The sequence below is a fragment of the Cynocephalus volans genome, chromosome 4 (assembly GCF_027409185.1).
Source record: "Cynocephalus volans isolate mCynVol1 chromosome 4, mCynVol1.pri, whole genome shotgun sequence".
Lineage (NCBI taxonomy): Eukaryota > Metazoa > Chordata > Mammalia > Dermoptera > Cynocephalidae > Cynocephalus > Cynocephalus volans.
In genome coordinates this window covers 153,529,653-153,673,831 of record NC_084463.1, presented here as the reverse complement: position 1 = coordinate 153,673,831, position 144,179 = coordinate 153,529,653, and the positions used below count along the sequence as shown (strand labels likewise).

The 144,179-nt window shown below is 38.7% G+C and overlaps 4 protein-coding genes, 1 non-coding gene and 1 pseudogene across 7 annotated transcripts; 3 read left to right on the top strand and 3 right to left on the bottom strand.

Annotated features, from left to right (window-relative positions):
* Positions 1 to 4,226: 4,226 nt before the first annotated feature.
* LOC134377487 (U1 spliceosomal RNA) lies at positions 4,227 to 4,389 on the top strand. Its single transcript, XR_010023525.1, has one exon. It is a non-coding gene; the product is annotated as a U1 spliceosomal RNA (small nuclear RNA).
* Positions 4,390 to 18,767: 14,378 nt separating this feature from the next.
* Positions 18,768 to 19,061, top strand: LOC134376618 (large ribosomal subunit protein eL37-like; annotated as a pseudogene).
* Positions 19,062 to 25,842: 6,781 nt separating this feature from the next.
* LOC134375589 (uncharacterized) lies at positions 25,843 to 30,107 on the bottom strand. Of its 2 annotated transcripts, none has more exons than XR_010023406.1 (2): positions 29,990 to 30,107; positions 25,843 to 27,027 (listed from the first exon to the last, which is right to left on the bottom strand). XR_010023406.1 is itself a non-coding variant. In XM_063094179.1 (2 exons), exon 1 carries the CDS (start codon positions 29,066 to 29,068, stop codon positions 28,154 to 28,156), a length of 915 nt encoding a protein of 304 aa, XP_062950249.1. In that variant the 5' UTR covers positions 29,069 to 30,107; the 3' UTR covers positions 25,843 to 27,027; positions 28,136 to 28,153. The 2 variants fall into 2 exon arrangements, 1 of the variants encoding a protein (XP_062950249.1); XM_063094179.1 differs by having other exon boundaries at positions 28,136 to 30,107.
* Positions 30,108 to 40,648: 10,541 nt separating this feature from the next.
* On the bottom strand, positions 40,649 to 46,673 carry CNTF (ciliary neurotrophic factor). The gene is made up of 2 exons (XM_063093567.1): positions 46,449 to 46,673; positions 40,649 to 45,190 (listed from the first exon to the last, which is right to left on the bottom strand). The coding sequence occupies exons 1-2, from the start codon at positions 46,560 to 46,562 to the stop codon at positions 44,702 to 44,704; spliced, it is 603 nt and encodes a 200-aa protein (XP_062949637.1). The 5' UTR covers positions 46,563 to 46,673; the 3' UTR covers positions 40,649 to 44,701.
* Positions 46,674 to 48,407: 1,734 nt separating this feature from the next.
* Positions 48,408 to 87,830, bottom strand: ZFP91 (ZFP91 zinc finger protein, atypical E3 ubiquitin ligase). 2 transcript variants are annotated; one of them, XM_063093357.1, is made up of 11 exons: positions 87,410 to 87,830; positions 82,549 to 82,577; positions 59,598 to 59,810; positions 59,306 to 59,342; positions 58,598 to 58,699; positions 57,994 to 58,122; positions 57,135 to 57,185; positions 56,627 to 56,705; positions 55,598 to 55,712; positions 52,502 to 52,601; positions 48,408 to 52,230 (listed from the first exon to the last, which is right to left on the bottom strand). In XM_063093357.1, the coding sequence occupies exons 1-11, from the start codon at positions 87,763 to 87,765 to the stop codon at positions 51,720 to 51,722; spliced, it is 1,722 nt and encodes a 573-aa protein (XP_062949427.1). In that variant the 5' UTR covers positions 87,766 to 87,830; the 3' UTR covers positions 48,408 to 51,719. The 2 variants fall into 2 exon arrangements, with proteins under 2 accessions (XP_062949427.1, XP_062949426.1); XM_063093356.1 differs by having other exon boundaries at positions 58,598 to 58,702; positions 87,410 to 87,829.
* Positions 87,831 to 88,577: 747 nt separating this feature from the next.
* Positions 88,578 to 132,319, top strand: LPXN (leupaxin). Its single transcript, XM_063095106.1, has 9 exons — positions 88,578 to 88,641; positions 95,277 to 95,419; positions 100,560 to 100,606; positions 105,513 to 105,612; positions 109,652 to 109,819; positions 110,670 to 110,843; positions 110,963 to 111,044; positions 131,020 to 131,168; positions 131,500 to 132,319. The coding sequence occupies exons 1-9, from the start codon at positions 88,578 to 88,580 to the stop codon at positions 131,767 to 131,769; spliced, it is 1,197 nt and encodes a 398-aa protein (XP_062951176.1). The 3' UTR covers positions 131,770 to 132,319.
* Positions 132,320 to 144,179: the final 11,860 nt, after the last annotated feature.

Here is a 144,179-nt window from a genome sequence, read left to right as displayed (position 1 = left end):
ACACACACACAAACCGGGGGGGGGGGGGAAGAAGATATAACAACAACAATTATTTGAAGTTGATACAACAAGCAAACAGAAAGGACATTGTTGGGGGGGAGGGGGGAGGGAGAAGGGAGGGAGGTTTTGGTGATGGGGAGCATTAATCAGCTACAATGTATATCGACAAAATAAAATTTAAAAAAAAAAAAATAAATAAAATAAAATAAAATAAAATAAAATAAAATAAAATAAAATAAAAAAAAAAAAAAATAAAAAAAAAAATAAAGAGAAGTTAACACCAATTCTCCTCAAACTATTCCAAACAATTGAAATAAACGCTGCTCTCCCAAACTCATTCTATGAGGCCAACATAACTCTGATACCAAAACCAGATAAGGACACAACAAAAAAAGAAAATTATAGGCCAATATCCTTGATGAACCTAGATGCTAAATCCTCAACCAAATTTAGCAATTAGAATGCAACAACATATTTTAAAAAATTATACACTGTGATCAAGTGGAATTTATGCCGGGGATGCAAGGATGGTTTAACATACAAAAGTCAATAGACGTGATATATCATATCAACAAACTCAAGGACAAAGACCATGTGATTGTCTCAATAGATACTGACAAAGCATTTGACAAAATTCAATATCCCTTCATGATAAAGACTCTCAACAAATTAGGTATAGAACGAAAGTATCTCAACACAATAAAAACCATTTATGAAACGTCCACCACAAGTATCATTCTTAATGGGGCAAAATTGAAGGCCTTCCCCTTAAGAACAGGAACAAGACAAGGATGTCCACTCTCACCATTTCTATTTAACATAGTACTAGTGGTACTAGCTAGAGCCATCAGGCAAGAGAAAGAAATAAAGGGAATCCAGATTGGAAAAGATGAAGTCAAACTATCTCTATTTGCAGATAACCTTATACTGTATATAGAAAATCCTAAAGATTCTATCAAAAAATGCCTAGAGTTGGTTAATAACTTCAGTAATGTTGCAGGATACAAAATAAATGCCCCCAAATCAGTAGCATTTATATACTCAAATAATGAATTAACAGAAAGAGAAATAAAGAAAGTAAGCCCATTTACAATTGTCACCAAAAAAATAAGATACCTAGGGATTAATTTAACCAAAGAGGTGAAAGACCTCTACAGTGAGAATTACAAACCACTTCTGAAAGAAATTAAAGAAGACACAAAAAGATGCAAAGATATTCCATGCTCCTGGATTGGAAGAATTAACATTATGAAAATGTCTATACTACCCAAAGCGATCTACAGATTCAATGCAATCCTCATCAAAATACCAATGACATTCTTCACAGAAATGGAAAAAACAATCTTACCTTTCATATGGAAAAACAAAAGACCCTGAATAGCCAAAGCAATCCTGAGCAAAAAAAAAAAATAAAGCTGGAGGCATAACTTTGCCTGACATCAAATTATACTACAAAGCTGTTGTAACCAAAACAGCAGGTACTGGTATAAAAATAGACATTCAGGCCAGTGGAGTAGAATAAAGAACCCAGAAATCACTCCTCAGACTTATAGCCATCTGATATTAGACAAAGGCAGCAAAAACCTACATTGGGGGAAAGACTGCCTCTTTCATCAACAAGTGGTGGTGGGAAAAGTGGATATCCATATGCAGAAGAGTGAAACTAGATATGCACCTCTCAACATACATTAAAATCAACTCAAAATGGATTAAAGATCTATAAAAACCTGAAACTGTAAAATTATTAAGGGAAAATATAGGTGAAACACTTCAGCAGTTAGGTCAGGGCACAGGCTTTATGAACATGAGTCTGAAAGCACAAGCAGCAAAAGAAAAAATAAATAAATGGGATTATGTCAAACTAAAAAATTTCCTCACAGCAAAAGAAACAATCAACAGAGTGAAAAGACAACCTACAGAGTGGGAGAAAATTTTGCCAACTATGCATCCGACAAGGGATCAATATCCAGAATATACATAGAACTCAAGCAATTATACAGTAAAAAAACAAATGACCCAATTAAAAAATGGAATAATGAGCTGAATAGACATTTTTCAAAGGAAGAAATACAAATGGCCAACAGATACATGAAAAAATGCTCAACATGACTAGTCATCAGGGAAATGCAAATTAAAACCACATTTAGATACCACCTCACTCCAGTTAGACTGGCTGTAATCAAAAAGACGGTGAATAACAAATGCTGGTGAGGGTGTGGAGAGAAGGGAACACTCGTACGTTGTCGATGACTGTAAATTAGTACAATCACTATGGAAAACAGTATGGAGGTCTCTCAAATAATTACAGATAGATCTTCCATACGATCCAGCAATTACTCTTCTGGGTATATATCCAGAGGAATAAAAATTATCATGTCAAAGGGATACCTGCACTCCCATGTTCATCACAGCTCTGTGTACAATAGCCAAGATATGGAACCAACCTAAATGTCCATCGATGGATGATTGGATAAGGAAACTGTGATATATATACACCATGGAATACTACTCTGCCATAAAAAAGAATGAAATACCCCCATTTGCAACAACATGGATGAACCAGTAGAAACTTACGTTAAGTGAAATAAGCAAAGCACAGAGGGATAAATAACAAATGTACTCACTCATATGTGGGAGCTAAGAAAGAAGGGAAGGAAGGAAAAAAAGACCACAGTAGTGCCTTGGACTTACATTGGGAGGGAACATTCCTAGGGCTACATAGTGGAGTAGGGGGGAGAGGGGAAGGGGGTGGGAGATTGGGGGATAATTGGGGGGTGACAAGGGGTACAAAAGTAATTTCTGGTAAGAGGTATGCCTCTAGTATGAATCTGGCCTTCACATCATAGACAGGAGAGGTGACAATTACCTTTGTATCTCATGAATATCCTTAATAAAAAAAACAAAAGAAGATAAATATTTGTAAAATATACTGAACTGGTATGACTAAATACTGCAAAACTACCCAGAACTCTGAAATTTTGAAAATAAACACAAGAGGAAAAAACCATAGGATTCAATGTTTCAATTACGTACTTCAGCATTTGTTTCAAGGTTATAAGTTATATTCTGTTATTAATACATAAAAAAAGAAAAGAAAAGAAAAGTTAAGTTTAGCTTCCCTTCCTGAGATTCTGCAAACTCCTGTTGGATGTCAGTTCCCACTTCTCTTCCAGCTCTGCCTCTTGCTTCCCTGAATTAGTTCAGATTATAAATGTTCTCACTATCCTATCACATTCTCTCTGTCCTACACCATCTCTTGAGAACTCAGTTTCTTTCCTTGATTGACACACACTAAAAATTAGAAATTACAGAAGGGCTTTTTATATGTAGCAGACTTTCTGATATTGGGGATAGTAGAGAAAACACTGAGCAATTGAACAAGGGACCTCCCTGACCATGTGTTTTTAGCCACTTCAGTACCTGTGCATTTTGCCATCAGGAGTCCTCTTTCCTGTGTCCTCCTTTTTCCCCACCTTCCCCCTTCTGGGTCACCTAGGAGAACTTCAAATCTTTCTTATTCTATTGTGCAGAGGATGTGGGCTCTTGTGTGTCACTAACTTAAGTCCCGTTATTTTGCCTTTCCAAAAGTTTCAAGATAAGTGGTTAAAAAAAAAAAAAAAAGCTCACAGAGACATTGCAATTTTTTTCTTAAGGGATCTACTTTCTTTAGAAAGCAGTTGTAGGGCCGGCCGTGGCTCACTTGGGAGAGTGCGGTGCTGATAACACCAAGGCCACGGGTTCAGATCCCATATAGGGATGGCCGGTTAGCTCACTGGGTGAGCGTGCTGCTGACAACACCAAGTCAAGGGTTAAGATCCCCTTACCGATCATCTTAAAAAAAAAAAAAAGAAAGAAAAAAAAAAAAGAAAAGAAAGCAGTTGTAGATTAAGAGGGAAAGCTTCCTATCTGTTACTTTTATTAAAGTTCCTGTCCATCTTTATTTCACAAGTACATCATGAGCTCCCCTGGGACCAGCAAGCTATCCTATTTGCGAGGACCTTCCTTGGTCTCCTGTAGCCCCGCACGACCAGCGATCCAGCACACTAGGCAGGAACCTGAACAGAGAAGGTGCTCAGTAAATGCCCAGTGAGTGAACAAATGTGGGGTGGTGGAGAGGAAGTGTTCCCCTTCCTAGGCCCATCCTTCAAAGCTCTCAAATAACACACATAGGGTGTTTTAAAAAGATAGTTGGTTTAGATGCCAACCTTTTTAAAATATTTCATTTCATACTTACCTGGCAGAGAGATACCATGATCACAAAAGTGGTTTTCCCAGGGCGAGGCTTACGCATTGCATTCCAGATGTGCCTACCCCTGTGATTTCTCCAAATGTGGGAAACTTGACTGCATAATTTGTGGTAGTGGGCGACTGTGTTCACACTCTCACCTGAAAAAGAAAAAAGAAAAAAACAGGTCATTTCAGTACATAACGGCATTCAGAATTCTCTTGAAAACTCAGATCTGGTCAAACAAGACCCTCAGACCCACAAGGCAATAATCAGCCAGAGCTGAGTAGTTGCTGCCCCCTTGGGTGGGTCATACACTCTTCGGCATGCCAGGGAATGGAAGTGAGCCCACCATACTGACTTCACTACTCACCTACTTACTGCAGCTATTTGCCACTACTAGGAAGGTGAGCTTTGCACAATTGCCCTGAAGGAAAATCTTACATGAGTCCAGTTGGAGCCTTCAGAATATAACTGCCCTTCTCTCTCTCTCTCTCTCTCTCTCTCTCTCTCTCTCTCTCTCTCTCTCTCTCTCTCCGTCCCTCCTTGTCAGTTTCTGTCCTGGTCATGACATTTTTGCAATACATTATACATTTCTGTTTTACTGTTGCTCAGTCAACAGGTCAATTTGCCTGCCCTTTTCAGTTACTTCCCTTTTGCTAATGACATGCCAGGTCAGCTACGATGGCAGCATAATGATGGCATTCCCTACCTGGAGCAATCAACTCAACCAAGACCTGCTCAGTTCTGACAGGCTGATTATGTTTGTGGTTCAATGCTCAATGCACATTTCTAAGAAAATGGGTTGCAAAAATCAGGTCTTGCAGTAAAGTAGTTTTTTATATTTTTTGAATCAGTGTCAGACAAGGTCCAGCTTATCAGATTCTCCAGAATAAATGTGCATCAATGTCTTCTACTTGGAAAAATAACTTTACAAAAACTGAAAAGCTGAATGCATGTGCCTCATACAGTTTATCCAAACCATACTTGTCCAAAAGTAAAGGAAATGTCTTCATGTGTAGTAACCCAAGATTTTCAAGAGAAGTGGAGAGGCAGAGACGGGGACAGGATCTGTATCAAGGCTACGATGTTGTGAATCATTGCATAGGCGAGACTCAAGGGGTTGCAAACATAATTTAGAAAGATGCAGAATTTGGGGCCGACCCTGTGGCGCACTCGGGAGAGTGCAGCGTTGGGAGCACAGCAACGCTCCCGCCGCGGGTTCGGATCCTATATAGGACTGGCCGGTGCACTCACTGGCTGAGTATCGGTCACGAAAAAATGACAAAAAAAAAAAAAAAAGAAAAAAAAGAAAAAGAAATATGCAGAATTTGTACCTCGTCTCCTCCTTCCTTGAGCTCTCTCCCCTGCTCTCTCTTTATGCTTCTTTCCCAGGGATCTTGGGGTGTTTACATTGCCCACTCCTGCCCTATCTGCTAAGCATGTGCAAAGTTACAAGTTCCTCCCCGGAACACTCACATTTTCTCAGAAAATAGAGAGCAACTTCCATCCTTCCAAATGAATGTCTAGTTAACGGAAGTAAGGGCAGTGAGTTCACCTACAGAAGCAGAAAACATCAGGAAGAAGACACTGTTGATGGCCAGTGGAATCCTCCTTGCAGAATTGGAGAGTCACTTCCTGGTCCCAGCAAATTCAGTGATGCGGCTGTAGCCCTGGACCTTTACACAGGATTTACTTATCATGATTTTGAATCTCCCTTCTCCCAGCTCTTCTTTCTATTTTTTATTTATTTATTTATTTAAAGATGACCAGTAAGGGGATCTTAACCCTTGACTTGGTGTTATCAGCACCACACTCTCCCGAGTGAACCTCAGGCTGACCCTCCCAGCTCTTCTCATTTCTTTGATATTTCACTCTAGACTAATGTTCCAGCCAAGATGTTTGTTTTACACGGTATCAAGATGCTGAGGACACTGGAGAAGTTCCTGATGAAAAAAATCCCTGTGCCCTTGAAGGTGAAGTTGGGAGCTTCTAAAAGAGAGTGTGAACCTCAGATTCTTTGTAATAGAGTCAGAAGGATGCCAGATTTCAATGAATCAGTCCCCTTCACAGTGTTCATTCACTTTTTCCTCATAAGATCCCCAGATGGAGATATTAATATCCAAAGATTAAAGAGAGGGGAGCTGAAGCCTGGAAAGGACACGCAATAGTAGAGCTGGGATCTGCCTGACCCATATTTATCAGACTCTAAAACACTTTCTTTCCTTTCCTAGGTAAAATTTCACATCAGAGGCAATTTCCACAGATTATCTCCTCAAATCAAATAAATGTGCAAAATTATGTCCAGAGTTAGTTTGGATCATTCTTGCAGACAATAGAAAGGATACACTGGCAGGACATTTATTTAAACAGTATAACAAATCATATCCCAGGTTTCTCAAAATAACATATCTGTGTGGACATTTGGCTGCTGTCAATGTTCTTTGAAAGAAGTGGGTCACTGGTGGAGACTCCAAAGTCGTCCGTGTTTGTTCACTCACTCATTCAATGCCTATGAAAGGCCGGCCTCTGTGCCAAGCACTGAGGTGGTCGATGTGATGAGACACAGACAGTCTGCACCCTAGAGAGGCTCCTCCTCAGAAGGGGAGATGAGATGCACCTTAAAGGAATAACTACACAAATAACTATAGAATAGTAACAAGAGCAAGGAAGTGTAAGTAAAGGTGGATGGGTGGGCATTCTAATGGCTGCTAATCCCCTACAGTGGGTGGAGATCAGCATATTCTTCCCTGGGACAGTTACTTCAAGCTGAGACCAGTAAGAGGAGTAGGGATTGATTAAGAGCAGCAGAAAGTCCAGAGTTGAGCTGGTTCGAGAAGCTTGCTCCAGACTTCTTTCCTTCCATCAGCTCCCTGCTCTGGCTTGACCATTCCAGAACCAAAGGAAGGGGCAGACAACACAGTGCTCCCAACATATGACCTATGTTTGCTTTTCCCCAAGCCCTATGCCAATCCCAGATTTCCAAATAGGAAATATGCACAGGTTCCTTCCTACTATGCAACCACAGAGGAGAGGAAAAAGGAGTAAAAAATGGAGTCAAAGAGAAAGAGAACCTCACGCCTTTGTTCCTGACCCTAAAGCTCTGCAGCTCCTGCAGTGATGTCATTACGTCTTTGAGTCCATTGCGCTGGTTGATAGTCCAGCTCCTCATTTGTTGGTAAATTATATAGGAGGTTAGTTTAGGAAGTACTGGGGACTGGATGAGCCCTGGTTTTCTGAGGGCATCATCGTTTAACGACCAGCCACATTTCCATCATTTAGGAAATTGAAGCTACTGCTTTCTCACAGGTGTACTGTGAGGATTAAAAGAAGGTATGTGAAAACGACCCCTATAAACTACTACATAAATGTTAGTTGCTGTTCAAATTAATACTAAATATACTAAAACACATTCCACGGAGCTGAGGAGGCAAATTGATTTTGTCTCTTACCAACTCTCCGTCAATGGTTCACGGGTGCCTGACTTTGTATTGTGCAAGATTCCGAGGCTTTGTCAGGCTTAAGTGGAATCCATGCTGTCAGTCCTGGCACAGGAATAAAAATGGCAATTACTTAATCAAGAGTATTTTCCTTGGAATGTGACTGTAAGAATTCTAGCTGCAGAATGTACCCTTTTGTCAGACAATCCCAGTTTATCTAATGCTACCACCGGCCTGAGCATGGTGAGCCACTCACCTTCCTTGGTTCTGTTTCCTCATTCATAAAATAAGGATGTTAATATGTGACTACTTTTTATCATTTATGTTTTTAAATTGAGATATAACTTCACCCTTTTTCGCCCTAATTTCACCTTTGCCCTAATCCATTGATATTTAGTATATTTGCAAAGTTGTGCAACCATCACAACTAATTCCAGATCATTTTCATCTATCAAAAAAAAAAAAATCACAAGCTCATTAATAATCAATCCCTATCCCTCTCCTCCCCCAGCCTCTGGAAACCACTAATCTATTTTCTGTCCTATGGATTTGTCTATTTTGGATATTTCATAGAAACGAAATCATAGAATAGGTGGCCTTTTGTGCCTGGATGTGTGATGGTTGCAATTTCTCCACATCCTCAGTAAAACTTGTTATTGTCTGCTCTTTTGCTTATGGACGTTTTAGTGGATGTAAATTGTATCTCATTGTGGTTTTGATTTGCATTTTCCCAATGACTAATGATATGGACTACTTTTTATGGGCTTATGGGCTATGTGGATTTCTTCTTTGGAGAAATGTCTATTCAGATAGTTTTCCCATTTATAATTGGATGTTTGTCTTATTATCATTAAATTATAAGAATTTTTGATGTATTCTGGATACTAGACCCTTATATAATCAGTAAGTATTTTGTCTCATTCTGTGGCTTTTTTTCACTTTTTGATAGTGTCCTTCAAAGCACAAAAGTTTTTAATTTCGATGAAGTTCGATTTCTCTATTTTTTTCTTTGGTTGCCAAATTCAAAGTAATAAAGATTTATATCCTTTGTTTTCCTTTTAAGAGTTTAAAGTTCTAGCTCTTATATTTAGGTCTTTGATTTACTTTAAGTTAATTTTATATGTGTAGTGAGGTAGGGGATCTAATTTCATTCTTTTGCATGTGACTATCCAGTAGTACCAGCATCGCTTCTTGAAAAGTCTGTTCTTTCCCTATTGAATGAATTTGGCACCTTTATCAAAAATCAATTGGCTGGAGATGTATGGGTTTATTTCTGGACTTTCAATTGTATTTCATTGACCGATGTGTCTGTCCTTATGCTAGTACCACACAGTCTTACAGTAGCTTTGTCATAAGTTTTGAAATTGTCAAGTGTGAGTCATCCATCTTAGCTCTTCTTCAATATTGTTTTCGCTATTCTGATTTCCTTGAATTTCCATATGAACTTTAGGATTAACTTATAATTTTCTTCAAGAAACAAAGCTGTATTTTGATAGGGATGGTGTTGAATCTGCAGATCAATTTGGGGAGTACTGCCATCTAAACAATATCAAGTCTTCCAATCCATGAACATAAAATATCTTTTTCACTTATTAGGTCTCTTCTTTAGTTTCTTTTAACAGTGCTTTGTAGTTTTCAGAGTATACGCTTCGCACTTCTGCTAAATTTATTCTTAAGCATTTCATTCTTTTTGATGCTATTGTAGGTAAAATTGTTTACTTAATTTCATTTTTACATTGTTCATAACAAGTAGACAGGCGTACAATTAAGCATCGTATATTGATCTTGTATCCTGAAACCTTGGAGCTTGTCTATTAGTTCTAATAGTTTCAAATAAATCACTTAGTATTGTCAATATACTAGATCATGTCATTAGCAAATAAAGATAGTTTTAATTCTTCCTTTCTAATATGGATGCTTTCTGTTCCTTTATCTTGCCTAATTGCTCTAACTATAACTTCCTCATTATATGAGACCAGTTTTATTCTAATACCAAAACCAGACTAAGACATCAGGAAAAAATAAATAAATAAAGACAAATATCCCTTTTGAATATAGACACAAATATCCTCCACATAATACTAGCGAGCTGAATCCTGCAACATACCAAAAGAAATGGAAGCATGGAAATCTTATCTTGGTTCTAATCTGAGAGTGAAAGCTTCCAGTCTTTCACCATTATGTATGATATTAGCTGTGGGATTTTCACAGACTTTTTTATCCTGTTGAAGGAGTTCCCTTCCATTCCTGGCATGTTGGATTTTATCACATGCTTTTTTCTTTGTCTAATGAGATGGAGCACGTGGTTTTTGTTATTTAATCTATTAATGTGGCTATTACATCAACTGACTTCAACAATTTTATATGGTTTACATGTGGAACAAATTTTGTATTACTGGAATGAACTCCAGGTAGTCATAATGTACAATCCTTTTAATATATTGCTGGATTCAGTGTGCTAGTATTATGCTGAGGATTTTTGTGCCTATATTCATAAAGGATATTTGTCTTTTCTTTTTTTCTGACTCTGGTTTTGGTATCAGAATAAAACTGGCTTCATATAATGAGTTAAAAAGTGTTCTTTTCTGGGTTTTTGTTTGTTTTGCTTTGTTTTGTTTTTGTTTGTTTGTTTGTTTGTTTTTTGGTCAGAGTTTGTGAAGAATTGGTATCAATTATTCTTTAAACATTACATTTGGTAGATTTGACCAGAAAAGCTATGCTGGTCTCATCTTTTCTTTGTGGGAAGTTTTGTTTTGTTTATTATTACAAATTTAATGCTTTTACTTGGCAGACAAGTAAATGAATAGGTGCTGGGAATTGATTGAATTGTGTCCCACAAAGTGTGTCTCACTGTAACTATTGAGGGTGAGAAATCCTATTACAGGCATTGAAATGTGGGGCTTTGAAGAGGGGATTAGATTGAAGGACCATGCAATAGTGAATGGATTAATAATGGTGGTCAGGAGCGTGGTTCTGAGGGCTTCAAAAGGAGAGCATATGAGAATCTCTCTTTCTCTGCTCCACCATTTTCTGTCATGTGAGATCCCTGGGTCACTGTAACCACCACCAAGATGTGTTCCCTGGACTTTAGACTTCCCAGCCTTTGAAACCGTAAGAAATAAATTTCATTTTCTTATAAATTACCCAGTTCCAGCTAAGCAACAGAAATTTTCTATTTCTTCTTGAGTCAGTTTCACTAGTTTGTATCTTTCTAGTACTTGGTCTATTTCTCCTAAGTTATCTAATTTGTTTTCATATAATTATTCACAGTATTTATCTTGTTTTTTAAAAAGGCTAGTATTAATGTCCCCTGTTTCACTCCTAATTTTAATAATTTGATGTCTCTGTTTTTTCCTCAGTCAACCAAAGTTTTGTCAATCTTTTCAGAGAATCAACTAGCTTTTGTTGATTTTCCTATTGTTTTTCTATTCTCTCTTTCATTTATTTCTCTCCCTTTTCTTTTCTTTTCTTTTTTTTTTTTTTTTTTTTTTTTTGCAGCTGGCTGGCACAGGGATTCAAACCCTTGACCTTGATGTCATAACACTGCACTTTAACCAACTGAGCTAACTGGCCATCTCTCTTCCATTTATTTCTGTGCAAAGTTCTATTTCCTTCCATTTACTTTGGATTTAGTTTCTTCCTTTCCAGTTTATTAACATGGAAGGTTAGATTGTTGATTTGAGATCTTTCTGCTTGTTTAATGTAGGTGTTTATGGCTACTTACTTCCCTCTAAGCACTGTTTGAGCTGCATCATATAAGATTAGGTATGTTTTAAATCCATCCCCACGTGTTTTCTAATTTCCATGTCATTTCTTCTCTGACTCATTCATCATTTAATTTCAACAGATTTGTAAATTTTCAAGTTTTATTTGTAATTTTATTCTATTGTGGTTGAAAAACAGACACTGTATTATTTTAACCCTCTTATATTTATTAAAACTTTTTTTCTAATCCAACGTAATCCTGTCTGATCTTCCTCAGAGATAGTTTCTGTTGATTGCTTTTTTTCCTTTGTATGAGACATACTTTCTTGTTTCCTTTCAAGTCAGTTAATTTTACATTAAAAACTGGACATTTTAAATAATAAAAAGTAGCAACTCTGGAAGTTAGACCCTCCCACTCCCCTGGGTTGGTTTTTCTTGCTGTTTGTTTTTGTTATTGTTATTTGTTTGTTTAGGGACTTTTCTGAACTGATCCTGTAAAGTCTGTATTTTTTGTCATATTTTGCCACTGAAGTTAATGCTCAGTTAATTTAGTTCAGCTAACCATTGGACAGTGTTTTAATCCATTTTGTGTTGCTATAACAGAAATACCTGAGACTGGGTAATTTATAAAGGAAAGAGGTTTCTTTGGCTTACGATTCTGGGACAGCTGCATCTGGCATGGGCCTCAGGCTGCTTCTACTCATGGCAGAAAGTGGCAGGCAGCCGATGGGTACAAGCAGATCACATGGCGAGAGGAAGCAAGAAAGAGAGAGAAAGGAGGTGCCAGGGTCCTTTAAACAATCAGGTCTCGCAGGAACTAATAGAATGAGAACTCACTCACTACCCTTCCTCCCCCAAGGAGAGCATTAATCCATTCATGAGGGATCCGCCCCCATGACTCAATCAGTTTCCAACACTGCCACATTGGGGATCAAATTTCCACATGAGTTTTGGAGGGGACAACACATCCAAACTCCATCAGACAGAGATATGCTTAAATGCCCAGAACCAATAAGTCTCCCAGCCTTTGCTGCAGAGTTCTCTGTGTTTGTTGGGGCTCACCTTCAATACTCAGCCAGGCAATTGATAGCTCTGCCTTAGCCTTCACTTCCTGCCTACATAAAGCCTCTAGACCAGCCAGAAGTGAGAGTTTAAAGTGTTCTCTGGTCTTTCCTAGGACTGTGCCAAAGCCTACTCATGAGCATGGCATTCTAGACTTCCAGGAATATACCACAGGAGCATTTCAAATCCCCTGTGAACATCTCATTTCTCAGCTTTTCCTTTCAAGCTTTTGGATCAGCCTATATTTTCCCCCAATATCCACGGCTTCAGGCAGCCATGAAGGTAAATAATTGCTTCTAAATGTTTTTGATAAAGTGTTATTGCACTGGGAAAACTCATCAGGTCAAATAAATACAGCCTTGTAAGTTTTCCCAGGAAATTAGCACACAGGTCAAATAAGTACAGTTTTGGGAATGAGAGTTGGAAAGTGCTCCAATTTTATCTTACTCCATGTAAGTCTCTCCCAGACCGCTAGTTTTCACTTGGATCGTGGACTGTTGGTTTTCAAGACAAGCAAAGTAATTGAGTTTAGGATTTGTCTGAGGCAGTTTAGAAAGATATTTTTATGTGAAGAGTTAACTACATGTGTGCAGTGGGAAGAAAGATGCTCAAAGTGGCAGCAATGAGGAAGATATTAAAATAGTTTTGCTCTGCATTGAGAAAATACTCTGGCATTTTCACAAGATACTTCAGTAAGGAGTAGAATGCTATTTTTGAATGCTTTTTTTTTTTTTTTGGTTTCTTTGAATGTGATTTCAAGGGCAAAAACAGTCTAAATGTTTTAATGCTAGTTATTAAAGAAAAAATGCTATACTGGTGCAAGGTTATCATTACTGCCCCCCACCCCCACCCAGGGTTGCCTTCCCAATAACAGGCCTCTGAGGAAGGATTGGCTTTCAGCAAATTGATACAGCTGAGCTTGGATTCAGTCCTACAATGGGACAACTTCAAATAAGCCCCTTTAGAGCAGACTCTCTCTCTCTCTCCTTCCCTCCCTCTCTGTTTTATCCCAACGTGCTCACTCTGGACTTTGCTGACCCTGCTCAGCCAGCAGAGGGCAGCAGAGGTGGCCAAAGGCTGTAGAGTAAGAATGTTAAAAGATGCTGGATGCCTCTCAGAGTTGCTGAGATTTCAGGTAACGTTAGCCTACTGCATAGTATCTAATAGGTGTTGTTTATCTTTTACTATAATCCAACTTCTGGGAAACTGTGATCTCAGGACATTTGCGAATGAGAGAATGGCAAGTGGGAGGTTACTACCTGTCCAAGGAAGGGTCTCAAACTGGTCACTGCAATAAATAAAAATTTCATTCCTTAGAGATGACATCTTTGTGCCATGGGCATCTCCAACCAAGGACTCCAGATACACAGGGAATAATAATAAGGGTTTTGATACTGAATTACTTGGTTGGGGAGTGGAGAGTTATGGCAATGCAGAAATTTTAATTAGAAATGCCTGAAAATTATAGTTCGGGATTACCGTTCCCCTCTTACGTCTACCAAGGTTTCTGGTGCACAGGACACACTCAATAAAGGTAAGTATTTACTGAAGAAATAAATGAGTCAAAATAAAGTATAGAAATATGTACAATTCTAGCGCTGGCTGGTTAGCTCAATTAGTTAGAGTGTGGTGCTAATAACACCAAGGTCCAGGGTTCAACCTCTATACCATCTAGCTGCCAAAAAAATAAAAATAAAAAATATGTATATGAGATTCTTTTAGCTTCATGGCTTCTTTGATTTTGTTTTCTCTTTACTTTTGGTATACAATTATATATTTTGCACACACAACAATTTAATAGTAACTTCTGGAATATGGGAAATTTCTATAATATGCATGTGGTAATAAAGATTTTCTGCGATGAAAAAAATTTTATTTATTTGTTTGTTTATCTGCTTATTTGGGGACATATTTGGTCATTTGGGGAAAAAACACTTGCAATTCTTTTGCCAACTACTCATGCTGTCCAGTGCTTGCCCAGTGGCTGGATTTCAGGCAAAAGATGACAAAGCCACTGATTGGGAGGAGCAACCCAGGGTAGAGTTACATACTCCAAGCCTGACACTGATGGGGAACTGCAGGAGATTAACCTCCCCAGAGACAGAGACAGACCTGATGGTTATTTTGGAGCATGTACAGTGGCGAGGCACCTGGCTCTTCTTTGACCCCAGCCCATTTTCAACACACCATGGTAGTTTCCTGCATGCTGGAGGAGCCAGAGGCAGATTCTCTGGGATATGGCTCTTCTGAGCTACCCTCTCTCCTCCTGCATCTATGGGGTTATTTGGAAAGGCAGGAAAGTTTGTGTGCACCATCTCACCTTGTGTGAAGTTCCTCAAGCCTTCAGGGCCTGCGCCAGGCAACTGAGGCCTAAGAAGAAAGGTAAATCATATGGCAAACAAACAAGCCAACTCCCTATGTCATGATTTATACCATGGCTTCTCTCCCCACCTACCCCTCCAAAGGGACACTCCAGAAGCTGAACTCTCAACACAGTTTACCAGCCTGCAAGTGAAAAGAGTCCCTGACAGGTGTCCTATCAAACTTTGTGTATTAAAACATTTGTCAAGACACTGTTATAAGACCCCCTCCTCCCAATAAATCATGTGTAGGCATTTCTGAGGATCCTGCTGAGATGGAACTCTCTCCTCTTTAAGTGTATTTGCTGCTCTGCCAGATGCTCTGACAAGATCCCGTATCTGATGTCAGAAAGTGAGATCTGTACCTGCCCTTTACAGGTTGGAAGCCACTGAAGGGTAAATCAATATTTAGAAACAATCCATCATCTCCACAGCCTACTCCTTTCTAGTTCTTACAACAACTAGAGGCCCAAAGTGTCCCTTGCACTTTCTGGGTGTCCTCTAGTTAAGGGTCCAGCTGTGCTGCTCGCCATCCCCTGCTTCCACATGCTGCCAGTCCTGGAGAAGACTCAGGAGTCAAATACCTTTTAGAGTCTCTCTGGATCATAAGATGAAGCTACCATGAATGTATGTGTACAGAAGAGGCCTGCATTTCTAATCCCTTTACCTTGGTTATCAATTTGCAGGCTTAAGAGGCTCCCAAAGCTTCTGTATGATATTCAGAAACCTTTGAATATTGGACCTTATGCCTAACATTCTTTAATAATCTTAAAAATTAACTCTGCCCAATACTTTCCCCCTGGGTATTTTTTAATATCTCTCTCAGATTCCTTGTGTCTCTATTTCATCATCCATGAACTGACTTTTGCTTTGAAGATGAACTAATCCAATGTGGGTGGAAGCACTCGGCAACCTGCCAAGGACTTCTGAAGTCTAAGTTGTTTCTGTTGTCCAACAAAACCTGCCTCCATGCTTGATACTAAAAGCAATGGACTTGATTTATGACATTGGATTTGGCAATGATTTCTTGGATATGACTCCAAACAAATAGGAAACAAAAAAAAAAAGTAAATGTACTACATCAAAATTTTAAAGTTCTAAGTATCCATAGACACACTCAACAGTGAATAGGCAACTCACAGAATGGGAGAAAATATTTGCAAATCATACATCTGATAACAGATTAATATTCGGAATATATATATAAATAACCCCTACAACATAACGACAAAGAAACTAGCAGCACAACTAAAAAATGGGCGAAGGTCTCAGATAGGCATTCCTCCAAAGAAAATATTCAAATAACCAATGAGCACGTGAAAAGATGCTCAGTTCACTAATTATCAGGGAAATGCAAATGAAAACCACAGTGAGTGCTGGGTGGTTAGTTCAGTTGTCTAGAGCATGGTGCTAATAACACCAGGGTCTGAGATTCAATCCCTGTACCAGCCGGTTGAAAAAAAAAAAAGAGAGATGCCATCTCACACCCATTAGTATGGCTACTATCCCCCAAAACAGAAAATAACAAGTATTGGTGAGGATGTATAGAAATGGACCTCTTGGGCTGGCCAGTTAGCTCAGTAAGTTAGAGTATGGTGCTAATAAGCCAAGGTCCAAGGTTTAATCCTGGTACTGGCCAGCTGCCAAAAAAAAAAAAAAAATGAAATACCATCTCACACTCATTAGGATGGCTACTATACCAAAAAAAAAAAAAAAAAAAAAAAACCCAGAAAATAACAAATATCGGTGAGGATGTACAGAAATTGGAACTCTTGGGCTGGCCAGTTAGCTCAGTAAGTTAGAATGTGTTGCCAGTAACACCAAGTTCCAGTGTTTGATCCCTATACCAGCCAATTGCCAAAAAAAAAAAAGAAAAGAAAAGAAATTGGAACACTTGTGCACTGTTGGTGGGAATGTAAAATAATGCAGCCACTAAAGAAAACGGTACGGAGGTCCCTCAAAAAATTAAAAATAGAATTGCCACGTGATCCAAAAATTCCACTTCTGGGTATATGCCCCAAAGAATTGAAAGCAGGGTCTCAAAGAGGCATTTGTACACCATGTACATAGCAGCATTATTCACTACAGCCAAAAGGTGGAAGCAATCCAAGTGTCTATCCATGGATGAATGGCTAAACAAAATGTGGTATACAATACAGTGGAATATTATTCAGCCTTAAAATGAAAGGAAATTCTGACATATGCTACAATATGAATGGACCTTGAGGACATTACGCTAGCCGCTAACTTAAATAATCCAATCACAAAAAGACAAATTCTGTCTGATTCCACTTACATGAGGTACCTGCAGTAGTGAAATTCATAGAGACATAAAGTTGAATGGTGGTTGCAGGAAAGAGGGGGGAATAAGGAGTTGTTTAATGGATATAGACTTGCAGATTTACAAGATGAAAAGTGACCTGGAGATCGCACAGTAATATGAATGTACTTAACACTACAGAACTATACGCTTAAAATTGATTAAGATGGTAAATTTTATGTTATGTGTATCTTACCACAATAGCAGCTAAAATAAACAATATCGGGCCAGCCTGTGGCTCACCCGGGAGAGTGTGGTGCTGATAACACCAAGGCCGTGGGTTCGGATCCCATATAGGGATGGCCGGTTAGTTCCTACTGGCTGAGCATGGTGCTGACAACACCAAGTCAGGGGTTAAGATCCCCTTACCGGTCATCTTTTAGGAAAAAAAGAAAAAGAAAAAATAACAATATTTTGTGCAACACATTTATTTGGGTGAGGAGGGGGTTGGCCAGTACAAGGATCCAAAGCAATAGATCTATTTACTTACCAGAAAAAAAAAAGAAAATAAAAAAGTATTGAGCAAGGGTTCCCAATTAAACCTGGCTCTGCCACTGACTTGGGGAGGGGACAATAATAATAGCTAGCCTTTATGGTGTGCTTACTATGTGCCAGATATTTTAAATGTATTATCTGATTTAATGCTTACAACAAAAATATTATTTTGTTCCCCATTTTATAGATCAGAAAACAGAGGCAAAAGGAAGCTAAATAAGCTGCCCAAGGGCTCATAACTAATAAGTCAGTGACAAAGCCAGGATTCAAACCCTGCGGTCTGACTCCAGGGCTGCCCTTGTAACCATTGCACTACCTGCAGAATGGTTAGGAGCCCAGGTTCTGCAGCAATGTCACCACTTCCTCCACTCACATCCCCTCACATCCAGTGGCATCCACATCCTAGACCTGAAGAAAGCCAAGTTCGGCTATAAACAAAATACAATCATTTTTTAAAAAACTGTCACTCCTCTCCAACAAATGAAACACCTCAGGATGTGATCTTTCCTTTCATCAATCTTTCCCACCACACCCTGAGGATGGGAAAAGTATCTTTCATCATCCTAGATACGTGAAGTATGGAAGAGGACTCATGGGGTCTGAAGTTGCACAAATCTGGGATGAAACCTTCAATGGATTGAATTATGTCCCCCTAAAACTCCCTGAAGCTTGAATTGTGTTCCCCAAGTTTAATGTATTAGAAACTTAGCCCCCACTGAGACTGTTAAGAGGGTGAGAAATCCTATTATGGTAATTGAAAGGTGGGGCCTTGAAGAGGTGATTGGATTGTAGGACCATGCAGTAGTGAATGGATTAAAAACGGTGGTCAGGGCCGTGGTTCTGAGGGCTTTAAAAAAAAGAGGAGAGTCTGTCTTGCTCTCTCTCTGCTCTCTTTGCTTCCACCATCTTGCAATGTGAGACCCCTGGGTCACTGTCACCACCACCAGATGGACTTTGGACTTCCCAGCCTCAGAAACTGTAAGCAATAAATTTCATTTTCTTTATAAATCACCCAGTTCCGTGTATTCTGTTATAAGCAAAACAAACTGACTCATACAAAACCCCAACTCCATTATGTACCAGCAAGTAACTTGTTGTCTGTAAGTCTCAGTTACAACTCTAAAGTGAGGATACTCTTTGGTCTCTGTGGCAGAAGTGAGATGAACAAGGGAATATCATCGTTTGGAAAGTGTCAAAATAACACGCACATGTTGTGCTGCCGCTGTGTCTCTATGACCTACCACCTTCAGAAGTCAACCAGTGGCAAATGTGGCTTCCCTGCCAAGTGCAAGAGGAAGTATAGCTGGAGTGCCAGGGATAAAAGATGAAATATCACTGGGTCTGGTCAAATGAGGCACCTAAAAATTGTGTACCACAGATTCAGGCATGGATTCTGTGAAGGAACAACACCTAAACCCAAGACAGCAGCTGTCACAGCATCCAGTTCTCCTTAAGAACTGCAATGCTTAGTCACACAATAAACGTTCTGGTTTAAAAAAAAAATTAAAATAAAATAAAATGAAGATAATAGGATAATAAGACCTACCTCACCAAGTGGTTGTAAAGATTAAATTGGATAATATCTTAAATGTCCAGCATTGTATTTGATGTGCAATATAGGGGCTGGTTAAATGATAATAATTATTGTATAGTAATAATTATTATTATTACTTAAGTGGTTGAATATTCCTTAATTTCTCGAAGCTTTTTCAGGTGAAAATTTTCACTATGGCTACAAAACTGACATTGACGCATGAGATCATCAAGAAACCAATTTCTACTGAGCAGAAAGCAAACCTTTCTACTAGTCAGAGCAGACCAAAGACAGATTGGGTTGACTTTGAAGGCAGAAAGTTAACTATCTCAAGCTGTTCAAGCAGACACCACTTGGTGAATAGCTCTGCACAGACTCCAACCCTGGTAGCCCTAAGAATCTATGAATTGATTTCGAGATTGGTCCATAACCATAGAATGATCGGGTGCCCTCGCCCTGTTTTCTGACCCTCCCTATTTTGGGGGTTGCTACATGTTTATTGTACAGTCTTCCCTGTAAACCAGAGAAACCCATTCAAGCTCCAGGTGCTGGTGGACAGGGGTCCTAATTTTAGAACAGCCATTGTCTAGACACAAGAACAGGTTAATGTAACTGTTTTCTTTGGGAATTTGAGTTCATTCCCCTGTGATATTTAAGACAAAGCTGAGATTTAAATATTTTCTGTTTGCATAGATTCTCCAGTGTTCAAAGTTCATCCTTTTTCTTTTCTTAACCCATTCAGGAGATGACAGACGACCTTGATCACTATACTACTGACACTTACCAAGTCTATTCTAAGAATCCAGGGAATTTATAAGAGATCCTTAGCATACCAGGCACCATCAACTGGAAGCAACATTTGCAGATTCAAAGTGAGGGCATGTTTGGGGACATTTGTGGGAAAGAGAGGGGTCCAGCAGAAGCATAATCTAGATACCCAAGGCGGAAGAGTGAAATTCTTCTAGTATGAGTAATCCCTTGGCTAGAACAAGATGCTCTTCACTGCTCATCTCAGTAAGTCCTATTCATCCCTCATGTTTTAGCTGAAAGCTCACTTTCTGAGAGAAGTCTCTTTCAGTCCCCCAGAAGCAACTTGGGGAGAGTATAGACTTGCCCCAAATGCTGCAGCAGATCCCAAAGGGCAGCAGCTGGAGGCCGTCATCTCACTTTAGTCCTCACAGCAGCGTCTCTCCTGCAGGGAGACATGGGCCGTGCACCCCAACTTAGGCCACTCTACATGGTTTGAATGTGGATACTTTTTTCTTCCTTTGAATCATTTCTTTTGAATGATTCCCAGACATGAAAACACTGAGTTAAAGAGGGAGCATGAACCCCGTTACAGTTCCTGTACAGAAAGCCACATTGCCCTTCACAGGGACTTTGCCCAGTGATGAGTGTATTGGTTGTCCTGCTCTTTCCCCATCTTGTAATTAACCCTATGTATGGATTGCCGGGCTGTGCAGTAAATGTGTTCGAGGGTACTTCAAAAAGTTCATAATAACATAGAATTAAAACATAATATGATTCTTTCCATGAACATCTTGAAGACCTCTCATATATGCAGCCTGCATGGGCAGGAGTGGAAGGCCGTCATGCCTCCAATCACAAATACATCGAGCATGCCATACCAGGTGGTGCTCCGATCAAAAAAGAGAAGAACTGTGTGTATGATGCTAAAGGCAAAAATAGTCATTAGGACTCACAAAACAACCAGCAAGATGATGTCCCAGTGTGCCACCCAAAACTTCCTGGAGGAAGGAGCTTCTCCTGCAGGCAATGCCAGCATCTGCTCTGCCCTCTGCTGGTCAATGATGTCATCACAGTGAGGATCTCCCCTCCTCCAGAATAAAATCAACCACCCAGCACTAGGGGGGCCTTTTATTTTATCGTCACTATTGGCTTTCTAAACAAGCAGAAAGTATGGTCATGAGTAAGAACAAAAGCCTGCACCATAAACCAAGAAGGCTGAGTGCCGCCCCCCCCCCCTTTTTTTTACCCCTTATATGTGTTTCTGTGGTTTTCCTCCAAATTCCCATAATAAAGTTATCCCCATCTCTACTAGACAAACCATAACCCGGATAACTTTAAAGATTAGAAGCTATGGTCCCCTCCCTGGATAGTAGTTTTATCTCTGTAGGCAGCACGCTGATCTACTGTGGATAACTTATATCACAAATTCTTCTAAGACTTAATGAAGAGCAGTTTTTCCTAAATTGCTGGTCTCACCTACAAAGACCCATTGGCCATAAAACATATTGAATTCATGGAATACTCTTCAGGGGAGGCCAGGAGAAGATGGAAGTTTCCATTTAGGAAGTCGGATGTCTTCTGTTTGACTTGCTGCTGCGGAATGGAAAGGCAGTGGATTAGTGCAGCAAGCTTCATAAAGGAGTGGCTTTTAAAGCAGGCCTTGAAAGTGGTGTTTGGTTATCTATTGCTGTATAAAAATATCACCACAACATTTGGTGCCCTAGAACAACAATTCTGTATCTCTCACTATTCTGTGGTTTGACTGGGTTCAGTGGGACACCACTCCTGTTCCATGGTGTGTTGACGGGGAGCTCAGCTGGGCCCAAAATGGTTTCACTTACATATTTAGTGCCTATGTGAGGATAGCATGAAGGCTGAGGTCAGCCAGGACACTGGCAGAGCTGGTCTCCTCTTTCTCTCCAAATAGACTCTTTTTCTCCATGGCCTTGTCAGCAGAGTAGCAGGATGGCTCAGGTTCCTAGAAGTGGAAGCTTCCAAGCCTTCTTAGTGTGGAGAGAGCCACATGTCTGCCATGTTGAATTAGTTAAAGTGAGTCACAGGATCAGTGCAGATTCATTGTGGAACAGGACTTCTCAGGGAGAAGTCTCACCTTCTCGGGAGAGGTGGTTAGTTGGTGACTATCTTTGGAGACCAGTTACAACACATGTAAGAAAAAGATGCTGAGATTTAGGAGACGGATGAACAGAGCATAAAGCGTAAATAAAATCACCAAGCTGACAAGAGAACAGGCTAGTTTAAAAGCACGGGGTTTGTAAAAGAGAGTAGGTAAGCAATTGGTTTGAAAGTAAGGCAACAGTCAGACTACTGAGGCGCTTGAATGTTAGGCTCAGCAATTTGGATTTAATTTTATCCCATAGTTCCCAAACCTAACTGTGCCACAGAATCTCCTAGGGACTGTCAAATGCCATTTCCCCAAATATCACTAATACAAACTGCTGCCGAGACAGGAAGAACAGCTTCTCAGCAGAGATTTGGCAATGTCCCAGATGGTGAGGTTAGAATTATTAAGAATTGGAAGTTTGATTTAAGGCAGTCAATAAAGAGAGGAGTTAAGTCTTGATTTTGATTGGGTAGAGATCACAACATGAGTCAAGGGTTGGTGGACAAAACAAGGAAAGGCAAGGGATTCACATAATCTTAGAGCAAAAACTGTCTGTTGATACTTTTCATTGAAGAATTGATGGGTATTTTCAAAAATTCTTATGTGAATAATCGAGCCATTTGTTAGGGCAAGAGTCTCAGAGAATAGCAAAGCTATGCTAATAAAGACAATGGAGTAGAAATGTCATGTTAATGCAGACAGTAAGCTCTGTGGATGTGGGTAGTTTGGTTCTCAGAACTCATCTTCCAAAGCTTCCAAAGTTCTGATTCAATGAAACCCACGATTGTCTATTTTCTTTCTCTCTCTCTCTCTCCTCTCTCTCTCTCTCTCTTTTGCAGTTTAAAACAGCCCAAATTTATTGTCTTACAGTTCTTTTTTTTTCTGACCTTTTTTTATTGAAAGATAATTGATTATATATATCTGTGGGGTTCAAAATCGAATATCCATACATGTGTACAATATGTAGTGATCAAATCAGGATAAATAGTGTTCTCATGTTTACAAAACATAACCGATCTTTGTGACCCTTAACTCATTTTTGCCAATCTCCCTTCCCCTCTCCCTTTCCCTCCTCTGATAAACACAAGAACCTCTATTTTCAGCAGGCTTCATTGGGCACCAATTTCTGTAAGCAATGAGTCACTGCAGGTTTTTGTTTAAGGAGTTGCCAGGATCCCAGCTGTCCTTCAGGAAGAGGGTCACTTATTGGGAGGTTATAGCAATCATCCAAAGAAGCTATTATAATATTATGAATTATGAGTTCTGAGGACACAGGTTAATTCAAGGGTGCTAGTTGGGGCTTTTATCTATCTCTCTCTCTCTCCCTTCCAGCTTTCCTCATCTTTTGATAATTCTGGGTCTTCTCAGAGCTAAGGTATGGAGAATACATATGTCTGTTATAAGGTGGGACAGATCTATGAGAAAGCTTTTTTAAAAAGTATCACCAGAAAGGCAAGAGACTGCAGGAAGCAGGGATTGCCAGGTGACTTTGAAAGGAAGGGGGTGGGGAGGATCCCAGTAGTTTTTTGATTTTGTTTTTGTTTTCCTTTTTTTCTGGTGGCTGGCCACTATAGGGATCAAACCCTAGACCTTGGTGTTATCAGCACCATGCTCTAACCAACTGAGCTAACCAGACAGCCCTCCTGGTGGTTTTTATTTAGGCCTACCAGTTCTTTGGTGTATATGGTGGGATAAGGATGGGAGTGCACACATTAGAAATAGGAGTTATTTAAAAGTTTAACCCACGATCCCCCTCAGATTGAATTGAGGATGAGAAAGGCCTCAAGACCCTGTGTGGGATTGTATGGGATTCAGGATCCTTGGGCTACCCTTGACATTGAAACTTAAAGTCCACCAGACAAAAACTCCCTCAAGCCCTTCAGCCTGTCTGACCCTTATTTGCTATAATCTTGGTTAAATTACTCTTTGTTCCTCTTCTCCACCTCACATTCACAGATATTTATTAAAAAAAAAAAAAAAAAAAAGGTCAAGGAGGTTAAGTCACTTGTCCAAGGTCACAGAGACACCGGGTGCAACTATATGCCAATCCCAGTTTTGCTGAACTCCAACCAACCTCCCTCTCTACTTCTTTCCTTTACCAATACTGCCTCTTCCCCTTTCACAGGGTTCTGATTTTAAAAACATGTAGACAGATAATGCTGCGGTTTATAGCATTGTGCTTCTATTGAAAGAAGTTTCTTTCTTCCCTTGTGATATTATTTAAAACCACTTTGCATTTTCATTTGTTCATTCATGTACAGTAGTTCCCCCTTATCCACAGTTTCACTTTCCGTAGTTTCAGTTACCCATAACACAGTACAATAAGATATTTTGATATAGAGAGAGTCCACATTCACATAATTTTCATCACAGTATACTGTTATAATTGTTCTATTTAATTATTAGTTATTTTTGTCAATCTCTTACTGTGCTTAACTTATAAACAAAACTTTATCATAGGTATATATGTGTAGAAAAAAATAGTACAGTATTTATAGGGTTCGGTATTACTTATACAGTTTGGTCCCAAGGTTTCAGGCATCCACGGGGGTCTTGGACTGTACCCCCTGCAGATAAGGGGGGACTACCACATTCCTTCCCAACCATGCATTGAGAGATAAGTAGGGTATGAAATAAGACCCTACATGCAGGGCCAATATTTAGACAGTAACCTCAGGAAGGCTATCTGCAGCCTTTGTTAGTTCTGATTGACAGGGCCTGCAACTTGCAGGGTGTTAAAACTTTTGATTATTTCCCCTGCCTATCTTCCAGGGTAGTTTTCTGCGTTTGTGAACCCTAGAGCACTCAGTACAGAAGAATGAGGCAAGGTCAGGGATGGACGGAGCCTGGACTGCAGTCAAGAGACAGGGACAAAGGCCCAAGGTCTAGCCCTGCTACAATCTATCTTTGTGTGACCTTGTGTACATCACTTCTTTCTCTGGGAATCAGCTTCTCAGTAGGTAAAAACACGTATGGCATGGTACCACTTTTGTAAAAGAAAACAGTATGTGTATTTGTGTCTGGGTGCGTACGTCATGCATGGAAACATGTCTGGAAGGATATACACACGCCTGTTCACAGTGGTTATCTCTGGAGAGCACAACTGGGTGAAGGAGATTTTTTTGACTTCATAGAACTTCTTTACTCTTTTAACTTCCCATAACAAGCAATTTGTTGTAATTTTGAAATTGAATAGCTAAAAGGTCCTATTTGTTCCTGTCTGCAGGAAATCACACTTCTTACGGGAGGTCACATGGGGCCTCAGTGTCTGACTCTGAAGGCTGTCCTGCCTGCATGTTCCTTAAGCGGCTTTTGAACAATTGGGGGATGTGAGTGCTCGGCACCAATTGACCCCTCCTCATCTCCAGGCCTCAGCAAATGCTGCCTAGAACTGGTAACAAAACATCCTCACAGCGTTTTCCTTGCCCTCCTCCTGCTGGCATCTGATCCACTTCAGCAAATGTTTCGCCACCACTCAGCCAAAGCGTGTTTATCTTCTCTTGGATCCATAGCTATGAAATGCCCACAAACCTGCCCCAGGTTCTGGTAAAAAGCTGCAACCGAACAGGATGAATTCCCAGATTCCTTTGGATTTACAATGCCATGAGGTGTCTATTCTTAGGTCAAAAGGCTAGGGGACTGAGCAGGACGTGGGGAAGCTGCATGATTACTGGTCCTTGTCACAGGAAGGAATGCGGGGGGGGGGGGGGGCTTGTTTCCCCAGAAAACAGCTTTCTTTCCAGCAAGTAATCCATTCCAAATTACGTTACAGTAAATTAGTCACATTTTTAATAAAAGAAAAAAATAGAGATTGGAAGGAACCACTGGATTGAAAGAGCACTAGGCTTTGGAATCAGACAAATCTGGGTGCAAATCCAGACCTTGAACAAGTCAGTTAACACATTTCACTGCAAGAACATTCCATTCTGTGCCCGGCACTCTGCTGGGCATTTTATATTCAACAGCTCAAGCCTGGGGAGATTTGTATTATTCTCATCATGTGATAGATGAGGGAGGTAGGACGCAGGCAAGAAAGCCATGAGAGTGGGAAGTTTCAACTGACGAAATGATATAGCCCAGATTCCAATTCAGATATTGACAAGTCAAGACCAGCACCCGTAACTCTGGACGGTGCTGCCTTTCCCCATACATGATGGGGACAGACACTTTTCCAGCACACTGCTGTGACCAGGTCTAACCGAAAGTAATCCCATATGCCCTTTCCATGAGCATTCTTTAACTGCAAATGCCCTAGTGTTACCAGACCTAGAATGCCAGGTTCTTTAGGAGTCAATGTCATAGAAATGAACACTGGCCTCTAGTGAGAGTGAACAAGCTATTTATTGAAAGATAGCTTGTGCACAGGAATACCAACACGAAAGAGGAGTGTTGCTCTTCAAGCATTTAGTGTGAGGGTTTTTTTAAGGCAAAAGAGCTGGGTAGGAAGCTTGGGAAAAAGGGTGAGATCTCTGATCTCACAATTGGGGTCTTCGTCATTTGGTCACAAGGCGTTCTATCTTCAGCCTCAGCAGGTGGGGGCTAATGGGCTGATGGTTATCCTCGTCTGCAGGGGCCTTATCATTCTCTTGAGGCCTGTAAAAGAATGCTTACAGAAGGGGGTTAAGCAACCTTGGGTAATGACATATTTGTGGGAAGGGGACACACTGGCTTATGTAGGGCTTATCTTTAACCCCTGCCGTCCCTGGTGTTTCCTGGAGCGGGATGTGGTCTGTTGCCCCTGGGGTCTCTGCTGCATTTCCAGCACGTAGACTGCTGTGGGGTTCTTGGTGTGGACAACAAAATGCAGTCTCTCTTGCCAGTCCTATCCTTACTCTTGCCTCACTAGGAGGGATAAAGTTAAGACCCTGATACTGAATAGAAAGTAGAAACACCAAGCACAGAGCAGTGAATGGAAACTGTGCTTTGGCATCAAATGAACCTGGATTCCAATGCTGGCGCTGTACTGTGCTTGTGACCTTGGGCACTTTACGTGACTTCTCTGGGTCTTGGTTTCCTAATGTGTAAGAAAGAGAATGGTAAAAGGTTAAAATCCAGGAAAAATACCAGATGTTCTCACTTACAAGTGGAAACTAAAAGTGAAAGAAGGAGGGAAAGAAAGACCACAATAGTGCATTGGACTTGCAGAGGGAGAGAACATACCTAGGGTTGCTGGGTGGGCGGGGGAGGGAGATCAGGGAGAGGTTGGGGAAAAAAAAATCAAATATCGTATTTCTACTATCTGGCATTGAAACATTTGACTAAACATAAAAAAAAAAATGAAACTGTTAAGTACTTTTATAACATGTACTATATGCACTATAATTTTATGTTATATCTCAATGAAATAAAATAAAAACACCCATTCTGAAAAATAAATAAATAAAATAAAATGCAATTATAAATCACCTAGGCCAGGGGCTCATTTAGAGCGGATGCTAGTCTCAGAGAAAGGGGGAGCCCCTAGAGGGCTCCAAGTAGAAGGAATAGGACAAGGAAAACCCTAAGGCTCTGACTGTTTGTGGGGTGTGCTAAGACTTCCTTGGGATGCTCTGCCCATGTACCAGGGCTCTGGAGCATTGGCATAGCCACCACACCTCACTGCTTAGAGCTATCTTGAGTCTGCACCACTACAGAAAGGAGCTCCTTTCTAAATATCTGCTGAAGTCCTGCAAGGAAATCAGCCTGGAGTGTGACCTCCCAACCACCAGGCCTCACAGGCCAGCTGGTCAGGTGAAGAGAGGGGTCCAGGTCTCCAAGCCTGGGAGGTAAGCTGCTCCTGGATGTGTTCCTAGGCCAGCTCCTTGTTCAGTCTGAGACCTACATTTGCAAATTACAATAGTCCTACTTTCAGCCTGTGGCAAGGATCAAGTGAGAGAATAACAATACTAGGTGCTCAATACATGTGAACGTTTTCTTTTCTCCTCTTTTGTTTGGAGGACCCTCAGGCGGTGTGCGTCTCACTAGCCTAATTCATCCCTCCCTGGAATCTGTTCAGGTATCACTCCCGTGGGTGTTTCTGATAAGGGATTTCCTTGCTATTCTTTGCTCTGAAGACTTCAAGGAGAGCAGCCTGGGAGGTGACTGCTCCTCGAGGAGGGGCTTGGGTCGGGCTGAGTCATTACCCTGTAGCTGGGACTATTTCAGCTCGCAGGCCACGGACTTCCCCTCAGTGACCCCGAGCTGTGGAGAAACTGAGGCGCAGCAGGCTCCCAAGGCGAAGCTCTCCTCCAGCCATGGCCCTGCGCCTTGCGCCCCTGCTGGTCCTGCTCTTGGCCGGTCAAGGCGGGATGGGGGAACCGGGAGCTCCAGGCTTCCAGGGCTGCAAGCAGGCACTGAACGTATCGGTGCTGGCAGCGCTGCCGGGGGGCGGCTGGGACAACCTGCGCAATGTGGAGCTGGGGCTGGTGCTGCGGCGCAACTACTCGCAGTGCCTCACCACGCAGGATGGCGAGTACCTCATCCCGGACCACGTGCACGTGGTGCCACTGAAGGAGAGCTTCGTAGAGACCCGTGCGGAGCTCATTGATCACTGGCTCAGCTACACGGACGCCTGGGCAGCCTCCGTCAATGCCGAGCTCTCCTTCCTCTCCAACCTCAATGGTAAGTTCTCGGCCGACTGCCAGAACGTCAAGGTGTACAACCTGGAGTACCAGACAGTCACTGCCAGGGTGCAGGTCCGCCACAGCCTCTACTCTGTGAAGGCCCCCGAGATCCCTGACTTCCAGCCCGCCTTCCGGCAGCATCTGCTGACCCTCAGCGACCACTTGGAGAACAACCAGACCCACGAGGCCGAGTACCTGGCAGAGATGCTTGTGCTCAGGTATGGCACGCACGTCCTCACCGACGTGGAGGCCGGAGCCACCTTGGTGCAGGAGGACCAGGTAAGGCGGGAGCTGGTGGACAGTCAGGTCCGAGAGAAGAGCAACATCACAGCAGCCGCCTCGGCCGTGTTCTTCCAAATGGTCAACGCCGGGGAAGCGGCCTCCTGGCAGGCACAGAGCCAGTTCATCCAGGACTACGTGAAGAACACGGTGGCCTCCAAGACGCGCAGCCATGGCGGCGGGCCCTTCTACCCGGGCATCACCCTCCGGAAGTGGCAGGAGGGCCTAGGCAACCGGCTGGTGGCCATCAGCAGGTCGGGGCTTCCCTTGCCCGCGCTGCTGGAGCCCGCGGCGCTGCCCGAGCTCCCCGCGCCCGCGGCGCTACGCGTGGCTGCAGCCGTGCGCGGCGCCATCCGCCGCTACTACGCGCTCAACGCGCACCCGGGCTGCGTGCGGCGCGGCGCACCCGCCTTCGACCCCCAAGCCAACGTGGACGACGGCTCCTGCGGAGACTCAAGCCGTGCCCAGTTCCCCTTCGGCGGCGTCTTCCAGGAGTGCGAGGCCGTGTCCGGGCAGGACGCTGGGCGCCTCTGCCAGGCCTACCGCATCCCGAACCCGCTCACTGGCGACGCCTCTTGCCCGGCCAACTACACGGCCAGCGCGCTGCACAGCACGTTAAAGACATGGAGCCAGCCCCGCCCCGAGTGCTGGCAGCAGTGTCGGAACTGCTGGCTCTTCTTCCAGTGCTGCGAGACCCTGTGCGCCACCCGCGAGCAGCGCAGCGTGGTGCGCCTGGCTGCCTCCTGGTGCGTGCCCTCCAAGGCCTCCCCGCCGCCGGCCGCTTCAGGCTTCCTCTTTGGGGGCCTCTATAGCCCTGGCAGCCCCAACCCGCTCACCAGGGCCCAGGCCTGTCCCTCCCACTTCTACCCACTGACGCTCTTTGGGGACTTCAAGGTGTGTGTCAGCAGCGACTTAGAGCTGGGTGCAGCCCAGGCAGTCCCCTTTGGGGGTTTCTTCAGCTGCCAGGTGGGCAATCCCTTGGCAGGCCTGCTGAAAGGCCAGAGCCCTGGTCTCCTGAAGGAGGTATTCTACAAGGACAGCCTCACGGACCACCCCATGAAGTGCCCGGCCGGGTACAGCCAACACCAGGCTTACCTCAGTAATGGCTGCCAGATTCTCTACTGCCTCCTAGCTGGGGTGCTGTTTGACCAGCAACAGACAGCTGTTCGAATGCCCCCATTTCTTCCCAAGCCACTCTTTCTCAACAGCACAAGCTCCCACATGCTTTCTGTCCTGGCAGACTCCAGTGGTCAGCGGGCCTGGGTGAGGCTGCAAGGTTCTGACCACTGGCAGCAGGCTAACAGCAATGACCCATCCCTGCTGGCTAAGCTCTTAAGCCAGGCTGGCTCAGGACCCAGCAGCAGTGCCATTGCTGGTGCCTGGGTGGGCACCATAGTGGCTGTGGGGGCTGTTGTTTTGGGGGTATGCTATGGCTGCAGGTTCTACAAGAAAGGGGGCTACAGGAGGCTGCAGGAAGGCACCCTCATAGATCAGGGGGGCTACGGGACCACTGAAACTACCACAGAGTCTGGCTCTGTCTGAGTACTCAGACGATGACAAAACTTCTGTCCAGACTTTAAAAACAACCAATCATCAAGTTGATGGGTTAGCTCAGCTGTTTAGAGGGTTGTGCTGATAACACCAAGGTCCAGGATTCAATTCCTGTACTGGCCAGCTGCCAAAAAAAAAAAAAAAAAAAAAAAAAATGACTGCTGCATCATTACAAATTAAAGCCTTAGCCCATTCTGTTTCTTCTACTACCTAGATAAAAAGACACCAAACCACAAAATTGTCTCCACTCTCTACACTTTCTCAAACCCTCCTCTAAATCACCTAAGAAAAGCTGGTCTTCCCCTTCACTAACATCCTCTTGCTGAGAAGCCCCAAATTTCCCATAGAGTGTGTTCCCATGTTGGGCTGCCACCCATGTTGCAAAGAAGCCAATAAATCCAATTTTGGCAAATACACGTGTATTCCTGGTAGTCTTTGGTAGAAAGGGGGGGTCAATAGAGAAAATAGAATTTATGTTGACACCAGGACATATGATATAGCTTTTTTTTTTTTTTTTAAAGATGACCCGTAAGGGGATCTTAACCCTTGACTTGGTGTTGTCAGCACCACGCTCAACCAGTGAGCAAACCGGCCATCCTTATATAGGGATCCGAACCCGTGGCCTTGGTGCTATCAGCACCACACTCTCCCAAGTGAGCCACAGGCCGGCCCTTGATACAGCTTTGAAGTTGTGAATTTTTTTACGATTGTTATAAAATTCATGACACCAACCTTTTTCCCCACAATCATTGCGTTGTACCCAAAGACCCAAAAGTTTTTCTTGTGCTTGGTCTAAGTTAAAGTTGTTTCTCAGACAGGGCCTGATCTAATTCTGGGTTGTGAAATGAATTGTGTTGTGATCAGCATCTTGAAAAATTACGTAGAAAATATAGTGCATTGCATGAAATAAACGTAAGAATTGTTTCGTGAAACTTCTATCAGTTACCTATTAAGTCAATCATATAAAATGCCCATATCCAATCATTTTTGATCCACTGAAAAAATGGCAGTTTTGTATGGTTTACTGAAAAAATGGTAGTTTTGTATGGTTTAAACTAATGTATACGTATTAATACACTGATCACAATGTAAAGTATATTTTGAGCTGTGGTCACAGTCAGAATACTTGACAGCCACTGTTTTCAGTGGATGCTCCATCAAACAGCTTTGGAAAACTCAGTTATGATTCCTCACCCCTATATCTCACCCCCATATTACCCTTGGAAGTCCTATTTAGCTCAAGTAAGCCATAACAATTTGCCTTCTCTAACCCAAGGCAGGAATCTGCTGGGAAGGTGAATCAGTTTTGTAATGTTCTTGGAGCACAGGCCGTATCAAAACCTAACCTGAGAGTGTGAGTCTCCAATTGTCACAAGGACTAACTGAGGATGTCCCATTAAACCCTAACCTCAAAATGATAGTGCATGTAGGACCCAAGCCAAAAGGGCCCCAGGAGGCATGAATTTTCAGAGACAACTCTGAAGGCAACTGGAGAGACCCTAGGTGCTGTGGTAGAGAAGCATAGCCTCATGGGGTTAACAAGAATCCCCTGACCTTCCAGATGACCCTAAGCATGTCATTTCACTTCTTGCTGTTTCAACTACTCTAGCTAAAAATTGGAATATACAAATTTATATTGTCTAGTACTTGCTTTGTGTAGAATTTGCCATTACCAAGATTATTTGGTTTAGTTCTTTGAAAATTAGTGATTTTAATTAGTCACTGAGAATATCCCTATTTCACCAGGAAACTGAAGCTCAGAGAAGTTGTCATTTTTACAGGATACTGCAGTTAGCATAGCAATAAAACTATGGGTGTGGTCTGGGTCAAATACTGGTCTCTGGTAATTCCTTGGGCCTCAGTTTGATCCTCTATAAAATTTAACATATAAGATTCTTAGATTATTTGAGAAGATTAAATGAACTAGTGGTTGCAAAGCACCTTGGAACAGTGCCTGGCCTTTGTAAATGTGAAAGTTCAAATCTGTGATGATTTGCTGCTGCTTTAAGAGCAGGACCCAGAGCCAAATCAAACAGACCTAGGCTCAAGTCCCAAGAGAGCTGCTTGCTAGCTCTGTGTCCATGGACAAATTGTCTCACCTCTCTGAGAACTAATCCCATCTATATAGTGGAGATAATCATAAGACTGATGTCATAAAATTATTGCATCAGTGAATGAACGAAATGAGGTATTGCAAGGAAATGCCTTACGACAGTGCCTGTCTTGTCCCCCTGAGCTGTCATGATGCAGGGGTGACCATGATATCTAAACAGGGCTCATGGCTGAGTGCAGAAGATACCCACAAAATACATATTATTCATTGTGGAAATATGATACAGCTTCAAAGGAGACTCTATGAGAAAATGAGGGACACAAATTCTGGGAGGGGTCTGGTGAGGCTTCTGAGAAGGGATGGTATTTCAGGTGGGCCTTGAATAAAGACTGGATGTTGAGGAGAAAAGAGGTCATCCCTCCCCCCAAAACAGAGTTTTATCCAGGGCTGGAAGGGGAGCACTGGACTCATGGCCTCAGCCAGGCACGTGTTCAGATATGTTCAATTCTGCTGGCTTGGGAGAATCCTTTCAACAGCAACTGAATGCCTCTTTATGATGGTCTCAATTAATTTCCTGGAAGAGCTCCCCAGGCTCCAAAAACAGAGCTCCTGCACTGAGAGGGGTGAGTTGGGAACCAGGGCAGAATAGATAGTTTTGGCCTGGGATAAAAAGGAAGTGGGAGAGGAGAGAATGGGTCACCCAGCAAGTAGGATGGCCATATAATTAATCATCCAAATCTGGACTCTGGTTAGGACTAAAATAAGGTGCTATTAATAATTACATAGGACAACCGTCATAAACTGGAACATATGCCAGCCCACCTTTAGAGGTGACTGTTTGCCTTTGGGCCCTTACCCTCCTTGTTACCTTGACCTCCAGCTAGCCTTCTGGATCCCCTCGCCCCATTGACATACATCCATTGTGCTCCACACACTGACCCCAACCTATCATGTCAATTCCTGGCTGTGCTTTTACCTGCTGAAATTTTACTCATCAGTCAAGACCGAGTTCAAATGTTACCTCCCCCAAGAATACGTTTCTATCTGTCCCCTTCCCCTACAAACACTAACTCATTCAGTTTCCCAGGAAGAATTCATCTCTTACATCTCTTAACCTCTTTAGTAGCATGTTAATACGAGCATGTCATTTGGCAGGGGTTATTCACCTAACTTGACTATCATCTCTTTGAGTGCAGGGAGGGAAGGTAGTGTGCCTGTGCAGAGCTCAGCATCAGGCAGAACTCTGATGTAGGTGCTCTAAAAGTTTAGAGGTCGGTGCTCCAAATGCAGGCTGAATGAATGAAGGGAAACCAGAAGGAATCTTGTTTTTTTGGTTTTGTTTTATTTTTTTAAAAGATGACCGGTAAGGGGATCTTAACCCTTGACGTGGTGTCAGCACCATGCTCTCCCAAGTGAGCTAACAGGACATCCCTATGTAGGGATCCCAACCGGTGACCTTGGTGTTATCAGCACCACACTCTCCCAAGTGAGCCATGGGCTGGCCCTCAGAAGGAGTCTTGTGAAGCTCCAAGTGATAGAACACAGCTATCAAATTCCCTTTACATTAATTGTCACTCTTCAATTTTTAAATGTATTAATATTTCATTAATAAACCTGTTTTAAGCCGATTTTGCCCATTGTAAGTGCTGGAGTAAATATAAAATGAATACAATTCAGTTTTCATTGTCTCAAAATATTCCAAGCAAGTAAACAAAAAACAAAACAAAAATAAAATAAAAGGGATGGGAAAGGGGGAGGTGGTAGCATGTTGTTAGCTGTCCAGTCTCCAAGTTCCTTTTAGGACTCTGAGCAACAGGGTGGAGAGGCTGCTGGAATTTCATCCCAGCTGATGACAGAATGGAGAAGGCTGGACTACTGTCAGGGTGGTGTTCCTCGAACATTTTACAATGTCTTCCGGAACACGCTCCTCTTGGACAATTGGGTTGTTGCTATCTAATGTAAGTCATCACTGTAAGTCATATAAACCAGGTCTACAGGTCTTCCTTTTTTTTTTTTTGGTTAGGTCTTCCTCTTTATGTTGACTTCTAGAAAGCTTAGAACCAGATTTTGGTTCTTTCCACATTTTTGATGCTAAACTCAATCTTAGTTTCAAGTGTTTGTTTTTGCCCTTATATTCCCTTTTGATGAACTCATTTTACAAATTTTTAGAAGATATGTATTCATATAAAACACCATATAAGAAATTAAACAGAGTTGAGCGGTTGTGGAGGGAGACTCACAAGGGTGGGCCTGGTAAACCTCTGAGCCCCACCTCCCAAGCCCCACTTCTTATCCCAGCTGCAATCTCACTACCTCTAGCCTTCAGCCGGGTTCAAATCCCAGACTGTCTAGTGATTATTCTCTTTACCTCATAGGGGCTGTCATAAACCAGATAGTCTCTGGTTCCTGAAAATTTGACAGTGAAAAATAAATTTAAACTTTAATCCTATGTTTGGGGTAATTTTTTTAAGCAGATCGGGGCATGCAAGAAAAGTGAGGTGTGTATGTTGTGAACAAGTATGCTTTTCTTTCTTTTTTCAGCATTGAAAGTTTGGTTTCTCTTTGCAGTGTTGATGCCCTTTAGCTAACGACCACCAGGATGCCTGTAGTTAAAAAGAAAAAAAAAAAAAGGTACAGAGCGATGAAGGGAATGCAAGCTGGTGTATAATGGAAGAATTACTGTTGTATACCAATGTTTACTGACTTTTTTTCACAGAAATAATGATGTTTGTATGGCACGCAAGGGCATATTGGGAAGATCTGGATTCTAGTAGGAGGCTGCTTGAGGCTGGAGGGAACTGGACCATGGTAGGTGTATTAGTCCATTTCTGTTGCTCATAACAGAATACCCAAAACTAGGTAATTTATAAAAAAATGAAATTCATTTCTTGCAGTTTTGGAGGCTGGAAAGCCCCAGGTCCAGGGAACACATCTGGTGAGGGCCTTCATTTTGGTGGTGACTCTCTACTGAGCAAGGGAGAGCTCACCTGCTCACTCACTCTCCTTATAAAGCCATCAGAACCACACCCATTATTCCATGAATGGATCAATCCATTCACAAGGGCACAGTCCTTACAATCTAATCGCCTCTTATAGGCTCCACCTTTCAAATACAGAATCCGATTTCCCACTCTCTTAGCACTGGCTCTTTATTGCCCAGGTGGCACACTGACTTCCATCAGAGTTCGTTGTGTACTTATGATGGCATGATACATATATTTTCATTTTCATCTACAGTTCTTGGCTTGTTCTAACTCTCCTGCCTTTCTGTCTTGGAGATGGCCATGAAGAAATTCTCTGACAAACCTTACTTGATTGTAGGTCATAAGACCCCCAGCCAAGAAGGGATCTCACCCCACACTCAAGAGAAAGAAATACTGCACAGAGAGGCTGGGTTTCCCCATTAAGCCTGTTAGTGTCAGATCATACCCTTTTTGTTGAGTCACATTTCTACAGTTTTCCATGCTTCAATCATGCCTACATAATGAAGCTCTCGTAAAAACTCAAGAGCACAGGGTTCAGAGAGCTTTCAGATAGCCGAACATGTGGAAGTTCCTGGAGGGTGCTGCACCCAGGGAGGGCACAGAAGCTCTGGGCTCATACCTCATACCTCACTCTACTCATCTCTTCATCTGTATCCTTTATAGCATCCTTTATAATAAACCAGTAAACATAAGTAACGGTTTCCCTGAGTTTTGTGAGCTGCTCAGCAAATTAGTTGAATACAAGGAGGGGGTAATTCGTGGGAACCCCAATTTATAGCCAGTTGGTCAGAAACAAAGGTAAAACCACCTGGGAGTTGTGACTGGCATCAGAAGTGGGAAGTGGGGGGCAGTCTTGTGGGATGGAGCCCCACTGTGGGATCTGATGCTATCTCCAGGTATATAGTGTTAGAATTGATTTAAAGGACACCCAACTGGAATCTGCTGAAGAATTGCTGGCTTGCTTGCTGGTGGGGAGAAATTCCCACACATTTGGTTACAGAGGTTGATCTTTTGTGTTGATTGTTACTGAGACATATTCTCTCGATACCTGTTGTCTGTGCTCAGCAGTTAGAATAAAATCCAGATCCCTTTTCACACATAATTTTGTCCCTAGTGAGAAAGAAAAAAAAAAAAAATACACCCCTGATGTCTAGAATTGATCTGATGTTCACAGCTAGACTGCAATATTATTCCAAGCTGGTCTGAGGCTTACAGCCCAGTGAACCTAAACAATCTAAAGAATCTCATAGAATAACAACTTCAGAAAAAGTTAACTGGAGACCATGATAAAATGAAACAAAACAAGGCCACTTCATAATTTTGTCTAAGCACAGGCAAAAAGAAGGTCACTGTACTACCCACAAAATTCCCAGTCATAGAATTGCCCCCCCCCCCAGGGACTTGTGATCAAGATGGCAGAATAGACGGTCCCCAGCGTCACCCTCTCCCAAAATCAACCAATTACAACTATTAAAAAGCAACAACTGCCAAGCTGGGGCCGCTAAAGCTCAGGGGAAGAGGAGAAGAGAATTGCCCCACTTTCTGATGGCATCCACTCTAGAGCAAAGCTCTGCTCCTTTAGGCCTTCCCCCAAATCACCCAACCAAAGCCTAAATCCTATAATAGGTTCTAATACCCTCTTACTGAGATAGCCCATAGCTCCCTACGGTGTGTGCTCCTCTCTGCAACAAGTCATAAACCCCACTGTTTAACAGCAGGCATGTTTCCCCTGGCCTTTGGCTCTAGGGCCTTGGCACTGGTATTGTTCTCCTGCTCACCTGGCTTCAGCCACACTGGCTTTCTTTCAGTTAGGTGAAGTCAGGAAGCTCATTCCTGCCTCAGGGCTTTGCACTGATAACAGTATCTTTCCCCTACTCAGGTCTGTTCACAGCTGGCTCCTTCTCATCATTAAGATCTCAGAGGAAATGTAACCTCTTGAGAATTGAAAAAGAGTAAAATGGCAAAGCTTTCTTGAAAAGTGCAAGGAGTAACAATGTAGGGCACAAATCAATTAATATGTCTGTGAAACAGGCTATGGTTGACTGTTGCTGAGGCTTTGCCAAACAGAAAACTGTAGAAAGTGAAATCTCTCAGTGCAAGTTTTACTCCCCTCTCCTCTGAATCTTTACTGACTGGAATGTTGCTGGGAAGTTCCCAAGAAGCTCATGATTCAGGTGTAAAACAATGAGGCCTAGATGATTGTCCCTCTGGTTTTCTACTTGCCTTCATGGCCCCTACTCTCAGCAATTCCAAATCACCTTTTCTATCCCCTACATAATTCTTATCACTCTCTAAATTATACTATTGTGTGTTGCCTGTCTTCCCCCACCAGAATGCCAATTTTAAGAGGTCAGAAACTATGTTGTGCTCTTCTCTGTATCCTGTGCCTCTTGCATTTCCACCAATAATTAAAACATATCACCCTGAGCATTATAGAAACTTCTTAATGGATCCCTCTGCCTCCAGCTGCTTTCACCTCCAATACAGACGTAGCTGTCTGAATTATTGTTCTAAGGTACAGGGTAGATGCTAGCACTCCCCATCTTCAAAATCCTTTCATAGATTCTCTCTTCAAGGCAGTGTCACCCCATTACTCTTGTCTCATCTTCTACTGTAGCTCTCGGAGAACCCTGAGCTTCAGTCAGGCTGTATGGTCCCAGATGTGCCACATGCCTTTCCGCAGCCAAGTCTGGACAAGTGCTGCTTCTGTCTAAAATGTTCTTGCCTGCCCTTCCCTCTTATTTTTTCCTGAGGGCAAAATTGTTGTCATCCTTCAAGGCCTAACTCCCCAAGTGCCTCTTTTGAGAAGCTCTCTCCAACCCTTCCTTCCTCTGTGCTTCCACAACCCTTTGTTATTCATGTGACACTACTAACCACACCTGCCTTCTTTCACAGTCATGTATCTGTTTTTTCCCAAGAAACCATGAATGTTTCAAAGGCAGAAACTATCCTCTCTGACTCCGTCTCTTCATTTGTAAGACAAGAATCTTTGTACCTACTTCACAGGGTTCTTATGAGGAGTGAATGAGCTAATGCATAAAAAGCAATTAGAACAATGACTGGCACATAAAGGCCATATAAATATTTGCTACTATTATTTTTCACGTGTGTCCTTCCTTAGTACTGGCCCAAAGTAGGCAGCAATACGTATCACTGTCGAATTTGGTTAGAGTAGGGCAGGAAACTTCTCAAAGATTGAGCTTTAGAGCTTAGAACCAAGCTGGGAATATTGGCATTTTTTTTCAGTGGCCTCTCATGTTATTTGTAAAATCCCCAACCCTCTCTCCACCCCCAAGCTTTGGGTACAAGAGTCAGGGGTTGTTAAGCAAGAGGAGAGAAACTAGTCCTAACCTTTTACCTAGTGGTATAGCATAAGGGTTGATGAGACGAAGACACCTGCCTCCAAATATTATTTTTGAAAAGCTTCCCTGGGTGCCTTGTTCAAATGACACATCCTGGAAGGATAAGAATGTGTCTCACTTTTCCCGTATTAGGGGAGGAATGGGATATAGTAGAAGTGGGGGTTGGTGTGGCAAAAGTCTGGGTCGTGAGTTGCTGTTCCTAGAACTTCCAAAAAATTATTAAAGGTAAGGGAACTAAAGGATGCTGGCTGCAAGACAGCAAGGACTGAGACACCACATGGTTCCTAAAACAAAGTTGGACTAATAGAGAAGTAGGGAGGTGGAGTGGGCAATTCATGGACTTAAGCAGTAGTTTTCATTCTTGCACTTTCTAGCTAGGATAACGTGGCAGATGGCTGAAATGCTCTGGCTCCCTTATGCTACGTGTTTAATGAAGAGGCTGAATTACATGAAGTTTGAGTTCCTTCTTATATTAAGAAGGTGTGGGTATATGTTGCGATGACTCTAAGTCTCAGTGCATGCTTGAACACATCCTGGGTGGCGCCCTGGTTTGCATGTTTCCTTGGCTCCCTCTAGAGCCTGCCAGGCAACTCCAGGACTTGTCTGACCCCACCTACTGTGAAAGCCATCTTCTGGATACAGGCTGGGTCTCAACTCTCCAGAGAAGTGGATGATTCCTGGAGGCTGTTGAGTGAGACTGGGTCAGCCTCTGGTGGCAGAAGGCCAATGGGCACAACAGGGTGAAGTCTAGGTTGTGACAGATCAATTTGAGGAAGCAACAGACATTGTCTGAGATAATTACAGAGATTCCTCCTCAATCCAAACTCTAATGCGAATCCAAGCTACTTGAGACATTAAATATACTTGGTGATGTTTGTATGTCATTTACAAGTACTTTCAGATATTCAGTTTGTCTAAACCACCTAACAACCTGTGAAGTTAGTTACTTGTTATTATTTCCATTTCATAAATGAGGAGGCTCAGAAAAATTGACTTGTCCCAATGTTTGGAATTTATATACAGACTTTGTTACAGAGCAAGATTTCGTACAATTCTGTACTGGCTTTATTCAAAGGAAGTGAATTACAGAAATGCAGAATGGACTTCAGAATAAGATGATCTCAATTACTATGTGTCCCGTGGCATGGGGTATAGGGAAGTGAGCTTTGGAACTAGAATTAAAACTCCAGCCCTGTCATATGCTGGAGGAGGGAACCTGGACAAGTTAACACTCATTCCCATTTCCCTCACCTGTGAAGGAGGCTAAATGACATAAAATAGCATAAAGCTGCCTGACATGGTAAGTAAATGCATTTACTCCTTTCATACTACCTTGAATATGTGGATAGAAATACAGAATCCCTCAGCAAATTTTCGTATTTTTCCCTATAATCGTCCACAACTTAGTTTCTACTTTCAAACTGACTAAAAATGGGTTAGTTTTTCTCTTTCAGTCAAAGGCTTAATTGGGGGGCAAATACTTGAAATTAAGCTATTTAAAAGTAACTCTTCCTTATTTGCAGGCATGCTGATAGGACTACATATCCAGAGGGCAAAGCAGCATTGGCCTGGTGGCGTAGGGGCAAGCTACCTTTTCTAGGCTGACTGGCTCTGGGAGTTTTGCCCACTGCCCTGGCATGATGGAGATTTACCCGGCACACTTGACTGAGCCTGGCCCTGGCCGGGAGGATTACATTTCATCCAGTGTTGAAATCACTTCAAATTCCCCTTGTTCATCCAAAGATACAGAAATAAAAGAAGAAACTCATGGTCTTGCTGAGAAGATAACTTTATTATTAGCCATTCTTGCATCTTTTATTTTCTATGTGCCAAAAATAGATCAATCCAAGTCATATATTTTGTGTTAAGAATCCCAAGCACATGAATTTTCTTATCTTACACTCCACACACATTTCGTCCAAAGATCAAATTATCTTTTCACTGTCTTTATCTGTAATCCTCAGAGCTCTATAGAAGCTTTTGATCCAAAAAGATGAAGTTTTTAAAATCATTTTTCACTTATTATTTTATTTTTTCATATTTTACTTTTTAAATGCACCGACATTCAAAGGGCTCATTCTTGGGTCTGATGCTTGAAGTAGAGGTGGGATGAGGCAGGAGGCCAAAGCATTCTTTTTAAAGAATGCCCTGACCTAAGCACTGTGTTAGTAACACACACACGCACACGCACACACACACGCGATAAATCAGTTGAAGTGAAATACAAATTCTACTTTTTTTCCCCTTTCCTCTTCACTAATCCCTTTCTCATCCTGGTGGAGGTGCTCTGCTTCCTACATCTCTATATTACCTCTTAATAAGGGATATGATGCTCAGGTACCTTATGAGGAGCTGAGGATTCACAATCAAAAGTCATTCTAAACAACTTTTCAGATATGTCTCCCTGAAGTATTTACTTGTCCTCTCCGTTTGACCAGTGGTTACAACAGTGAGTCATCCATTGGGCTTTAATCCACAGCAGCCTGAAATAACAGCAATTCCAGGGCTATGACTTTATACTTTCCATTTTCATTAAAACTCTCGTTTGTCTCAAACCTGATTATCTTAAAGTTAATTTTATTCCACGGTTGGCCTTCAAGTTTGGGCTAATTTGCAAGCCTTTTCCAAATCATCCTCTTCATGCAAGAAAAACTTCTCAAATCCCATCCATGCAATTCCTTGACAGACTCAGGAAAATGAGATTTTCTCTCCCCACAGAGAGAACTTTTCTGGAGGCAGTAGGATGGAAGGAATCCTTTTCACAAGAGTTAGAGGGAAGAAACTGAATTTATGCACCCTATTGATAACTATAACTCTACCTATATAGTTATATCATATATGATTTCCCAGAGATCCTATCCTTATGTAGATCTAAGAACCAAGGGAATAAAATCAAAAGAACAAAAATCTCTTTTGGGTTGAGAATCCTTAGAAAATATGTACTTTCACAGTGAGTGTCAACATTACTGGTATTATAAGACACCTACCTAGAACACTGGCTCATTTTCAGTCCCTTATTCAATTTATCTATTTTAGATAAGCATGAGGCAATGTCTACACATTTAGATATCATACACGTTTATATTGCTAAGTTCTCATCTCCCCTTTACTTTATCTATCTTTTTCTAAGAGGTTTCTCCATACTTCTTTTGAGGCATATTGCGAGTTTCCTGAAGGAGAATCTGATACACAGCTCTTAGCACAGTGCTAGGAATGCACTCGGTAAAGACTTGCTGCTTCTGTGACTTAACTGCACATCTACCTATCTCCTCCCATTCAATAGTCAGTACTTGTACCTTTTCTGAACACTCTACCACTTCAAATCTGTTTCTTATACATACATATTCTTTCATAAGCACAACTCAGCAGAGCTTAAGACAGACTCTGCTGATTTCTGAAACTTCTGACACATCTGCTGAATACAAAAATATTCATTTCAGATCCAGCAAATTCATAATCAGTTATTCCCCACTAAGAAATCTTAATCACATCTTTCTCCATTAAACAAAAATATTATCTAGCTAAATCTTAGAGCTTCACGTTAATAAGCAAATACTTTATCAATCAAAAATGCTGTTAAGCAGAAGAAACACTTTAAATTAGGAAAAGCTTGAATAAAGTGAGCCTCTCTACATTCAGTGGGGAGACATATACCTGTACCAAAATTACAAACGAAGTAAAATCAAACAATAAGCCTCTAATGGTAGCTAGACCCAAATGTTTAATATTGTCTAACTTTTCTCTATGCTGGCAATTCTTCCATTTCTCTCCGCCTGATTCTTCTCTATTTTGTACTCAGCCAACCTCTGAGACACAACTCCGACCTCCTGCACGAAGTATTTTGGGCCCTCTTTGATTTCCTTACTTTAACTCCCTATCACTTAAACCCGGGACTTATAATTACAATCTAGTATGGATCTCTTACCTTACATACATATAAATGTATTTCCACAAATGCATACTAGGAAGCAGGGCCTTACTTCCTCCTGAATTGTCATAATACCTAGCCCAGAATCCTCTTGTAACATTGACTTCATGAGATTTTTGGACATGAAACCATGTGGGAAAGGATAAAAGCTAAGTCACCCCCTCCTCATGCAACCTATGGGAGCTGGCCCTCTCTGACGTATGGTTCAATTAAGAACATGGAAGGCAGGCTGGCCAGTTAGCTCAGTTGTCTAAAGAGCAGCTTATAACATCAAGGTCACAGGTTCAGATCCCTGTACCAGCTGCCAAAAAAAACCCCAAAAACCAAAAAAAAAAAAAAAAAAAAAAACCTCAAAAGCCTCAATTAATTAAACTAAGTTGACTTGGGCCTCCAATCCAAAATCTTGAGTTTCTATTATTGCACCAGTAGTACACAGGCCTTACTAAAAATGACCTTTTCACTAAAGCCCATATTTACCACTCTTTCATACAGGTTGAGCATCATGAATTCAAAAATCCAAAATCCAAGATGCTCTGAAATCTGAAACTTTTGAGCGCTGACATGACATTCAAAGGAAATACTCATTAGATCATTTTGTATTCTGAATTTGGGATGCTTAACCAGTAAGTAATGCAAATATTCTAAATGTGAAAAAAATCCAAAACACTTCTGGTCCCAAGCATTTCAGATGAGGGATACTCAACCTGTACTGTGTGATTCTCAAAGGACATTAAATGCAGAGCCCTGCCCCTTTGCTGCACAGCACAAACTCTTTGTTGTATATTGTTTCAGAATCTTTGGCATTCCCAGTGGGAACTCAACGGGACTCACCCTCTTTTCATGACTAAGTCCAGAGAATGTGTGGTGAAGGAGTTCTGTGACTTCTTAACCTGAGTAGTATTCCACCCTTTTCCATAAATGCTTGGGTTCCAGTGCCTATACCACTGCATCACTGATTACAGTAAACATGAGGTAACGTGGAATAAGCTGTGCCCAAGCCTATATTCAAGGACATTCTTTAGTTCTTGGATACTTTAAACTAGGCCGTATTAAAACACATCCCCAGCTTCCAAGGCTCAGAAGTTTGGTGGGCCTAATCTTTCCCCCAAATAGAATCTTAAGATCTCCAGCTGCTCTTTTTGCCAAGTACAGGCAACAAATACTGCTTTTAACACTAAAATTATTGCTGACTTATGAGGTTATGTAATGGGGGCTGTTTTCTAGTGGTGGGGATAGATTACATGGGTACATCTTCCAACCCTCTGTGACAAAGAGATACAGTGATAAGAGGTTCATAATTAAGCCTCTAAAGTGAAAGGCATATAGGCTTTACAATGAGAAAGATTTTTTCAAATTAGTGTGGCACTTGCTAGCTGTGTGACCTTAACCAAACCTCTGTGAGACTGTTTTCTCATCTGCCTAATGGGAATAACACCACCTGCCTTACAAAGTTGTTGTAGACGTTATACATAATATACATACTGGCACAATGCCTCAATATAGTACATATTCCATAAATGCTAGCTATTATTATTTTTATTAACTAAGAGTTTAAATTAGGTAGAAAGTACATGAGTTTTAATTCACTGGCTCAGACACCTAGAACTAGAGTTAAAATATATATCTGTCTGTAAGGCTGTTAAATGCCTATAAAGGTTAATTAGTGGGTAGAAAGGTCAGAGCACTGAGGTGGAAGAATGCTGTCCCCGCTGCCATTTCCCTACACCCTCCATCACACACATACCCACGCACGCATGCATGCACCCAACCCAGACTAAACCTGTATGCCCATTTGTGCATGTGTCCAACCCTATCTGATGAAAATGCCTCTGGTCTTAAAGGTTTTCAAAAACTTAAGATGGGAAAATGAGGACCCAGAGAACTTGTATATTCCCTTAGAAAAGAAAGCAAGGAAGAGAGGGCTAACTGCTACATTTTCTTGTCCTTAGCAATATAAAGGCTCCCATGTCCTGGGATCCCAGTCTGTTGAGAAGAAATGACACGAAGGTCATGGATGGACCTCACTGTCCACTGTGAAAGCTCCTGCAGCACCTTTAGGCCCCATAGCTTCTTCTCAAAGAGACCACCATCTCCAACAACAACAGGAATCCCATCAGCCTCACTGGAGGGGATCTTGTGTTCCAGGAGCACCATTAACTCCTCTATCTGGTAAGCAAAAGCAGCAACTTGGAGTAGAAGGGAATGTATAGCTTGATGGAAGTCACCTTCAGCTGGGGTAAAATGCACCTGCTGGTCTTCCAAAAGCCTGGCCAACATAACGTGGAAGGTACGATAAGCTTGGAGGTTCTCTTGGAGTCGCTCTGCCTCGGTCAGCTCACTCCACCGATCAGTGCTTGCCACTGGCACACCATCCACAGAGTCCAGGTTGATGTTCTTGTTCAGACCCTGATGCTTCACCTGATCAAGGATACAGGAAAACATCACATCTTCTGTAATCGCCCCAATGTCCTTACTTAAATTGCCCATAAATCCCATATAAAATCTCATTCACCTCTCTGGTCAAGATTCCAAGTTGTAAAGAAAATAAAATGTCTAGAACAGGAACTTTTCATTTGGGATTCAGGACTGGACTTTAGAAAGACCCAATTCTCCCTCAAATTGGATATCTGTACATTCTTCTTAAGAGAATGTTCAGCTTTCATTGAGTTCTAAAGGTTGAAAACATTTGGAAGAATATTTCCTTCCCACTTTAAACTCTCTCCTAGAATCTGAAATATTTTAATCACACTGGAGTTTAAGTATTTTAAACATACTTGAAGACACTTGGCTACACCTAGGAAGCCCTAAAATGTAGCTATTGTAGAATTTCTCTAAACTCTCTCCTCTCCCATTGCTCACTCTCAATGGTGTGAGGCCAACCCTTTAGAAAAGGCAATAAGGATTAGTTAAAAAAAAAAAAAAAAATTGGTAAGCAGAGTCTGATTTCTAACTGGTGAGGCTGTACAAAGACAAACCAATTCTTAGAGAACCTAAATTCAGAACTCTCCAGAGGGGACTGGAATATTTCCATAGCAGGCCTTAGGTGAAGACTGATAGGGATCCTCCCTGTCGGAAAACCAATCTGGAATTCCATGGTTAGTTCCTTCAGAATCTGACACTTCCACAAGTTCCCAATACATCTTTTAGGGGATCCTTTCAATAGTTTAGGTGACTTATTTAGATATAAGGACAATTTTGATGTGTGGTGGCTAATGCTGTATAGGAGGAATTGGTTAGATTTACAAATTTCAACCAAGTTCATACTGCTCTTCCTCCCACCTATCCTATAAACTTGCCTTTCATTTACATAGCTCAAAAATTCAGAACAATGTCTATGAAGAACCCAAACTTGGAGGGCCTCTGGTTATTCTGGTAGGATTCAGAATATAGGCAACCAAGTTATGAACAACTTCAAAGACATATAGCTAATCCTACCTAGAACCCCGTATGTATTTTCTCATTTAAGAAACATGTCTCTTAAACACCCTGGAGGAATAACCAAAGATCACATGAGTTTTCTCAAGGGAAGGGGCCATGTCAAATAATAGGTACACAACTCATGAATGACTACATGATCAGGGCTTTAATAATTCGTAATGGGACTAGAGCATGACGGTCAGGGGCTGGATCTGAAGAGATGAAGGAAAAATAGACAACAGCAAAACAGGCAACTTACATAAGATTCCATAACAGCAGTCAGGTCTGAACGAATCTTCCTTGCTAGCCAGATAGAGCGGCTACAGAGGTCCCGGCGGTGAGGGGTCAGTGATGAATGCTCTGTGAAAGCCATCCCCTAACTCAACTGTCCCAGGAAGCAAGTGAGCTGGGTTTGCTTCTGTCTACACTGGTCCAAATAAGAAATGTGACTCTCACAGACTAAATCCACTGGGCATTCTCTACTAATGGGATTGTACACCCCACCCCACCCCCCACCCCCCGCCTGACTCAGAGGTGGCAGCAAATTCCTGGCTGTGGATTTTTGTGCTTGTGGAATCAAAGGGCCCTTTTTAATCAGTTTTTTTTCCCCTACAGTGTTTGCCTCCATTTCTTCTCCACTTAGTACTTAGCACACTTGTTTTTATGTCATTGTTTTGCTTTTGCACTTAGCAACAAGGTCACTATCACACTAATCCTCATGACACCATGCCTAATGTAATCTATTTCATATACACATATAATTAGTTCATTTTATCACTCTTTCTTATGCTCCCCATGTCCTTTTCTTTTGGCCTGACAAAGTATTCAACAATATTAATTATTATTGATATAGCTACCATTTATTAAGCATCTACCACTGGTCAGACACTGTGCTAAAAGGCTTTAAAGCAACTTCATTTGAGCCTGAGAATAATTCTGAGGTAAATATTATTTTCCCCATTTTATGTAAGAAACTGAAACTTGAAGAAGTTAAATTATGTGGATAAGATCCAAAAAGTAGGCTCTTGTTTAAATATATAGGTCTTTGATTCTATAGTTGTTTCTCCCACTGACTTTCTAATTTCATTCTTTATGTAGTTCACATTTTGTTCAAGAAACAAAGGTTGTGTGAAATAGGTCCTTTAATAATAACAGCATCTTTCACCCCCATCCTTTTGGTATTTTTTAAAGTTAGCTTAATTAACACTTGATTAAAAATCAACTAAGAAAGCATCTCTAATCTCAATCATGGTGCCTTCCTCCTAGCTATAGGATGAGGAAGGTACTGTTTAGGCCTGTTCTCTTCCAAAGGACAGGAAACACCCAACCCTAACTTGGTAACATTTCTAAGGCAGTCTCACTCAAGTGACAACATGCTTTTCTTTTCTTCCCTATCCCAGTCATACCATATGCTTCTTAACAAAGTAAGGGGAAGTTGGGCTTTGAAATGAAGGCAAAAGAGTTAAAAAAGTTTCTGGAGAGTTGTCATTCTATTGCATTTAACCCAGAGGATGATGCTAACGGGGTAAAGGCTGCAAGTTCCAACTCCAAATGAATCAATTAGCTTTCACTATTTCACATCATAGTGGTTGCCAATAAGCAGAAACACATGCCCTCTTAAGAGCAAATTTACATAGGTAAACAATATGAGAAATATAAGGGAGAAAGAAATGAGATGAGGCCTGGGCGGCTGTCACAGTAGGACTCTTAAGAAGGTAGGATTACATTTTTTCTTTCTTTAAAGTTAGTACTTGATACGGACACTGAGTTTTGTGAAGAAGCACTGATATTAAATTAAATGCTATCAAAGCTTTATCATTATCAGACTAAAATTAACCTCATGGCATCCTTAATTAATCTCTACTAGATTAATATGGCCACTTTTGCAAGGAGAAAGCTATCAAAACATCAAAGAGGTTTTAAGTTTGCTGAACTGATCACAGAATCATATGGCATCTCAGCATTAGAAATCAAGAACTAAACTGAGTCAAAAGTTAACTAGCTGATTCTCAATGACAGCAAACAGTACACCCCACAAAAAACCTGCTCTGAGAGCCCTTGGTTTTCTCATTTAGCAGCATCAATTGTTTCACCCCTAGGATAACTGTAACTTAATACAACCAAGGAAGACAAGTTGCTTCCATGAAGACAACTTTTATTTTTCTTCTTAACATATTTATTTTGGATATGCCTTACCTAGATCAAGAGAAAACAAGGATTTGAAAAGCAAAGTATCCCTTTTATTATAATTTCTTTTTACATAACCTTTTCGACCTAGATTCAGGTAACTACCTTGTCTCTCCCATCAGAGGAGAAGGGTCCTGCACATTACAACAGGCAAAAAAGGCTTTTAGGAAATAAAATATTTTCAATTGATCCATTACAATTTTTCAATTTTCTTGAGTACATTGGAAAGTGGGAAAAAGACAGGAGGAAAAAATGGTACTTCAAACAACCAGACTGTAAAAACCTTAGTTATGTTGGTAGTATACTTTTTATATTTTTTCCTCCAAACAGGTACAAAGGAGGTTCAAGTGCTCTATGTTGGATGCTTTTCTATACCTTAATTTTTTTTCTACTCCCAGTACTCTTGACCAATGTTTGTCTAAATTCTCTGAAGCATCTTAAGTCTTAATTATGCAAAATAACCCTGGGCAACCAAACACAAGGGGGAAGCACATCTCCCAGAAATATTGAAGAGCTGTTTCTCAACTATATTATCACAATTTAGAATTTGCCAGTTCAAAATGAAGAATATGCAGTGGGAAGAATTATTGAAAAGATAATAAAATGAGACAACTGTAAGAGTACAAAATGCAGAATTTTAAGATTAAAAGAGCTCCATGGAAGGACAATAAAACAAACAGTATAGGGAACAGAAACAAAATGGGAAGAGGGCTCACATAAAGTTTACTTTTACCAACTCTTTACTAGGTTAGCACCCCTTTTTCAAAAGGAAAAATGTAAAGTCCATGAAAAATATTTTAAAATGTATTGCAAACTGCTGCAACAGTTTATTGTAGGCAACAGTAGCTATGAAGAGTACTAAAAAGAAAAGGAGAAATGAGAAGTTCCTAATTATTAGAACTAACTTTTTGTGGGGAGAGGAGTATGGTATAGTAAAGAACATACTTTTCCCCCTATCAGAAAGAGGTTTCTTTAAAAGCAGTTTGCTTTTGTGTAGGTGGCTAAAAAATCTGATGACTAATCACCGCAAATGAAGTTTATGGAGACAAAGGGTGACAGAGACAAAAGCTAAGTGTTAGACACGGATGCTAGCTAGTAAAACAGTACAAAATGAAATTATTTGGGAGTGAAACAACTTTGCGGAGGACCCATCCAATAAACCATATATTTCAAATCTACTGAAAATACCAAAGTCAACTCTAAACCCTTACTGTGGGCAGGAAAGCATATTCTACACCCTTCTATCCTTATTCTATTTTCTACCCCACACTGGAGGGATGGCAAATCTGCAACACTCTGAAAAGAAACAATAGTGCATGTAAGACTGTTCGCTGTAGGTGTCTCACTCCATATTCCCTGGCATCCCAAACCACTGGCAATAGTGGGTGTAAAATAAGCCTCTTTCAGAGATGACATTTTGTTACCCTTCTTTTTTGGGAAAAAAATAAATCAAAGAGAAAATTGATAAACTTTATAGTTTTAGTGTTTGTGAAAAACAAATTGTTCCTTATTTTGTTCTCAGCAAAACTTCATTCTTTCCAACAGCCATCATACATTTCTGACAATGAACAATGAAGAGGCAAGCCTTCAATTCCAGCTTCTGAGGTACACAGATGGATAGGAATTGCCCTTTTAGTTCTCTAAAAATGAGCCAAAATAGATTTTTAGTTTTCTATGAGGTATGAACTTGTACAAAAGCACTGTCTCTCTCCCATGAACAGTAATCCACACCCCATGAAAATCCCTATCCCAAAGGAAGTAATAATTCCCAGAATTCTGGGTGAAAGCCAAAGCCATTATTAAATAGATTATTGACTTTGTCAATTGAAGTCTTTCCTCTTCTGAAGTGTTACTAAAAGGGAAAAAAAAAACAAAGCAGTTTTCTTTGACTTTAAACTTTAGGACTCATAGACTTTATTCCTTCGCTAATGGCAGTATCCTTCACTAACAGGGAGCTGGAATGAACCAATGATAAAGCAAAGCAAAAAACAAAGCAAGGGGCCAGAATTGGGCCAATTGGAAGATATGAAAGGAAACGGTGGAGACAAAAAAAGAAAATAAATTCGCAAGAGAAAATCTTTCATCTGTAATTCAGACCCTGCACAACCCTCCTCATTCCCTCAAAATCCTAAATCTCAATGTTCTAAAAATCTCAAAGAGCATAACTAATTACCAGAGACCTAACATCTTTCCCTAGAAAGGCTTCCAAAAAAACCCCAAAAAACAAAAACAAAACAAAACAAAAAACACACTAGGATATTGTAGTGATTTTGTTAGTGCTGAGGACCAGCTTTCTTTAAAGGCCACTAGAGAGCTATGATTTTAGAGGCTGGCTGTGCTTCTTCAACCCTATGTCTTGCCTTCAAAGTACCTCTCATGGAAAGGATCCCCTGTCAGAATAATCTAATCTCTCCCAGCCCCACAAAATACAGCAACAAAACCCACCCACCCCCAACAAAAAAAAAAAGGAAAAAGAAATCAGACTTTCCGTTAATAAATAAGGAATCTCAGGTTCCACAACACAAAAACACACATGTTCAAAGTGCAAATTTCTGCCATTAGCCTTGGACTTTTCTCACTGTCTCACTGATACAGAGCCCTGTCTTGCAGTCAAAGAGACTGTGTAGAAGGCAACCCCCTCCCTCTTGGGAGCCTGCTTCCAAGCCAAGTGAGCACCATTGAGAGCCATATAGAGGTTTTGGGAGGGGGACTGAGGTGCTGGAATTAAAGAAGAGAGAGGTGGTCACCATGTATCCTTCCTTTCCAAAACCTAGTGGGGAATGGAGGAAGAGGGGGTGAGAGATATGTGCTGTTTTAACAGCTCACCCTGCTAAGGGGCCCTAAAGTGCCAAGTCAAGCTGCCAGCCTCCAGAGATTTAGAATTTTACAATATTTGAGGATAAATGTGCCATAGTGGATAGAAGCCAGAACCATGGGCAGCAGTAGATTAAGAGAAGGGATTTAGAAGACAGTATATACTATTGAGAGTGAAAAGCTGATCCAGAGCACATCAGTTACAGGTTGAAAAGGGGATGTGCCGATGAGCAGAAGTCTGACACTGGCTGGAACTGGTATGAGGATGACACTCATTTAAGAGCTGCTGCTGCTTCTTTTTTGTCTACCTTTTTGGTAAAGACAACATCAATTTTATAAGGGGGACAACAGAGGGAGAACAGGGGATGGGAATGGGGTATATGTGTGTGTGTGCTGTGATTCACAATGGAAAGAGCAGGCCCTTCAGTTATTTTACTAGATTTTAAATGCTTTAAATTTTTTTTTTTTGTCCTTTTTATCATTTAAATACAAAGTCTGAGCTGTCCCAGTGCCCAAAGTCTTCCCTTGACTAAGGTCCAGTAGAGTCTGAATCTTCAATTAGAACCTCTGTGGTAGCACCGAGTATATCTGAGTTCATGACCAGCCCTTCAGTGCCCCCACTGCTGCCGCTTCCCACAAAGATCTTTCCATCAGCCATCAGGCTCACCCGTTCTGTCCCACTGCAGTATGACTTTGACATCCCTTCAGCTTCTAGCAGTAGGCACTCTCCAGAGGTTGAGTTTCCTAAGGGCTCAGGAAGAAGAGGAAGACCCTGACCATCTGCAGGTTGTGTCAGGGACTCTGGGTTAGTGCCCAAGATATCCGTGCTGGTGATGAGGGCGCCTGCATTGGCAGCCAGAGCTTCTGCAATCAGCACCTCAGGGTGGCTTTTTGCTTTGTGTGCCACTACACTGTCCTTCTTCTCAAATTTTTTGCCACAGATATTGCAAGAAAACTGATAGAAGGAGTCTGCATCATGCTTCTTCATGTGCCAATTAAGAGATGCCTTTTGTCGACAAGTAAATCCACAGATCTCACATCTAAGGAAAGTAAAAGAGAAAAGACTGATCACAGTAATAAAGAGCATATTTGGCATCAGGGTGAGAATTTAGAGCTCAAGTATATACACAATAATCAGTAACATATACTTCTTATGAAGAATTAGGAAACTAGCTCCCTCAATCAACACCTACTTTTTAACTTGGTAAAAGAAAATAGCTGTGGCAGCTGACATGTTTATAAAGGGACAAACACTCCAAGTGGTATATATGCACTTCTCATCCAGATGTTCACCAGCAAATAAATACTCACTGTAATGGCTTCTCGCCAGTGTGAATCATCCGGTGCACTGCCAGATTGTGAGAACTCTTGAAGGCCCGAGCACAATATTCACAGATATAATCCCTTTGATCTAATAGGAAAACATGATATGGTTAGGGTTCCACTTAGATACTCTAAGTACTTTCCCTAGCTTACAGTAAGTAAACAGATGATTAGGTAGGTCAATTTATAGTAGAAGCAATGCTGTTTTCAATGTATAAACAGTTTGGGCAAACAAAATTTTAGAAAGAAATACACTATTTTTATCTTTTTTGAAAAAAAATATTCCATACATTTAGTAGCCTAAGAACCTGTTTAAAAAGAAAAGAAAAACTAGATAGAAATATGGGAACTGAAATCTTAATCTCAATTATACAACTAATCTAGATTTTGGATAAATTGTTTAGCAAGTAAACCACTACTCTTTCCATAGATTTTATTCTTTACAACAGTTTTTTCACAGATTATGAAAACTGAATGCTTACATAGAAAGAATCTGGCATTGAAACAAAATAAAAATAAAAATTTGGCATTACCTAGGAGAAAACTGATCCATATCTAAAATGGTAATCATACCCTCTGTTCTAGGTTCAAAAAATGTTACCCAAGACAACTTAAACTTGTTGCAAAGATTTGAGTCACTGTTATCAATTATATGTAAACACTACTTGTATTTCTTTTTTCTCCTACCCCACATTTTCTGTACCATCCCACTAGCTCCTTGTCACTTCACAACCACCCCCCCATTCCACTGGATTTTTGACAAGTTGGTAACGTGGTATAGAATCCATGGGGCAAAGGAGCATTTACTTATTTCACCATACACTTGTTGAATAAATGACTGCTACGTTTTCTACTCCTTCCTCTTAAATTTACTAGAAATAGTAACATGGAAAACACAAATAAGTTAAAAGGTAAACAATATCCAATTTAACCCTATACTCTTTCCCAGACGCTTTAAAACCAAGTGTAGGTACTGGTTGGTTAGCTCAGTTGGTTAGAGTGCAGTCTTATAACACCAAAGTCACAGGTTTGGATCCCCGTCCTGGCCAGCCATTGTGGGGAGGCAGGGAGAACCAAGTGTGGGAAAAGAGTCAAGTTTTCTTCAAACTTGAATGTACTTAGGGATCACCTGGGGATCTTACTAAATGCATACGCTGATTCACCAGATCTGAAGTAAGGCCAGAGATTCTATACCTCTCATAAGAACCCAAGTGATGCCAATGCACGTTGGTCTCTGCTCCACATTTTGTATAGCAACGACTAAAAAATGCACAGTTCTAATCCAGGGACAACTCTTAGCATTTCCCAGTCTTGTCCATTCTTCCAGCTTCATAGTAGCATGGCAAACCTGGATGGGGCATCCACTTGCTAAATAAATTATTTTCAAAGGGAGTCTGTATATAATAATTTGCAAAAGGAAAACTTTTTTCTTCTTTTTCTTTTTGGGTAGCTGGCTGTTAAGAAGAACTGAACCCCTGACCTTGGTGTTACCAGCACCACGCTCTAACCTAGTGAGGTAACCAGACATCTCCTCACGAAAGGAAAACTAACACCATAAAATTGTATTACAAAATACAATTATTTGGAATAAGCTGAATTTATAAAACAGTTTCTCATAGTAGGCTTGTGATATTTAGCTAAACTAATGTAAACTAGTTATCAGAAACAATTTTTCTATGAGATGAAACAGTATTAACAGGGAGCAGGAGGAGCAAAGAAATTACAGCACCTATAAAGAAACAGAGTGGAGACAGTCCAGTGTTCTCTCTCAGGAAGCATGGTATAAAGCAAAGATTGTAGACCTTTGAGTGATTATGACCCAAGTTCAAATCCTGATGTTCTGAAAAAGTCTACCATGTACAGTAAATAGCACTTTACATTATCTCATTTGATCTTTTCAATAACTCTGTAATACTAGTATCTTTACAGATAAGGAAACGTGAGAAGTTAAGTAACTTGTCTAAGTCACACATACAGTGAATAAAGGAAAGAGTACATTACATCAGTATGACCTTGAGCAGAAGACATGATATATTTGCAACTGGAATTCCTAGTGTTACCCTTCAAGATTATTAAGAAGAAAACATACGTAACAAACAAGTGTCTGAGCCATACTCAATTAGTGGTACGTGCCCAGCCTAATTTGTCCCTATTAGCTGCACTGCATTGATTATCAGTGGCTACAAATGAATGGAATTTGAGTCTGTTCTATAATATGCATTGTAAAGACACTCAGCTTCTCTTTTTGTATCAACAATTTCTACAAGAGTTTGCATGCAAATTCAAGAGTTAGCTTTTATGATTTTTTTTTTTTTGTCTTTTACGTGACCAGTACTCAGCCAGTGAGTGCACTGGCCATTCCTATATAGGATCCGAACCCACGAACCCACGGCGGGAGCGTTGCTGCGCTCCCAGCGCCGCACTCTCCTGAGTGCGCCACGGGCTCGGCCCAAGCTTTTATGATTTTGATAGCAGCAGAAGTCCTAAGAGCTATTCAATGGTTAACCATTATCTATAAGCAAGCCTCTTTTACCATTTAGACTTTCTCCCCAATATTTCCTGTTTTTAGTCCATAACAACTACTACAAGCATCTACCTGAAGCAGAATTAGAAAATAATGGTTCTGCTAAAAACTAGATATGTACCCATGGGCAAGTTACTTAATGCTGCTAAACTTCTGGTTTCTTAGCTATAAAACAAGGCTAATACAAGCAAACTTAGTGGTGTTAAGTCAATAGATTACAATAATATATGTGAAGGGTTTAGTCCACAGTTAATACAGAATTACATGCTCAATAAACGATCATTATCCTGGTCAAAGGATAAGGTTCAAAAGCCTTAGTTTGTTCATTAGAAACAAACCAGGATAAAGAATAGAAGTCAAAGGATAAAAGTCCAAAAGCACTAGGTTGTTCATTCCTTATAAAATTTGTTTTATTACATTTTATTTTCACACCTTTCTCCCCAACTTGACTATAGACTCTTTTAAAAAAATGTGTTATAAAAAACTGCATCATCACCAATCTGCACCTCTAAAGTACAGTACATTTAGATACTTGAAAAACATTTTATTTTTAAAAGTACCTGTATGATGTTTGGCATGTCGCAAAAGTTGCTTCTGGAGCCTGAAGAGTCGTCCACAGGAGGGATGGGGACATACATATTTCTTCTTCAGCAAATGCTGGTATTTAATGTGGTGCTAAAACAGTAAAAGTAAAAAGGGATAAAAAGAAAGGCTTCCTGAAAGCTCTTTTTTATTTTTGCTAAGTTTAAAGTGAAGGAAGACCAAAAAATACTTTGTATGTGAATAGGGAGGCAGTATAATACAATGGTTAAAAACATAGACTATGGAAATATGTAGATCTTGGTTCCAATATGGGTCTATCATTCACTAGTACCCTAGAAGATATACTTAAATATTTCAAGTTCCAGTTCTCATTTGTGAAATGGAGATAACAAAAACTGTCTCATAATGTGGGTGATAGAGAGATTATGTACTGTACAGTGCTTAGTGGAGCAGATGGCACATAGCAAAAGAATAGTAGTTATCATTAATATAATAGAACCATAATCCAAAAGTAAGGCCTTACTCTCATATATTTACTCTTATATTTGCTGCTGAAGATCAAATAGGCATTCCCTACTTCTGCCCTATCTAAATATAATCTATATCTTTACGCATTTTTTTTAAAAACTCTACTCAAAAAAATAAAAATAAAAACAAAACCCAAAATAAAAATTTTTTCTTCATTTTGCACAATACCCAAGAAATCACTGGTCTGAGTTATCTTATTTTCTAATACAAATTAAACTAAAATTGGTTACTCTATGTCTTGATCTATTTTTACAACCACCTTTTTTACTTTCATGAATCAGAAGTATTTATACCACAATGGGAAATATTTTAATATTCCAAGATTCCAAGGAAAGTCATCTATTTGAGCTCAGTTTCTCAGTCACATCAAAAAACAAAATGTCTAAAGTAATCTCATGTTTTAAACAAGGATTTTTTTATTGACATTGTATGTTAGTGATAAAGCCTACACAAGTCCACAAATTATAAAGTCTTATAGAATATGAAAACCAGTAGCGGAACATAACAACTTCACTGACCTGTAAATAGCGAGGGTGAGCAAGAACAGTTCCACATCCCTCCATCTCACAACGAACATACTGGATCGGAGGTTTTTTTCTATTACCAAAATATAAGAGAAAAGTAAGCAACAGAAAAGTGGAATTTTGCACAGTGGCCTTTAACTTAAACTGTACTATAGGGAATAGCTACTTTAGAGTATGAAGAATTAAAGTCTCTTTTCTAGTATATAGCTTGCACAGAATGTGTTAGAAGTAACCAGAAATTGCCAAATGTTTGACAGTTTAAAAATAGCATAAAATAAACTACCAATCCCCAAAAGTAAAGAGAAAGTACTAAGATTTTTAGAAACTTCAAGATCCTGCAATGAAAATAAAAACATAGTATCAGTGCATCGAGAACATTAATGAAATTGCTTTTGTGAAATTTCTGAGTAGCCATTCTTGCAGGATTAAAATGAGGGCTAAATGACTAAAGTGCCTCGGACTAGAAATAAGGTACAGAACAATAGGAGCATTAATTCCTCACCTCCTTTTGGGTAAACGTGGACTTTTGTCATCTTTTCGCCTTCTTCCTCTCCTGTAATTAAAGACAGAGTAATTGCCCACATATTCCAGATTGAAGCTTATAGAGTGAAGAATGGCCGAAAACATAGTCAGCTCCACAGAGCAGGTGGCAGACACAAAGGATAGCCCAGAATACATAAAACCAAAGACATATCTGGCAAATCAAGCAGGATTTTCCTCTGAAGTAATTTCATTCTCAAATCAGTCTGCACTCACAAACTAAATGTTAACCTTGTTTAAACTATGATTATGTAAGCTTTGGAGAAATTTCAATGTTATTACCTGAAGAGCTGTTACAGTGAAAAGTCTATTACCTTAATTTAAAAAGCAGAATGAAAAAGTCTATTATCAAAAAACAAAAAAACAAAAAAACCCCTAAGAATATAAACTATATACTCTCTTTGCAGGAGAACCAAAAAGCCTAAACATTTAAAATCTTTTATCTGCAATGGGAAATGGTTGCTAGGCAAAGTTTTACCTGATTAAGGTTATTACATCTTTTGCCTTATTTGCCCTTCTGAGAACCCATATCTGCCATGCTTTTTCTTGTTGTCTCTACTCCCTCTGCTTCCCTATAGCTATTGTCTTCCCCGTTCATTTGGAATTAAGTATTGCTTTGAATTAAAATTAAACACTTCAAACTTCTGAGAAGTCTCTCTCCAATGAAACTGTCAGCTACTTGAGGCAAATTTTTTTAAGTTAAAAAAGTATATTTTGAACTATGTATATGTCAACATCCCTCCTCAAATTCCCACCCTTTGTTCCACTGGTGGCTTCAAAATCTGTTAGATTTCCATTTTAAGTTATAATAGCCTACTCACTTCCTAGGAGGTTCCTCATCCTCCCTAATTTCATTCTCTTCTTCTTTCACCTCCACTTCCACTTTAATTTCCTTCTTCTCTTTCTCTTCTTTTACCTTTCCTGATTTTCTCCGTGGCTTTGGGGTTTCCCTAAAAACACAAATGCAGTTCAACATTGGTAACCCACAAAGAAACTTTCCAAGGAAGACTATGACAACAGGTTAATAAAGCTTAGGGTAATCATTGATTTATTATAAAATTATGGTCCTCAGCTTATGAAATGTGATTTCTCACCAACTGTTCCTCGCATGCACAGTAATTATAACTATATTTGTTGCCTATGGAATGAACACTCCCCTGTCCCCTCTGGATAAAGATTCCTGAGAATCAAACCTCACCATAGGTATAAAGAGAAACAAGACACGTAAAACATTCTAAGTATTCAGGGAATTCATGATACTTTGTTAAGATAAAACATGTATGAGGAAGTGATAAATGTTAGATTTGCAAAACAAGTGCTAATTAATTACTCATTTAAAATTAAGTCTATACGCATTTGTTTGGCAATAACACAAAACCAAAGCGTGCAACAGTGCTTTCCTACTTATTTTTCATTGAGACATGCCTTTCTAAGTGGGGTTTATAGGTCTCATCTCTTGGGTCATCTTTGAATGGTATTTCCTCTTCACTGATTAACATCTCCTCTTCTTCCTCCTCTTCCTCATCACTACTGAAAATAAGCAAATATCCAAATGAGAAATTCTGTTTGTAAGAATCATTTCTGGCTGGATTTTATTTAGTAACTTATTTAGAGGTAGCTAAAATTTCACGTTGTTATCTATAATTTTTACCCTTATGATCTAGTTGGACCACAATCAAGCCTTCTTTATCTTAAAGAACAATAATTGGAACTAAAAATACATAAATCCTAGATATGCTACCCCTTTAAAATCCTGGTCAAAACACTCACTTTTCACATTAGTACCTAACACAGACTAAGCTGAATACAGAAGGTACTCAAGACAAGGTTTCTGAACTATGTAACTAAAGGTTACCTGGTTAAAGCTCTATTCAAGATCAATGTGGAATCTAAATATTGAAACTGAAGTTAATTTCTCTTACAACTCAAAATCAATTCAGATAGAAAACTTCTGAATCTTTTTTTCTTTTTTTTATAAAGATAACCGGTAAGGGGATCTTAACCCTTGACTTGGTGTTGTCAGCACCACACTCTCCCGAGTGAGCCACGGGCCAGCCCCTAACTTCTGAATCATTTAATGTGACTGTACTTTATGTCTCCAAAGGTTTAAATATGAAATACAAAGTTTTTTACCTAATGCCACCTGGAGACTGATGCTCTTCTGCAACATCTGGAAAAATAAAATAAGAAAAAAACTTTATTTATGTAGATATAAGATATTTTTTTCTCTGCAGCCAAGACATTCAAATCAAATTATTACATTGGGTAATTATACAAAAGAATATCTGCAAATTGTCCAAAAGAAACCCTCCCTATACTACCAATCTGTCCCTGAAAGTTAAGCTGTTTAGGCAAATGTTCAATATTACATTTAAAATCAAAAAGCACCTGATTACTAAGTAACCAAACTCTACTTGCACTGTACCATAATCAAGCTGATCTGTATTTGGTTCTGACTTGCAGATGAGCTGCAATGAACCAGTCTTGGACCGAGAGCTTCGGGTATTCTCTGTGTCACGATGGCGAGAAACAGATGTCCTGTTACTACTGCGCCAGCCTCGGCTAGGCCTAGTTGCAGCAATGGAAACTTCCTGAGGGAGTGCAGAATCGTCTTCTTCCTCTATCTCTTCCTTGGGATCTAGAGAAAAACATATACCACTCTTTTTAGGTTTACAGTTAACCAATAAGCATCCCTGTATATCTACTAAATGTAAATACATCTACTGAAAAGAAGATAAATTAAATGTTTTTTTTTTTAAGGGGAAAAAGACCCACGGATTTTTTACTGAAATAATAGAAACAAGATAAGAGAAAAATAAGATAAAATTTATCCTTAATGTCATTACCCTAAAGAAAACACTTCATGTTGAAAAGTAATGATTTTATATTGTCTTATTTACTAAAAAGTGCAGGAGAAGTTTGCAAAATACACCCAAGTAATTCAATCCACAGAATTCTAACCTTTAGGGTCTAAGTTAAACTAAATTAAGTAAGTGGTCCCAGAAAGATGACCACAAATACAGAGGCACTAAAAAGAAAGAACTTTAGGTCTAAATGTCTTAACAACCAAACAACAGTGCACAGAACGGCTAAAGAGGAATTCCATAACAGGGATACCTTCCCTTGACTCTAATCAACAGTTTTCCCTGTAACTACACCAATGAATTTGAATTAACATATAGAGCAATCCCATGGCAAAGCCCAGCTCCAGTGTTATGTTTCAGTTGTCCTGTGAGACATCGACCACAAGCACATACAATCTATTACTGTTACCCTGTATTTCCCCATGCTTTAAGGGTGAATTAAGTGAGATAGGTCACCCTCTCCAGAGCAATAAAGAGTTAACATTAGAAACTGGCTTTCACATCGGAAAAAGTGGAAGATTCTCGGAGACCACACGCCCTGCAGAGCCAGAGCACGACCCAGCAGATAGACCTCGCTGCTGCCGCCCAACTCCATTCCCAGCCCGAGTGCGCACCGATCAGAGGCACCCAGCCGGAAAAGCGGAACATCTGTGGAGACTACATGCCCTACTGTGCCAGCACACAACCCAGCAGGTAGGCCTCACCGCCACCTCCCGAATCCATCTCCAGCCCAGCCCAGTGCACGCCAATCAGAGAGGCGCCCAGCCAGAGAAGCAGAGGATCCACGGAGACCACATGCCCTGCAGTGCCAGTGCATGACCCAGCAGGCAGGCCTCGCTGCCGCCACCCAACTCCATCCCCAGCCCGGCCGAGTGCATGCTGACTGGAGAGGCGCCTCCCCAAGGAGGCCCAAGACACAAGGCGACCATGCACCCAAGGCACCAGTGCGCAACCGAGCAGACACTGAGGCAACCATACCAAATTGGCATCCCCAGCAGCATCCTAGCCAGACAAGTGTCCAAACAGTGGACCATGAAATCCCCTGCCACAATGACTAAACATCAAAGATACCAGAAATATGAAAAATCTAGAAAGTACACCACCAAAGGGTAATAACTCTCAATCTCTAGATCCTATAGAACAATAAGCCCTTGAAATGTATGACAAGGAATTTGGAGTGATAATTCTAAGGAAACTAAATGAGATACAAGAAAACTCAGCTCGACAACACAATGAAACAAGGAAAACTATACAGGACCTGAAAGAAGAAGGGTACAAGGAAATCAATGCCCGGAAAAAGAATGTAGCAGAGCTGGCCAAGCTGAAGAATTCACTCAAAGAAATAAAAAACACAACAAAGAGTTTAACAAGCAGGCTTGCAGAAGCAAGAGAACTTCTGACCTTGAAGGTGGGCTGTTTGAAATAACAAAGGCAGACAAAAAATAAAAAGAAAAAAGAATTAAAAACATTGAAGAAAATCTAAGAGAGATATCAGACAAACTTAAGCGCTCAAATATCTGAGTCATGGGTATTCCAGAAGGGGAGGAAAAAGGAGATTGCATTGAAAACATATTCAACAAAATGGAGACAGAAAAGTTCCCAAGTATAGAAAAAGATACAGATCTTCAGATTCAGGAAGGTCAAAGATCCCCAAACGTATTCGATGCAAAAAGGTCTTCTCTAATACATGTTATAGACAAATTGGCAAAACTCAAAGACAAAGAGAGAATCTTAAAAGCTGCAAGAGAGAAGCGTCAAATCACCTGTAAGGGAGCCCCAATCAGGCTAACATCAGACTTTTCATCACAAACCCTAAAAGCCAGAAAAGAATGGGATGATATATTCAAAATATTAAAAGACATAGATTGTCAGGTTATCTTTCCGAAATGAAGGGCAAATAGTATATTTCTCAGACAAAAACTGCGGGAGTTCACTACCACACGACTGCCCTTACAAGAAATTCTCAAGGGAGTACTGGGTTTGGTACCGGAAAAATAACTACCACTGCCATAAAAACTCAAGAAAAATTAAAACCTAGTAGTAAAATTAAAATGCTAACAATGAAGAGGAAAAAAAAGCTTACCCACAACCCAAGGAACCAACAAATACAGAAAACAAACAGTAAATCAGAAAGAAAGGAACAAAAGACACAAGACATCCAAACAAAAATCAATAAAATGCTAGGATTAAATCAACACTTTTCAACAACAACTCTTAATGTAAAAGGATTATATTCCCCAATCAAAAGACACAGACTGGCTGACTGGATTAAAAAGGAGGACCCAGCTAGGTGCTGCCTTCAAGAGACCCAACTCACCTATAAAGACTCACATAGACTAACAGTGAAAGGATGGAAAAAGTCTGACCATGCAAAAAGAAATGGAAAACGAGCTGGAGTAGCTATTCTTATATCTGATAAAATAGACTTTAAAATAAAAACAATAAAAAAAGATAATGAGTGCCACTACATAACGATAAAAGGATTCATCCATCGAGAAGACATAACAATCATAAATACATATGCACCCAATATCAGAGAAGCCAGATTTATAAAGCAAACCCTATTAGACCTAAAGAAGGGAAAAAACACTAATACCATAACAGCAGTGGACCTGAACACCCCATGGTCAATACTGGACAGGTCATCTAGGCAAAGAATCAGCAGAGACACACAAGATCTAAACAACACTCTAGACCAATTGGACTTGGCAGATATCTACAGAACATTCCATCCAACAACCTCAGAATATGCATTCTTCTCATCAGCACATGGATCATTCTCCAGGATAGATCAGGTTAGGTCACAAATCAAGTCTCAACAAATTCAAAAAAACTGGAATTATCCCATGTATTTTTTCACACCACAATGGATCAAAATTAGAAATCAATAACAAATGAAATTCTGGAAACTATACAAACACATGGAAATTAAACAGCATGCTACTTAATGACATATGGGTCCAAGAAGAAATCAAACAGGAAATCAAAAAAATTATTGAAGCGAATGAAAACAATGATACATCATACCAAAACCATTGGGATACAGCAAAAGCAGTACTAAAGGGGAAGTTTATTGCATTAAATGCTTACTTTAGAAGAATGGAAAGATGGCAAGTGAACAACCTAATACTTCACCTTGAAGAACTGGAAAAACAAGAACAATCCAAACCCAAAGTTAGCAGACGGAAAGAAATCATTAAGATCAGAGCAGAACTTAATGAAATTGAAACCCAAAAAACAATACAAAAGATCAATGAATCAAAAAGTTAGTTTTTTGAAAAGATAAATAAAATTGACAAACCATTAGTAACGGTAACTAAATAAAGAAGAGAGAAGATCCAAATAACAAAAATTAGAAATGAAAACAGTGATATTACAAATGATACCTCTGAAATACAAGGAATAATTTGAGATTACTATAAACAACTATATGCCAACAAATTTGAAAATCTGGAGGAAATGGATAAAATTCTGGACACACGCAAGCTACCAAAACTGAGCCAAGAAGATGTAGAAAATCTGAACAGACCAATAACAAGAAAAAAGATTGAAGCCATTATCAGAAAGCTCCCAACAAAGAAAAGCCCAGGACCAGATGGATTCATAGCAGAATTTTACCAAACATTAAAGAGAAATTGATACCAATTCTCTACAAACTATTCCAGAAGACCGAAACAGAGGGAATTCTCCGAAACTCATTCTATGAAGCAAACATCACTCTGATACCAAAACCAGGCAAAGATACAACTAAAAAATAAAACTGCAGTCCAATACCCGTGATGAATATAGATGCAAAAATCCTCAGTAAAATACTAGCTAACAGAATACAGCAACACATATGCAAAATTATAGACCATGATCAAGTGGGATTCATCCCAGGGATGCAAGGTTGGTTCAACATACAGAAATCAATAAATATGATACACCACATCAATAAAATCAAACACAAGGACCAGATATGATCATCTCTACAGATTCTGAAAAAGCATTTGATAAAATTCAACCCTCATTCATGACAAAGACTCTCTATAAGTTAGATATATATGGAAAGTATCTCAACATAATTAAAGCCATATATGATAAACCCACTGCCAATATCATCCTGAATGGGGAAAAGCTGAAAGTTTTTCCTTTAGGAACAGGAACAAGACAAGGATGCCCACTTTCACCACTCCTATTCAACACAGTGTTGGAAGTACTAGCCAGAGCAATCAGAGAAGAGAAGGAAATAAATGGCGTCCAGACTGGAAAAAATGAAGTCAAACTGTCCCTCTTTGCAGATGACACAACCCTATATATCGAACAGCCTAAAGCCTCTACAAAAAAACTCTTGGAGTTGATAAATGATTTCAGCAATGTTGCTGGATACAAAATCAACACACAAAAATCAGTAGCATTACAATTCTCCAATAGTGAACATGCAGAAAGAGAAATTAAGAAAGCTTGCCATTTACAATAGCCACCAAAAAAAATAAAATACTTAGTAATTGAGTTAACCAAGGATGTGAAAAATCTCTATCATCAGAACTACAAACCGCTGCTGAGAGAAATGAAAGAGGACACAAGAAGATGGAATGATATCCCATTCTCTTGGGTTGGAAGAATCAACATTGTGAAAATGTCCATACTACCCAAAGTGATATACAAATTCAATGCAATCCCCATCAAAATTCCAATGACATTTTTATCAGAAATGGGAAAAAAAAAAAAACTATCCAGACATCTATATGGAATAACAAAAGACCAAGCATAGCCAAAGCAATGCTGAGCAAAAAAAATAAAGCTGGAGGCATAACACTACCTGACTTTAAGCTATACTACAAAGCTATAATAACCAAAACAGTATGGTACTGGCATAAAAACAGACACACTGACCAATGGAATAGAATAGAGAATCCAGAAATCAACCCACAGACTTACTGCTATCTGATCTTTGATAGGCACCAAGCCTATTCACTGGGGAAGGGACTGCCTCTTCAGCAAATGGTGCTGGGAGAACTGGATATCCATATGCAGGAGAATGAAACTAGATCCATACCTCTCACTGTATACTAAAATCAACTCAAAATGGATTAAGGATTTAAATATACACGCTGAAACAATAAAACTTCTTAGGGAAACCATAGGAGAAACACTTCAGGAAATAGGACTGGACATAGACTTCATGAATACGACCCCAAAAGCACGGGCAACCAAAGGAAAAATAAACAAATGGGATTATATCAAACTAAAAAGCTTCTGCACAGCAAAAGAAACAATTAACAGAGTTAAAAGACAACCAACAGAGTGGGAGAAAATATTTGCCAAATATACATCTGACAAAGGATTAATATCCAGAATATACAAGGAACTCAAACAACTTTACAAGAAAAAAACACGTAACCCAATTAAAACATGGGCAAAAGAGCTAAATAGGCATTTCTCAAAGGAAGATATACGAATGGCCAATAGATACATGAAAAAATGCTCAACATCAATCACCATTTGGGAAATGCAAATCATAACCACACTGAGATACCATCTAACCCCAGTTAGGATGGCTAATATCCAAAAGACTGTGAATGAGAAATGCTGGCGAGGTTGTGGAGAAAAAGGAAGTCTCATACATTGTTGATGGGACTGCAAAATGGTGCAGCCTCTATGGAAAATGGTATGGAGGTGCCTCAAACAACTGCAGATAGATCTACCATATGACCCAGCTACCCCACTTCTGGGAATATACCCAGAGGTATGGAAATCATTAAGTCAAAGGTATACCTGTTCTCCAGTGTTCACTGCAGCACTCTTTACGATAGCTAAAACTAAATGTACATCATCAGATGAATGGATATGGAAAATGTGGTATATCTACACCCATGGATTACTACTCTGCTATAAAAAAGAATGAAATACTGCCATTTGCAACAATATGGATGGACCTAGAGAGAATTATATTAAGTGAAACAAGTCAGGCAGAGAAAGAGAAATATCACATGTTCTCACTTATTTGTGGAAGCTAAAAATAAATAAATAAATACACAAACAACCGGGGGTTTGGGGGAGGGAAGAAGACACAACAATTACAATTCCTTGAAGTTGATATGACAAGCAAACAGAAAGGAGATTGTTGGGAGGGGGCGGGGTGAGGGAGGCAGGAGGGAGATTTTGGTAATAGTCAACCACATTGTATATTGACAAAATAAAATAATATTTTAAAAAATTAAAATTTAAAAATTTAAAAAATAATTAAATAAAAAGAAACTGACTTTCTTATCTAGAGTAGCTTATTACTTAGACCAATATAAATGTACTATATTAGAAGTGAGCTAATTTTGACAATGATAGATTCTTCTAATAATCTCAAAATGGGAAAGGCCTTCTAAAAAATAACACAAAATTTTGTGTTATAAGACTGATACCTCTACCTACAGGAAATAAGGACAATTTCCTGCATGGCAAAATCAACCATAAACAAAGTCTCATAATAGCCCAACAGAAAAATGGCAGCTCAGTAAAAACATGGCATTCAAATATACAAACAAAGAACAAAAGAGCCCAATCCACTCATAAGAAGAGACTCAAAGCAGTAATGTAGATACCATTTTTCACCTATCATATTGACAATGAGCCAAATGTTTGACAACAGTGTATTGGCAGGGCTGTAGGAAAACAGACACTCAAATACAGATGATAGTGTGGGTATTAAGAAAACCTCTATGAAGGACAATTTGGTAATAAATACCAAAATTATAAATGCATAAACTTTTTCAAGTGAAGTTCAACTACTAGGAATTTATACTACAAAACTACAATCACATTTATATATACGTTAGTCATTACAGCACTGTTTTCAAGTAGTAAAAGAGTAGAAAACTATCCAGAGAAGATTGGTTTTATGAATTATATTCTATATGTGTGTATATATATGGAAGACAGCTATATTTTATATATGATAACCCTTCTGGAAGGATACACAATAAATTGATTAACGTTAGTTACTTCCAGGTAAAGTCCAAAAATATGTCCAGCAATTTTACCTCTAAGTATCTATCCTAGGAAAATGAACTTGCAAACTGAGGTTCACTGAAGCATTTTTTTAACAGTGAAAACTAGAAACAACCTAACCTTCTTTAAGTGAGAAATTGTTTAAATAAAGCATGAATAAAGCGCAATATATTACTATGATGGAAGACTATATGGAGGTACCTGTAAAGAATGACATGATTTATCAACAAAAATATTGCTAAATGTAAAAAAAGGACACAAAACAATATATACATTATGATAACATTTTTGTTTAACACTTTTTAAAAAAATGACCTATCTATATTCTGTTTACCAGAGACTCACTTTAGATGACACAAGTAGGTTCAAACTGAAAGAATGGAAAAAGTTATTTCAATATAGTAAACAAGAAAGAGCTGAGGTGGTTTATTAGTTTCCTGGGACTGCTGTACCAAATCACTACAAACTAGGATGGCTTAAAAAACCAGAAATTTATTCTCTCATAGTTCTGGAGGCTACAAGTCCAAAATAAATATGTTGGCAGGGCCATGCCTCTATCTGAGATTCTGAAGAGAATCATCCCTCACCTCTTTCTAGCTTTTGGTGATGGCCAGCATCCTGGACATTCTTTGGCTTGCAGCTACCAACTTCAACTGTATTCTCATCGTCACATGGTGTTCTCCCCCCATGTGTTTGTGTCTCTGGCTCCTCCTTCTTCTCATAAGGACATCAGTTACAATGGATTAGGGCCCATTTTAACTCAGTATAACCCCATCTTAACTAGATTACAGCTACAAAGATCCTATTTCCAAATAAAGCCACATTCATAGGTACTAAGGTCTACTAAGACTTGAACACATTTTTTCAGGGGACAAGAGTCAACCTATAATAGTCCACATCTTCTAGCCCCCTAAAATTCATGTCCTTCCAATGTGCAAAATACATCCATCCAATCCCAGCATCCCCATCTTAACCCATTCCAACATCAACTCTAAGTTCCAAATCATAACTAAACATCACCAACTCAAAAATCTCATATCTCATCATCTAAATCATTTAAATCAGTTATGGGTCAGAGGAGGTATGGTTCATTCTGGGACAAAATGGTTCCATCTGTGGAGCTGTGAACCCAGAAAACAAATTATCTGCTTCCAAAATACAACAGTGAGATAAGCATAGAATAGACATTTCCATATCAAAAGATACCCCAAAACAAACGAACCTGGTATGAAAAAGGAGGTCACTGGGGTTACTAGTCCCTGGCAAGTCAAAAATCTAGTAAAGCAAACTTCATTAGATTTTTTTCTTTTTTTCAAGAGTCTGTGGACTGAATCCATTATATTTTAAGGCCTAAAAATAATCCTCTGTGGATCAATGCTTTGCACTCTGGGGCCCACTGGAGCAACAGCCCTCTTCTCTGTTCCCAAAAGGTCTCCTAAGCCCAGGCCTCTGCATTTGTGGCTCTGTCCCCACAGTCATTCTTTCATTTTGTCCTGTCTCTGTTTTTCAGTCCAGTCTGGCAGTATTTCTGCTGGCACAAAATTCTGAAAAACCTCATAATTCATAAGGTCCAAGCCATTGGACAAAAGGGTCCTCCACAGATCTTTCCTAGGAAATTACATCTCTATTCCTGGATCTGCTGAGATGGCAGACTGGATCCAGAAGTTACACATTTAATTTTTTTAGGAAATAGTCCAGTTACACCTTTGATCCTGTTACCAGAATACACTGTCTGGACAAACTGAAAATTTCCAAATTATCAAGTGCTGGTTCCTTTTTGCTAAATAATTCATTCCTCAATTTATCTCTTTCCTTTCACATTTTATTATATGCAGCAAGGAGAAACCAGGCTGCATCTTCTATATCTGCTTGGAAATCTCAGCTAAACATCCAAGTTCACTGCTACAAGTTCTACTTTTCACCCAATAGTAGAATACAATCCAGCCAAGTTTTCTGCAACTTTATAACAAGGATCACTTTTCCATTGCCCAATAATAAATCCATCATTTCCTTCTAAGGCCTCCACAGACTGCCTTTACCACCCATATTTCTGTCAACTGTCTCTTCAAAGCAATCCAGGATGCTTTTTCAATCAAGCATCTGAGCAGACTCCCAGCCAACACCCACTACCCAATCCCAAAGCTACATCCACATTTTAAGGTATTTTGTAACACCCAACTTCTGGTACAAAACCTTAGTTTCCTAGAACTGCCATAACAAGTCACCACTAAGGTCTATTTATCTGCAAAGACCCTATTTCCAAATATTACATTCACAGGTACCTGAGAAAGGTCTTCAACATCTTTTGGGGGAAGCAATTCCACCCATAAAGGTGGCTCTACTAATATCAGACAAAAGACACTACGAAGGACTCTATATATGGATAAGATGGTCAGTCAGTTCAGAAGACATAACAATTATAAACCTATACATAGCTAACAGTCTCAAAGCCTATGAAGCAAAAATTAACAGACTTGAAGAGAAAAATACATAATACTAAAATAATACTTGGAGCCTTCAATAACCCACTTTCAATAATTAACAGAACAACCACTCAAAAATTTAAGAAAGAAATACAGGACTTGAGCAACGCTATAGAAAAATTAGGCGTAACATATATAGAATGCTCCACACAACAACAGAATACACAATCTTCTCAAGTGTACACAGTAAATTCTCCATTGTATACCATACATTAGGCCACAAAATAAGTCTCATTAAATTAAAAAGATTGAGATCATATAAAGTATGTTCTTCAACCACAATGGACTAAAACTAGAAATCAGTATCAGAAGGAAAACTGGAAATTTTTTATGTGACAACCAAACAACATAAACAACCAATAGATCAAAGAAGAAATCACAAGGGAAATTACAAAATACTTAGAAATGAATGAATACAAAAGCATACCAAAATGTTGGGAACACAGTGAAAGCAGTGCTCAGAGGGAAATTTATACAAATAAATGTCTACCTTAAAACAGAACAAAAAAACAACAAAACACCCAACATCCTAATCAGTAACCTAACTTAACACCTTAAGGAACTAGAAAAAAAGAGCAAATAAAACCAAAGCTAGCAGAAAGGAGGAAATAAAGATTAGGGCAGAGATAAATAAAATAAGAGAACAGAATGCAAACAGAGAAAATTGATGAAACCAAAAGTTGTTTCTTTGAAAAGATCAACAAAATGAACAGAACTCAAGCTTGACTGAGAAAAAAAAAAGAGGACTCAAATTACTACAATTGGAAATGATAGTGTGGACACTACCACTGAATAAAAACGATTTTACAGAAATAAAAAGTTCATAAAACACAATGAACAACTGTATGCCAACAAATTACATAACCTAGACAAAATAAACAATATTCTAGCCACACACAAACTACTAAACAAATTCAAGAAGAAATAGAAAACCTGAACACATTTTTAAAAAGTAAACACTTTCAATAAGTAAACCAAAACCTCCCTCCAAAAAGCCCAGGAGGAGATGGCTTTTCACTGGTGAATTCCACCAAACATTCAAAGAATTAACTCAAGTCTTAAATTCTTCCAAAACATATTTCAGAATTATAAGGGTGGTCCAACATACAAAAATAAACGTATGCCACACTAATAGAGTGAAAGGAAAAAAAAAAAGTGACAATCTCAATTGATGCAGAAGCATTTGACAAAATTAAACTTTCATGATCGGAACACACAACAAACTAGGAATAAAATGGAATTTCCTCAATCTGATAAAGGGCATTTATAAAAACCCCAGAGCTAACATCATACTCAGCAGCAAAAGACTGAAAGCTCTCCCCTCTAGGATCAGGAACAAGACAAGGATGCCCTCTTTCTTCACTTCTATTCAACACTGTACTAGAAGTTCTAGCTAAAGCAATTAGATAACAACAACAACAAAAAAAAAAAAAAAAGAAAGAAAGAAAGAAAAGAAAAGAAAAGAAAAGAAAAGAAAAGAAAAGAAAAAAGACACCCAAATTGGAAAGGAAGAAGTAAAAGTATTTCTATTGGCAGATGAAATGACCTTACAAACAGAAGAGTCCAATTATATTAGTAATGAACAATCCAAAAACAAAATTAAAAAACGGATGCCCTTTACAAGAGAGTCAAAAAGCTACAGTACACCTTAGGTGAAGGAAGGTATCAGGCCAGTCACTCACTGCCTGAGCAACATGCAGACACAGTAAAAACTACATTCTTGAAAGAAGAGGAGGGACAAAATAAGAGTGGTCGATACTTTGAATTGAGACAATAAGATATTGAAACTACTGGCAGGAATGTTTTCTTCTAATTCTTGTAGGTAGCAAAAGATAAAATATAAGAGTGTTTCATTTCAATCCTACAGCTGAAGATAACTCTTTCTAAACAAGCTGACTTGCTCAGTTCCAAAAGATGAGAGCCCCTTGATCATGAGAAATTACTTCAAGTTAGAAGGGCTACTGTAACGTGATCTGGTCCTCTGACTTTCAGATTACCTCATTTTTCTAGCTCAAGTTTAGAGAAGTTAAACAAAATTAATATTTGATTGTTAGGCCAAACGGTGTAATTGGTTAATAGGCTGGGAAGAAACTAGAGTAAAGGTCTTCTCATCTCTACTTATTTAAATACTTAAATTTCTTCAGAAAAACTAATAAACTGTAACACTTATTAAGTGCCAAGCAGTATGATAACAAATTTTCCATTTTCTTAAAATTAGTTCTTACAACCGTATCAAGTAATTACTATTCTTATCTCTATAGATTAGAAAAGCAAGTAACTGACTTTCCCAAGTTCATATACTAAGTTGTATGGCTGAGAATTGAACCCAGGTGTATCTAAGTCCAAAGTCTATGTATTCTTTGTACTGTACCACACCTAGTCATATAAAAAGAGGAATGGGAGTGGGCAGGTCGATGCAAGGGCTCAATTCAGATTTGGCTTATTCCCATCCAGCCTTGGGTACAAGTGCCAAAAGAGGGCCCTTTTTATATAATACACTGACATAAAAGACCCGTAAGAAGAATTATTCCTAAAAGCAAATTTTTAATCTAAAACCACATGTTGTACTTCTTTATGCTTCAAAATAGAGAACTGGAGGAATTTAAGAAATTAAATGATTTTTAATTCCAACCTAGTTTACTCATTTTTAAATCAACAAGACTGTTTATATGTATATATATGTGTTAATACTTAAATTCAATTTTTCATCTTGTTTAGTCATCTTTCACTGTTACTAAACGTATATACGTTATTATTTTTTTTCTTACTTATTTCAGAGCAGATAGCCACCGGAGGATTGACAGAAAGAAAATAAAAGATAAAAAATATTAACAAACTTTCAAGAAATTTCTACAGATGATATATTAAAAGTTCAAGGCAAAATAATCAGAATTAAAAAGTAGGGCCATTAACTTCCAAGGTACAGGCATTAGGTAAATCAGTTTGTCTCAAAAACATTAAAAGACTTTGCTGAGACACAGGTTTGGGAAGGTGAGAGGATGCTCGCCAGCATTTGTTACTCTGTCTTTTTGATAACAGCCAGTCTTACTGGGGTTATATATTTCAATATGATTTTGATTTGCATTTCCCTGATGCACCTCCCTGAGTGATGCCGAGCATTTTTTCATGTGTCTGTTTACCATTTGTATATCTTCCTTTGAAGATATACATTTTTAGTGTTCATTCTAGTTTCAGGATAGACTGCTCTACATGGGAGCAAGAGTAGATGTCAGAGACCAGCTAAAAACCCTATTAGACCTGGCAACAAAATAATAATCGCTTGCAAAAGGGTAATAACATTAGGGATGAAAAGAATGAGACATATGACAACTACTTAGAAGAGTAGACAAGACTAGGGAATAACTTAACAAAGGGATACAGGGAAAGAGAAGAGGTCAGGAAATTTGGTTTCCAGATTTCTGACCTAAATAATTGAATGGTGGGGGCCGGCCCCGTGGTGCACTCGGGAGAGTGCAGCGCTTGGGAGCGCAGCAGTGCTCCTGCCACGGGTTCGGATCCTATATAGGAATGGCTGGTGCGCTCACTGGCTGAGCGCGGTACGGATGGCACCACGCCAAGGGTTGCGATCCCCTTAACGGTCACAAAAAGACAAATAATAATAATAATAATAATAATAATTGAATGGTGGAAGATGAGAAAAAGATGAGGTGGTTTTTTTGGTTTTGAGGAGACACTTGAGACAGTATATGTTCTGCTTTGGATATGTTAAGTTTGAGATATCTGCCGAGTAAAGCATCAATGGGCCTAAAGTTCAGAAGAGGGATTCTAGGCTACATATATAAAATTGGGAATTGCCAGCATATAAAAACGAAACTACAATTAGTTTATACATAGTATGGCCCACATAACATGGATAACTTTCAATATTTATGAAATGTGTTTTATTTACTACCCCCAACATTTGGCTTACTCACTGATTTCTCTTTTCCAGGAACAGTTTTGTATTGCAAAGTATAAAACCCTTCTAATTTTCACTTTGTGGTTGTGTCATTTAAGCCACACTTTACCTCTGAGGGGCCCAAAGGTACCCATGCAGGTGGATCCCCTGCTGGTGCTTTTGTCTCAACTTCTGGTGGCTGCTGGGGACAGCAGCTACCAGCTAAGCTGATGGAGAAACTCAAGAGTTTCATTCAACACCACGGGGTACAATGCGATGTTTTGATCTACTATACACTGCAGAAAGATTCAATCAAAGTGACATATCACCACCTCATCAACTTATTTATTTGAGGCAAGAATGTTAAAAACCTATTAGCAGTTTTGAAATATACATTATTAACTGGTTACCATGCAGTACAACAGATCACTAAAATTTATTTGTCCAGTCTAACTGAAACTTTGTACAGTACGAAGGTACTTCAAAAAGTTCATAGAAAGATTTGTATTATCTTTTAATCCTATCTTTCCACGAACTTTTTGAGGTACCCTCATACTCTGATCAACATTCACCCTTTCCACATCCCTCCTCCACCCCACCTCCAGCCTACGGTAACCACCTTCCTATTCTCTGTTTCTACTGAGACTGACTTATTTAGATTCCACATGTATGTGAGATGATACAGTAATTGTCTTTCTGTGCCTGGCTTATTTCACTTGGCATAATGTTCTCTAGAACCATCCATGTTGTCGCAAAGAACAGAATTTCCTACTTTTTAAAGGCTATATGGTATTCCATGTGCATACATACCACATTTTTTTAAATCCATTCATCCAGTGATATAAACTAATCATCAGGGAAATGCAAATTAAAACCACATTGAGATATGCCCTCACACTTGTTAGAATGGCTACTATCAAAAAGACAAACATGTTACAAAATCAAGGTCAAGGGCCAGCTGCCAAAAAAAAAAAAAAAAGAAACAATAACAAGTGTTGTCAAGGATGTGGAGAAAAGGGAAGCCTTGTACACTGTTGGCGGGTATTTTGGAAAATTGTATGGAGTACAGTCATTTTGGAAAATTGTATGGAGGTTCTTCAAAATATTAAAAACAATTACTATATGATCCAGCAATCCCACTTCCAGGTATATGGCCAAAGGAATTGAAATTGGCATGTCATAAAGATATCTGCACTCCCATGTTCATTTCAGCATTATTCACTCACAAAAGCCAAAATATGGAAGCAACCTAAGTGTCCTCTGTATTTTGAACAGCCCCCGCAATTGCACAAGCAAATTCATTAAAATCTCTCTATATATATCCTGTTGGTTCTGTTTCTCTGGAGAACCTGACTAATATAGACTTTGGTACTTAGAGTGGTTCTAGAGGAAAATAACCTTAAGAATGAGTTTTCTAAACTGGCTCTGGGGGTTCTGGAATTGTTCTCTAATCTGATTAGATTTAAAGGCACTAATAACTCTATTTCCAGTAGTAAAGAGAGCACTGATAGTCCATGGCATGATGTGGCAACAGAAATAGGCAAAATATCACCAATGGATACCCCTAATTAAATACTCATAAAGGATTCTGGTGATCATGTACTTGATACCTAAGAACACTTTGGTCAAACTAATGTGTATAATGAGATTGGCTGGTTGCTGCTAATTAGGAAAAAAGATGTGCTCGGATTCAAATTCCTAGCTCAAGTGCTATGTAAACGACCTGAAAGTTTCTATGTCTGCCCTGCAAGAACTACAATCTCCTGAAGCTGCAGAGCTGAGATTGTTGAAACAAAACCCAGAGCTAGTATCACCAAGGCTGACCTGGCTATAGCCACTGCTAAGTGCCTAATCTTCTGGGAGCAGAGATCAACACTGAGTCTCCAATATGGCACCATTCCCTAGGGTGATCAGCCAGCTACCTGGTGGCAGGTTCACTACGTTTAGACCACTTTCATCATGAAAGTGGCAGTGTTTTATTCTTATCGGAATAAACTCTGGATACAAATCTGTCCTCCCTGCAGGAAATGCTTCATATATGCAACACAAAACACACATGGTATGTACAAGTACATTTATATAAAATGCCCAGAAAAAGCAAATCTATAGACAAAAATTAGATTAATAATTGCCTGGAGCTGAGGCCAAGAACCAGGATTAACCAGGCATGATAGATATTACTGGCATGAAGAAAAAGTTCTAAAACTGGATTGTGATGACAGGTATGCAACTCAGAAAATTTACCAAGATTATTGAATTGCACATTTAAAATGGGTAAATTTTATGGTATGTAATTATACCTCAATAAAGTTGTATTAAAAAATATGCACCTTACAAAACCAAGGTCAAGGATTTGGATTCCCATACCGGCAAAAGCCTGTCTACAGTGAAATGGGTAAGTTAATCATGATATATTCCCACAATGCAATATTATAAAGCAACAAAAATAAACAACCTACAACAAACACAGCACATAGGAATGTCACAAAATGGCGAGCAAAAGAATACTGACACAAAAGAGTACCTATTATATTATTCCATTCATGTAAAATTCAAACACTGGCAAAACTAATCTGTGCTGTTCAAAGTCAGGATGGTGGTTACTGATGGATCTTACGTGACCAGCACCACTGTGCATACAGTAAGCACAATATAGCCACCAGCCTTGTCTTCCACTCCAGCACCAAACCCCTTCCACTTCACGAGAAACCTCGTGACTTCTGCAAAACAGAAATCTTTTTGCTTCCACAAGGGCACAGCTCTCCACCCTGACTGCACTGCTTCCACATTAGCATAATGCCCCTCTTTGGCTGTATCAGCCAGCTTTTGGCACCCTATATAAGCTCTCTCACCCCCCACATCTTGTGCTGTTCTCCATTTTGAGGGCAGCCCCGGACTGCCCACCACTTTGAGTGCAGCCTGGCAGATTCTTTTCCTTTAATAAAGCTTGATCAGTACCCGGCGTCTGGGTTCACTTTCTTTCACTTACACTTGCGGGTGGCTAACTCAAAGGGAGCCCTCGGGAGTTTCTGGGACACTGATCATGTTCATTTCTTGAGTTGGATAATAATCACATGACTTGATTTTCATTGTGAACATTCACAAGTATACCCATTTAGAATATGTACACTTTGTATATGTGTGGAATATTATCAAAAAACAAGCTGTCATCTCAGGAAAAAAAAGAAAAAAAAAAAACCCCAGAAAGATCAAATGTCCTTTGAACAGGTAATGGTTAAATAAATTATGGACTATACATGTGTAGTAGCACAGTTGGATGGCCACCAAGTATCTATTCACCTGTTCTTTCTTAAAGAATCAATCCCACTCTTCGAAATATAGTGGGAATCCTGATTAGTCTATGCTAACCGTTTTCAAAGTGTAGTTTATAAACTGCTAGGGGTCCCTAAGACCCTTTCAAGAAGTTTTTTAAGGTCAAAACTCTCCACAGGAAAAAAACTGTTGGAATTTTGATTTGGATTACATTGCAATTATAGATCAATCTGGAAAGAAATGACATCTTAACAATATTGAGTTTTCAAACCTATGAACAAGGTATGTTGCTCCATTTACTTAGGTCTTTAATTTCACTCAGCAATGTTTTATACTTTTCAGTGTACAGATCTTTCAAATCTTTTATCCAGTTTATCCCTAAGTATTTCCTATTTTTGATGCTATTGTAAATACTATTGTAAATATTTTTAAATTGTATAATTTCAACTTTCTATTTTTTGCTGCTAATATATAGAAATACAATTGACTTTTGTATGTTGATCTAGTATCCTGCGGGTGGCTTCAAGATGCTTTGCAGCTATTGCCTTCAGCATTTTAGAAGGCTGCTATGAGACCACCATGTGACAGAAATAATATGGTTCCCTATCTAGGAAGGAAGAAGGACAGATAAAACACCCACTGAATGTACTGTCAGCCCTCTGAGGCTTTAGTATTATAATAGTCAGAAACTTGAGTTTCTGAAACCTGACCAGAATACTCTGTGTATTTCTATCATTAGCTCTACTTTGTTTTCCGAAAATAATTAGTAAAGTCTGCTTTGAAAATATTAGCCAATCTTAGCAGTATTAACAGAAGCTAGGTCACTTAGTTAGAGCAAGTATGGTGTTGATAAAACCAAGGTCAAGGGTTTGGTTCCTCCTACCAGCCAGCTGTGGGGGGAAGAGAAGCCAAGAAAAGAGTTCTTTTTTTTCAAAAGTTATATTTAAGCCCATTTTAGAAGAGTATTATTTAATTTGTAAAGGAGAATGTTTCAGCTAAAACTAACATCATATTTGAGGATTAAGACTGGGCTTATATTTGTATATGCCCTTCCTCACCCAGAAATTTTCCTTCCAGAGCTCTTTTCTTTTCAGAACCTACAGGACTTTATTTTTTTTTTATTTTTATTTTTTTAAATATGACCGGTAAAGGGATCTTAACCATTGACTTGGTGTTGTCAGCACCATGCTCACCCAGAGAGCTAACTGGCCATCCATATATGGGATCTGAACCCGTGGCCTTAGTGTTAACACTATCAGCACCGCACTCTCCCGACTGAGCCATGGGCCGGCCCTACAGGACTTTATTTTAACTAGGAAAACCTAGTTAAACCTAGGTCATTAGCAAGGAGATTCAAGAAAGAATTGTGAAGACAATGTGTCCTGAGTAAGAATCTTCTCACATCTTTCTTTGTACAGAAGTTCAAATGGTAAAAATTGTAAAATTTAGATTTTCTCCCTAGAGAGAGAAAAGATAGAAATGCCTGTTCTATATATTTAGGAATAATACAAATAGTGTTTAAAGATACTGGAAATGAGGTGTATCTGTAAAGGAAGGTAGAAACAGTCAATGTTATGTTGAGGTTGCAAGTTGACAAAAGGCCAAGATGAATGTGATACAAGAGTCTGATGTGTGGGTATAAGAAGTAATCAAAGGTATTCCAACACAGGAAAAATGAAATACTGCTGAAATTAAAACCATGAAAATTGTTAATAAATTCTAATTTTTAAAAAATGGAGCACAGAGACAATAATCCACAAATTAGATTAAATCAATATAGAACAAAAACTGAAGATGTGATCCAGGGTGGAAGAAAAAAATCAGAATAAGCTAATACTTTAGTAATCATTCCAGACATTATGATTATAATAAACTACACAAGACAAATAGTTAACAGTTAAGCTCTAAACAATGTAAGTAAATTCCCAGATCTGTTATAAACTCATTTGATAACTCTTAAGTAATCTTTGCCAAACATCACTATTCTGTAACAAGAAAAGTAACTGAAAATAAAATGATGCTGAATAAAAGGTGTAACCCAAAGTTTAATACAGTCAAATTTCCAAGCATCCAATATTCCAAAGTATTTTTTTCATAAACTCTAGTTTTATGAGACAGTCAACTAAGTTAGGTAATTGCTGCATATTTTGGTATTTATATTTGCACATTACTCAAAATCCAAGTTTCTGAGACATTCTGCAATAAATAACCTAACATTGATGACTCAAGCGCTGCCCACATTTACTTGACTCTGTAGTATTTATTATCATTCCATGAAACACACTTTAGTTAACATTAAGGTATTACAGTCTCCTTATTAAATAATGTTTTATCTTTACAAAGTTTTAATTATTATCCATCAGTAAGGATTCAACAGATGGGAGAGAACAACAATCAGGTTTCATAATGTCTAGTTGGAGGTTAGAAAGAAAAATTAAAAGTAACACTGGGATTACTAATAAATTACATTTATGGGATTACTAATAAATTACATTTAGGTGGACCATCCTTTTACTTTACGTGAATATAATATTGATTCAAAACAGAGAAACAGGATGAAAACATAAAGTCAAGTTAAAAAGGAACTAAGCCTCCATCCTTAAGGTTTCAGCTAACACTCTTAGAAGCTCCACAATGATGAAGATAATCTTCTGAGGTGGTAAACTAAACTTTGAAGCTTTAAGCTTTTCCCCTTTTGCTTCTTCTGTGTGCCAATATCCCTCTCATCCAGAGATCTATTTGCATATTTAGATCTAAGCTCAAATGTTGCCTCCTCAAAGAGGTCTTCTCTTACCATCTTATCTAAATTTAGTCTCCCCATCTCCAACTTCATCAAACATTATATTATACTTTTGTAGTTTATTCAGTTCACTTATTTACCAGTACAACCCAGTGCCTAGAATAGTGCCAGACACATGGTGGATGCTCAACATTACTTGTTGAATGAATGAATAAATACTATTTTACCAAAGTAGTTTTCTATTTCTTTATATATACCCATCAGGGTAAAATAAATACCCTGGAGAAACAGGAACAAGAACTAATACTAATGTTTCTTTACTACTATTTTGTTTGAAAAATGAATGTAGCACTTGGCAACTGAATAATTTAAAAATAATGGAAAGTTATTTCTATGCTTTCTATGTGCAATATTGTTTAACTGTTTAAACACATCAACAGTTCTTATCTTCAACTCAAGAAAAGCATTTCTAGTCATCTGGAGTATATAACAGTTAAAAACAATACTGAAAACATCTTTTCAATATTGATAAAACAAAGAACTAGTCATACTTCTAGAAAAATAACAAAACCTGTTCAAAGTTTTGAAACCCTCAACCCTTGAAATGAGTATGTTACTTCAGTTAAAATTCAGCAGATTGAACATGAACATTATACTCCAAAGTAAAAGAATAACTTTTTGAGAAGTGACAAGAAATAGTGAAAGAATTGAGATGAATTCTAAGTATTAAACAGTACAGAAAAAAATGACTACTAGAGCCTCCACTTCTTTACTTACTGATCTCACTGTATGAATGTATGTTAGATAAAGTTCTTATGTACCTATATACTGTCCACAGAGCTGAATAGCTACTCTAAATAGATAAAATAATGAAAAGATAGAAACAGGAGTTTGAGAATATCCAGATCCAGAGCATTTAACTAGTGGATTAAAGTGGAACTGATTTTGAGATTGAATTACCCAGAATGCAGTAATCCCTCCACAGCTGCACAAGTATACAACACGCCAACTTCTGGTTTAAGATATCTACACAAAGATCTTTTAATTTACCTCCAACAGGGGTTTAAAATTCCCAGCACAATCTCCAAGTTCTCCTAAAGGCAACACAGAGTAATTTCTGTAGACATATTCTTTAAACACATAAGATAATCTAGCTCTGATAAAGGCACGTTGTTTTTTGTTTTAATCAGAACTGCTCTGTTATTTGACTGTCACGTATTTCTACATTTTCCCCATACCATAAAATCTCCAAAATGATCTCTGAATAAGAAATACAAGACCATCCATTCTCAGCAGACAAAACCTATTTTCCAAGTAACAACAGCAGCAACAAAAAAGCTTTCTACATAAAAACTTGCCTGGTATAAAACATTCTGCCTGGTATACTATGAAATAGTCTCAGATTCCAAAACTCAGAGAAGTAAGAAACAAAGCATTGACACCTAAATATTTACAAAGCAGCCACCAATTTAAGTAATTGGTTCCTAATCACACTCCTTCTTCTAAATGGCATAAAACACAACTTTTAAACTTGCCTGATACATTCTCAAAGCATTCTCTAGGAACAGAAAAACCTTCATTAAAAAATACATTTTAGACCATGGTGCTGGTAACACCAAGGTCACACCAGCCAGCCACAAAAAAACAAAACGAAAACACACACATCTATATGTATATAAATATATAAAATGCACACTCAGTATAGACACACACATATATATGTATACATATACAGTCATCCCTTGGTATTCATGTGGGATTGATTCCAGGACCTCCTGTAGATACCAAAATCTACAGATGCTCAAGTCCCTTATATAAAATGTTGTACTATTTGAATATAATCTATGCACATCCTCCCATACACTTTAATTTATCCCTAGATTACTTATAATTCCTAATACAATGTAAATGCTATGTAAATAGTTGTTATACTGCGTTGTTTAGGGAATAATGACAAGAAAAAAGTTCAGTTCGTGTTCAGTACAGATGCAATTTTTTTTTTTTTTTTTTAACATTTTTGATCTGTACTTGGTCGAATCCAGGGATGTGGAACCCACAGACATGGAGGAGTAGCTGACTGTACATATAAGAGTACTTTTTAATTTTAGAAATAGTAGCTGGACCTTAAAAATTAACTGGTCACCTCTCAGCTATTAAGAGGATTCCAACATTTGGAAACTGGCTGTGTTGGGACTGGGTCAAGATCACACAAGACAAATGAAATATGCTTAAAAATATATTTGTTCCAGTTTTAAGGAGGAGGATATGTGTTTGAATTTAGCATCAAGATACACAGCCAACAGATAGGAAAAAAGAAAAATGTAATGAATGAGCAAGTGGTCCAACTTGACAGAGGCAACTTGAATAACCCAACCTGCAAAGCCAGAACAGTCTTAAAAAGTGTTTAAAAAAACCCAAAATGAACATTAGCTTCCCTTCATAATCCAGATAAAGTAGAAAACTTCAATACATATATTTGCTTTGATAAAACTCTAATTTAAAGTGAAATGACTTTATGATCTCCTTTAATTATTCACCAGGCTGAAATATTAGAACACTTTTCTTTCTCCACTCTTCAAAATGCAATTATGAGACTGCTGGTCTCCACAAGCCTCAAGGTTTTGCCTACACTTTACTCTGTATATCATGTATCACTCTCTTCATTACTTCATTAAAAAAACCAAATAGCTCAAAAAATTACAATAAATTGTCAACAAATAATCTGATTCCTCATTGTTAGGTTTCCAAATAATGCCAATATATTCTATTGTCTAAACCCACTGTCATCTAACTAGGTTCTACCAACTCCAGTCACTTTTTTTTTTTTTTTTAAAGATGACTGGTAAGGGGATCTTAACCCTTGACTTGGTGTTGTTAGCACCACGCTCTCCCAAATGAGCTAAGTGGCCATCCCTATACAGGGATCCGAACCTGTGGCTTTGGTGTTATCAGCACCATACTCTCCCAAGTGAGCCATGGGCCAGCCCTAACTCCAGTCACTTTTTACTGAATAAAAGTCACTTTTAATAGGGAACAAATTTAAATGATCAGACTGAAGCTTATTCTACTTTCTATCAGATTATAAAATAATTAATGTAATGTACACAAGAGAGGTAAGAATGACCAAGTCTTACCTTTATCAGTTGTTACTTTTTCTAGGCATCTGAAAGAAAGAATCAAACATTAAATAAACGACCTTGTACATTTTCTTAAAAAACAAATATTTATCTCTTTCACGTCCATCTCTAGAGTGATGTAGAAAGCATCTAGAGCAATGCTGTGCAACAGAACTTTCATCATAATGGAAATATTCTTCATCTGCACTGTCCAACGTGGTAGTTAGTTGTATGCAGCTACTGAGCACTTGGAACAGTGATTAATGTAAATTTAAATAGCTACATGTGGCTATCATAACTGACAGCACAGAGCTAGAATAACAGTCAAAACAGTTGTTTTTAACTGTAAAAAGATATTAATACAAAGAAAATATTGCTAATTATGCTATCAGTGGTCATATAAGAAAATGTCATTTTTTACAAATGCAGTAATTAGGGGTGAAATAAAATAATCTTTGTTCTAAAATACTCCTGCCAAAAAAGTAGAGGGAGGGAGAAAGAATAGACATAGAAAGCATGGCAAAATCTCAACTGTTGGTTATAGGCGACAGAATACTGGGGTTTCATAATACTATTTTCTCTACTTTGTGTATAGTTGACAATTTTTGTAATAAAAATTTAATGAACCTTAAAAAAGACTCAAATTATTTGTTAAACCCAAATGAAATTCATTTCTAAAAAGTCAATAAATGGACCTCACAAATATAGCTTCTACTTTACAAATTAGATAGCAACGGTAAAAAGATTAAAGTGTTATATAGCCTACAGATTAAAAAAAAAAACAACACTAACCATATTCTTATGTTTTTAGTTTGGCAAAAGTTTTATTATAGATAACTATTGAGTAAGTAAAAAGAACTCCCCTACACCCATTACCCAAATTTCAAAAGTCAACATGCTTTGGATCTTTATCCTAAAGACGCTACATGATATCTTTATGTATAGTATGAAGGTATTTCCCCTGCCAAATACATCAATATAACTGATGACCCTTTTATGTTACAAAAGAATACCCAGGCAAATACAGAAGCCACTTTATAACACAAAATCTGTTCTCTTTAGAAAGAACAGCTATCATTTTTTGTTCCCTATTTTTTTAAAAGTTTGGTATCATAACTGTATTTTAAATTATATTACCCATGTCCCAGTTAACACAGATAACTATTAATCATCCTAACTTTAAATGAAAACTACAGAAATAATTGCTAAATTTTTGAAAAATTATACAATAAACTTCCCAAAAACCTTTTGAAATGATTTAATGTTTCTACTGCCATATTGATTAACTTAGGATCCTGATTACTCGGGATTTCAGTCTTGTACAACTGAAGCTTTCTCCAAAGGGCTATATGTTTTTTCAATTCAGAATACTGCTGCCTCTTCATCCTCACTATTCATGTATCTCAAAAAGGAAATAGCAAGAAAATGTCACCTAGGCTGACCAGTTACTTGGTTAGAGCACGGCCTTATAACACCAAGGTCACTGGATCATACCCCCATCCCAGCCAGCCGCCAAAAAAACAAACAAAAAAAAAAGCATCACCTAATGATTTATTACCATTTTACACTTAGCAAGAAAATATACCAAAAATGGAATTCCACACATCAGAAAATAGAGCAATATTTTCTTTCATCTGTAAATCATCTGAATCTGAAGGAAGACCTTTAAAAACCTTAAAGTTTTAGCTGATATTACTTAATAGCTAAATTATAAGTTTTAAAAAATTATTTGTTATTGAAGTTTTAGATTCTGAAATGCACAGGATAGAGAAGACACGTTATAGGGTAGAACGAAAACAAGCCTTTTTGCATTTTAACATAGTCTTAGTTTGATAATTTCATTATTTCCATATTTGCAGAAAGCATGAATATTTTAAATTATGAATTAGAAACAAATTATATCCAAAAACTACTGTACTGATACTACCACCTGTTTCCTGTATATTTATTTAAAAAATGAAATGAGTATACAAACATTTGCACTTGAAATATGACAATCTTAACTGTTTAATTTATTGGCTAACATATAGCAAATGATCAGCGTAATTCTAAAATAGTATGGATACATAAGTTTTCTTCAAATTTGGTTTACCTTTCCTTACTATTATCTTTGTAGTCTTCAATTTATAATAATTCTAACATTTAATTTTATGCCTTTCTCTTGAGCATTCACTGAAAAATTTTTTATTCCTCTTCATTCACACACGTTTCCTTCTCTTACTATTAATTCCTGAACATTTCAATATGAATAGAAAGGTGTTATAAACTTAAGAAAGTTTATAAAAACTATAACCTTATTATCGTCCAACTACAAAGCTCATTTCACAAGTCATAAAATATCAATTATAGAGGAAGCAGATCTAAAGAAATCAAGTGACTTGCCCAAGTCACTCAGTGAGTAGTACAAAGGTGGGACTTGAAATTTTCTGACTAAAGTCCAACGCTTTTTCACTATACTATTTTGCCTTCTAACAGGAACAGAGGTTTCAATCAATACAATACCTTTTAAGCTATTGTACACTCTGCTCTCTTTAATCAAGAGAAAAAAACATATGTTAAACAGCTAATTACTAGGATTTTACAGTGGGAGAAGTTGGGATTTGGAAAATGAACCAGAATGGAACAATTAATTAATATAGAGATTAAATTTCTCATTTCCTTTTTAAAACTGTCATAATATTATTTGTAAAACAGAGATGAATCAAGGTCAGAAGACACTAGACTAGGGTACAGTAAACTGATACTCAAAACCTCTTAAAATGTCTTAAAAGATTAAATTAAGTAGAAAAACCTGATTTTAAGACGAATTTTACTACTGAAAATTTGTAAACCATGCAAACATGTTTAACAAATCTCCACTAATCAATTCATCTTCCTCTTAACTGCAAGGTTCTTGAAGAACAGGGCCGTGTCTCATATATTGTTCTACACCTAGCTCTGTACAGTACCGGGCCCAGTTACTGCTCTTGCCAAGCTGAATGCTTTTGAACTCCTTTGATTTCCAGGCCAGGAAGTAAACTGAAAATGTGTATCAAAAACACTACTACGATGAAAATTTGTTTTAACAATCTGATCAAAATAGTATAATTTTAAATACACAGTCATGAGATAATTTTGAGGTTGAAACAAGATATAATTATCTTAAGATGACATCTTAAGAAAGACACATATATTTAACTCTCAAGTGGCAGGTGAGAATGGAAGGGATATTTTTAAATATTAACCTTCCTATGTGTGGTAACAGAAAAAAACGAAAAATATCCTATTTTGCAAAATTTACATAAAAAATATCACCACGAATCACTTATACCTCTCCCATGTCACCATTGCTCGAAACTAACTTTTACTCAGTATTGACTATATATACTACGCATTGTGTCAAGTGCTTCACGCACTGCATTTAATTCTCACAAATTCATGTCATAGGGAGTATCCCCCACAGATAATCCCTTATAGATAAGGAAACTGAGGCACAGGTAGGTTATGAAATTTATCCCAAGAATTTATATCCAAATAAAGTTAACGACATATATCTTTTCAAATTTATAAAAAATAAAATACATAAATTAAAATTTTATGAACATGAAATGCATCTATAGCAATTAGAATTCGAGCTGCAGCTGAACAATTTATAAGTAGAGATTTTTGTTGTCCACAGAAGAACTGTAGTTCACACGATAAATTCTCTAAATTATGTTAACTTAAATGACATTCAAAAATTTGAAAGCCCATCTAATATCACGATATAATACCTGTATTTTTTTTTCCCCCCTCAGAGACATCTAAGGTAAGCATGCCAAATCACAGACTTAACTCTTAATTTTGGAACAGGTCTGTTTGAAGCTTCAAATCTACTACGGGGTTTAGTGTAAGCCAAACCTTGCCACTATCTCTACCGGGGGAAGGGAAAGACTTAAAAACTTTTCCCCCTCATCTTCAATTTTCCCTGCTTTTACTAATTTTTTCACTTGAAAGTCAAAGGACCCAAATGATGTTTTCAATAACAAATTCAACACTTAATGTGATTAATTTGTAGAATTTACAAACTTGTGCGCTTCAGTATTCTTAACATATGAGCATTATTATAATAAACAATATAAAATATTTATACTCCTGGCCACCTGTTCATGGTTCCTCTATTACTTCTAAGTAATAAAAAAATTCCTTTCAAATGAGCCCAACTTTAAGGATGAAGTTCCTTCATTAATATATGTGCAAAAACAAAGGAAAAAATGCTACTTGGTAGAAAAGACAAAATTAAGAAATATTCATCTAATTTTGTCACATGAAAGACTCTATACTTAAAATTAGCAGAGCCACGTTTTTACCCCAACCTTAAGTACCAGATTTCTAAAAAGAATGAAAAGTGATGTGAAAATTTAGAAGAGTGAAAAAAGCTACATAAACATACTACTACGACTGGCTCTGTAGCTAATTAACTGGAAGAGCGGTGGACACATTTTTGAAGGCTAGGATTGTGCTTATTTCCTAATGGGGATGTGATGTAACACTGGACAACCGCCTAAGGGAAAGGCTGACAAAGAGGGTGCAGATGCCAGAGTGACGGATAAGCCTGCGGGCTGCAGGCAGGGAAGAGGTGGGTCCCCAGGGAGCAGAAGAGGCGTATCCTAAAAAGGATGATTGATTTCCGGGAGTGGGGAAGGGGCCCGACAGACAGGGGACACGGGGTGCGGAAGGGAGGGGGCGCAGAGAGAAGTGATAAGAGGCTAACGGGGAAACGGTGTGACATCTGGCGTGTGAAGCCGGCAGGGGGCAGAGCGGGTAGCATGTCACGTGGAGTGGGCGCTACGGGAGCCGAGAGGGCTGCGTGTAGACAGAGGGGGGTCTTTCCCACCGCCTGAAAGACTGCGTTACTCACAGGAGTCGCTGACTCTTCTTTCCCTGAACTGGAGACGGGGGCTTCCCGGCCTGGGACTGCTGCCCTGAGAAGTCGGGAGGCCTGGCGCTTGGGCTGCTCCTCCGCCGGCGGGGATACTCGGCCTTCCTCCGGCGGGACACAGCGGCCGCGGCGGCGGCGGCGGCGGCCGCAGCGGCCCGGCCTCGGTCACGACCTCCCCTCAGCACGCGGCTGCTAGTGGTCCCCGCAGGCGCCGCGGCCGCCACCTCAGCGGGCCGTTGTTGGCGCTCCTCCGAAGCCGCCTTGGCCGCCGCCGCCTCTCCCCCTTCCTGGTCCTGTTGCTCCGGGGGTCTCGGTTCTTCCGTCTCCCCCGGCATCAGGCTAGTCCGTCCCCCACCCCCTCGTCCCAGGAGGCGGAGGCGGCGGCGGCCGCGACGCTGCTCCCCCCGCCCCCCTCGCCTCCCGGAGCGTCCGGCTCACCCTCACCCTGCTCTCCTCGTTCCCCCCTCCCCTCCGCCCGGCTCCGAGGGTGCCCCCCCGCCCCCTGCCACTCAAGGTCCGCTACCGCTGGTGGCGCGCGCGCGCCCGCCACAGAAGCTCAGCGACCCAATCGGAGAGGAAGAACGGCTCCGTCGCCCCGCCCTTCGCGGGCTCACACGCAGCGACGTATAGGGATCCCGCCCCCACCCCTTCTTTCAACCAATCAGGAAACGGCTCCAAGGGAGCGCGCGAGGTTTCCTTCCCCGCGCACCCGTTCTCACCGTTAAACGGCTGCGTCTCGCGACAATCCCAAAGTGACCTTTTCCCCCACCTCTAGAGTTCAACGCGCACTAGGAAAATGGGAGGGGCAGGTCTCGCGAGGGAACTGGGTGAGGAGGAAACGCACCTCTTTCCCCGCCTCGCGCACACCCTTGACTGGCTGCGCGCGCACCTGCCTCCCTAAGGAGCCACTAATGCCACAAGGGCTCTATCTTTCTTCCTTAGGCCGTAGAAGTAGCCTGGGCATTTTTCCGCCTCCACCCCGGCCCCACTTTCCTGTCTTTGGCCTTTCTGTCCCCAGCGCCGCCAGATCTTGCGGGGAGAAGGGGGAATTTTTTGAGCTGTCGCTTCTCCTTTAAGAAAAAAAACACCGTCGACTGCCGGATGGATGTCTCTGAAAAGATGGCGGCTGTAGAACAGAGGCGGGGCCATGGGGGTGACGAGGGGCCGCCTCCTGGCGCACGCGCATGGTTACCTTAACCAAGGGCTGCCTGGTAGCTGAAGTCCTACTTACCGTATGCTTTAGGAAAGCGGAGGCCAAGGGGATGCTGGGAGTTTTTGACTGAGTCATGACGGGAAAGGTAGTTTACTCTCCGTAGACCGAGTTTACTTTTCCAGGGAGGTAGTGTTTCCGGGTTAGGCCTTGACGCCTGCGTACATTGGGAACCAAATGTTGAGCCAATTCTGGTGAGGATTGTTCGGCGGGGGTTTATGCTACTTTTTCGCACATTTTTACTTGGCGTTGGAGTAGCTTTTCTCGGGTGGCCACCTAATAACCCCTTACCTTGGTTTGGTCGTATTACACCTCCTCTGGGACCGGCTAGCGTTTGTGTCTCCATTAATCGTCTAGTCATCTTGTGTCTGACTCACTCACCTCTGAGTCCCTGGTGGTCAGGGACTGAGTCTGGTTATATTGGATCCTCGGGGACCTAGCACAATGTCCACCACTCGGTTGGCTTTTAATAAAATTTGTGGAACGAATTGTCAAGTTGCTTTTTTAGTAGACGTGTTGGAGCATCCAGGAGCCAGCGTCGCCTGCTTAACTTGGCTGTGGTCCCTGAGCTGGAGGGAGGGGTTGTTAGCGTGGCTCTGGTGACCGACACCGAGAAGCTGAAGGTCTCTCAAGCTCCCCGCCCCGAAGCCACCTGCTTCTGCGGTTTATGAATGTTTCTGCTGCAAAGGAAGCGCGGTCAGAACAGCAACTTTGTCAGAAATTACTTTTCTGTCTACTAGCGTGCGCAGCTAAACTGTCTTCTGAAGCGTCAAAAGGGAGTTTCCATTTGCTCATCTCCAAGTTGCAGTCCTTGATGCAGTGGGCCTCTCCCATCCCTTCCTATCTTTATTATTATAATCAAAGAGCGATTTGCAAGAACAGTTCTTTACCCTTGGAATATAAAGCATCCGAGGTTAAAAGCCCCAGGAGAAGGAGGATGGAAACAAGATCTGGGGATCCGATTCCAAATTTCACATTAATCATAAAGTTAAACTGTAGACAAGTGCTGAAGTACATTTTTCCTTCAGTATTTTGACTCAGTTACCACTTCAGGTTAGGCAAATGTTTTATATTCTCTCCCGAATGTTTTGCACTTTTATAGGGCTAATGCCATTTTCAATTATAAAAATTGGCATGGTGTCAATGGGAATTTTTTCAAACTGTTTGCAGTGAGCAGACTTTTAAAACAGCACTGACATCCAATGGCTGTTCAAAGTAATACAGAGGGGGAACCCCCCCGCCCCCGAAAAAAAAAGTCTTATGGACACAGTGGAATGGAGAATGAATGAATCCTTTAACAGAAGATCACTTTGTTTTAAAGATCGCAGGCTTTGAAGTCAAATCTGGGTTATAGTAAGTATTACAGTAAGTATAGTAAGTGTAAACTATTAATACTATCCCTTGAACCTATTTCACCACTGGTAAAAAGGGGAATAAAATTTGTTTTGTAAAGCCATAGCTTTTTACATACAGCCTTCTTATAGTAGGTGTTTTGTAAGTGTTTTATTTCTTTTCAAGGTGCATAAAACCACAATGGTAAAAAACATGAAGAGTTAACCTCAGTGTCATTTTTCAGATAAACTGCAATAAGGCAACGTAACTAAGTGGGGATTATGCTTAATTGAGATGTCTGCAGTTTAGCACCTGGTATCTTAAACCTTCCAGCTTCATTCTTCATGACCCCTATAGATGTTTTGCATTTTGGACAACTGAATAACCAGGGCCTGAGAATCCAAACGTGAATCTGCTTCTGCCTTGCTTTTAAAGGATTTACAATCTGTGCAGGAAAGCAGCTAAACAAAATATCTGAATAATTAAGTAAATAAAGACAGCAAAATGAATTGAGTGCTGGTTAACTCTGACGGAAATTCTAAAAAGGAAACTATGCCTCCATGGTCCCCCAGCTTCACAGAAAAAAACAAAAAACAAAAAAACAAAGCAGGTGCTCAGTCACAGATACCAACACTTGGAAGAAACACAAACATAAATCTGCCATTCCCATGAATTCAAGATGAATTCTGACACATAGTAGGTGCTCAAATTTGTGAAATTAATTTTGAATCTTTATCATGGTGGCCAATGTACTAACAAAACTCAAATCTTATTACCCGCCTTTGTGTCAGTACCATGTTGAAAACTATGACCTACAAAAAAAAAAAAAGATATTCACCAAATCAAGAGAGGAAGTGCTAAGCAAATACAGGAACCAAAAAGAGTTATAGAGGCTGCTTTATTTTTGTCTTACTCAGTTCCTTTGCGGTCCTCTTCTTCAGCACATGCCAGAGCAGTTCCTTACAACCTGTGAGACCAGAGCATCTTGGGTGTGGGACAATGGAAGAGTTGGGTGAGTGAGGAACTTCTTGAAAGAGAAAGTGAGGGAATGAAGACTTGGCTGCCATCTCCATGTGTGGTGGGGTGTACTTCTAGCCAGACTAAGGGTAGTACTGGAAGATTTTATTTTCACTTCTCTCCTGTTCTCAACCCAAACAAGAGTGAAGCATAAGGAACTATGATTGGGGAAACTACGGGTTCACTGTTTTCAGTGGCACAGTAGATGGAGAGTTTGGTGCTAACCACAGACAAATCTCGACAAACATTTTTTGACCGAACTGTAATTGAAATCGTTATTTTATTATGGATGCTGTTTTGCTTCGGGGGCTACTGGAGATCATAGGGTAACCACACAGCTAGGCAACTGCAGGGATGTGATTTGGGGAGAAAAAGAAAGAAAGGGGGTGGGGGCTGTCACAAGGAGAAGAAATGGAATAAATAGAAGTACAAGAATGAGGGATCCACAAAGGTTGGAGGAAAGCCAGGGTGGTTTCATTTGTTCCACGGTTTAGTATTAAATCAAGAAGGCATAGCACTGTAACTCCAGTGATTTTGTTGCTAAGCTTTTTATTCAGAGGAATCCTGAAAGAACAGCTTATGATACTTCCTTCCACTCCAAGGCAATTAAATCCAGGAGTGAGATTGGCCACATTAACCAGAGAGATCCCTGATTTCAAACCTTTGGAGCAGCATAAAGTTGGCCATTTTGGGGACTCATTCCATAGCCTTTGCCAACTTTTGTTGCCAACATCCTAATATTGTCACTAACCTTTATGCAATTTTTAAATTATTGTGTTAATTCCCAAGTGTCCTGGGTTTGTATGTGTTTGAGGTATGGGGTATGTGAAAAGTGCAAACAACAAAAAACATATCTTGCACACCGTCTTTTTTTCTTTTTAATTGTTTGGGGTATAATTTGAGAGCTGGAAGAATAGAGGAAGGAAGAGGGGAAAATAACTGAGGGAAGAGGTTAATAAAGAGAAAAATATTAAAGAGTATTTGATAAATACTGAAATGTTTGAGAGGTAAAGTCTATTTTGATACTGTGGTAGACTCTATTTTGGACTTGGAGTAGAAGCCAAATTCTTATTCTGTGTGAGTGTTGGAGGAATTTGCATTTTTGCCTGTGCTCTGCTATGGTACAACCCTTTTTTTAAAAAAAATTTTAGGGGTCCTTAATGGCTTTTATGCAGATAATTCAAAAAGAAACTAATACTTATTTGGTGACTTAATCTAATAAAACTAGACATTTTTACATATGTTAATAGTTTTAATGTCCGAAGCATCCACTAAAATAGAGATTGTCCACTTTATTTTTTAGCTGAGAAAACTAAGAAAAACAAAATGACTTGATCAACATTACTCTCAGGAGCACCTGACACCTAAACCCATTACAAAGTGTTCTCCTATTTTTAAAATGTGTTGGATCTGGTGTTCCGGCCAATTAATCCAGATTTTTAAAAAATTGTATAGTTTTGCATTTCCTGAGCAGGAAGAATGTTGGAGAAATCTTGTCCAGAAGTGTAGAAAGTACCAAGCAGCCCAGAAGCTAACATTTGTGTAGACTATCCAGTTAGCTACACCTGAACAGTTTCTTCAATTGTTATCAGCCCAGTAACAACCCTCAAGACTTGGGGTGGGTCCTTCTTCCCTCCCTGCAGAGAAATAGCATCAAGGACAGGTTAGCTCAGGTGAGCAAATATTTCCACCCTGCAGTACTGCCTTGGAGGTTAATAGCTTATATCCACCCAGAAGGTTTTCACCTAAACTCTCATTATATGAGGATGATAAAAAGGAGCTGGGAGCAGACTCTGGCTTCGAATAAAATCATTATAACCCATGGAAACCTCCAAGAGATCTTACTTTAATCCTTTCATATTAATGTTGATATTATTTTATTTTTTTCAGAGAAAGGACTATAGATAAGGACCACAGAATTTTCAGTCTAATACCCCCTACACCCATCCTATATTTGTCATACTGAAATTAGTCATCTTCAAATTACAGAATCTGGCAAAAGGCATAAGCTCAGGGTGTTGTGGATATGCACGCTTACAGAAAAGAGGAAGAGAAAGGTCTGTTAACTCATGACCCAGAAAGGAGAGTTCTGGTAACTTCAGTTAGCTGGTGCTTCTAAGGATAACTCCCTACTCAGTGGCATGGTCTCCTCTCTTCTGTAATCTTTATTGTAAATGGCTTTTTTATTTTGAATCCAGGAGGATCTTTGACTTCTGGTTGGAGCAAAGCTTAGAGAATAGAAAAGAAATGGGCACTATCTTACTGAGAGATATATTAGAATTCTGAAATTTGGAATTGAGTCTGGCTAATAAAATTTGGAGACAAAAAGTTTTATTTTTTTCTATCTCTTTTTTTTTTTTTTTTTGACCGGTAAGGGGATCTGAACCCTTGGCTTGGTGTTGTGAGCACCACGCTCTCCCAAGTGAGCTAACAGGCCGTCCCTATATAGGTATCGGAACCCGTGGCCTTGGTGTTATCAGCACCACACTCTCCCAAGTGAGCCACGGGCTGACCTTTCTTTTTTCTTCTTTTTAAAAAACCTTTTATTGTAGAGAATTTTTAAATATACAAAAGTAGAAAAGACAGTTTAATGAAATCTGATATACCTATCTACCAGCTTAAACCATCATTAACTCTTGGCCAATCTTATTTCATATTTATACCCACCTATTCCACTCCTGTGTTATTTTAAAGCAATTTCAGATATACAATTTAATCTGTAAATATTTCGGCCTTGATCTCTAAAATAAATAAAGAAATAAATATTAATATAAATAACTATAATGCCGTTTTAAGCCCACAACAGCCTTAACAGTAATTCCTCAATATCCTGAAATACCATATTGCACCTAGACTAGTTTAGCTCAGTTTGCTTATCTCTAAAATTGTGCATAAAAGTCAACATTTTTGTGAAATGAATGAGGAAGATCTATAGAAGATTTTATTTGTAATAAAAGATTAGATCTTTCCTAATGCCATTCTCTGTGGGAATTATCTGTACTTTCTGTGCAATTTCTCTGTAAACCTAAAACTCCTATAAAAATAAAGTGTGTTAGTTAGGAAAAGAAGGAAAAAAAACATACCCATTATCTCAAAATCTGAAATAAATGAAAATCTGTTTGTTTAGGGTTTTTTTTTTTTTTAATGACTTATGAAGTTTATTTTTCTCATCTTAGAACTTCAGAGCTAGGCAGATTCGTAGAAACAATATAATCTAGTTTGCAAACTTTTGAAAACTATTACCTGTGGTAAGAAATCAACTAGAGATTCACTAATGGCTCTTGGCCCACAATTTGAAAAATATTGTTCTAATCCAATTGCTTCATTACGTAGATGAGGAAACAGCTTTAGAGAAGAACATGTCATGCTCAAGGTGACCCAGAGAATTCATGTGAGAATGGGGACTGAAACTTCTAACTTTCAGTTAGTGGGGGGCTAGGGATCAGATAGCCCGGGTTCAAGTCCTGGTTCTGCACTCATGGGCTTAAGCAAGTTATTTTTGTCTCTTTCTTGATTTACAAAATAGGACAATTATATCATCTGCCTCAAAGCATTAGGATGATTAAATAAAATGGGTAAACTTCTAAGCACCATGCCTGGCATGTATTTGTTTTTATAAATTATTATTGTATGTTCATTATAACAGAAAGGTACCAGAATACTTGTAAAGTCCATTGGCTTTTACCACGAAAACCACAAGAGAAACAAATCTCAACTATTTGGATTGAAACATCTTACTCTATTTCCAAACCTTCTTTTCTCTCTAACCATTTTTTCTCTTCAAACCCTAAAACACGGAATAGTTATACTTTGTTTTGAGACTTTTGTTATGTGCTTGGAACAATTCTTGAGATTTAAGACCAAAAATTCATCAGGATTAAGAATAAATGTTACTTCCATGGTATATTTTGAAAAATGGTAATATAATTGCTTGTATTTTTCTTCTAGGAAAAATATTTAGGATTAACTTTAATTGGGGATCTTTGTGGGTGATCTTCCCTAAACACATGATAAAAATTAGTACCTGTAATATAAGAAGTCAAATTATAGAGTGAGACTATGAAATTGATTGCAACCACAAGAAATAAGAAACAAGCCACAATGAGTAGAAGTATTAAACTTCTCCTGGTAGAATAGACCATATTCTTGAAGTGAAATTAGGAGTAAGGAAAGGTGTTTGAAAATAGCCTTAACCCAAGAGAAGGAGATGAATGGGGGCACAGTAGCGATATTTAATGGAAAAATTATTCTAGAGGCTTATGTATTCTCTTGTTTCTTATGATGTAGATGCCTTACTAGAGGAACTAGAACGCTCCACCCTCCAGGACAGTGGTGAATATTCCAACCCAGCTCCTCTTTTCCTGGATCAGCATTCCGGAAAGGAGAGTAACCTTGCTGAGACTTCAAAGATCCTGTCCGTTCAGGATAACGTAAGTCCCTTGCCAGTAACTTTTCATTTATTATACTATCTTGAATATAGATGTTTGAGTGCATTTCTAAAAATGAATTGTACCAAACATAAAATGATACAAAAAGAGAATCACATATCTAAAAAAGAGAAAAAATAATCCCTTGATGTTAAAGATGATTGTTTTTGAAGAGAGGAGAATTGAGAAAATCATTACAGAAGACTAAGCCTTTGAGAACTAATATTTGTCTAATAAGGGCATGATAACAGGCAGCGTGTTGCCTACTTCACTTGGGATATTCCAATTTTACTGTCTGGGCATCAGAGATGCATGTTGCAGTTGGACTGGAATGGCACTCAGTAAGGCCAGAGATCACTTCCAGGAAAGCCAAATGGCAGCTCAGAAAAGTTTTCTCAGGGTGACTTTTCAGGGTCACTACTTTTCTGGTCTTATTTTCTGCTGAGTAGATTAGGAAATTCAATTATTACTGTTCCCAGAGATGATGACAATGTAGGAAACCAACTCAAGCTAACTAAACTCACAAGAGATGATGTATAAGAAAAACCCAGAAGTCCAATTTATTAATTTGTGGTTACACTTCAAACTGTCAGGTAGAACAGATATTACTATTTGCTGATATGCATCTTATCTTCCTATGGGTAAATCTATGTGAACCTACATTATAATTAGAAGGTTCCTTGCTGAGAATGTAATTAGTATAAGAAGAATTAAGTAGATGCCCTTCGTATCCGCCGTTTTTGTACTGTGACATTCTGATTCATTCTTGTACACACTACGGAATAAACAGTAGCAAAGACCTAAAATTTGAGCTGGTGGGTAGTTTCCCTCCCTAACTGTTTTTTCCTTCCAGACACATACACGCAGTTTTAAGGATACTCATTTATCTCTCTGCTAGAGAGCTATCGTCTTTGTTCTCACTGTAAGATTATAGTCATAGGCTCCTGTGTCCCCAGGCAATCTGTCCTCAACATAGCAGCAGGGTGATCCTTTAAAACTTAAGTCAGACCATGTCATTCTTCTACTCAAAACTCCTCAATGACTTTCCATCTCATTTGGAGTAAAAGCCACATTCTTTATGCTGACCTTTGTCGGGGAAACCATATGTCCTGGTTTACCTAGAAGAGGCCTGAGTTTATGCTTGTTTTTCTGACATACTATTGACTTTACATTTTACTCCAGATTTTCAATTATTTTTTTGAAGTTTTATTATTAGCATTTGTGTTAAAGTAAGCCAGCATGGCTTAACAGACCTCTCCTTGGCCCTTCTGGCATCTTCCATGGTCTCATCTGGCAGTACGTAAGACAAATATGCAGTGAACAGAGCTCTCAATTTACTATGACTAAATACAGAAGATGACTAATGACAACTCATCTCTTTTCCTGATCCTGTTCAGACAAAACCTAAATAGGAGCAGCCTTTCTAGGATAATATGTGGGGTGCTGGCTGTTCAAACTAAGAGCTCAAGCACGAGCGGTCAGGGACAGCTAACTCCTCTGGTCTTTTGTGGTGTCAAGAAAATTGTTGAGGCTTTTTTCCCTTCTGGCCACTTGGTGTACCACCAGTCGTGGCCTGCCGTGGTCCATGTGGTAGCCTGTGAGATGCATAGAGACTCCTCAGGGTCGGTAAGAAATATGAGAACTTGTGGCTTAGTGTCAAACAAATTATGTTTAGGAAATGGAGGCTAAGCATTCTTGCCATAGAGTATAGTGTAATCTGAATATTCTTGTTCAAGCCCTTTTGCTTTTATTTGTATGTGTAAAGCTCTAACCACTTGTTTTATTATTCGGTAATACTTTTTAATTTTACAATAAACCCTTTCAGCAGTTAGCTCAAACCAAAACCAAAGCTAAAAGTGCATGTTAATTTTGAAGTAGCATTGTCATCTTCTTCAAAAGTTAATAAGAATAATGTGCCTGAAGATGACAATTCAGCATGTGCAGCTGCTGGAGGTGTGTTACATGTCATTGTGAAGCTCACCGTTTCATTTGTATAGAATGACTTTTCTAAATTAATGTTGCTCATTTTCAATTCCAAGTTTTCTTGTGCTTGCAAGTAAAGTGAACTGTGATGATTAAAGAGTTGATTCTTTTTGCAAACCATCAAATCATGTCAGTTTTATATCAGTGTTATCAAAGCCCTCAATTGGAAAATTTAATTCCAAAATTTCATTTTTTTTAATCTAATGCAAAGGATCAAAATAAAACATTTGGAATTCATTCTTTGGTTAAAAAGAATGAAATATCTGACATTGTTAATGCCATTGTAAATTTAATTTAAAAGCTCAGTAGTGAAGATAAAATGTTTTTTGTGGTGAGAATATGAATACAAATGTTGGTGGAGCATAGCATTGTGGTAAAAACAATGTTCTTACCAATTTCAAAACCTATGGAGCAGAAATGTACTTGGAATTGGTTGTGATGTGCACAAAATTCATGACTGCATCCAAATAAGCTGTAGTATTTTACCAATCAAATTAGAAACTATAATTGTCAAAATTTATAAATACTATATATATACACAGAGTATATAAGTAACTGATCTACAAAACTTTTGTGACAGAAGATGATATCAAACAGTAGTCTCCCTTTATCCACGGTTTCACTTTTCATGGTTTCAGTTACCTGTGGTCAGCTGTGGTCTGAAACTATGAAATGAAAAATTCCAGAAAAAAACAATTCATAAGTTTTCAATTGCATGCTGTTCTGAGTGGCATGATGAAATCTCACACCATCCTGCTTTGTGCTACCTTGGACGTGAATCATTCCTTTGTCCAGTGTAACCACACTGTACAAGTTACCCACCTGTTAGTCACTTAGTAGCCTTCTCAGTTATCAGATTGACTATCATGGTATCACAGTGCTTATATTCACGTAACCCTTATTTTAACTTAATGACCCCAAAGCACAAGAGTGGTGATGTTGTTATAATTGTTTTACTTTATTGTTAGTTATTGTTAATCTCTTACTGAGTCTAATTTATAAATTAAATTTATTCATAGGTATGTATGTGTAGGAAAAAACAGTACAATACAAAGAAAGATTTCAGCATGGATGTATGTATTTTTCTCTCTGTGTTGCCTATCGTTAATTGAATTTTGAAAATTCCTGGGCTTCTGAAAAACCACTTTGTAAAGCAACCCACATTTAGGTTGCATTATGTGCAAAATCAGTTGGAAATCTTTAATCAAATTATTAAATGAATGTAGCATGAAAAATTCAGCTTTTGAAGCTTTTAGCAAGTTATAATTATGTCAAATAAAGCTTGCAAAAAGGAAGAAGCTCAAATTTCTCCCTACAAATCTGGAGAGAAATTGAACGAATCAAAACACTAGAGCCCATACAATTTAATTACCTAAAATGAAAATCGTGCTTTGAAAAATCTTGACTTTGATGGATTTTGACTCCTAATTTTAATTGGATAAATTTATATTCTCCACCAGAATGTAATGAAATTATGTAAGTCTGTGATTTGCAGTGTCTATATTTGGTGAAATGTTAAAAAGAATCAAAAATAGAGACAAGTTGTAAATTTTGTCTTGTAATATTATTAAAGAAAGGTACTCTGAATGGAGGCAGAAAGACAGTACCTGTGAAAATATTGGCTTGAAATATTTATACATTTTAATATAAAAAATAGAATTGAGAATATCTTCCATTTAGCAGAATTTTCTCTGAAATTATAGGTTCATCAGTAGCTATAGAGGGAGTATTTTCTCAATTAAAAATGATACATATAGTCGTCTACAGAGAAGCATCAGTTAAAAGCATCAGCAATTCAATTCTATGAAAATAATACCACCATATTGAAAAAAACCCACATTTTTCAGAAAAATTTCCATATCAAAATGTTAGAGACAGCAACGGCTAAGTAACCAATAAAAGTATGTGAATATATATCAAGAATAATTATTTACTTGTGCTATTGTTAAATGTTCAACTAATCATTGAGGTTTTTAAAGTATTTGTTTTAATGTTCATAGTTATGTGTCATTTAAAAATATTATAGAAATTTTTATTTTGAAAATAAATTTTGAATAGAATTACTTTATACGTCCATCAGTTTAATCAAACCAAATTTTGGCCAATAAATACATATTTCAATAACTACATAATATGAATTATTTTTAGAATCCCCTTTCACTCTGAAGAGTGTCCCAGTTTGAACAATAAATTATATGGTCACCCTATCTGCATGATCTGGCTCCTTTTACTCTCTGCCCCTGTCTCCCTGGTTTGCTCTGCTCAGGCCACACTGGCCTCCTTGTTGTTCCACAGATGCTACGGGGTGTTTTCCCTGCTGTTCCTTCCCCTGAATTGTGTTACCCCAGATATCTGCTTACTTTCTTCACCTCCTGTAAGTCAGGCATCCTCTTCTGAGTGAGTCCTTTCCTGAACAATATGTCTATAATTGCCATTTCTCCTTTATGTCCCACCTTCCACCTCTTGCTGAATTTTACATATTAATTTGTTTATTATCCTTTTCTCACCCCCAGAATGTAAGCTCCAGGGTAGACACTTTTTACTGATTGTTTTGTTTTGTTTTCTGACCACTACACCCCCGGCCCTGGCATATGACAGGCACTCAATAAAATTTGTTCAATAAATACATGAGTTACTGACCAACCACCCTTTAGATTGACACTTATTTCTTTTCCTGTGTCAAGTTTATGTTATAATCTCCCCCCAGGTAGGGTCCTGTCTAGTTAAAGGGGCTTTGCTCTGACCCATTTTGTTTGCATTATGGTTTGGGTTTTTTTTTTTTTTTTGCAGCTGGCTGGTAAGGGGTTCCAAACTTTTGACCTTGTTGTTACCAGCACCATGCTCTCCCAAGTGAACTAACCAGCCAGCCTGCTTTATGGTTTCTATCTGAGGATGTTCTGCTTCTCCGTTTCAGTGCTTTCTAGGCAGGGAGGGGCTGCGAGTATTTGTTCACATGCCAACTACTCTGCTTAGAATTTGGCCATTCTCTGCAGGATGGCTGATAGTACCTCTGTCTTATGAAAGGATATCTCACAGATATGCTAGTTATCAGTCTCTTCTAGAAGCTAAAAGCATCCTCTATCTTTAGGTGTTGATAAGCATCAACATTCTAATAACAAAAATTCATTTTTTGTTCTTCTCCATCACTCACATGTCTTAGGTGCAGCTCGTGCATACTACCAATATCCAGGAGCCCAATGTCTACAGGTATGTTTTTTATTACATATATTTAAAAATGAAAGTTACTAGGTAATTGTTATCAATCTTTGTGCAGTAATTTACTTTGCAAGTGTTTATTATTAGAACTTCTACACTCTCCTCCTTTTTCCATAGTCTTTGAGCAGAGCTTGTGCTAAGCTGTCTTGGCAACTTCTCACAGTGCCTGGCTTCCACTATTTCCTTTACCACCTGAAAATAGTCTCAGAATGGCCACAGATGTTTTGGAACAGCTGTTCCAGACATCATGCTCCAGGTCACCAGACAGAAAATACACCTGAAGAAACTTAAGTGAGATTTCAAAACATCAAAGCTAGGATCAGGGTAAATTAAGATAGTGGGTCTCTAATGACTATATACTTCTTTCCATATTTGCTCAAAATTTATTTATTGGGTCTAGGCATTTTCTTTTAATAAAAGTTACATATTGAGACAGATTCACTCACTAAATAATTTCTTCTAGCCAGAGCAGAATTGACAGTCTGAAAAAATAAAAAGGCCACTTTTCTTTTTCTCTCTTCAGTTATAGCTTGCAATTTTTAACATCATACATCTTTCTGGGAAACAAACTAACAGGCTTAAAATACAGACAGTAAAGACTCCTCCTGGTGAAGAGTAGTACACCGCACCTTATTTGGTTTCAGAATTGCAACCAATAGTGACACAGATGAGACAACAACAGAGGAAGGACTGTGCTACAAGAAGTTTTTTTAAAGCTTCCCACTTGAGGGCTCTTGCTACTGTGGTGGAAGCGAGGCCAATTTATTAATACAAATTGCCAGTTCATTCCAGTTCCAAGAAGTTGCAGGATGAACATTCCTCCTAGTCCTCTTTCTCTCCATGCCGCCACCAGCCCCCACTGCACTGATTAAAAGAATCAAAACAAAGCAAAACAACAACAACAAAACAGAACCTGGTAAACAATAGGTTCTCAGTAAATATTTGTTTTTTTAAATCTAGGAGACCAAGTCTTCAGTAGAAATACAAGTGAACACAAGAACATATAATATGAAAACCGGACCAACCAACAGCCATTTTCTGGTGTATCTGGCATTGTGGTCAATAGATAACACACTGATGCTAACTTACTGACACTCCCTTCCCTACACATAGTGTGGGTCTCTGGCCTATTTCCAATCACTTCCCCCACTCTTGTCTTACTCTGCATCCCAGGGGAGCTGACCCTTGCAAATTAGGTTTTCCAGGCTCCAGGGTTAGTTGACTCTCATTAGCTTTAACCAATGGGAGGCTTTGTGGAGAGACTGGAGGGAAAAAGTACGGAAATCCAGGGCATCTCCCACCCTCTAGTCACTCTTTTTTCACAGGTCTCTGTCAGCAGCTGTCTTTCTTTTATGGCTTTAGCTGAAGCATGACAACTTTGCTTTGGTTCCAGCTTCTGCCCATTGACCTGGGCCCCTGGACTCTGGTAACTTTGCCTCTTTGTCCCTTTAGCTTAAGTGTAGTAATGGCTTCTTGCCACAGCTAATCTCTGGGTTACCTCAATGTCTTCCGTTTTGATTTTTAGCTCTGCCGTCACCTGTGTAATCAACTTTCTGGATTAAATTCTTCCTGTTTACTCACAGTGGTTTGTGTTTTCCTGACTGGCCTTTGACTGATATTCTTCCCATTACTGAATGATACTTGCTGTGTAGGCCTATGTGGGAGAGTGATATAAAATCCGGGTGACCTAGTAAATATGTAATAGACTGATACTAATCCCCGAGGCTGGCATAACTCAGAGCCGGCAAGGCTAGCGTGTTCAGATAGAATATTAGACTCAGGAGTTATATTCCTGCATTCTGTTTCCAACACTTGCTCTGGCTTGCTTAAATGAACTGAACATTGCTTTCAATATACCTTGAAGGTATATTCAATTCTGGCTGTGAATATAGCTGTGGAATAATATTTCTAATATAGTTATATATCAATAGCAATATGAGTAGTACTTTAGAAGTGTTTCTTTTACATGAACAAAAATAATTTTGATAATAATGGGGAGGGACACTTTATAAAAATATAACAGAAATAAATGGGGGGTGGAAATCCAGCACAATAAAGCCTCTTACTTAAGAAATCTGGATTCTTTTAAATGCATCTCTTGTGATTTGTATTATATAGAAATCTCTGAGTAAAGAAGTCATTTGTTGCTGCTGACTTAGCAAAGCACCTTTACTATCTTCAGAAGGTCAGGGGACAAATCAAAAGACCTCTGATTTGAGGTTCCTCTGTTTTGGGGAACATTTCCTTCAGCAGACACTTTACTTTGTAATCATCAACTGTTAAAGGTCTCTTGTTTCTTATTTTTAGGTTTTTAGTAATATAGAAGCCCTGATAAGAAACTACATTTGTTCTGTGTTTGGGCACAGAGCAGTACCTAACATGTGTGAAGTGGTATCTCATAGTGGTTTTCATTTGCATTTGTTTCCCTGATGACTAATAATGTTGAGGACTGGATAGTTAGCTGAGTTGCTTAGAGCATGGTGCTGATACTATCAAAATCCAGGGTTCAATCCCTGTACTGGCCAGCTGCCAAAAAAAAAAAAAAAAGTTGAGCACCTTTTCATATACCTGTTGTCATTTTTTTGTCTTCTTTGGAGAAATATCTACTCAGGTTCTCAGCCCGTTTTTTAATTGGGTATGTGGCTCTTCTTTTACATCTGCCAATCATTTTTCTTCATGGAAGTCTTACACATTTCTTGTTAGATTTATTCTTTGATATTGCATAATTTTTGTTAGTATTATGAACAGGTTCCCCCCCACCACTGGATTTTCAAATTACTTACTACTGTTCAATAGGAAAGATACTGTTTCATTTTATTTTTATATCTAGTCACTGTCCTTACCTTTTTTATTCATTCTAATAGTTATTTGATAATTTATCTTGAATTTTCCAGGTAAATAATCATACCATCTATTTTAAAAGAAAATAGGAGTGAGAGGGCTTTCCTTTTTTTCCAAATGTATAATTCTCTTTTATTTTAAAATGAATTTGATAATGCATTCTAGAATAATGTTAAAGGCTAGAAATGATAGTAGGATCTGTGTCCTGCTCATCTCTTAATTAGAAATGTGTTTAGTATTTGATTATTAAATATGAGGCTTGCTATAGATTTCTTATAGATATATTTGATTAGGTTATAGAATTTTTCTTGTTTTCTTGATCTTCAACAACAGGAATGGTAGTTAAATTTGTTTTCCACTGCTTCTTCAGCACCTATCAATATATTTATAAAGCTCTTTTCTTGTTTGTTAGTATAACAAATTATATTAATCCCTTTCCTAATTTTGAACCATTCTTGGATGACTGGTATAAACACTACCTAGCTATGATTTTTTAAAAAAACACATTTCTGCTATTTTTATTTAAGCTTCTCTCTCTCTCTCCCTCTCTCTCTCTCTCTCTCTCTTTCTCTCTGTCTTTCTCTCACTCACACACACACACACACACACACACACACACACACACACACACACACACACACAGTATTCTCTCTTTGTCTGGTTTTAATATCAAGTTTCTGTGATATTTATAGAATGAATTTGGTAATTTTTCATGTTTTTCTATGTACTTGGAAATTTTATACAATGCTCCCCCAAAACTGTTACTTTTTGTTTATTTTCTCTTTCATTAATTTATGCTGTTTACTCCTTTTGTTTAATCGTTTTAGGTTTTTCGTTTTTAGTTTCTTGACTTGAATATTTGTTTATTTCTGGTCTTTCTTATTTTTCAATATTGCACTTACATCTATTTATATATTTTCCTTTCAATAACATTTTGCTTTCAGTTTTGAGGCAGATATGTATGTTCTCATGGCTATTTCTAAATAGTTTGAAAATTCAGTTCAATTATTTTTACCCCAGGAGTAATTTAGAAGTGCTTTATTTTTTCTTAAGTGGATAATTTTTTATAATTAATCTGTACTTTTATTCACTGCTATCTAAGAATATGGTCTGTATAATTTATTTCTTAGAGTTTAGCAAGCTTTATTTTATATCCTCATACACAGTTAATTTTACTAATGATTATGCTGATATTTAAATAGGATCTATATTAAGTTTGTTGGGTCCAAAGTTTTTATATTCATAATTTATTCACAATCATATGAATATGGAACCATCATATACATTATCCAAACTTTCTATACCAGGGCTTTGCAAACTTTTTTATATACAGGGCTAGACAGTAAATATGTTAGGCTTTGTGGACCATGAGGTCTCTGTAGCAACTACCCAACTCTGCGGGAAAGCAGCTATAAACAGGAGGTAAATGAATGTATATGGCCAGATTTGGCCCATAGACCGTAGTTTGCTGATACCTACTCTATATTCTTATTGATTGATTGATTGATTGATTGATTCATTGATTGCCTGATAAGAACTGAGAGGAAATATAATAGTTTATAATTTTTTTTAAAAAGAATACTATTAAGATTTTAAAAATTCAGATCTCTAGTTTTAAAGGTTTTTTCAGAGATTGCTCTGTACCTGGTAGTTGGGGGAGAATGGCCTGTCACCTACATGTCCACCACTTTCCTTTGTTCACTTGAGAACAATGATTATTTTTTGAGATGAACAGTGAGAAATAAAGGCAAAAGGCAGAGAGAACTTGTTCAGATTTTTAGTCTAGTACCCATTTATTTATTTTTTTATTTTAAAGAAATATTTGTTTCTTTAATTCATTGCAACATAATTGATTGTACATGTCTGTGGGGTACAGTGTTCAATATCAATAGCTGTGTGCAATATAGTACCCATTTTTTAAATACTCTGTCCCTGGCTTTAGAGTCACGTCTAAGGGGTTAATAGCTAAAATTGCATTTTCTGTTACTTTGTGTGTGGCTTAACATTTATTTGAGTTTCAATGTGTTAGTATGTTTTTTTTTTTTCCTCTCTATAGTGAGGTCCAAGAGCGAAAGGAATCCCCACCACCTCCTAAAACCTCAGCAGCCACTCAACTGGATGAGCTCATGGCTCATCTGAGTGAAATGCAGGCCAAGGTGAGTATAGTCATATGATAAAGCCTCCAGGGCCCACAGAGGCACCAGTTTGTCTTTGTGGAACTCAACTCTTCATTCTTCCCCTTAGGAATTCTTTTAAGTTGTCATTCATTTTCCCAGACTAAATTCATTCATTCATTCATTCATTCATTCATTTTTATTGGTTATGAATATTCATGAGACACAAGGCTGATTGTCCCCCCTCTTACCCTAGATGTGATAGCCAGATCCATACTGGCAGTATGCACGTTACCACAAATTGCGATTATACTCCGTGTCCCCCACCCAATTATCCCCAACCTCCCTCCCCCTACCCATTTCCCCCACTCCTCTTTGCATCTCTAGGTATGTTCTCTCGCTCTGCAAGTCCAGCACACCACTGTGGTCTTTCTTTCCTTCCTTCTCTCTCTCTTAGACCCCACTTATGAGTGAGTACATGTGGTATTTATCCCTCTGTGCTTATTTCACTCAACAGAAGTTTCTTCAAGCTCATCCATGTTGTTACAAATGGGAGAATTTCATTCTTTTTTATGGCAGAGTAGTATTCCATGGTGTATATATTACCACAGTTTCCTTATCCAATCATCCATTGATGGACATTCAGGTTGGTTCCATATCTTGGCTATTGTAAACAGAGCTGCAGTGAATATGGGAGTGCAGGTATCCCTTTGCCATGATGATTTCCATTCTTCTGGGTTTATACCCAGAAGTGGGATTGCTGGATTGTATGGAAGATCTATCTGTAGTTGTTTGAGAAACCTCCATACTGTTTTCCATAGTGGTTGTACTAATTTACAGTCCCACCAACAGTGCAGGAGTGTTCCCTTCTCTCCACACCCTCGCCAGCATTTTTTATTCACCATCTTTTTGATTATAGCCAGTCCAGCTGGGATGAGGTGATATCTCAATGCAGTTTTACTTTGCATTTCCCTGATGACTAGTGATGTTGAGCATTTTTTCATGTACCTGTTGGCCAATTGTATGTCTTCCTTTGAATAATGCCAGACTAAATTTAATTCAATGGATTAAACCAACTTTGTGCTGTGTGTTATTTGGACACAAAAGATGATGTGATACAGGCCCTGATCTCAAGAAGCTTGGAGTGTTCTTGGTAAAATGAGGCATAAGCATCAATAACATTTACAGAATAGAAGACAGGTAGTTTACCAAAATATGTGGAGCAAACATTAGGAGTATAGAGAGGTTATGGATATTTTACCAGAGAGGTGGGGATGGGACTTGGGATGGACTCTGAAGAATGGATAGGGTTTGGACATAAAGAGATTGGAGGAGAGGTCTTTTTAGTTGGATTGAGCCCTGAGGGCATAGGCGTCTAAGGCCTAATGAAGTGGGAGGACTGTTAAAGAGGTCTGGCTGAGCAGGACAGAGGAGAAGACCTATGGGCAAACTGAGACAGAGCAAAGGTGATCAAAGTGTGGCTCTGACAGCAGAAGGATGAGGAGGCCCAAGCCCATATTGGGATAAAATATGCTTCCTGTTCTAGCTTCTAGAGGCTAGTGGTAATCTCATATGGCCTGGCAGGAAACAAAATCAGGTAAGTGGGCTTAAGTATTTATTAAGGGAAATATAATCTAGAATTCTTAAAACAGAGAATCCAACCATTCTAAATCTGTTTGGAGGACTTGGTATACATTCACAAAGTGACTATGAAATAATTTTAAGGCAGTACATAAAAATGTGTATGATTGGGCAGGGCAGGGACTCACCCTGGGACTCCCAATGTCCAGCACAGTGCCAGGCACATAGTGAGTAACACATATTTATTAGAGGGAGAAATGAAAAAACATCACAAACAAGTTTTCTTTAATGGCTAGTGTTCTTTGATGGGTCGATGTCCACAATAAAACTGGGTGGATTTGTTCATTGTGCTTCATATCTGAAAATACTAGAAAAACTTTGCCTTAGGAGATCTAATTGTGTTGTGTTTTCTAAGAGATTTAGTATGTGTCTTGATTTATTTATATCTTAAAAAAAATCTGTTTATTTTTTCAATAAGCCATACATTAACATTGTACGAAAATTAAAAGTACAAAAAAGTTTATACTGAACTGTTTCCCTATCAGCTGTCTCTCCCAGCCATCCAGTTCTGCCCCCTGGAGATAGGTAGTATTTCTTGTTTCTTATATGTCTGTTCAGAAATATTCTGGAACATAAAAGCAAAAAGATTTCCATGTACAATATAAATATAGATATATTGATGTATTTTTCTTAGTTATTTTTTTTTTTTTTTTTTTTTTTTTTTAAAAAGATGACCGGTAAGGGGATCTTAACCCTTGACTTGGTGTTGTCAGCACCACGCTCAGCCAGTGAGCGAACCGGCCATCCATATATGGGATCCGAACCCGGGGCCTTGGTGTTATCAGCACCGCACTCTCCCGAGTGAGCCACGGGCCGGCCCTTAGTTATTTTTCATACTTAATGTCAGTCACTCTTTCAAGCCTTTCAGACGTTAAGCTTTTGAACCCTAACCTCTTGAATATTAACTAACATTATCTAATAGAGAAGGAAGGAAATCTGTCAGATGATCAAAGTCTCATGAAGGGAAATGAGCATGTGATTGGTGAGATAATGTGAGGTTATTCCAGGCAGTAAAAATAGAATAAGTAGAGGCCTGAAGGCAGACAGTAACAAATGATATCTAGGAGACTATAAAGAGCCTGGCTTGCCTTGAACAAGGAGGCCTTTGAGTCCATAACAAAAGATGAGATTGGAAAGGTAAAGCGAGGCAATAGATGGGAGACTTTGAACGTTTGTCTGATGAGAGCAAATTTGATGTGGAGGCAATGGACAGCCATTGTAGTTTTCTGATCAACAAAGTATTAGGTAGATGGTGGGAGTAGCTCAATTAGAAAGGAGTAGAGAGAGCCAGAATCAGGACATGAGGTGATGAGAGATAAGTTAGGCATTTTTTTTTTGTAATTTGAGCATCTTCTTTTGGATGGTTTATAATAATCATTTTGATGTTTTGCTTAAATAAATTCGATCTGTCAGCAAGTCTTATCTGAGCATTTCTCACCACCATCTCTTCTAACACTGGTCTAAGTCATTATATAATAGTCTCCCTGCATCCACTCTTGCTTGTCAACACCTAATTCTCCGCTCTGCTTCCACAAGGATATTATAAACCAGATGCCTTCACTCTCATGCTTGAAATTCCTCAGTGGCTCCCATCATCCTAGAATAAAACCCAAGCTTTCACCATGACAGTCCTGTGTGATCTTTGCCTCTCTCCATCATCTTCTCCTGCTTTGCTAACTCTTACTCCCCACTCACCTTTTTTTTACTTTTCTTCTAATGTTCCAAATTGTTTCCTTCTTCAGGGCCTTCTTTCCCTCTGGTCTTCTTTTCCCACAAATGTCAATATTTCTGGGCCCCTAAGTATCACTCAAATATCTGCTTAAATATCACTTCCTCAGAAGTGATTTCTGTAATCATCCTCACCTAAGTTAATTCTTCCTCACCATCCCACCCTCTGTCACTTCTATCTCCATGTATAACATAACTTTTATCTACCTGACATTACGACATATATTTATTTGTTTAATTGTTTATTTTCTATCACCCATAAACTGCAAATTCCATGAGGGCAGAGACTTGGTTTATCTTGTACATTGCTTTATTCCAAGTACCCAGAGCATTGATTGGTGCAAATTAGGGGTTCAACAAATATTGCAGAATAAATGGATAAAAGGAAGATGTGACTAATTGTTCACCTGGGGTCACCATAAGAGCTAGAAAGGGTATCATCATGCACTCAATTTTCTACAGTAAGAAATAGAAGATTAGTCAGATTACATTCAGACTGAAAAGCTTAAAATGAAACGGAGGTGAAAGCATTTTTATTGGTGTTAAAATGTTAGATTCCTTCAGTGCCTTGGAGAAAGGTTAGGGAAAGACTAAGTGATCAGTCAGCAGAAGTGAGTTGTGTAGAAAATAAATGAATACATTTTTTAAAAAATGTCAATGAGGATAAAAGCCCATGAGGCTGATTCTCTTCATGGTTCTTTCCTTGTACTAGGTTGCAGTGAACGCAGATGCTGGCAAGAAACACTTACCAGACAAGCAGGATCACAAGGCATCCCTGGATTCAATGCTTGGGGGTTTGGAACAGGAACTGCAGGACCTTGGGATTGCCACAGTACCCAAGGGCCACTGTGCTTCCTGCCAGAAGCCAATTGCTGGGAAGGTGGGACTGCCTGAGATGTTGGTCCTACAGCCATCTGTGTCTGCCTGTATGTCTGTCTCTGTCCCACCAAGGACTGCTTATATTCTAAGACATTTTAGTAATGGTTAATAATTACTGATTATTTACAGTGCTCTGGGCACTGAGCTCAGTGCTTTACAAGTATTCCCTCAATTCATAGTCACACTAGCCCTTCAAGGAGACTCTATTATCATTTCCTTTGTAAAGATAAGGAAACTGAGGGCTCAAAGACATTAACTGACATGCCCACTGTCTAGTAAGACGCAGAGGTAAGATTTGAAACCAAGAGAATCTGACTCCCTAGTTTGAGTGCTTAACCATTTTTCTGGACTGCCTTTACTTAGATGAACTTTCTCACTGCTCCCTCTGTTCAAACATTCCCAGTCTAAATTGATTACAATTTTCAGCTGAATTCAACTACAGATCACATGTGGAAGCTCCTGTTGTACATCATCCTTCATCACAGTCACGATAAATGGCTTTGAGGCCTGACTGTGCATGGGGCATGAAATCGGGTGTGTAGCCCAGGGGAATAAAAACCATTTGGCCTTTTCCTTTTCCGGGGGTCCCTTCCATGCCAAGGTTATGCTCTGTGTTGTTTCTACCACCCTCTGGGAGAGTAGAGTGGTGACGAACATTTACAAGCTTTTATCAGAGTGAACAGTAAGGAAAGTGGGCAGCCTTTTACTGTCCATAAAGCACAGACAGCAGACTGTCTTAGGTGGAACCTAGGTCTAGGCCTTTTATGTAACTATAGGGGATGTTGTTGGCAACCTATAGACTCTACAGCACTCAACTGGGCTTTCAAGTCAGGCTTTGTGTCATCCCCCAGGTGATCCATGCTCTGGGACAATCGTGGCATCCAGAGCACTTTGTCTGTACTCACTGCAAAGAGGAGATTGGCTCCAGCCCGTTCTTTGAGCGGAGTGGCTTGGCCTACTGCCCCAAGGACTACCACCACCTGTTTTCTCCACGCTGTGCCTACTGTGCTGCTCCCATCCGGGATGTGAGTAAATCTCTGCCCCGCTCCATCTTACATGTAGCTTTTAATCACTCATTTAGAACTGGGGTCATGTTTTACAGCTCTGCGGCATTCTAATATCTCTTTGTGTGTTCCTTTTCCAGAAAGTGCTGACGGCGATGAACCAGACCTGGCACCCAGAGCACTTCTTCTGCTCTCACTGTGGAGAGGTATTTGGTACAGAAGGTATGACTTGGGAGGCTGCATCCCAAATCCAAGGGGGTATTATGGGAAGACCAGCAGTACTCTTCCTTATAGCTGTGGCCCAGTGGCCATTGCAGTCCTAGTTTCTAGCACTACCATCTCAGTGCCTATTTCAGTGCCAAATGTCATCCCTTCCTACCTTTCTCTTACACTTACAATTTTCATTTAAATTTATTTATTTATTTATTGGTTTGTAGGGATTTTTTAATTGAAAAATAATTGATTATACATATTTGTGGGGTACAGAGTTGAATATCAATACCTGTGTACAGTGTGTGATGATCAAATTAAGATAATTAGCATGTTCTTCATTACAAAACATAACCATTCCTTGTATCTATTAACCAATTTCTCGCTAACCCTCCATCCTTCTCCCCACTTCCCACCTCTAATAACCACAGTTCTGTTCTCTCCTTCAGAAAGGTCAACATATTATCATGATCTTCCTTCCTTCCCTGCCTCTCTCTCTCCTTTCTTCCCTCCCTCCTACTTCCCTTCCTCCCTCCCTCTCCCTCCCTTCCTCCCTCTCCCTCCCTTTTTCTCCTTCTTTCACTCCCATTTATGAGTGAGGACATGCTGTATTTCTTTTTCTGTGTCTGGCTTGTTTCATTTAACATAATTTCCTGCAAGCTCATCCATGTTGCTGCAAATGGCAGAGTTTCATTCTTTTTTATGGCTGAGTAGTATTCCATTGTGTATATATACCACATTTTCCTTATCCAGTCATCTGTCGATGGACATTTAGGTTGATTCTATATCTTGGCTATTGTAAATAGAGCTGTGATAAACATGGGAGTTCAGGTATCCCTTCAACATGATGATTTCCATTCCTTTGGGTATACACCCAGTAGTGGGATTTCTGGGACCTGTAGTTGTTTGAGAAACTTCCATAGTGTTTTCCATAATGGCCATAATAATTTACAGTCCCACCAACAGTGTAGAGGTTTTCCTCTTTCTCCACATCCTCACCAGCATCTATTATTCTCTGTCTTTGTGATAGTAGCCAGTCTAGAAAGATGATGTCTCAGTGTCGTTTTGGTTTGCACCCTGATAATTAGTGATGTTGAACATTTTTTCATATACTCATTGGCCATTTGCATGTCTTCTTTTGAGAATGTCTATTCAACTCCTTTGCCTATTTTTAAATTGGGTTATTTTTTTATTTTACTGTGTAGTTGTTTGAGTTCCTTGTATATTCTGTATATTAATCCCTTGTCAGATATATAGTTTGCAAATATTTTCTCCCATTCTGTAGGTTGTCCTTTTACTCCGTCAATTGTTTCCTTTGCTGTGCAGAAGCTTTTTAGTTTGATTTAATCGCATTATTCCCCCTTCTGTTGCCTGTGCCTTTGAGATCTTATTCATAAAATCTTTGCCCAGTCTTACATCCTGAAGTGTTTCCCCTATGTTTTCTTCTAGGATTTTTATAGTTTCAGGTCTTATATTCAAGTCTTTAATCCATTTTGTGAGATGTATGAGTCTAGTTTCATTCTTCTACAAATGGACATTCAGTTTACCCGGCATCATTTGCTGAATAGGCTGTCCTTTCCCCCATGTGTGTTCTTAGTGCCTTTGTTGAAGATCATTTAGCTGTAAGTACATGGGTTGATTTCTGGGTTCTCTGTTCTGTTGCATGGGTCTGTGTGCCTGTTTCTATGCCAGTACCATGCTATTGTGTAGTTTTCAGTGTAGAGATCTTTCACCTTCTTGGTTAATTTTATTCCTAGGTATTTTATTTTTTTGGTGACTGTTGTAAATGGGCTTGCTTTTGTGATTTCTTTTTCTGCTAGTTGTTAGAGTATAAAAACGCTACTTATTTTTATATGTTGATATTGTATCCTGCAAATTTACTGAAATCGTTTATCAGCTCTAGGAGTTTTTTTGTAGAGTTTCTATATGTAGGGTCAAGTCATCTGCAAACAGGGACAGTTTGACTTCATCTTCTCCTATTTGGATTCCCTTCATTTCTTTCTCTTGCCTGATTGCTCTAGCTAATACTTCCAATACTGTGTTGAATAGGAATGGTGAGAGTGGGTATCCTTGTCTTGTTCCTGTTCTGGATGATGTCGAAGGTGAGTTTATCATATATGGCTTTTATCGTGTTGAAATACTTTCCTCCTACACCAAAACTGTTGAGGGTCTTTATCATGAAGGGTTGCTGGATTTTGTCAAATGCTTTTTCTGCATCTATGGAGATAATCATATGATTTTTGTCCTTGCCTTTGTTGACGTGATGTATTACGTTTATTGACCTGCATATGTTGAACCATCTTTTCATCCCTGGGATGTATCCCACTTGATCATGATGTATTATAATCTTTTTGATGTGCTGTTGTGTTGTTTGCTAATATTTTGTTAAAGATTTTTGTGTCTATGTTCATTAAGGATATTGGCCTGTAGCCTTCTTTTTATCTTGTTTCTTTTTCTGATTTGAGTATCAGGGTGATGCTTGCCTCATAGATTGAGTTTGAGAGACTGGCCTCCATTTTAATTTTTTGGAATAGTTTGAAAAGGATTGGTATTAATTCTTTTTAAAGGTTTGGCAGAATTCAGCTATGAAGCCGTCTGGTCCTGGGCTTTTTTTTTGTTGGGAAACTGCTGATTACTGCTACAATTCTGTAGCTTGTTATTGGTCTGTTCAGGTTTTGTATTTCTTCTTGGTTCAGTCTTGGTAGTTTGTATGTGTACAAAACTTCATCAGTTTCCTCCATGTTATCCAATTTATTGGCATATAGTTGTTCGTAATAGTCTCTAATGATTCTTTGTATTTCTGTGGTATTGGTTGTAATGTCTCCTTTTTCATTTCTGGTTTTTGTTATTTTAGTCTACTCTCTCTCTCTCTTTTTTTTTTTCTTAATCTTTATTTATTTATTTATTTATTTTTAAATTTTATTTTGTCAATATACAATGTGGTTGATTATTGTGGCCGATTACTGAAACCTACCTCCCTCCTCCCTCTCCCCCCTCCCACCCTACAATGTCCTTTCTGTTTGCTTGTTGTATCAACTTCAAGGAATTGTAGTTGTTATGTCTTCTTCCCCCCCCTTGATTTTTTTTTTTTTTTGTGTGTGTGTGTGTGTGTATGTGTGAATTTATTTATTTATTTTTAGCTCCCACCAATAAGTGAGAACATGTGGTATTTCTCTTTCTGTGCCTGACTTGTTTCACTTAATATAATTCTCTCAAGGTTCATCCATGTTGTTGCAAATGGCAGTATTTTATTTGTTTTTATAGCTGAGTAGTATTACATTGTGTAGATATACCACATTTTCTGTATCCATTCATCTGATGATGGACATTTGGGCTGATTCCAACTCTTGGCTATTGTAAAGAGTGCTGCAATGAACACTGGGGAACAGGTATACCTTCAACTTGATGATTTCCATTCCTCTGGGTATATTCCCAGCAATGGGATAGCTGGGTCATATGATAGATCTATGTGCAATTGTTTGAGGAACCTCCATACCATTTTCCATAGAGGCTGCACCATTTTGCAGTCCCACCAGCAATGTGTGAGAGTTCCTTTTTCTCCACAACCTCGCCAGCATTTATCTTACAGAGTCTTTTGGATTTTAGCCATCCTAACTGGGGTGAGATGGTATCTCAGTGTAGTTTTGATTTGCATTTCCCGGATGCTGAGTGATGTTGAGCATTTTTTCATATGTCTGTTGGCCATTTGGATATCTTCCTTAGAGAAATGCCTACTTAGCTCTTTTGCCCATTTTTTAATTGGGTTGCTTGTTTTTTTCTTGTAAAGTTGTTTGAGTTCCTTGTATATTCTGGATATTAATCCTTTGTCAGATGTATATTTTGCAAATATTTTCTCCCACTCTGTTGGTTGTCTTTTAACTCAGTTAATTGTTTCTTTTGCTGTGCAGAAGCTCTTTAGTTTGTTATAATCCCATTTTTTTTATTTTTCCTTTGGTTGCCCATGCTTTTGGGGTCGTATTCATGAAGTCTGTGTCCAGTTCTATTTCCTGAAGTGTTTCTTCCTAAGAAGTTTTATTGTTTCAGGGTGTATATTTAATTCTTTAATCCATTTTGAGTTGACTTTAGTGTATGGTGAAAGGTATGGGTCTAGTTTCATTCTCCTGCATATGGATATCCAGTTCTCCCAGCACCATTTGCTAAAGAGGCAATCTCTTCCCCAGTGTACAGGCTTGGTGCCTTTGTCAAAGATCAGATGGCTGTAGGTGTGTGGGTTGATTTCTGGATTCTCTATTCTATTCCATTGATCAGTGTGTCTGTTTTTATGCAAGTACCATACTGTTTTAGTTATTATAGCTTTATAGTATAGTTTAAAGTCAGGTAGTGTTATGCCTCCAGCTTTATGTTTTTTGCTCAGCATTGCTTTGGCTATGCGTGGTCTTTTGTTATTCCATATAAATGTCTGGATAGTTCTTTCCATTTCTGAGAGAAATGTCATTGGAATTTTGATGGGGATTGCATTGAATTTGTATATCACTTTGGGTAGTATGGACATTTTCACAGTGTTGATTCTTCGAACCCAGGAGAATGGGATATCTTTCCATCTTCTTGTGTCCTCTTTCATTTCTCTCAGCAGCAGTTTGTAGTTCTCATTATAGAGATTTTTCACATCCTTTGTTAACTCAATTCCTAAGTATTTTAATTTTTTTGGTGGCTATTGTAAATGGCAAGCTTTCTTAATTTCTCTTTGTGCATGTTCACTATTGGAGAATAGGAATGCTACTGATTTTTGTGTGTTGATTTTGTATCCTGCTACTGTGCTGAAATCATTTATCAACTCCAAGAGTTTTTTTGTAGAGGCTTTAGGCTGTTTGGTATATAGGATCATGTCATCTGCAAACAGTGACAGTTTGACTTTATCTTTTACAATCTGGATGCCCTTATTTCCTTCTCTTCTCTAGTCTACTATCTTTTTTTGGTTAGTCTGTTCAATGGCATGTCTATTTTGTCTGTCTTCTCAAAAACCATGTTTTTGGTGTGCTGATTTTTTGTATTGTTCTTTTGGTCTCTATTTCATTTAGTTCTGCTCTGATCTTAATTATTTCTTTCCATCTACTAGTTTTGGGATTAGTTTGTTCTTTTTCTATTTCTTTGCAATTTAATGTTAAGTTGTTTATTTGAAGTCTTTTTATTCTTTTGATGTAAGGATTTATTGAATTAAAGTTCCCTGTTAGTACTGATTTTGCTGTATCCAATAGGTTTTGGTAAGTTTTGCTTGTATTTCATTTGTTTCAACGAACTTTTTGATTTCCTGCTTTATTTCTTCTTTGACCCATAGGTCATTCAGGAGCATGTTGTTTAATTTTCATGTATTTGTGTAGTTTCCAAAGTTTTGTTTGTTGTTAATTTCTAATTTAATTACATTGTGGTCTGAAAATATCCTTGATATGATTTGAATCCTTATAAATTTGTTGAGTTTTTTTTGTCGCTAACATGTGGTCTATTCTGGGGAATGATCCATGTGCTGATGAGAAGAATATATATTGTGCGGTTGTTGGTATAAATGTTCTGTATGTGTATCTCAAGTCCATTTGGTCTAAGATGCTGTTTAAATTCAATATTTCTATGTTAAATCTTTGTCTAGATGATCTGTCCAGTGTTGAGAGTGGCCTTTTGGGGTCTATTTCTCCCCTTAGATCTAATAAAAGTTGCTTTATATATCTAGGTGTCTGATGTTGGGTCCATATATATTTATGATTGTTATAGCTTCTTGCTTCATTGATCCTGTTATAACATTATATAATGTCCTTCTTCTTCTCTTTTTATAGTTCTTGGTTTAAAGTCTATTTTATCTTATGTAAGTATGGCAACTCCTGCTTATTTTTGGTTTTCTTTTGTGTGGAATGTCTTTTTCCATCCCTTCACTACTAGTCTATATGTGTCTTTATTGGTAAAGTGAATTTCTTGCAAGCAGCATATAGTTGGGTCTAGTTTTTTAATCCATTCAACCAGTTTATATCTTTTAAGTGGTGAATTTAACCCATTTACATTCCGGGTTGTTATTGAAAGGTATTGCCTTATTCTTGTCATTTTATTAATTTCTCTATGGTTGTTTTGTATTTCTTTTGTGCCTTTCTATTTTATTGTTTCTCTTTGCTACTGCGTGTTTCTTTCTTTAGTGATAAGATACATTTTTTTTCCTGTTTCTCATTTGCGTATCTCTTCTACTAGTGGTTTTTATTCTTTCTTGTGTATTTATGGTGACATCTCTCTCTCTTTTGATTCTTGATGTAGGACTCCCTTGAGGATTTGTTGAAGGACTGGTCTTGTGGTGGTAAATCTTCACAATTTTTGTTTATCTGGGAAAGACACTATTTCTCTTTATTTTTGAAGGAAAGCTTTGCTGGATATAGTATTGTTGGTTGGCAGTTTTTTCTTGTTTAGCACTTTGAATATGTGATCCCATTCTCTTCTGGCCTATAGGGTTTCTGATGAGAAGTCTGCTGTTAGCCTGATGAGGATTCCCCTACAGGTGATTTGACACTTTTCTCTTGCTGTTTTTAGAATTCTTTCTCTTCAATAGACAATTTGACTATAATGTTTCTTGGGAATGTCCTTTTTGAGTCATATCTGTTTAGGGGTCTTTGAGCTTTTGGGATCTGTAAGACTGTATCTCTCCCAATACTTGGGAAGTTTTCAGCTGTTATTTTATTAAGTAGGCTTTCAATTCCTTTTCCTTTCTCTTCCTCTTCTGCTATACCCGTAATATAGAAGCTTGTATGTTTAAGGTTATCAGAAGATCTCATAGGTTTACTTTTTTTTCTAATTATTTTTTTCTTTTTTCGGGGGTGGGGAGGGTGGGGAGGCCAACTGTGTTAATTCAAAAAGCTTTTCTTCTAGTCAAAAGTTCTTTCTTCTGCTTTTTCTAGTCTGCTGCTCATGTTCTCAGTTGTATTATTTATTTTGTTTAATGAATTCTTTAGTTCCAGGATGTCTGCTTGGTTCTTTTTTATTGTTCCTACCTCTTTGAATTTCTCATACATGTTCTGGATTTTTTTTTTAACTTCATTGTGATTTCTGTCTATTTTTTATCCATCATGTTGATGTTAAGATTCCTTAGTATCACTATTTGATATTTCTCTTCAGGCAATTCATCAATTTCCTGTTGTTTGGGGTCTGGTACTGGAGAATTGTTGTCTTCTTTGGGGGAGTCATGCTTCTCTGTTTTTTCATGCTTCTGGAATCTCTGTGTTGATGTCTGGGCATCTGGCGATGTATTTTAGGAGTGATTTTTGAAGACAGACATTCTTTCCTGTAGAAGTGTTCTGTAGTGACAGTTCGGTTGGTCATTTTAAGTTTGGATCTGTGTGAGCACAGTCGTGCAGGTTTCATGTGATTTCTTCAACTGTATTTAATGTTGGCGTTGTCTGTGGATGCCGTTGTGGCTTAGGCATTTTTTTTGTTGGGGTGGATTTCTTGTTGGGGTGGGTGATCTGCTGTCAGTCTGTGAGCAGGTATACACTGGTGCAGCAGGCCCTGGCAGCTCTGTAAGGCCACTGGGTCAGCTGTTGAGCCTGGAGCAAGCCTGCATGGATGCTACAGGACCCAGTGGCTCTTTAGAGACATGCTGTGGGGAGCAAAAGCTGCTACCCAATCAGCTGTTGGTCTTGGAATAGGTACAGGGTGCCACAGGACCCGGCGACTTTGCAGGTGGCCACCTAATCAACTGTTGAGCCTGGTGCAAGCCTGCAAAGGTGTAGCCAAGCCCAGCAGCTCTGTAGAGGCCTGCCTTGTAGCATCACAGCCCCTTCTTGATCTGCTGTCCATCTGGGAGCAGGTATAGACTGGCACAACAGATACTGACAGCTCTGTAGAGGGCCAGTGGATTAGCTGTTGAGCCTGTAGCAAACCTGCAAGGAAGCAGCAGGCCCTGATGGTTCCATGGAGGGCTTTGGGGGCAGGAGATGCCACCATCAGACTGGCTGTTGGCATAGCCACCTGTGGGCTCAGTTTGTCCACAGGTCATGCAGGGTTGGTGCATGCAGACATGGGGAAACACCACTTACTGGTAGCTTACCTGCCCAGCTGGCCTTCCTACCCACCCAGGGGGAAGTGGAGGTAGTGCTGCACAGGCTCAAACATTGGAGTCTCAGTCCCTCTGTCTGGCCTAGGCTCCAGGCAGCTGGGGTTGTGATCTTTCCAATGCCTGTGTGAACATGTGGAGGATTGTACGGGAAGGTGGGGCTACCACCAGGCTGGCTGTGTGCTGGTGTGGGCACATGTGGGTTCAGCAGTTCCACAGGCCATGCAGGGCAGGCCTCAAATATGGGGAACCACTACACCTTGGTAGCATTTCTGCTCAGCTGGTCTGCCTGCTTGTCTGAGGGGCGGGGTAAGGGGGAGCTCTGTGGGTTCAGATGCTGGGGTCTGGGTCTTTCTGTTTTTCCTAGGCTCCTGGCAGCCTGAGACATGGTCCTGCCTGCATCCATGTGAATGCCATAGAATGCAGACAGGGCCTATGGACAAAGGGAGTTAGTCTCACTATGTCTGGGACAGGGTGCACTCTAGCCATGGGTTTGGCTCTAAGATGTCACTGCATTGCAGCCTCTTAGGGCAAGAGGGGTTTTCCTCTCTTTGGACTTCCAAAATGAGACTATGCAGCTAGACTAATTCCCAGCTACTCTCCAACTGGGCCTGGGTCCTGTAAAGACTGAGGGAATCTCTTGTGGTGAGGTTTGCTGGCATTTGTGGCAGGTGTGGAAACAGCCAGGGTCTTCTCCAGCTTACCTTCTCTCCATCTGATTCCAAGCCAGTCTCTGTGATGGGGCAGAGGCTGGATTCCCTACTCTTCTCTCTATGGTACTGTTCCTGTCTTTGGTGCAAGGATCTTGTCACTCTCCTGGTGCACTGCAGTGTATTTCCTGTCGTTCAGGTCAAAATATATTTGTTTGTCTGTTATTTTGGTATTGTTTTGTGGGGAAGACTAGCACCAGACCTCTCTAGTTGTCCATCTTGGGGAAAAAGTTGTCGAAAACACTTTTTTTTTTGGCAGCTGGTTGGTACAAGGATTGAAACCGGACCTTGGTGTTATGAACACTATGCTCTAACCAACTCAGCTAACTGGCCAGCCCTTAAATTGATTTTTTTTTTAATCAAAGAAATTCAAATGTGTAATTTAAAAACTCAAATACTTTAAGGGTAGTAATAGAAAAGAACATATCCCTTCTTTTCCCTTCCCCATCCTCAAGTCCAGTTCTATCATCCAAAGCCTTTTAGCTGTTTCTTCTGTTATTTACTTGTGTTTTAAACAATAACATATATTATAGATTTTTTTCTTTCTCCAGTTTTAACCATTATATCCTGACTTTCTACCAGGGAAGATGAGATTTAGAAATGTTATTACTACCTTGCTCACCCCCAACATATTTCCCATCCCCAATTCTCTCATTATAGAATTATTTCATAATTACAAGTTAGACCAATATTCCGTGTGTACATGTTGGCAATCATGCACATATTGCTCACAGCTAAGCATGTAGTAAACTATGTTTGCAGTAGAACACAGATTTTGTATCAGACTGCCTGGTTCAAGTCTGGGCTGTGGAATTTATTAGCTGTATGGTGTTGTTCATGCCAATTAACCTCTCCATACCTCACTTCCCTCATCAGTAAAATAGGCCTAATAATAGTGCCTGCCTTAGAGAGTTGTTACAAGGATTTAGAGAAAATAAAATATATTGTTTAGGACAGTGGAGGCATAGTAATGATTAATATTATTATCACAGTGTCCTTTTTGTATAAATTCATTTTTTTTCTTGGAGTTCACATTTGAATTCCTGTTTCATTAGCTTAGTTTTCATTGCACTTATCACTAATTTATCTGACAGACCTGTGAAAACCTTCACAAAAATAATCAACCTTTTGCGAAGGTGAAAACCTTCACAAAATAATCTGGTAATAAGTCAGTTCTATTTTTTTTTTCTTGGAGACATCCCTCCAGGAGACTTCTATCCTCCTGTTCCAACCTGAAATGTTTTTTTCCTGCTGAGTAGCAGTCCTTCTGGTACATTATCCCAGTAGTATACCTGGTAATTATCCCTGGGAATTTCTTTTATGCTTTTCCTTTTTGGATCTCTGTTTCCTGGATCCCATGTTTTTTAATATGTGTACTGCCTTTATTTTGGTGGAATACATTCTCTAGTAGCTTCCTGAGAAAGAACGAATAGGAGGTAATATTTTTGAGAACTTAAATATCTGAAAATATTTTTATTCTATCCTTGCTCCTAAGTTGCCTGGGCATAGAATTCTAGGTGGAAACTATTTTCCTTCCTAATTCTTATGGCATTGCTTCACTGTCTTCCAGTTTCCATGGTTGAAATGTTTTTATTAAGATTTTATTCTTATCCCTGATCCTTTCTATGTGCCTTGGGTTGAATGTCCCCCCAAAACTTAATCCCCACTGTGACTCTTAAGAGGGTGAGCCTTGAAGAGGTGATTAGATTCTGAGGTCATGCTTACTGAATGGATTAAAAATGGTGATCATGGGTGCGTTTCTGAGGGCTTTCAAAAGAGAGTGCAGGAGGAACTATCTCTCTCTCGCTGCTCCACCATTTTCTGCTATGTGAGACCCCTGCATTGCTGCACAACCATCAAGACCCTCACCAGATGTGTTCCCTGGACTTTGGACCTCCCAGCCACAGAAATTGTAAACAGTAAATTTCATTTTCTTATAAATTACTCAGCTCCAGGTATTTTGTTATAAGCAACAGAAACAGAGTAACATACTACATGACCTGCTTTTCCCTCTTTGCAAATTTTTTCTTCTGTTTTCTAAATTAACATGGTTTTTTCTCCTGATTTCTTCTTTTTGTTTGTTTTGAACAAATATGACTCATGCATGGAATCAGAGGCTTCTTTATTTTGTCATTTTCTGTCCTTTTAGAATTAGCTCAGTAGGGAGGTTGTCTCCTCTTCCCTAAACAAAAACAGGGCAGTCCCATGTCTTTTCTGATTACTCTTAATAAACAGTTCTAAATATAAGATGAATTTAAGACACAGAACACAAAAACTATGTCCTTAAGTAATTCGGTCTGTATAACAGCTAAAGCTTCTTGAAAATGACATCTTTTTAAAAGTGACGGCTACTCCCTCTCCCTGGCAGGGCCTTCACACTACAGGAGGCCAGCAAAGAGGTGTGGTCTTTCATCTCTCCTGACCTGCCTTTGGCATCTACCACTTTCACCCCTATTGTTAATCTTGATATCTGGCCCCTCCAGGACTGAAACATGGGGGAGGAAGAAGGTGAGAATGGAGGACAGAAAAGTTCTAACTTGTCTAGTACTGTTGTTAAACTGGTTTTATGCTCTCCAGGCCTGGCCAATGTTTAACTCTGACTTTTTTTTCTTGGATGCTTTTGTAGATTAAGTACAGGTCCAGCAGCAAACTCTTGACTGCCTTTCATATGTTTTGGCTGGCTTTTCTCCCTTTGTCACATTAATTTAAAGAACTGTTCCACAGATATCCTTTTTTCATGGGGTTTTCATTGTTCCTCATTGGTAATCTCTTAGAAGTGACTAGAATGATTTTGGATCATCTCTTTTACTTGAATTTTCATATAAGGACCATAGGAAACTTGAACTTTTCTCTTGCAGTCAGTGGAATTGCAGTTCTTGCAGTCAGTGAAATTGCAGTTAATTTTCAGCTGTATATCTCTATTCAGCGGTCATAGGCCCCGTCAGCCATACTTTTGCCTATGGAATTTTTCCTGAGATAAGTCAGATATCATCAACTAGCAGGGCACACCTAACTAGATCTCTGAGGGGTCCCACTGAAGTCTCTCTCTTGACCTCAGGTCATCAGGAACTGTGCATAGTACCTGTTGGTGGTGATGGGGCACTCATGACATGGTTTTCTCCAAAGAAATCCATCCCTCAATTTTTCTTTCTCTTTCTCTGCTTTATATATCTTACTGTGAATAAGGAGTTCAAGAATTGTGCAAACAGTCTTTGGCTATCTGTTTTGAGGGATATCTTTCAGCTCAATTTGGATTTTGAAATGTATTATACTTTGGTGCCTCATGTATTTTTACATTGATCTTTGTCAAATGCTGCTGATCCTTGGTTGTCTGTTCCTATTTAAGAATGAGACGCTAACACGCTGATTGGAAGCACCGTGAGTATACACAGAACTTGTTGACCAGTAGACTTGACTATGTGATACTCAGATAGGATGTTCTGGTCATTTTGTTGGGGGACCTCTGAACATTATTATCTTAGGTCTTTTCTCTTGAGTCAATTTTACCAAAGAAATGTTCTCTCGGCCAGCATTTTGAGATTTAAAAAAAGGGGTGGGGAGACAGAGGAATGGGTCTTTCACTACTCAGCCTGCCAACTTTTACTTAAGTTCCATTTTTCAGTAGTGAGCTTGACTTTCGTCATGATGCCAAGTACCCTGATTATTAAGACTTGCTGGTTAAATATTTCCAGAAATAATCACTGCATCTCACTGCATCTGACCTTCTAATGGCTCTTCAGACTTTCAACCAATCCTATTTTTAACCTTGACAAGTATCTTATGCCTTCAGTTCCTGAGCCCCTCTGATGGTATGGAGCTCAGGATGGCTTGATTTTTATTGGTATCTCCCATCTGTGGAGTTGTAGGTTCCAGTTTTCTTATTTATGTCAAGCCATTTGCTTATAACCTACTTTAAATTTTTGAAAATTTTATTGATGCTTTATCTGGTGGAATCTCACCGCCTTTTCTCTTTTTTCCTTATGGCTCTTTGTAATTTAAATAATTACTCAACTGTCATATTGATGTTTTAGGAGGGAATGAAGATAATCCCATGTGTTCAGCCCCTTCACCAATAGGTGGACTCTCCTATCTGGCATATTATCATGTATATTGCCAACTATTATTCATTTAACCCTGCTACAACCTTGTGAGAGCAATTTTATTCCACATTTTACCTAGCTATAGATGAAGACACTGAGCCTCAAGGATGTAAAGTGATTTTCTTAAAATCATACAACTAGAAAGTTGAAGAGGTGGGATTTAAACTCAAGCATCATTTCTACAAGTTTCATGTTTTTCCTACAACATCACAACTTTCCCTTGACCAAGACCTACGTTCTCTTCTGCTGTTAGATCTCTTTACTTTCTTGGTACCAACATTATATGTTTTATTTGACAATAGACCCTGATACAGTAGCACTGACATAATCCACTAGCAAAGTGCTTTGTAGTAATTTGCTTGTTCACTGGAGCTTGCTCAATGCTTTTCACAAATCATTAGGCATTTCATTTCTAGATTATGCTTTAGTTAAGAAGCATTTTCATTGAAACTTAATCTAAATTATATTAAAGTGTGTCAGAGTAAATTTATATTGTACTGGTAGCCATAGAAGTCTGAGAGTTAGTTGAGTAGAACAGTCAGCAAGTGAATACTGCCCCTGAATGATTATGACGTAGAAGTTGCCTGGGAGAAGAACAATAGGATACAGACACATTTCAAGTAGAGAAAAGTTAGATACAAACAAAAAAATATCCATTTCATAGGACAACCAGAAAGCACCATGAAGATAGCTAGTTCTTATTGTTCTTGACTTGTGCCCCTTCTAAACAGACAGGCTGATTGGGTCATTAATGACTTTATATAAACATGAAAGTACTCCTAAAACATATTTATAAATGGAGAGACCTGATAAAAGGGGTCATTTATTAACCAGAAGCTCCTCTTGAGTTGTATTTCCATTTATATCCCTGGATTTCTGTGAGTGGGTCTCCTACCATATGGTTAGTCCATTAATTAGGTGTCATCATACCTTACCATAAGTCACATAGTCACACACATAGTTTTTATAATGACAGCTTAACCATTGTGCCTCCTGGGTAATTAAATGCACCTGCATTTTTTCTTTAGTTCAGAGAATTTCTCTTTAAAGCTCAAGTTTCTAAGCACATCAGGCTTAGCATCCTCCCATAGGGACAAGGTCCTCAGTGCCTACCTGTCTTTCTTTTTAATTGTTCGTTATCAGGCTATGCAGGTGCTCCCTAATTTCCCTGGTGCCCAAGAGCCTCACCAGAGTATAAATATTCTCCCTCTCTCTATGGCACTTTTAATTGTCAATGTTTCTCATTCATCCTCCAGAGATAATTGGCCCCAGAGAGAGCCTCCAGGAAAATAAGTGCCGAAACTTTCTCAATTTATGGTATTACTAAATGCAGGGGTATCACAGCAAGTTTAGCTGATTGCTTTTGATTCTTCTGAGACTCACCCAAGTTGAAACAGAGGATTTTACTTCCCTGTTGTCCCTCTCTTGAGACCAGCTGCCCTGCAGATACCTAGATGAGGGTCATTCTTAGGTTAGTCAACAAGTCTTATGGTTTTCTCAAATAATACCTACTTATAGGCAAGTTCACTTTTATTTTATTTGCTTTAAGCAACATCAGCATCACCTGGGGACTTGTTAGAAATGCAAAATCTCAGGTCCCATCCCAGACCTACTGAATCAAAAACTCTGGGGGAAGGACCCAATAATCCACATTTTAACAATTTCCTAGGTGAGTGATGCATGCTAAAGTTTGAGAAATACTGTGCCACACAAAAGCAAGAAAGATAGTTGTGGGTTTTGTTGTCCTCAGATAGTAGGACTTCCTGTATATAGTTTCCTTTGAGCAAACTCTAGAAATCCTTTGATAAAGTGTAAAAAAAAAAAAAAAAAAGAGCTCTTCCGTGTCTTAGAGGTTTAGAGGAAGAGGAAGAAAACAGGACAGCATATATATAAAATTTCTATTTTAGATTCTTAGATTCATAGGCCTCAGAATTCTGCTAAATTGTCTGCTTTTCAAAGAAAGCATATTTGAACATAGCAAGGCATGTCAAAAAGTAACCAGAGGTAATGGAAAAACTGTAGTTCCCTGATTTGAATCCCAACCCCTAACTGTTCCTATTGCCATTTTGTGATCTCGCCACCACCACCAAAGTAGATTTCTAGAAATACTGTGTCTTGGGTAGGCTGCTTTACACTGGCCATGCTATTTTAGTGAGGCACAGGTACAGTTCTCATATTTACAAAATTATTGGGCTGTGATATTTGGGCTCAGCTGATACTAGCAGTTCCCACAGAGAGGTCAAGGTCAGGATGCATTTAAGTTAGGGGTGTGACATTGAAGTTAAGCTTTAAAGTTAGGCCTTGATTTGAATCTCACGTACTCCACTGACTAGTTAGTGATGTGTAACGTCTCTGAATTCTGTTTCTCATTTGATGCTAAATGGTGCTAAAACCTACTTCAGAGGGTTGCTGCGAAGAACCTAATTTCAATTTATTATCGTAGGTAGAGTCCTCAGGGGAACCAGTACAAAGCAGGTGCTCCATAAATGGGATTGCTGATAATATCATCTTAATTTTAGGCAGCCTCTCTAAGTAAATGGTAAGGGATGTTTCTCACAGAAAAGTTCACTTGTTTGTATGTATTCTAGTCAATGCTGAAGTGAGACTTTAAACTACAAAGTACTTTGGAAGCCGATAGTCTCAATTTTTCTATTTAATGTTGTTCAGATGTCTGCTCACTCAATAAATATTTACTGAGTAACTATTATGTACATGTCAGGTACTATTCTAGGTAGTAGGGATACAGCGACAAATAAGAAAGCTCCTGCCCTTATGATGAATATATTCTAGTGGGAGAGACAGACCATAATCAAACTAGCCAACTAACTACTGACTTACTCTGTATGTTGAGAGAGAGAATGTAATGAGGTACTATTTGAGATAGGGCAGTTGGGTCAGTTGTTCTCTTATGAAAACTCCTGAGTTAAGTGAAGGACTAAGCAAGCCATCTGGATATCTGGGGGAAATGAGTTTCAAAGCAAAGGAAACATATCACTTGAATAAGTGCTTGAAGATGAATTAGTTTGTTATGTTTTTATTTTTTCTAATGTAAAGACCCTTGCAGAAAATTTCACTTGTAACTTATTACCCTGTTAACCTAAAGCAACATAAAACATTTTCCCTACCAATATTGTTCTAAATTTATTTGTATTTTTGCATACAGAAGTTACTGTGTACATAATTTTTTTTTTCACTTAAGCATTTCTTCATGTTGTCTTATAATAATTTTAACAATATCAATTATTCCATTAGGGTCTTATGTAAGCAAATTGTCAAAGATAAAGTGCTATATGCCTAAATATGTTCATTGAAGCATTATTTATAGTTCCAAATAGTGGAAACAACTAAATATGCTCACAGTAGTATATATAGATTACTTCTGGTGTTTCAGTAGTGCTGCAATGAGTACGTTTTACCATAATGTTTTCTTTTTTTTGAATTATTTATATTATTATATTATTATTATGTATTTTAATTCTCAGTATTGAGGTATCTATATATTTTTCAAATAATTCTCGATACACGTTATCGAATGGCTTTCCAAAGGGATAATAACAGGAACATATGAATGTATGAACCCTCCATGTGTTTTCCAGTATTGGGTATATTTAACACTGTTTTTAGTACTTAGCTAAAACGAGCAATTAAACTAGTAATTAACTTAGCAAACGTTAGAACTTCATTGTTTTCTTTTGAGTTTCATGGCTCACTCATAATGTCCAATGTATTGCTGCTAGAAGTATTTCGTTTTGGGCTGTTTGTCTTTTTGTGAAGCGGACATATTTCAAAAGGTTTAAAACAAAGTTACCATGTGTTTCTTATCCTCAGTGTAGGCCCATTATCTGGACCTAGGATCAGAAAGATCCAAGCCAGGAATTTTCTAATATGTATCTAAAGGTGAAATTTTCACATATTAAAGAAAAAGTCCTTATACCTCAACATAGTGCTTTTTAAACATTTTTATTATGGAAAATTTTAAACATAAAAGTATGAGAGTACTTCAAAAGTTCATGGAAAAATAGACTTAAAAGATATCTAGATCTTTCCATGAACTTTTTGAAGACCTTTCATACTTCCTTACCTAGCTTCAATAAGTATCAGTGTTCTGCCAAACCAGTTTCTTCTGTTAATCCACACCCATCCACCCACCCTCTCTTTTTGCTGTAATGTTTAAAAGCAAATCCTAGAAATCATGTCATCTCATCACTAAATACTTCAGCATTGCATCTTCTTTAACTGGTAAGGACTTAAAAAAAAAAAAAAAAAGAAAGAAAAGAAAAAACTACCTTCACACTTCTTAACAAAATTAACAATTCCTTATTATCATTTAAAACCCATATTCAAATTTCTCAAGTTTCTAAATAATATCATTGGGTTTGTTTGAATCAGGATCTAAGCAAGGTCTATACATTGCATTTGGCTGTTCTGTCATTTTTTTAAAAATTCTGTTAGGAGTACTCTCCTTTTTTTTTAACCATCAATTTCTTATGAAACCAGATATTTTATAACCTATAAAATGTCCCATATTCTTGATTTGACTGGATGCTTCCTCATGATATTGTTTAACTTATTTGATTTATCCCCCCACCTTCTGTATTTTCTGTAAACTATTAATTTAGACCTGGAGATTTGATGAGTTTAGGTTCAGTATGGCAGAGGCTTGGGGAGTAAGAATAGTGGGTGGTGGGTGCTGTGTACTTTTTACTGAATCACATTAAGAGGTGTGTAATGACTGGTGACCACCTTTACTGATGCTCAGATTGACCACTGGCTTCAAGCAGTGTCCTTTAAAGTGACCCATTGATGATTGCTGCCTAGATCCAATGGTCTAGGTAGCAAAATGCTGAATTTTCTATCATTCATTTTATATTTCTTAGCTGGGATCCTATAAAAACTAACTTTATATTAACTATTTAGTTATCTTGAAATACATTTCCTACAGGAAAGGTGGGATAAATGTTTGACTCTTTTCCTTTTTAAGAGTAATTATAAGAGTAATGAGTGGATTCATTAACAACACGCAACAGAAACTAATGAGTTTTCATTTTTAAAAAATCATTATGAACTCATGAAGTTATGTATATTTGATGTGACTTGATCAATTGCAGTAGTTTGCTGTTTTGTTTTGTTTACTTTTCAAATTGTTTTATCTGAGCCAGAGTTAGCCCCTTCAAGTTGGTGCTGTACCCTTTTGACATGGGCCCAGCATTCTATACCATCTTCCTATTTCCTTGGCCCATCAAGGTAGATCAAGCTTATCTTGTCAACTCTGTCCCATACTTGAAATCATCTATTTCTCAAAGGAGACCGCTTCAATGAGGGTATTTAGAAACCACACTCTGGGTACTAGGAGTGTTCATTATTTCTGGGATATCATTTCTTCTAGGTTTTTCAGTGGATAGAGAATAGAATCCATTTTTTAAAAAGAGAAAAAATATGTGTACATACTGATATTTCTGATTTAAGTGTAAGATCGCAGTTTCTTTTTTTTACTTGGCTGCTTTTATGCTTTTTTTTTTTTTTCAGATAGAAATCTTGCTTTCCAAATGTTTTAATGTAATTAATTACTTGCTTCATTATACAATCTACCTATAATAATTTTATGTAAGCAATAAAAGCAATGCAAATAACAAGATTATTTTTTATTGTATATTTTTAAGGTGTACAACATGGCGTTTTGATACCTAGTGAAATAATTACTATAATCAAGCAAGTGAACACATTCATTCTCACTCTTAGTTACTTTTTGTGTGTATGGCAAGAGTGTCAAAAATCTACTCTCTTAGCAAATTTCCAGTGTATTTGAAAATGGTTTAAGATTTCTTTGTAGTTCTTTTTGTCTTTAGAATTCTTATACATCCATTAGGACTATACCACCAAACTACTGTGTTTTAAAGTCACGTGAATGCATTATTTCCTTTCTTCGGTCATGTAATCAATCTGATGTGCAGTTAAGTTAATTTGTTTCAACTTGCTTCAATTTTTTAGGGACTAGTTTTTTTCTGTTTTTATTTTTTCACTTTTTAATTTTATACAACAATGGTTGAAACTATGCATACACTTAGGAGCTCTTTGTATTAGCTATGTTTTTCTGGGATTTACTTACCAAATGCTTTCTTCAGACTGACCTTTGTCTTTGACTTTGCTTATGGTGTTTTTTCAACATATATAAGTCATTTATATACATATATATAAATTTTTATGTAGCTAAGTTTATTAAACTTTAACTTGCTTTTGAAATTGAGCCATATTTTTGACAGTTTTCCCATTTCCAAATTAAAGAGACATCCATCCTTTTTTTTTTCTCAAATCCTCATTTTTTTTATTGACATGGGATAAAAATGACACATGGAGAAACTGTGATTTAAATACATTATTTGGAGATAAAATAGTAGAAGAGTAAAAAACAGGGTCAATTAAAACTGCTAGCGCTGGGCTAAGGAATGGGAGGGATAGGGGAAGAAACTTCACTTTTTTTCATAATCTATTTTTAATTCAAGTATTTGTATGGTTTGAATTGTTGCATTTAGATCTTGCATCCATTTGGAAATTATTATTTAGCAGTTTTTTTATTTTAAAATATTAGGCACTTTTTCTTCCAGATGCTGTTTTAGATACTGGAGATATAATGGTGACAAGACCAATAATATCTAATTTCTCTCAGAGCTAATGTTCCAGTGAGGGAAGGCAAACCATTAAGATGATTATAGATAATGGTACATGCTATAAAGACAATAAAAAAAGACCACATGAAAAAGAGGGACTGAAGAGATACCTGTCTAATAAGATGATATTTGAGCTGATTTCCTGAATCACAAATAGAGGCCACCTGTATCAAGGTCTGGGGCAGAATTGTCCAAGCCAAAGGAATACTTAGTACAAAGGCATTGAGGAGGAATATTCCTTAACACTTATTAAATGCTTACTGTGAACCATATGCAATACTAAAACACTACCTGAATTACCTCATTTATTTCTTACAACAATCCTTTGAGGTAGTTTTCTATAATAAATCCCATTTTGAATATGAGGTCATTAAAGTTGGAAGATGTTACGTCATTGGCCTCTTCTCAGCCTCCAGCATAGCTTTAAGGGCTCAAACTGCAACAGTGAATCCTTGATTTTTCTCCCTCCAGGCTTTCATGAGAAGGACAAGAAGCCATATTGCCGAAAGGATTTCTTAGACATGTTCTCACCCAAGTGTGGTGGCTGCAACCGCCCAGTGTTGGAAAACTACCTTTCAGCCATGGACACTGTCTGGCACCCAGAGTGCTTTGTGTGTGGGGTCTGTATACTCACTTATCTTTTGGATTTAGGGTAAGTCAAGGGTTCTCCTCTCAGAGGAAGAGCTGCAGCTAGTCAGAAGGCTCACAGGCCCAGATAAGGAATTGAAGTGTACTTCTTAAAGGAGAAACATGACACAGCATCCACTGTGGACATGGGGCCTCTTCTCTTTTGCAAGTGGGCAATCTAGCCTTCATTTGTCACAGATCCAAGTGAAATTCCTGCAACTGGCAGGTATCTGGCATTAATTTCAAGGCTGAAAATTTAACTTCGTTGATGTTTTAGCTCTCAACGTCTGCAATCTTTTTCTCTCTCTTTTCTTCACCCCCCAGGACTGCTTCAGCAGTTTTTCTTCTGGCTCCTTCTTTGAATTGAATGGACGTCCATACTGTGAGCTCCATTACCATCACCGCCGGGGAACCCTCTGCCATGGATGTGGGCAGCCCATCACTGGCCGCTGCATCAGTGCCATGGGGCACAAGTTCCATCCTGAGCACTTTGTGTGTGCTTTTTGCCTGACACAGTTGTCCAAGGGTATCTTCAGGGAGCAGAATGATAAGACCTATTGTCAATCCTGTTTCAATAAACTCTTCCCGCTGTAATCTTAACTGATCCACAGCCTCTTCAGATCCCCTGTAAAATTTGAACCAAGAAAGGAAAGAGCAAATTTGCTGTGACTGACCTTCTGCTTAGTAGGCATATAGAGAAAGTAAGGGTGATGAGCAAATAAGGAAACTTGTAGACATTATACAACTAGGTTTGCAATCTTATTTTTTTTAAGGTTTCTAGTATTATTATTTTTTTTAAATCAGGAACTTGGATTTAGACTTTGGTTCTGCTGTCTAGTCCCTCTGCAGATGTATTTTCTACATGCACAGTTTATTTCACCACTGGTTTTCTCAGGTTTCTCCATTTTCATCTCTGCTGATGGCCCTGCTCACATCTTTTCTCCTTTGCTCTGTTTCTTTTCAAGCTTCCCCCATATCCCTGTGGCTCACTGTGCAACAGTCACTGTGTGAACATTATATTTTCTGGAATCACGATATCACTCTTAAACTCTTTGCATCTCCCTCCAGTGTGTTTCTCTTTTTCAAGAGGACGTAGATTTTTACTGGAAAGTTTTGAGTATGACATCGTGACATCATTGGTAAATAAAGTGACTTGTGATTTTAATGACTCATTGTCATCTTTGTTTGGGAGATAAACTTTCTGTTTCCCATGTTATATACTAAACACTACATGCAATTAAATTTGTATCATACCTATCATGCCTTTTGATCCCTTCCATACAATAACACCCCCCCCTTTTTTTTTCAATTCGAACAAATTAGAAGGAGGGACTCCTATTTACTAACTTTTCTCTTTAGTTTGGGCCCATAACTGTAACCATTTTATTTTATTTTTTGGACTTAGATGATTGAAATCATCTTGAAAGATGGCAAATCTTAAGATTGTTTTTATTACTTTGTTTACATAAGGAGAAAAATCTGTCTTTCCAGTAGGTATTGAACAAATTCATTTCTAAAGTAAAAAATGAAATACTCATCTTCCTCAGCTTCATAATTGCCTCCTGAAGACAAATTAGAAAGCTGTTCTTAGAGCATCTCTGAAGACAATGCTGTTAAAGATAGTTTAATCATTTTTTTTAGTTTGGATTAGGAAAGCCAAGCTCCAAAGAAAAATTCCTCTTAATTATTTGTTCCTCTCAAAATATTATAATCAAATTTGTAAGAAAGCTTGACAGGTTATTTAAAAATCTGACTTTCTTATGTCCTATCAGTTTGTTTATAAAAGCTTCAGAAGGAATCACCCTTCCTCAAGACAGATACTAAGCTCTGTATTATATCTTTCTTACCACGGTCTTAAAAATAAATAGTGTGATTATTTGTTATAATAAAAATCAGCGTTTTTGAATCCCTTGATTCTGAAATAAGTTACTGACAAAAACTCATTCACTGGAGGTATTTTAAAAAATAGGACCAAATGTTGAGTCTTTAGATTAATATGGGAATAGTACTTCCTGGAGAACTGAAATGGATTAAGAGATTCTTGCCAAGCTTTATTATATATATTTCCTTTGTTGGAATGGATATTAAGGGGGTTTTAAGAGTTAAAAGGAAGTGGTAACACTTAATTCTATAAAGTAGAAACTCCAAATGCATGTAAGATATGTGAAAGGCCACACAGATATGGAGCCAACTGGCCTTCTATCCTGTTTGGCTGGCTGAGAGCACAAGACTAAGCAAGATACACATTTAACTTTGAAATGTCCTCTTTATGGTGTCTTCATGCCACACTGCCATATGCAGGTGTTAATATGGCAGTGTTCATGGTTGCCCTGTCAATTTGACAATGTAAACTTGAGGTGTTAGCCCTTAAGAAAGAATGTTCAGATGCTAAATTTTTTTTTTTTGAGGATTAGCTGTTTTGAGATTTCAGTAGAATCTAAATATTTAAAAGTGTCAAAGAAAAGCCAAAGTTTACTAAGCTGCAATTAACTGAAGACTTTTTCTTCTCACAGTGAACATCAGTGGTTATATTTTCTCAAAAGGAGATACTGCCTCCAGGTCCAGTGTTTTAGCAACAAGGAAACCACTCACCAGTAAAAAGTTTTTCTTTTTTAAAAAACCCAGAGATACTATTACTCAGACTAATCATTTATCTATTTATTCTCGGTTCTAAGTAGCTTCTTGGTCTTTAAAAAAGAAAACAACCCCCCCCCCCCAAAGACAGAGCTTTTCCACCAGTGACTATATATGTATAAAAAGAAATATGCTGTAGACTTGGAACTCTATTCTCAAAGAGGAGTCTCTCAAATTAGTTTATTCTTTGGAATAAATGCAGAGTCCTCCAAGATGGTACTTTGACAAAGACAATAATTTTTCCCTACAAGTTCTACCATGTTCGCCTCTTATGGTTGTGGGTTAGCTTCCAGCCACATGCTTCTGTTTTCACGACCAGTAGGGGGAGAAAAGATGCTTTCTCTAGCTTTTACAAGCAGAAGTCCTAGCATTCACCCTAACTGGACTAGTTTAGGTTACATTCCCACCAGCCATTTTTGCTGGGAGAATGGATTGTGCAGCTTGGTTTAAACCAAACTGGCTTATTTCCAGAGTAAGAGGCAGGACTACGTCTCCTGAAAACAAAGGCTTTGTGGAGGAGATGTGAATACTTAAAAATCTGTGTATGGGTAAGAAGAGGCAAGAGGGTACTGAATCTCAATTCCTATGTTCAGAAGTGGAAATTTTAAAAAGTCTCTGAGTTTCAAGGTAATACAAAGGGTTAACAAGTAGGTATTGCCAGTGCCCCGAGGGAACATGCCTGAGAACTTTACAGAATTCAAAAGCGGAGGAGAGCTAGGGATGAGGGGCTCATGAGGCACACGGGGCAGAGGTACTGGTCTTCCCTCGGCTGCTAGGAGCATAGCATTAAGAAGCACCCAAAGCAGCTTCAGTTTGGGAGTCTGAAAAAGGAGATCTTTCAGCTGAAATAAAGGTGAGAAAGAGTGACAACTTCCTTTAGAAGTGAGCATCTTAGGCATAAGTAAGTTTATGTTAAGAGCCGTGGCTATCTACACTAAAATAGGGACTGAAAAAGTGACTGCCTGCCCCAAGATATTCTGAAGGTTGTGATACTCAGTAGAACTCTGCATCAGTGCAGCACGTAAATGCTGGGAACCCAGAACTCAAAGGGGAAATGGAAATCTACTGGGATCCACAGGATGAAAATGAAATCTCACATTAGAGCTGGTGCTTGGGTTGTGCTTGAGGTAAATTTATAACTTTGCCAGAAGGCAGCAATGTCTCAAATCTATTTTGTAAGAAAGGAGGCAGTTTATGTGGGAGGTCCCCCTTCCCCAGATATGGTAAATGCATGGTGCCTAAATTAACTTACTGTGGGAAGATATCTCCTGATTTAGATTGACAGATGATGGATTCTGAACAATTGCATAGACTTCCTGGCATCCTGGTGAGAGCAATCCATCTTCCCTTCCTATTTTGGATATCACTAAATCTCAACAAATATTGTATTCTGGGAATAATATTTTTGCCTAGAATAACTACCCCAATTGCAGTGAGAGATATCTCTGATCACAGTGCTGATGGAAAAACTGTAGCTGAGAATGAACACACCAAGATATCAGAGAGGAGAATTTGATTTTTGGATTTTAATGCCTTTGGACTTTGATATGCTATGTTGAGCAATATGACTGGGAACTGGGGATGTGAAATAGAATGAGAGTACATTTCTCAGCTTTTTTTTTTTTTTTCCACTCTCCAGTCTAGTTTCTCCACAAGGAACCACATCTCCCATTCTTGGTCCATGCATTGAGGCTGGGCAAACTTTACCCTCAGTTCCTGGAATGCACACAATCCAAGGTCTGACCCATAAGGGTACTTTGTTCTTCTGGACTCAGGTGATTGAGTCAGGGGTGGACATGTGACCCTAGCAAATCCCATTATATTGCTCCCTAGGACCTTTGCTGGGCTTATTGAGAAAGAAATATTCTCATTTGTTGGGGTTTTAGCTCTGAGGATAATAAAAACCCATTGCTGCTGAGAAATGTCTTTTTCATCACTTGGGGAGGGCTGCCTGAGAAAGAAGCCAACACGGGGGAAAGTAGAACTGAGTAACAAGAGAGGATGGTTTCCCTTTTTTTAGCCACTCAATTCTACCATCTCAGCACTTTACCCTAGACTGAGAAATTATGTGAGCAAATAAATTCTCTTTTTTGTGTAAACCAATTTGAGCTGGAATTCTGTCACCGATGAATTGAGTAAGCAGAGCAGACATATTCTGTCTTTTATCAATTTCAAGTGTGTGAAAGAATGAATAACTAAATGAACAAACTCAGTGTTGACACAGAATGTACATTGCATGTCATCATGAAGAACTAATAGACAAAAACAATATTTGATCACTTCTCAATGCTTTTTACACTAGAGCACAGTGGAACACTTTGTATTTTAAGATTAAGGCATCCTGTGGATAGCTCACATATTTAGAATACAAACTTCTTGTTCCTGTCCAATTTGTCAGTAAAGTTGAATTATGGATGTTAATATTACTAAGGGAAAAAAAGTAAAGTAGGGGGAGGGTGTTATCATCCTGTAAGATTCAAAAGTGTTTTGGAAATCACATTATTCATGCTGCTTTGTCTAGTTCTCATCCATAGAAAACTATTGAATACTTAATATTATTGCAATGCTGTATGTTTGTAGTGAAAAATAGTTTTAAAAATCTTGATATCCTTCTTGGAAACAAAAAAGAAAGAAAAATTTAAAAAATGTAAACAAAATAGATTTACGTTTATCCTGTGTCTTAGTCTGCTTGGCTGCCATAATAAAATGTCATAGACTGGGTGTCTTAAAACTACAGAAATTTATATTCCAACAGATCTGGAAATGATAAGTCCCAGCTTAAGCTCTGAAAGGGTCGGTTTTGGGTGAAGGCTTTCTTCTTGGTTTGAAGACAGCTGCCTTCTTGCTGTGTCCTTACATGGAAGAGAGAGAGAGCGTGCACAGTTGATGTCTCTTCTTGTAAGGACACTAATCCTATCAGATCAGGGCCCCACTCTTAAAACCTCATTTAACCCTAATCACTTCCTTATGTGCAATACAGCCACATTGAGGATTAGGGCTCAATATATTTTGGAGAAACATATGCACTCAGTCCATATCATCCTGAAAATTGGTACTTAAAGAAATTGGGTTTACAAGAGGTTGAGGAAGAAGAAGATATTTATAGTGATTCTTAGAGGAGGTCTTAGGGACACTTTTCAGTGCTTTGGAGATTGAGGTTGATATTTTCATTATGTTCAATGACACTTGGAAAATATGACTTTCTCTCTACAGAAGCTTTTATATTTTCAGATATGAGTTAATAAATATTGGAGGCTCAAAAATAAAATGAGGAGCTTAGAGGAAGATTTTCCTAAGAAAGTCTGAAAATTTTTAAAGAGAGGAAAAGCAGCAAGGGAGAGAGTTACAGGATGTATAAGAGAAGTAGTGAGTTGAGCAAGGTGAATTTTCCAGAGCTTTCAGTAAAGAAGGCAATACAGGAAATAAGAAGGGTGACATGTATCACAGTCTGTGTGAGGAAGAGATGGGCAGGGGAGTTGGGGTGTGGTGTCTGTCACTCAATTCCCTTACACAGAGTACCTGGTGTGGCTAATCTTGGCATGGCTCTTAGTTTAGGTTTTTCTAGAAGTGGACCCTGAGAGGATGACTTATGCACAATGTTCTATTTAGGGGTGGTTTCTGGATGTACATGTAGGAGAGTGGGGACATGAGATAGCAAAGGGAAGGAGGTCAATTAGTTGGGGCTCAATACTTTTAAGGACCTCTGAGATTTGATGTAGAACAAAGCCAGCCCTCCCACTCAACTTCTGCCTTCTCTAGCCTTCCCTGCATGCAAGATGGATGTGCTTCTATGGCAAAAGAAGGCCCTTCTTCTAAGTCACAGTCACTTTTAGTAGGAAACATCTGTGTGCAGCTAGCAGTGAGTACCAATGGAGGGGTAAGCTTAAAAGAAAAATATTCACTGCAAATATCTTCAGATGACTCATAATCATGATACTTGAAAGTATGATAAGCCATTCATTGCAAAGGTTTAAAATATTCCCAGCTCTAGGAAGCTTAATGTATTTCATCTAAGGTAGTGATGGCAGAGAGGAATGAGGAAAGGAGAGAGAGGGCAAGGATTATTATTTCCATTTACCTATAGAAAAAGTGATGGGTTACAAAAGCAGGCCAAGGCCACTCAATTTAGTGATAAAATAAGAATCAGGAGTATATTTGCTAATTCCTTGCCTGGGATACTTTCTTTTAGGCTCTTTGTCAACAATGTAAAGCACCTCTAAGAAACATAGCCCATGAAGTAAATTTCCAAGGGACAAGCAAGGGCACTAGGGCATCAAAATGATCTACTGCACTGGGCTGTGCTGTTTTGGGTGTAGTGGCAAGAACCCTAGTCTTGGCTTTGGGTAAACCAAAGTTCAAATATTGACTCTGCCATTTACAAACTGTAAACCTTGGTTAAGCCACTTATCTTCTCCAAACTTCAGTTTCATAATATGGTATATCTGGGTAATAATACTTTCCACAAGGGTTTGCTATGAGGATCAACCAGAAAAATAAATGAGAAAGGGTTTTGTAAACTGCCAAGTACCATACATAAATGGCATTAACAAAACAGTCCAAGAGATATGTGAAGAAGTCAACACAGCATCCATCTATAGCATTTCCATGGAGACCGTGAAACCATAGCAGCCTTTAAGTTGTTTTTGTATGATTTTAGAAATCTTTTTTAAGACTCAGGATGAAAGCTGATGGACCTGAAAATGCTGAGCTGTTAGGAGAAGAGCTTGAGTTTGACCTCATAATCTTTCTTTGCACCAACATATTGACAAAGTTATGTTCAAGAGTGAATGGTTTCTGTGGTACAGAAAATCCATCTAGTTAGCTGCTTAACATAGATAGAAAACAGCTAACCCAGGTCAAGGAAGCATAACCACAAGAAAAGAGTTCAGGAACCTTCCAGTGCCAAAATTTTCACGGCCTGCCATTGGTCTAACCATAATCCAAGGGAAATTCCCAGGAAAATCTTTCATCACTATTGCTTAAAATAATTCAGCAGCAAAGATACAATTCCATATGGCTTCTGATCACCAGCTAGGTGGTGTAATTCTGTTAGTCAATTCCAAATTGATCAATGGACAATTTGTGGTCTCTTAGCATATGGCTTATTTGGGACTGATGCATTTGAGTTGCAGTTGAAAGAGGGAGGAGACTTTGTAATATGGGTCTTGACCTCAGGTGTGGGTTTCCACTCCAGGCCTTCCACTTACTAGTTCTGTTACTTGTGAATATGATTTGGTTTTTGATCATTTATTCATTCACTCTGGAGACATAAGCATCTCTCTTGGAGACTTTTTTGGAAAAGAATGGTGAGTTAGAAGGGTAGCTCTAAGGATGATCAGAGTTGAGAATTCTTTTTTGGATGTGACTGAAAAGAGAAGAAATAGATTTCAGAGATAGAGATATTGTTTAGGGTGAAGTAACTAAACCTTTCTCTGTGAAGCTGGACCTGGAGTGACTTTTACGAATATTGTTTCAATGGAATAGGGGTGGAAATAGTTGAGGCCACGACACAGTGGATTTAGGAGAGAATGGGAGATGACGTGGACCACCTTTGATCATTTCAATGCTAGAAGAAAGGATCCTGGTATAGCAGAAGGGTGTATTTGAGTGGGAGAAAGAATTTTGAAACTGTTTGGGGAAGTTATGAGTAACTTAAGCATGTTTATGGACAAATGGGGTAGAAATGAGTAAGAGAGGGTAGAAGGGCAAATGAGATGGAAGTAGGATCCCAGATGAAAGTGTTATCCTTGGAACAAGGATGGTCCATCTTCTGTGTGTTTACATATGAAATATGCTGTGACTTAATTGATGGATGCTGGTTTCCTTTTCAAAAATGGGAGAGATATGTATCAAAGAACCAATTAAACTGTTTTAAAAATTTTTTTACTAACAAATGGTTCTCATGGTTTGTCAGTCTACAAACTGATAGCTTTTTCATTTTTTGTTCCTAATGAGAAGCATATAGTGCTATGCTACCATGTCTGTTGATCTGGAAGCTAGTTTGGTGAGTTAGGACAAACAAATTCCCTTAAGTGGGCTCTTTAAATTGACATTTTTGTGCCTAGTCCAGTTCACTAAATAGAGAATGAGATGGTATTTGCATAATTCAGTAGGTTCTTACTGTCTACAGACACTGTTCAAAGTTCCAGGAGAAAGCCTAGGTAGGGCATAGCTATTGTCCCCAAAGAATTTACAGCCTAGGAAGGGTCACACATTTGGTTTTTAATATGAGAATGTGCATACAGGATGATTTCTTCCTAGATAGGAATGCGGGGGTGGGAGAAAATAAAGTATTAGGTTCTGGTAAAGGATGTACAGAGCTAAATAATATGAGGCAATTTGGAAAACGTTATAAATAGAAACACACACATACTAGTATGTTTTTCATAACCTCAGAGAAAAACTTCATGGTGGAGATAGCTGTAATTTGAACCCACAAGTGAAAGATGAAAGAAACACATAAAACTAAAGAATTCTACCCTGCATAGCCAAGGGGAAAATCATTCATGGTACTGTCGATGGAGAAAGAAGCTAATTTATTGAGGATCTCCTGTGTGCCAAACACTGTGGTGCAGGCACTTTTGTGTCCATGTGGATAGAAAGCAGGATACTTCGTGGCTGTAAAGATTAAAAAAAAAAAACTAGGAAAACTGTTTGGGATTAGATAACTTTGAATGTCAGACTGGGGAGGCTGAACATTATCTTGTAGACAAAAGCCATCAACCATTTTGAATGCAATGGATTGAGGAGAAAATGGGAGATAGTAGGAGATATGAGAGTGCATGAGCTGAGGATGCAAGCTTCCTGTGCATGCTCCATTGTACCATTCAACTTTACTCACACAATACAAATTCAAAGATGAAATTTTTAAGAATTTGAAGATGGCAACCACTGGGAATTAAACTCCAAATGTAGGACCTTTCTGAGTACAGGGTCTTAGGTGACTACACTGTTTTTTTTCTTCTCTGTGAAGCTGGACCTGGAGTGACTTTTACGAATATTGTTTCATTGGAATAGGGGTGGAAATAGTTGAGGCCATGACACAGTGGATTTAGGAGAGAATGGGAGATGATGTGGACCACCTTTGATCATTTCAACGCTAGAAGAAAGGATCCTGGTATAGCACAAGGTGTATTTGAGTGGGAGAAAGAATTTTGAAACTGTTTGGGGAAGTTATGAGTAACTTAAGCACGTTTGTGGGCAGATGACGTAGAAATGAGTAAGAGAGGGTAGAAGGGACAGGAAGTAATTGCTGTAGTAGGGTCTCACAAAACTAAGTAGAGATAGGGGTCAATGGTATAGACGGAACGGGCAACCTGCAAAAAGTAGAGGGAGATGTTCTGAGATAGGAGGTCAGGGAGGACAGGATGGATTTAGATGGAGATGTTGAAGGGAAGTTAACATTAGATCCCCTGATCTTAGTAAAGGAGATGAAGATGTTGTCCACTGAGAGTGCAGATACCTGAGTGGGGCAGAAGAGTCAACAGATGCTCAGGAAATTCTGGAGAAACTAGTGAGTAGAACTAAGTCATGAGTCTTTGAGCCATGGGCTTAAATTATATGGCTAATCAGCTGTATGGCTTTAGGCAGATCACTTTGCTTCTATGAATCTCAGTTTAGTCCTTGATAAAATCAGATATTTAAAATAACAGATAATGACACAGTGTTTAGTATTCTAAATACTTTATATCTATTAAACTTTATGAGTTCTCTCAATAACTCATAATGAGAAAGAGAGGAATGGAGAGGCTAAGTGACTTGCATGAGCCTTCCAGGCACCAGGAAGAAGAGCTGGGATTTGAACCCATGCATTTGGCTCTAGGACTGAAATTGCCACCTCTGGGCTATTGTGCCTTGCATACCTTAACACATTGGATGTTAGCATCTAAGGTCCTAAGAGGTGCTAACATCCAATGTGGCCATGAAATTAACATTTTAGACAGACTGGTAGCTTCTTGATTGTTCCTGTGATTCCAAAGCATTTTTCCTCTATGATCTTACTGGTCAGTGCTTGCAAAGATTTTCCAGCCCCACCACTAGGAATGGATCATCACGTGAAGAGCTTGAAACAGCCTCAAGGTGGCAGCATCAACTCAAAGATGGATGAACAGAAACTGGTATTTGGCTCCAAACTAATCAAAAGTCAGAATTGGCCATTTTCTTGCCTTTTATTTTTTCTAAAACCCCAAGGTGTAACTATTTGAAGGTGAGAGTTGAATTGAGACCAAGCAGTGAGGTACCAGAAGAGTCAAAGCTAAAGTATTTCCCCAGGAAATTAACAGCCTCTGGAAGGGGAAAAAAGAGGACACATTTAGTGCCATGTGGAACAAACGAGGTTCAAAGAGATTAATATCTTACATAGGTTATCCATTTAGGAAGCAGTAGATTCTAGGCCCCTCACTTGCCACAATCCAGGACCATAACATTTTACTGTGTTAATCCTAACAACTCATAGACTACTAAATTATTTTATAGAGCTAGGTTTTTAGGCTAGATTCTCTCAATTGCTCAGGTGTTGAACCTACAGGTAAAGTTTTCTCTTCTTTCCTCTTCCTCTTCTCTTGCCTTTTCCTTTCTTTATTTTTTTTCCCCCTTGGGTGTTGTATCGAAATAAAATAGTCTTCAGAGTTGGACATGTGGGGCAGGACATTAAATGCTATAAAATTCCAACAGTTGTGTAAGAACACCCTTGGTCTCATGTCACCTATCTTACCACCTGCTTGAACACTTCTTATTTCTCCTTTTATCAAAAAATTTTAGTTTATTCTAACAGGGAATTTTTCTATGAAAATATTTTCATGATAGAAAAGAAAATGTCCCAATTGTCCCCTGAGGAGTCACATTCCCCCTGGTTATGAACCACTGTTCTAGAGTTTATTTAAAAAAAAGTTGTTCTAGAGCTTATAAAGCTCTTTTTGAGTTCTTCATTTAATAATTGCATTATTAGTGCTTAAAGTTTTCATGCCTGATATTAAAACCATTTTGAGGGAGGGAAGTGTTTGCATGGAATATCACTTTCAATTCTCCTCCTTTTGATGTTTTTGTGTCTTTGTATTACACTATGTTGTTTTGTAAGGTGCAACAAGTACAAATAAAAGTTTTTAAAAAATAATTGCACGATTAGGCTGGCTGGTTAGCTCAGTCAGAGTGCGGTGTTGTAACATCAACGGTAAGGGTTCAGATCCCTGTACCATCCAGCCAAAAAAAATAATAAATAAATAAATAATTGCATAATTGGATAGATAGATAATACATAGATGGATAGATAGATGTAGATGCAGGTGTGGATATACATATACATGTAGATATAGATTAGATATAAATATCTAAGTGACTGATTCAAGATCTAGAGCTCCAGCCAAATACTGCTGCTCACTAGCGGAGGGAGTCCAGGAAGGGATACCTGCTTGCTAAGAACTGTGGTCCTTTGATTAAGGAGATACTAATCCTCCCATATCATAAACCACTGTCTTTTCCTGACACAAAGTAGGATGAAATACCTGGAAAAACTCTAAGAATGAAATGTAGCTGATTTAGGATAGATTCTAAATTTTTGTCCAAAACACCTTTTCAAACACTTATTCGATCAATTTCCTTGGTTAATACCGATCACCCAAGTATACTCACTTAAGCTATAGTAGCAATTTCTAAGAGCCATTGCATATTCCCCATATTGAACTGCCCCAGACAGTTGTCTTCATGTATCAGCAATTAATATTTAAGATACTTTCTGTGTTCTCTTGATGAGCAACCCTTTCCATTGTACATTGCAATCATGGTTAATAAATGTGTCTGGATCCAGAGCAGCAGGGAGAATTCTGGAGTCAGTTCTGAGAGGAATGGCCTTGTTTACTCAGCGCCATCTATGAAGGTTTACAAGACCTGAATCCAAATCCTGCTTCTGCTGCTGCATCTCCTCCCACCCAAATCCTGCAAAGACCAAGCTTTTCTGCATCATCCTAAAATAAATATCGGAAGGAGTCTTGAAAGGGAAAAAACATTTAAAAAATATCTAAGGAAAGTGTGTTGAAAATGGAAAAAGCATTAAAATTTAAGAAATTATTACTGTTGTCAGGAGAGAAGGAGTCTAAGCCATCAAGATATATAGTCTGTATAGAGAGTTTCATCAAAATTTCTTCTAAAGGGGTTTGAAGAATCATCTCCGGCCATCACATTGTACATGGTGAGTTCCAAAGAAGGCTCTCAACAGAATGATTATTGGACTAAATTCCATGAAGACAGAGTTAAGGTCTATTTTGTTTGTCACTGTTTTGTGCATTATCCACGGCCTAGACTAGTGGAAGGCACAGAGTAGACTCTAATATTTGTTAAGTGAATGAGTATATTAGAATCCCAGCAGTTGAGTTAGA

Bases quoted from the DNA above. Each gene is read 5' to 3' on its own strand.
- LOC134375589 (XM_063094179.1), bottom strand. From the start codon at position 29,068: ATGGCTGCGCGTCTTGGAGGCCACCGTGTTCTTCACGTAGTCCTGGAT.
- CNTF (XM_063093567.1), bottom strand. From the start codon at position 46,562: ATGGCTTTCACAGAGCATTCATCACTGACCCCTCACCGCCGGGACCTC. The intron at 45,191-46,448 runs GTAAGTTGCCTG...ATCCTTGATCAG, and splicing joins CTGCTGTTATGGAATCTTAT to GTGAAGCATCAGGGTCTGAA.
- ZFP91 (XM_063093356.1), bottom strand. From the start codon at position 87,765: ATGCCGGGGGAGACGGAAGAACCGAGACCCCCGGAGCAACAGGACCAG. The intron at 59,811-82,548 runs GTAAGACTTGGT...GTTTTTCTCTAG, and splicing joins AAAAGTAACAACTGATAAAG to ATCCCAAGGAAGAGATAGAG. The intron at 57,186-57,993 runs GTGAGTAGGCTA...CTTTAATTACAG, and splicing joins GATGAGGAACCTCCTAGGAA to GAGAGGAAGAAGGCGAAAAG.
- LPXN (XM_063095106.1), top strand. From the start codon at position 88,578: ATGGGGGTGACGAGGGGCCGCCTCCTGGCGCACGCGCATGGTTACCTT. The intron at 95,420-100,559 runs GTAAGTCCCTTG...CACATGTCTTAG, and splicing joins TCCTGTCCGTTCAGGATAAC to GTGCAGCTCGTGCATACTAC. The intron at 105,613-109,651 runs GTGAGTATAGTC...TCCTTGTACTAG, and splicing joins TGAGTGAAATGCAGGCCAAG to GTTGCAGTGAACGCAGATGC.